Consider the following 114,568-nt stretch of genomic DNA (forward strand, 5'->3'; position numbering starts at 1 on the left):
AAGCAAACACCAAAAAAGTCTACATGGTATATGGTATGTATGTTGATTGGGATATCCGTGATCAACGTTATGTTGGAACAATCGCCCCCCGAGGTGGAGGTTCATTTTCAGGAAGCTGGATCACAACCCAGTTGCACGAACAGCCTAAACAATCACAACAATACACACGGCAAGAACCCATTGGATTGCCGCCAATGGTCCAGGTAATCGGGTTCTCTGAGTTGCAAGACCCTTAGTGTTCTAGGCCTCCCTGGGACTTTGGGACGCAACAGCGCTTTAAAACCCATTCAAAAAAACCTACGCAAGGGGGAGAATCCCGCAACAGGTTAAGAAGAAGACCCGGGCCACGCTAGACCGCCCCCCCTTCCAGAAGGCCACAAGGTCAGTGCGGGGGAGTCACCTAAGCAAGGCCCGAAATATTCCTAGTTAACTGGCCGTGAGTTTAATATCCATCCCACTGATCAATGGGATACCTTACTCAGTCGATGAGAACCGGCTGGTAGGGGTACGTATGTACGTATGTACGCATGTACAGAGAAATTTAAAAAAGAAGGCTTGCTCTGATCAACCTTGACATTAACCTAACCAACACAATCCTGGAAACGGCCACTAAGTCTGATGATGGTGCTGAGCGCTGGAGCCAATAATACCACATATCATGGAATGATCATATAGTATTTTTTTTATGGCGTTACTCAAACTGCTTTCCGCGGGGAGGCAAAATACTCCTATCGTATCACTCACCCTCTCTCCCTGCGTGATATTCGGATTCGATAGCTCTTCGTGGCCGCCTAGGCGGGGTTTTCTTTTCATGAGAGAGCACACAACATGAACTTTCCTCCTGATATCAACTAACTAGCGCCATTGACGTGACTCGGAAGTCCAATTGCCAATTAACGACAATGATCAAAATTTCTACCTACTACCCGTCGCAGATAACTGCGCACGCTTGACGTCCTAACTGCAGCGGGATGATCGGCTTGGGCGCATGGAGGCACCTCCATGATGGCAACTAGCACGCTTGTTTCAACCCCTCCAGTCGCGCCTGTTTCAACCCGTATCAGAATTTGATGCCCAAGGCAATAATGTCACTGCATGAGTTCTCTAGAGTACATGAGTACGCCCCTCGATCCGGACTAGCGAGCTATGTTTAATACGTTACCAAAAGTACATAGGTACATATTTTTATTCCCTCGTTATATAGTCGGCTGATGACCCACACAAGCAACCATTCCCGCGCATTCGCCACACCTTATCTCAACCCCGGAGGAAGGCGGCGAAAGTGCTGATGAGGAAATGGCAGCAGTATTCTATTCCCCCAGGGAACTCCCCCCCCCAGAGCACATGATTGGCTCGAGCGTCGCACTTCGGGTTGGCTTCTATGACAACATGTATTTTCGTACCTATCCCTGGGTGTTGTTTTTGCCACTGATCATACCTGGTCGGGACTTTTTGTCCGCGACGCCTCCTCTTGACTTTGTGAGTCTGGGACTGAGGCTTGTTTTTAACTGTCAGCCTAGTTGCAGCTAGTCTCCAGGGTGCGCGGCGATTGTGTTGACTAATTTTGAGCGCTAGGGTTAGGGTTAGATTTAGCCTTGGTCATAGTCTATCACTCGGGTCAAGTGTTTAGCTCGGTTGCGCAGCGAGAGGTTTGGCACATCTTAACGAAAACAGAGGTTTTCTCTATCCCTTATAATTAGTGAGAGTATGTACAGTACCGTACATACATACATATGTTAACGGATTTCTAGGGCATTCACATTCTGCAGCTAGCCACATGTATGCATCGATACATTTATCTTTGTCAGAGAGGAGTTACTCTCCTCGATCTCACGATGCCATTCTCCGCGTTCTTCTAAGGGTTGTCACTATATGGCAATAGCCGGAGACAATGGCCTCTTGCTTCTTTCCCCTAATTACAAAACATATTTTCCTCGAAGAAGATTTCCAAAGCTGCAAACCCAAGAATATATGACGCCCTGATGACCGATCGCTCCTGACGGTTAGAATACCCCCCGCGAAGATTTGAGAATGTGAATAGAGGGGAGATGTATAAAGGATCTCACCCCCTCGCACAAGTCTCCTCTTCCTCCAAGTATCTCTAACCGCACAATGGCCACCCCAAAACCCGTCCAGCTCCAGGAGTACCCGCCTCCAGCGTACACTGGCCAGGGGTCCTCCACCCCCGGCTACTACAGCGCTATCTCCGACCCTTTCGCCGACCCTGCACCCTCCCACCGCCCGCCCCTCTCTCGCGCGCACTCCTCCTCCCCACTCCCCGCCACTGCCCGATACCCCCCACTTGCCTCTGGATCCTTTTTCTCCCGTACCAGGGACGAAATCTATTTATTCTTCCACAGACCCTTCTTCTGGATTGCCCTAATCTGCAGCTCCCCTTTCCTCTCACTCATAATCATCGACATCGTCACCACCACCGCCTTCCCCTCCTCTGTGCTCTACCGCGAGCTCCTACGCAGTAAATTCGAATACGCAACAGTCATCATCTGCATATTCACCGCTATTAGCAACTTCGCCTTCGCCGTCATGGGCACCAGCGCGTACCGGTGGAGCAAGAAACCCTACGTGGCACCTACCATCCTCTGCACCGTCTTCACCTTTTTCTTCATTTTCGCATGTTGCTGGCGCACGATCTCTACGCGGATGCACAACGCCAACCCCGCGCAGTGGCCCACATGCGCAGCACGGGGCTTCGGCGCCACGATCACGGCAAGCATCGAGGTTGGCCACGGCGCCAGCAACATCACGATAGTGTCTGCGCACAATAAGAACGACGTGCTCGGCCTGCAGCTCACGCCGACGGTGCAGGAGAGTCGCGACTTGAACTACTTCTACGCCAGCGCGGTGCCGTGGTTATCGAGTGAGCGGGTGTGGAGCGCTATCGATGCCACGGGCGGAGGCATGAATGTAGATTTGTCGCTCGAGAAGCACCGATACGGGTTGGTCTATGCGGGTAACACCACGAATGGGCGCTTCGCCGATAATCGCAGCTTCTTTCTAGTGTTTCCCGAGCTGGGGATTAAGTCTTCTTCGACGCGGACGTGGAGCTCCAGCTCCCCTCCTGACCTTAGCCGCGTCGGTAGTGATATTCGCGATGATGAGCGGCCGGTGGTGGAACTGGTTGAAGGGAAGCGAGTGGTGTTGGCGACAGTGCCTAGTGAGGTCGAGAGGGGTCAGAACAAGGATAAAGGTAAGAATACTGAGATGGTGTGGCGGATGTGTGGGATGTGGAGCGTGGAGGAGATGTTGGCGGATAGGGAGGTAATGGAGAAGGTTTTGGCGCCGCTTACAAGGCTGGGGGTTGAGATGGAGTTGTGGGGGGCAAAGAATGCGGACTAGTGAACGGGCGATAGGAATATAAGAAGATGAATTGATTATTTACATACATAAGTATATACTTTATATTCTTCCAGAACTTGTTGATCTACTTACCTCAGCGGAAAACGGGAACTAGATTCAGATTGGGATTAGGGTTGGGTAAAACTCTCCGAATGATTATTTGAAATGTCTCTCCATTTCATTTCCCAACTCCTACCTACATATCAGGATCAAGAGCTCTAGACCTATTCTTACACCCCTTTTTTTGTTTAATATCATTCACCGGGGTGTTTGTCTTTGTGTGTCACCACCCAGTCAGTCGCTATCAATGTATTTATAGTCATAAAAACACAAAAAAATACACACATATAATTCATAAAAGCCCATCAAGAATGCATCATCAAACCTTGACACCGCCCCAACCACAACTTTTACCACACCAGCCCAAATCCCAAAAAGCGGCAAAAGTATCATTGACGGTCTTGGCGACCTTAGCACCACTAAACAGTCAGGCCGGATTGGAATCGTCAGGTTAATTCTAGATCAGGCATGATATAAAAACGCTACGATATTGTAAAACATCTCTTTGTGGCCTCCAAGAAATTCGATATGCTTGCGTATATATACAGGTACGATTTAGGTAATCTGATAATCTGGCCTAACCGCCAAAGAAATACTATATTTCCCCCAATAGATAAATACCGCGAACAGAGACATCGAATCTACATATGTGGACTCTACTGTTACCCCAACTACATGTAGAAACTATGGCTAGTGTTCTTGTTATTCGGACTTTTAGTTAAGGCTGAACTGGACAGTGCTACCGCTGGACTAATATCTATAAAAAAAAAACTCGACCAAGGGTTCACGGGGGGTAGATTAGGGTGAAGAAGTTCCTGTAGATCAATTGAGTGGATAGTCGTTCACTCTTTTTTGACGAATTCTGCCACTTGACGAGCAGGGGTTCCAATTATGGAAAGAAACAGTCAAGTAGTAGCCAAGCTGCGAGATCTCTGGTTCTGTTCGTTTATACTGGCCTAAAGCCCCTGTTCGTCAACTGGCAGTACATATCCGTCAAGCGACGATGAACGACTGCAAGGTTATGTGTTCAGAATTAGAACCAGGGAATTTCCTTGATGAGACTAGAATGCTCTTATATTCCCTCCATACCGGCATGACGCACTATTCCTTCTTCGGAGAATACTTGACCCGCCCCGTCAAATAGTAGCAATCCGATCCAAAACCTGCTTAACAAAAAAAAAAAAAAAAAACCTGGCCCGGTACCTTCAATCCTTTCGGATAGGATGGTAATCAGGTACTAGGTGATATTTCATGATTCTGGCAGGGTTCGAACCTGCGGCCTTCTGCGATTTCTGTAAAGCAGACGCGCTTCCACTACGCTACAGAATCCTGGTTATCATGAAGTTTAGCTCTTTTTTTCACGCACACGCTGGTGGCCGAGTGATGGCCTGTGATCCAGACTTTTTGGTCGGATTCAGGCACCTAGCGACTGCGTACTGATAATTTGCGCTCAATATAAAATCCGTGGTTTCGTTCATTATGCGATTGGTTATAGGGTTATATCTAGTAGACTAAAGCCGTTTTGTATCAAACGTTGGGATGGTTAGCCGGGTTAAAGTTTGACATGAACGTCCTTGGCAAGATTAAGACATGCCAAGAACCTTTGACGCCACATTTGGTTCACTCAAATACAGCGTAGACTGAGTGAAAGGACTGATTACTTGTAACAGAGCCAACAAATGGTGGTTTGCAAGTCAGATACATACAGGCGCTGATGAGATAATTGAAGAATGAGCTACATAGTACTCTTATAAATGATTTTGAACACAATTCCCAATGTTAAATATATAATCATAGATTATCACTCGGCAGTCCGAGGCAGACCGAGCCCTGGGCTTACTCTCATTAAGAACGCCGGCACGGCTCATGTCTCCGAGTCGAATACTACGATTGAAAGAAGGCTCGGGCAATTTGTCAGTAAAAACGTATCCAACTCTTATTATAGTCCGTCTGTGCTTGTATTATCTGTTGCCACTGGAATTGCTAGCTCTCGCCGTTCTGTTTCCCCCTATAACAGATCCCTGTAAATAAAAATCGCCACTCTGTACGACACAGGTAACCAAAGGGGATGTAAGCACCGTAGTTGCCTCGCGGTGAGCTGAAGATCCCATCTGCTTACTTGGCTACTCCCCCGTTTCGGAGATATATATGTAGCTAATTCCCTAGGTTAGGTTTAAGTTTAGATATTAACACAAATTTCATTCTAGGAATAAGTGCATGCTTATAATTATGGGCTGACCTTCTCGGAAATGATCTACATTTCTTGAGTTCTAGAAGATTCTGACTACTAGAGACGTCACGTTAGGGCGACCATCAACTCAGGGGTTGTTTGTTACAAATGGGTTTCATTGACCTAATGACAGATTGTCATGCCCTTTGAGACCGAGTGAGGTGGCAAATATCCACCCGATCATTGACTCAAACCTTTAGATAGCTCTCTGGTCTACTAGTACTAACCGTAGGTCTACATCTTATAATAGATCTTTCACAAATGATTGGATATAAATAATTGGATCTGAAACGCGGCCTTCTGAGGCAACTACTTCTGAAGGCCACCATGCGCAGAGTGATCGAGTGCGGACACGATTAATCTCCCAACAAAAGATAATGTTGTATTGTTCCACCCTGAAAAAGTAGCACTAAGAATACAGGTAAACATATCTCCATACATGCAACTAGCCACTAGCACTGGCACCTGAGTAAGATAGCACTCCAATAAAAAAAAATTGACTTGTTATACGGACTTCACAACTCCCTCGACACGGCCACCTCGACCAGCCTTTATTAGGGGATGGTCTATTGGTGTTTACAGAACTACCATTAAGAGCGCACGTGTTTCATGGGTCTGAAACCTTTGTTTCTCTTTTCCCGAGGAAGGGAGAGCGCATGGTGGGCCGTGCATGTATCGGACCAAGGCTGGGATTATGTGGTGGGTGGCGAAAAACAGCTTGCAGAGCCTCGTCCCCAGGGTTTAATGCTTCCAGCTTATTCGTCCCCACCTCACGGCTCACTCATTCGCTACACACTCCCTGCCGTTGCCCCTCTTCTCCGCTGCGTCTTCCTTCCCGAGTCCCCCTCCGGCGGGGTTCCCCATCTATATCTTATGATCGGAATGGGCTCCTTATGAACTAGTCTTCGGTGCTGGGTAAGGTTGTGAAACCTTTTGTCCGTTTGCATTTGGGATGGGTGCACCTGAATTTGGCACCAGTGGTTGAGCCCGCTGGCACCGGATTGTTGTTGCCCGGAAGCGCTTCTTCCTTTTTCAGTTCTTCCCCATTCCCGTTGGGTTCGGGAGGGGGTGTCATGAAGGCGATGTTGGACGGGAGCATAGGGATATCAGGAGAACTATCATCGCTGCGAAGCTCCGTATGGCTGGAATGTGAGTTATTATGTTGTCCAGTATATTTGTATGGTGATTGACGAGCTGGAAGACGAGCTGGCCCAGGCTCTGATTCAACCACAAGATCAAATCTACCGGTACGAGATGCATAAACGGAAGGGTCCGAAGATCCTTGCAGTTGCAGTTGTTGAACGTTTCGAGCTTCATGTTCGGGCAGATTTGCAGCCGTCATTGGCGTACTATAGCTAGGAAGTGGGTAACCGATCGCGAAACGAGAGCCGTCATTGGCGGCCTGTTCCACCCGGTCCCACGCTTCAACCCCCCACGGTAACAAGTTTCCAATATCAAAAGCCGGAGCCTCAAGATTCAAGAAATCTATGTCTGGGTTCAAAAAGGCGTCGTTTTGTTCTCCTCTGGGATAAGGAGCACTTAATCCGCTTAAGAGTTCATTGATTATATCGGGTTCGGAGAAATTAAAGGGTTGATCGTGTGTCAAAAGGCCTTCCATATTCGAAATGTACGGCTGTAACCAGCCAAGTTCGCCAGTGTGGTATTGATAAATTTGTGTAGCTTCGTGGTAAGGTTTGAAACTCTTGACAGATAGGTTGATACTGGCTGTCGACTTGTTTTGAAACGAAAATAACGTGGAGATGGCTGAGTATTCTTTATGCTATGTGTTATCCTTCAGAGTCGGCGTTTTAAGGGGGTCGACTTGAAGATAGGAAAGTGGCTGGCTGGCCATTTATACTATTTTATCAGTGTATCATTGACGTTATCATTTGTTGGTGTTGTTGCCTTCCCCTACATAGTCGTCTTTGGAGATGTGCGAATTTGCGCACCCACTAGTAACTATACGTACATGTCCTAATCCTCCTGCACCACTTTTTCAAAACGATTATAACTTACCCGTTCTCGGTGGGGTGAATGGGGCGAGTTGAATAATCGAAGTCGAAACATGGTGGACAGGGCATATATTGTAAATTCTACAATGTTGGCCAGTCATAAGATAGAGGTCCATCTACGTTCACTCTCAATTTTTGCCCCCAATATTAGTTTTGTATAAGGCCAATACTCAAATCATCCACTCCAATATAACAAAAAATAATTATAATCACACAAAATATACGTACTTAAATAGCGTCTTTTTTCAATCATATTATATAAGGAGCAAGGTTATTCCATTTTCGTTGTAACAAGGTCTTTACCTCCATTCGAATCTAGAATGCCGTGCTCATAGTTGCTGAAATGCATCCAGTATACAATACTTGGTTGACGCATATGCGATGTTGTCGCTTTGAAACCTTGTGTATTTGATTGGCTTCGAAAGAATGGTAAAGGGCAAAAACATTGGGGTTTAGATAAGATATTATGCACGTGCCCAACTGTCACTCTGCGGCCGGCCTCGGGATGCCTGTCAAGTTAGAGATATGTAGCCTCGGAGGTTCGATCCTAAGTCACCTATTGTTTGTACTTCTACGCTGCCTTTGGTCTGAGGCAGCTGCAAGATCTTCACTTCCCCAGATCTTGACCTGCACTTCAGGTCATATTTTCCCTTGAAAGGCAAGGTTGATTCCCTGTAGGCGTGATGGCCATAGTGATAGATCACTCTAAACAAGTTCTGCGCGCTTCGTTTCTTACCTGGTACTCAATACCAATCACAACGGCGGGGGATGCGGGAGGAGCGCCCGAGAAAGCCACACACTCTCGTGAGATGTTCTACGTATGTAAAAGAAAATAAGCCACATCAGCTAGATGAGCTACAAAGGTAAAAAGACAAAAGGATGGGCAGAGCCACACAAGCAGAATCACATACACAGGCAAAAAGGAAAGAAAAAAAGATGTACTCCAACCCCTACGTCAGTTCATTTCGTTTCTCACCTTAACCAGCTACAGTGGCAATAAAAACGTCACCATGGTACCACACACGAACCGTATCTGCATGATGAGTCATCGAATACCTACGTTACGCAGTCGGCGATTGTTTTGTAGGAGTTATTATGGTATGTAGTTTTCGACACATCACGGCCATACGCCGAGCAATTGGGGGGGTATATAAACTTTGTCCTTTATGAAGGAATTAGCCAATCAGCCTTGAGAACTGGAATACCTACTACCCCAACAATGTTAACATCCGGACCCACAGTGATTTTTCAGACATATTTAGAAGAAAGTACTAATTATGTAGCAAGTACTTTTTTCTCGGGGTGGCCAAACCCAAGTGTTTCTAAATAGTAACATCGGAAAATCTCTTGATCCATTACAAAGAACTTTGCCCCCGTTCAAAAATAACCGGGCAACCCGTAAAACTCGATAGGTGAGCCCCGGGCTCATCTATAGACTCCCCTCTCATCTATCGAATCCCCGCTCTCTGAGTGGTTTCCCCACGTTTCTCCACTGTTTAGGCCCGGGCCCACCTATCGAGTTCTTCCGGTACATGTAGACAAGGCTTATTCCTTTCAAGAAAGTGATATCAAATATTTATCCGAGCATGAGAGAGCAGAGACGCGCGAGGAATGAAGACACTGTTCAGTAATAGTCAGGTGGGGACATTTCAAGTGGGTGATTGGAGGATGGGGCAGACCTACAGAACATGTCCTGCTACAGTTATTCTTCCCCAATGATGATCGTGCATTGAGCCCTGAGTCTAAAAGGTATAAAATTTACATCCGAAGTGCTATATACCTACTAGCTAGGGTGCTTGGTGTGGGCAAAGTTGAAAACAGGGGGTGCACAGCCACTTGTACTAGTAGGTACAGTCCCGAGGTAGATACTTGCGCTTCCTTTCTGACTTCATGTGTTTAGAAAGCTAGAAAAAAACACATGCGTGGCTCAGGTCGTTTGCGTGGAGTGGAGTCATTCTCCATACGTGCATTTCTTGATGCCTCTCACCGAGGTTGATACTTAAGTGCACTTTGATACCACAAGGGTTAGTATGTATACAACTACTAGCAGAGCTTTTTTGAAAGTGTGAATAAATCGAGCATATGTTGGTGGCTACATAATTAAATGCGGAAAGTACTTACCAAAGGTTGTAGTAGTTGAAGCATATTTGAATAATTGTAATCGAGTACCATATGTACCCTATAAGGTAAGGAGACTGTGGCAGAATTACTTATATGTCGGTACTAACCGCTGTCGAAAAATAATGCACCGCCACATTCTACTCACGTCATATTCCTGTCTTCGTAGCAATACTAGCTAGTATTTTAATTTGGGGTGTGGAAAAGTCGGTTTATACAGGCGGCAGTGTAATAATCAGTGGCTTCGCGGAATATTAGATTAAAAGAAGAAATCCTTGTGCGGGGGCTGCGAAGGGTCTCTCACCTATCCTCACGGAATTCACAGCCCAACTAAACCCCAAGTACGAAGGACAGCGAGTCTAGGATTACCAATTAGCCAGATGCATATCGATCGTTTAAGTTGATAAAGTAATCACACCTACCAACTACGTAGTGGCTTTGTACAACAACCTTGTTTGCACTACACCACCGAGATTTCACATCGAAACTGCTGGTAACTGTAGTGGCAGTTGTGGAACCTCGTCGAAACTAATCGTATTAAAGTTCCAATATAAATGTAGAGCCTCATCGAAACCACTGGTACTATCTGCAAAAACAGTCGTAGAGCCTCATCTTCAACATTTCAGCTGTGAGGGACCAATGGGGGACTTCGCCGAAATGATATGAGCAGGGTCGAAAGGTCACCCCATATTTCATGTTGATCCACTTTTCCGCAGATCTATCCAGGACCAGTCAGCCCTAGGACAGACAGGGATATGCTTAATATATGATGATGTAATTTGTGTGAAGTTTGTGCACAGCACATTTCACTGGCGTGAGTAGACATCGATATGGCCCAAGATAACTACAAACATATGTCAGTTTCGGAAAAACTGAGCTGTTATAAGTATGAGAGTACGTACTTTAGCAAAATTTGACGTGACACGTCAAGGCTATTAAACCGACCCTGTATTTTGTGTGAGTTGGACAATATCTTTCAAAATTGATACAATAGCCCCCCCGATTTATCGCGGGCTAGAGATATGTGCCTAAATCGGAAATGGATTTATATTATAAGGCAAGGTTCTTGCTTGGCCCGTATCCCATAGACCGTAACTAAGCGATTCTGCATTTAAATTAACCCAACTGCTGTAACTCTAGATTGGTTCCTTTATACCCCCTGAAACCTGCAGAAGAAGATGATTGCCAGATAATAGTGGCTCTATTGCACTTGAGTTTGCATTTTTGTTGTATTTATTCATTGACTTGTACCATGGTAAATGCATAGAAATGGACATAGAATCTACAGGGTGACAAGATTTACATGGAGATAAATATTTCAGAATATGGCAACGGATCCCAAATTCACCAATTTTCGATGTCTTTTATTTTATACTGGGACCAATAAAATCGAAATAAATCCAAACAAGATAGGGATCAGTTATCAAGCGCTATCTAGTAATAACATATGTATCAGAATTCATATAGATAAAGTGGATAAGTATCTACATTCCCACTTTTTGCAGTTTTCAAGTGTAAACCTATGAGGTTTTCAATTTATTCAGTCAGAACTACAGATCAAGAAGTCATATCTAAATTAGAAAATTATTTGTATATTCCTTGAGGCTTCTAGATATGAGCATACAACTGTCTTCAATTTAACTGCGGCTCTACTTAAGGTAGAACTAATCAAAGCATACCAAATTTGCACGGAATCCCGTGCAAAACCAGTTACGGTCCATGGGATACCCCACGGGGACTTTTCATAGACATGTTTGTAGGAGTGCATGACGGTTTTTACTGGCCACACTATACATATCATGAAGCGAAACTGGGAATATAATTTGTGATACTAATATGCATGTAGGGCGCACAACTCCCTGCCCCGCGCACTTTTCTGCCTTATCAGCTACCGTAATTATCTGTATAATCTAAAAGCTAATTTACGTTATGATCAGAAGGATTTTGATAGCGGGAATCAGAACCATCATTGCATGTACTTATATACCCAATATTGTATTCGTTTCAAGTAGTTATCTGCTCTAGCTCTCATGCTCAAACATGATCCGAAATGTAGTCTTGAATTTCTCTCACAGCACACTACTCGTAGTGATAATATGACGTACTCGAGTAGAAGTATTCCAATACCCGGACACACAAGGAAAATCATTTCCTCAGGTAACGGATCTTTAAATCCATTGAGATATACCGGAGATATCGTCTCACCCTCGAAATATATCTCAGTCTATTATTTCGGTCGGGTATTAACACCGGTTCTTAGTGCTAGAGTAATTGATATTCTATCATATTCCTGAACACTCTTTGCCTTTCTACAGCCCCCACGGACCAGTGACACGATAGACTGATCTTCGGTAACTAGAGGCTTCGCGAACGCGTGTAACTGTAACGTTAGCAACCTGGTTAGGTGCTGGGTTGAGAGCTAGGAAGACTATGCATGCTTACCTTATGGCGAAGGAACAACAAGATCCCAACGTCGCCATCCGTGTGGGTCTGGGGATAGAGAGAAGATGAGATCCTGAGCTGAGCGGGGTATATTGTCCTTGCAAGTGTAGACTTCGAGCTGCCCTGAGTCCTATTCAGCCAGGGCGTGCTTCAAGTTTTTCGGAAATGCCTAAAGACAAGATGTTTGGTCGGGGCCTACACATCTGTCTTGAGCTTCTTCGGGTGAGACATGAAGGAGTTAAGATTAGCCTTGTGGGCCACGTTGCCCATGCATACATAGCTCCACTTAGTGTGATTTGGCAAAAAATATGATTTGAAAACGAGGCTAAGTCACACCTTACGGATCTTACAATAGGCCTGGACTCTCTCCAGATACTGTATCTCAACGTTTGAAGCCCATGCAGGTACGCACATCAGTCTTTACTGATGTCTAACCAGACACCTCAGGGTTAGGGCTCGGCGAATAGAATGTTGGGCCATCGGGCGATAATTCACTTTCTAAGCGGGACCATTTTCAGATCGTCCAGTGACATATGCATGCCGCGCAGAGATCTCCGAGAAGCCTTCGGGTATTTCTATGGTGAGATCTTTCACCAGCAATATAACTGGCCTCGTGTTCCTAGAGGATGCAATGTGATATCACTTTTTGCTAGAAGATGGGAAGGCAACGTTGAAGTCAACAATTGAGCGATAAAGAAAGCCTACGAACAGCGTATTCATAGCAATCAGACATGAAACTAACGAGTTTCAAGTGGAAACCCATTCCAGTCTCAATGTTACTCAAGTAACATTCATATCTGATCACTCGCTCAGTCAGCAACTCACCAGCTTAGGTAAGATGTGCCTTGGCATAAATCGTCATCGCCTCTCAACCTGCTCATTGCCCCTGTTCCTCTCAGCTCAACAGCTCTCCAACCTTCGTTCACTTGACATCACCACTATCACCATCGCTCTCAAACACGTAAACAATTTCAATAAACCGCCATGTCTTCTTCGGCTTCATCAGGCCCGCTTCTCTAGTACGCCATCTCTCGCTCTTCTTTTTTCCTCTTCTCGGCCGTAACGTGCTAATAATATCTCCAGCTCTTGCGTTGCTCACGGCACCACAATCCTTTCCGAGCACTCCCCTCCAGGGACTGCATCCACTAACGCCTCTTCTCTCGCTTCTTTGATTCTTCCAAAAATCACCCACGCTTCCGCCCAGAAGCTCACCTACACTCATGGTGCCCACAACATCCACTACATCTCGACGGCGTCGTCGTCCACTATCCCGCAGGGATTAACCTTCCTAGTGATATCGTCGGCCACATTCGGTCGGAAAGTCCCATTCGGCTTCTTACTTGAAATCCAGCGTCTCTTTACCTCGCGATACCCTGGCTCCACGATCGGCGATGCACCCCCATACGGATGTGCCGAATTCAACTCGGTGCTCAAATCGACAATGAACCAGTTTGCCCAGGGCGGAGAGAACGAGGATGTTGTGCAGAAGGCACAAAGAGAAATCGACAGCGCTAGGGGAATCATGACTGAGAACATTGAGCGGGTATTGGAGAGGGGAGAGAGGATAGATTTGTTGGTCGACAAGACTGCCGGCCTGCAGACGGGAGCTATGGAGTTCAGAGTCAGGAGTAGGGGTTTGAGGAGGCGAATGTGGTGGAAGAACACCAAGTTGATGATACTACTGGTCTTTGTGGTCATCTTCTTGATCTATCTTTTTGTTGGGATGGGATGCGGGTTGCCGAGTATGTATCTTCCCTTCGGTATTCGCTGGCCATGTTGCTAACTCTTTGTCTTCAACTAGCCTGGGGACGTTGCCGCGCTTAATCGGCGCAGCTAAAGCAAAATAAAAAAAGGTCTCGGGAGAAAATATTTGATATTACAATATGGATGATTGTCAGGCTGCGACCTTAAGTCTTGTGTACCAATTATGCGGGCTACCGAACTATCGATCCTTCCTCCCCTTACGAACGATTAGTATGCAAGTTAAATTTCCCTTTTTCCAAAACAAAAAAGAATCATGTCTCCGGGGAAGTCCTTTATTTCGCAGGTGTTTTTCTTTCTTTTTTCATATATCTTTATCCTCTAAGCATTGGATCGGAGAGTGGGGGCTGGGGAGTTGGTAATATTTGTACTGCTTATACCTGGGCTTATTTATGTCATCTCGAGCGACTACATGTACTTTTTTCCCCTTTTAGCCTTGCAGCGCCGCTTCCTTTTGTATCTGCCCCCCATTTTCTTTTCATGCTTTCTTTCTTCTTCATCTCTGTTGTCTTTTTTTTTCTCTTTCTGTACCGTGTTGGTTCTGGTTCTGGTCGGATACTGGTGTCTTGTGTTTTTTTGTTTTTGCCCTTTTTGTATTCTTGGGCTTTCCCCCCTCCCACTTTTTTCCATATATCTTCATCTGTTGAACCTGAGCCGGAGTCGAGTGGAATGGAAATAGGGGGTTGCGTACTATTGCTGTAACAATATACATACTACTACGGGTTCACCTCCCATCTTAGCTATCTACAACATGGCCCAAGTTTTCGTTCGTTGCGCGCCCCCCCCCCCCCCCCTCTCTCCGGCCTTGCGGGATATAGAAACCTGGCACTATATGTTTACACACATCACAAGTACCTATCGCTCATACACAGCTTATAATAAGAGTAATCGCAGAAAAAATTTCCAGTGTGCTTGATCTTCGGGAGGGGGTTGCGGCGGGGGAGGCTGTGTACTTGCAGGTGGGTGCCCCGGTTGGTGGTACTGGTGCTGCGCCGTGTCTTGCCTTGTGGGTAGAAGGGAGGAGGCGGGGGCTGTGCTGTATCTTTGGGTGCGGATTGTATGCGGGTGGGTTATCGATTGATTGCCAGTGACTGGATGATCATGACGTGACTCGGCGATGGTGGGTTGACTGCATGTGCTATCACTCGGTTTTTCATCCTGAGGCTCGAATGCGTCACGTCTTGTCTCATTGTTGTTCCTTTACACGCAATGTTTGCAAGGGAGGCGGATGGGAGTTACTCAGTTGTCGCTATCAAAGTAGAAAGTAAACAGTAGGTGAAGAGGCTCTGGTTCTGGTTCTGTTGTCGCTACTTTGGTCGCAAGAGTCGCCATTATGGAGCTTGTACCGCTCACTCTACGTCCATCCGGACGTCTACAACTGTAATTGGCCACCAAACTCAAGACCACCGAGGTCTCATACCCACTTCTAGGCGGTTCCCTCATGTCCATAGGCCGTCCTCTCCTTGCACCTCCCCTCAAACAAAACTCTCCAGCCAGCGACCGGCCGACCGACCGTCTGTTCGTCCCCGCAACCTGGTACCAGTACATGTACCTACGGACCTCAAAAGAAAAATCTCCCCGCTTCCACATTCAACTCTCCGAATCGACCCCGCAGCAAGCAAGCGAGAAAGAAAAAAAACCTGGGCCCGACAGAAACCCCGCATTTGCTAAAAAGCAAAGAAACAAAAAGAATCCACCTCCCCGGCGCGAAGGAAAGAAAAAAAAGCAAAACCCAACCCCCACGGGCATCACACCTCATCTCATGCCTTATCGATCACAGCTCCTCACTCGGCCACTGGTGGCAAGTGGCAACGCCGAACCTCCTGAGAGAAGAGGGGAGAAAGTGCGAGAGGAATGATCGGATATCGGCATCAATATATTAATCCGATGCAGGTACTAGTACTGTATTGCAAATACAATCTATAGTAATAGTAAATAGAGAGTATTATTCCATCCCATGGGCGCGGTGCGGCGCGTTCCATTCCATGTGCAGAGGTGCAATATAGTGGGAATATATTGCTGAGATATTGCATGAATTGACAGGCCAACGGGTTGGATAGGAGGTGGAAGGTGGTGTCTGTGCAGCCAGCTCCGACTAAGCTACAAAGTACGGTTCCTCCGCAAAATACACAAAACAAGCTCTGTAGAGCGAGCGAGCTAGAAAGAAAGAATTGACCGCCAGAAGGATGTAGATAGTGCTTCCAGAAGAGCTAGAGCTCGATACGTCATGAAGCCCGTTTCCTGTCAAAACTCGTCCGTCCGGAGATGTGCGTGGGGTTGGGCATCTTAATTCCCACCGCCCACACACACACACAGACACACTAACCTCCGACGGACCCTGCAGCTGGGGGCGGGTTTCCGATCCCCTAATATATATTGCCCATCCCCCATAACTCCAAACAATAACAAACCAAAAACACGTTACCAGCCGCGCGATAAGCTGAGGATTTCCCCGAGCTGTTTGTGTGTAATGGAAGGAAGAAGGAAGGAAAAGGCAATATGTAGCAAGCAGTCTTTGTGCTCTAGTCGCTTAGCAACCTCTACATGGAACATCAACTAGCGCGCCTCACCTTAAATCTCGCTTCGGTAATTTATGTAGATAGTCGACGACCCACGAACGAACGAGAACAGTCATTCCCGAGAAGCTTCCATGACATCGCAGAAGCAGAACCAGAAGGGCAGACGAACGGAGCGGACCCGGTTTATCGGGACTTTGCTAGAGTACATGAAGGTAACTGCACGGGTTAGTTATTCTAGATCTAGTATTAGTTGGGGAGAGTAATATTTGCTGCAGGTACTGAGTTATTAGAGCACCCTAGCGGAGGGCAGTTATGTAATATAACCCTTGACAGCTTGAGTCTTCGCCGTCAACCTTCTTTACCAGGCAACCCTTCTCTACCAGTGTCCCTTATGTACTGCAAGTACCTACATGTAGGTAGAGTACTCTAATTTATCCGACGAGCCGCGCGCACGGTACCAAATGCCCTGCATACTTACATACTGGTAGAATTTCCGTAGGCCCTAGGCGGGGTTGCGGTACTTTCTGTCCGTATTGTACAATATTTCTTGAAACCATGAAACCATGATCGTTTCACTTGGCGAGGCGGGGAGGCAAGGGGGGAAAGAGATAGAGAAAGCTTGGTATTTCCTAATATTTTTTACCGAACGAGTGAGGGGAGGGATATGTTTGTCGAGAGATACTTATCATAGTTGTAGGGTTGGTGCATTGGGCATTGGATTGATATGAATTCGAATTGCGTATTACTATCATGAGTCGGAGCTGGCAATTATTACCAGTATGCTAGGAGACCCAGTAACCAATTTCTTTGCACGCGGGAGAGAAATGGGAAATATATTAACGGAGCCCCAAAGTGGGCTACGACGTAGGGTAGCGTACCATAGCTGCAGGGATCCCGCCTGCCTTCCCCATCGGTTTGTACAAACCGTCCCCTTCTTAATTGTGATATTGAACGCGCCGCACTATACAGAAGGTACATACTCCAAGGGTACCATGTGCTAGGCACGATCCCTACTCATCATGATGGTCAGGAGAAGTACCTACATGTAGGTACTGAACAAAGGCAAAGGGACAATTAATTACACTGGACATGTTTGTATAAATCAACCCTCCTCCGCCCTTCCTCCCCGTCTTACTCTTTCTCTATCATCACCATCGGACTAGCTCCTTCACACTCTTTGTCGTTCCCTCCCGCTCTTCTGTAATTTTTGTTTTTTGTGGCTTGACGCCCAATCACGACCTTCTCTACCCCACACTCTAACAAATTCGCTGAGCGTTTCACTCTTTTGAAAACCAACCCAAATCGACAAAAATGAAGTACTCTGCTGTTCTTTCTGCTCTTTGCTCTGCCACTGTTGTGCTCGGTCACGGACTCGTTTCTCAGATTGAGATTGGGGGTACCCTTTATGACAACTACTCGCCCTATGTTGATCCTTACTTGAACCCTGCGGTGGAGCGCATTGGTTGGACTACTGAGAGCAACGGTCCCGTTGAGGTAAGGATTGACCTATATAACCTAGTCATATAACCTTTCTTTATGCTAACATACCTCTCTCATAGGATGTCTCCAGCGCCGGTATTGTTTGCAACACTGGCTCTACCGCTGGTGCCCTTAGCGCCACTACCGCCGCTGGCTCAGCTGTCAAGTTCTTCTGGACCGTCTGGGCCGAATCCCACAGGGGTCCCACCATGACCTACCTCGCAAAGTGCCCGGGCACTGACTGCACCACCGCGGACCCCACCACTCTCGATTGGTTCAAGATCGACGAGGCGGGTCTCAATAGCGACGGCACCTGGGCCTCCGACACCCTCATTGCCAACAACAACACCTGGACCGTCACCATCCCGTCAGACATTGCCTCTGGCCCGTACTTGATGCGCCATGAGCTCTTGGCCCTCCACGCGGCGGAGAACACCAACGGTGCCCAGTTCTACCCCATGTGCGCCAACCTGATCGTCACTGGTTCTGGCAGCGCTGTTCCCTCGGACACCGTCAAGTTCCCGGGTGGATACACTTCCAGCGACCCGGGTATCCTGATCAACATCTACTACCCCGTCCCAACTAGCTACACCATCCCCGGCCCGGCCGTGTATGTTCCTGGCGGAGCTAGCGCCTCCACTTCAGTTGCTGCCACCACCTCTGCTGCTGCCGCTACATCAGTTGCTGCCACCGAGATTGCTGCCACTTCTGAAGTTGCTGCCACCTCAGTTGCTGAAACCACCCCAGTCGCCGCTATCCCCACCACTGTGTTGGCCAGCTCAACCTTCATTGGCACCGGCTTCGTTGGCACCGGCCCCGCCAGCCTCCCTACCTACGTCCCATCCGTCAGACCCCCTTTCTCCAACAGCACCCGCACCATCACCCGCAGCCGTGGTCCCACTTCCAGCGCTCTTCTTGACGCTACCCACACTGTCAGCGTTCTCCCGGTTCAGGAGACTGACCCCGCCGATGTTGCCACTGAGATCGTCTACGTGACTGCACCCGCTACTACTGCCGCTCCCGCGACCACTATCACTGAGACTCAGACCTCAACCATTGAGAAGACCGTCATCTTGACTTTCACTGCGTCCGCCATCGAGACCGTTACTGTCACTGAGCACAGGCCTGAGTGCACTGCGACCGGCAGACACAGGAGGGGAACTTACTTTGTTTAAGCTAGAGGATGCGGTTATGAGTTAGTGTAATTGTACGGGATACAGTTGATGAGTTGAGCTGAGAGATGGGAGTTAGTTTTTCCTTGTATATATTCCAATAACTAGACGTGTATTGGCTGGTTGCGCTTAAAATATATTGCTTATTATTATTAGAAATGATTTTTCTTGTACTTTGTGATTGTCGTATCTTCTAGAGAGTAGCTTTTGATCGCGGCCCGGCCATACGTGATGCTCAAGAGCTGGTCCATAGTTTTTTCCAGTCGCTCTTTATAATCAAGCTGTGTTGTAGTCTCGTACTTATAATACGAGTTACACAGGTAGCCCTTTGTTCTCTCCTCTTGGTATATTAGACTGCCCAGCCTGCCTAGCTAGAAAACTTTCTGTAATCTTAGACTGTGTTTACGGTTGAGCTGGACAATCAATGGATTAAACAAAACAAAAACCAAAACGGTTGAGCTGGAGCTGTCTTGGCATGAGCGTTGACCGAGTGATATATCATGACTGCAAATAGCCAAGCAACATCAATTTTCCGAAGAGGATTATTAGTTGTGGACCCTGCTCCACTGAGTAATACCCGTCACACATACAGGCTGCTCCGCTTCTAGTGTTTTTTTCGGCGCTTGTTGGTGTGTTTCGGGCGGGGGTGCTGCCTGTTGTATGTAACTAGCTAGCGAGGTGCTCTGCAGATTTGGGCTGTTCATGATAGAGTAAGGCTGAAAGGTGCTATAAAAGCGCTAGCCAGATTCTATGAACCCTGAGCACTGAAAAATCTCTGCCATATCTGCCAGGGGCATGACTCGAGGGCGGAGCGCGGGACAATAAATATAAAACTATTGCCCGCATAGGTGGATTGTAGCTAGCCGGAGAGAATTGCAGTGACCTGCTAATATGGCGCTATATGACGCGCAGATAAACAGGAATGGTGTTGATTCTATTCAGCCCGTACTGCTGCTCTGGTGGTGCCGGCGTGAACAGTCAGACCTCGGCGCACAGCACGGGCCTTGGATATATCTGCGGCCAATGTAGCGTGAGTTCGGTGCCAGTAAAGGGAGCCGGCTAGGGCTTAAGTGTCGAGGACTGTGGTTAGCGGGGCTCAAAACGGCGGGTTTGATATTGTGCGGGTGTGTGAGTTTTGGTTGGTTAGTAGGGAGAGGTGACCTGATCTCGTCCCAAGAATACCAAGAAAATATAAAACACTTTGATTACCCGCTCTACCGGCATAGACAATTAACGTCCCCTAGGTGTTTGTCGTACGTAGGCGAGTCGACCGCCTAGTGCATGGAGGTCAAAGACAAACTGTTAATCGTGTTAAAAGATCAGCAGCCATGCTTTCCTGCCTTCGAGTTGGGTGGCCACGGGTTGGCGAGGCCGGGGACGGACTCACCTGCACAAAGCTTAACTGCACACCAACGTGTTAATGTAATTATGGGAGAGTGTGGCTCTACATGTACTCCAGGGAACAACTTATATACATACGTATTATCTGTCCCTTGGATCCTAAAGTATAGATGACGCTGGCTCAATCAGATCTCTCTTGTAGCATCATCCTCGCTGCAACCCGTGAGTGCAGGCAGCTTGGGACTATCGATAGGATACATGCAGTATACTCCTCAGAGAATGTGACTAGCGGTCCACATTACATGTAGCTAATAGGTGGCCACGACAAACAGGAGAATTAATCCGGTATGGAAGACAGTAAAGAACTTAGAAGTCTTGGCTTGCTAGGATCATATATCAGACCCGAGTAAAACATTCGAAGAATGTGGCGCGTGGTGTAGAGGCATGCGCATTTCCTCTCCCGTCGACGCAGGAATTCTGAAACTGTGCTACATCATGCATGAGATAAAACTTTTGCCAAGTACTTGTACATCTAACTTTCCACTATTATTGATCACTGAGCAAGACACAGTGAACTGATGCCATGTAGATACAATTGAAAAGAAAAAAAGGCCAACAAAGTAAAAAAAATCCTCAAGATTAGAGACGTCCGGTTAGTATAAAGAGAAAGAAAAAAAAGAGTTAAGATACATATAGTGTCATCAGCGCAATCACTGCCTCCAACTCCTACCCAAAGCACAAAAGAAAGCAAAGACCAAAAAAAATAAAAAAAAAAGGATATCTTCGTGCTCATCATACACACCTTAATTCCAGTTGGCCGATATAAGCTACTACAACACGCCCATCCCCAGCATCGCAAGAACAACACCCCCAAACAGCATGGTATACTTCACTGCAACAGACGCCGCAGCGCCAATCTCAGGGTTCCCAACAACCTGCACGCCATCAATCGTACACATTGTCTGACACTCCGGCTTGCCGGCCCGCTTGTGCAGATCCCGCGAGCTGAGGTCGTCCGGGCCCGATGTGTTGAACGCCATCTCGACCCACTCAATCTCCATGTATGCCGTGTCGCCCACCGACATATTCCCCGACCAAACGCCTCCATCGGACCACATGTTCTACACCAATGCCTCAGTCAGCCAAAAAACAATCTCTACTTCTTCTAAAACAGCCAGAATCGAAAACCCACCATCACAAAGTAACTCGCAACCGTCGGCACACCATACTCCTTATCGAGATAATGCTCCCCATCCACAAACCAACTACTCTTCCCCTCCGTCCAATCAATCCTATGCGTATGCCAGTCATCCCACTTGACATCGCCATACTTGGCCCGCTTGACCATCTTCCTCTTATCCGGCTCGTCCGTCCCATCGATCTCCGTCCCCGTCGCCATGTCCACCGACGTCGACGCACCGGCAATCTCGTTCCCTTGGTCGTCAACAACCGGCTGGTTCGAGTAGCGGATCTCGTTGTTGTTGTCCCGCGTCAGGATCTCAATGTCGGACTCGTTCTGCCCGTTCTGGTAGATGAAGAGGCCCGCTACGGCGCCCGATGCGCCGGTGACTCGGGCGCGGATCCGGATGGAGGCGTAGAGAAAGTTCCTGTGACTGTTACAAGAAAAAAAACTTATTAGAATTCTGATCAGATTGCCCCACGGGCCGCTGTGAGAGGAGACTGAGTGGACTTACAGTGACTCAACCTCCGCCGTCGACTGGAAGTTCGAAAACCTATGAGTCCTCAACACCAACTTCGACGTCGCATCCGTATCCACATCGGAGCCCGCTACACCCCCAAAGATCAGCAAACAAACAAAAAAGGTGCCAATGATCAAGAGAACAGCACACTAACAAATATAAACATTCGCCAAACTATTCTGCATGCGCATCGGGAAGTCCCCCGTCGGCAGCTTCCCCCAGTCCATGGTCGCCCAGTAGTCCGTCCAATCGTTGCTCTGGATCCACCCGGCCTGCGCATTCCCGATGCCCGGCTCGGTGGTGTAGTTATCCGGCGTGGGGTCCAGCTCCTGCGGCAGCACGGACGGCAGCGGCGGCGCACTGGCGACTGGCGTGAGTGTGCGGAAGTCGTGGAACTCGTGCTGCGTGAAGACGCTGTCGGCGTCGGTCTCGTAGCAGTCGCATGATGGCGTGGAGTCTGCTGCTGTTACTATGGCGGCGGGGAGCAGCGCACTGAGGAGGACGAGGAGTGGGAGCTCTATGAGGGCGAGCATTGTGGGTGTTGGGGGGGGGGGGGGGAGGGAGGAGGGGAGGAGGGGCAATGGGGACTAGGGATTAATTATTACTGGTATGTACTGTATATATACTGACGATGATAAAGAGAAGAAGAGGGAGAAGGGGAGAGAGAAATAGAAATGAACGGTGATATGTATATAATCTCTGAGGGCAGCCCAGTACACAAAGTAATCAGTAGTACAGCCCCTAACCTGCTTGACCCTGCCGTAAAATATAAGTACCACCCCTGCTACATAAAACTTTTTGTAAAAGAATTTATCGTTTACAGCGGGCGAGCCAAGCATTTTATTCTCAACCAGACACCTGTGTTTCTAGCACTTTAAATAGCCCAGTCCTCGCTGCCAATCACCAATCAGGGCCCCCCTTCTTCCCAGCGAAACTCAGTCCAGATCGCCAAGAAGGGGATCGCTATTGTAGCCGAGGAGGTGGATGCTGCTGTCTGTCTACCCAGGGGTGTGGTGTGTTACTGCATGGTTTCCCTAATTTGTTACTCTATTCTCTGCTCGGAGTCTACAATTGCAAGGGCACCACCCTGTAAAGGTACAATGTAGGCATGTATGTAATACTCAAGCGCGGACAGGAAGGCAACTACAAACACCTCATTAATCCCACAACTCTAGCCAACAGCTAGCATCGTATCGTATCATCAACCCCCTGACGGCTGAAAGGAATGCTTTAGGATTCGATTAAGCCACCCGGAAAAGCGGCCTTGTAACGTATGTATGTAGGTAGGCTACATGTAGTTATACGGACGGGGGGTGGGTTCATCCAACCACACATATTGTCAACAATACAAATACATGTACTTTTACATACCTTTTACATCGTTCTCTTTCTTCCCCGTGCGTATGATTACTCGTCCTTGAGCTCTGTCTGTCTGTGCTGTTCGTGTGCTTACCGTCGTTCATGGATGGATGGGGGGGTACAAACCCTCTATTGGGATCCGGGCGGGAGGAGAATCAGTAGTACGTACCTCTCCTCCCCCCATACATACAACAAAGCCATTGCCTTGCCAGAATAGCGGTTTGTATCGACATGTATGTATGTATGTGTACTCAGCCCCCCCCCCCCCGCCTCCTGTATGAACAAAAGGAAAGAGAAAGAAAAGATGAAGTTTCACCTCCCTATGGAACTTTCCCCGGAACCTCCCATCCTGTCACCACCGCAGAGCCTCCCCCCGTGGCCCCTCTCCCCGTGGCCCTGGTGCCAAAAATGCTTATAGTTATTGGAAGAGCTTGTTTGTGCCACGGAGGGATCTTGGCGGCAGGTGTAGGCCTCGTAAGCTCGCCATGCACGATCAGCGGTGCATGCAGGCACCGATTTTAACGTTAATTGTGTGGGGTTTGGTTGGTTGTCTCGAAGTAGAGGTGCTTAAACCGCTCAAATGTGCGGGTGCTTCCTTCTTCATAGAAACCGCACACAACTGCGGCGCCTTGTCTTACCTTGATTACATACATACATACATACATACATACAATTCCTACCAATTTCCTAGAGCAGAGTAGCTACAACGGCACCACCCCCGAGGGCGGGCAGTGTACATACCTTAGACAGTATATACATCTATCATCCCACTCGAATTCAAGCCAGGCGGTGATAGTATCGAATACCCCACCGCGGAGATACACAAAAGAGAAACAACGACAGAACTAGAACAAATACATCACCTACCAGCTGTGCAGTGTAGATCCTGCCTCATGTCTCAACCCCAGATCAAGAAGAGCACAAGCACGGGATGACGTGACGATGTTCGGGAATGTCTTAGACGAGCGTCAAGCATGCGGCGGGGTTTCCTGGTTCTCTTTGTTCAGTACTTGCTAGCGGCAACGGGTAGCTGTGCGTTATTTTTATCGGGGTTGTCTTTATCGGGGTTGTCTTTAAATTTAGGGCGGAGGAGATTCGAGGATCGTGAACACAGTCTATGGATTTTGTGTAAGAACTGAAATGGGATAGGGGGAGTCTCCCCTTTATAATAACCACGATTAGAGAACAACTTGTTCTCAAGACAAATTAAAGTACAGGTAGTTTAGAGCCACATTCAAACAACATAACGAAACCACAAATAACATCACCTACATCATACTGCCTTTTGCGATAGAAGCCAACCCGGCTACATGGCTTTCTAAGTCGCCGAGCCCGTACGGCCGCGATTGGTGTACATGTACATACAAGGACTGCCTGTTAGCGAGCTAGACAAGAGATTCCAAATGTTGTTGACATAATGTAGAAGCAGCCCGTGATGTGAAAATGACCATCAAAACCCGATATACCCAGCACAGCCCATGGGGCGGTCTGGACTGAACCGTCTGTGCAGGCCGGTTCAACGGATACTCTGCATACTCCAAAGACGATGCATAGAAGCTTCGGAGGATACCTCCCTAATAAGAACATACTTAAATATATGCACTCATGGCAAGCCATGGCCTATCGTATGTGCACATATCTGTAAGTACTCTACATTTAGAGATATAGCCCTACATGCGCACTACAGTGTACCCACCGCTCTACCACAACTAGAAAACCGTCCAGTCAGGCAGTACGTACCTACATGTAGTTGTGTTCGTATATACCCCAGAACAGATCGGACCCTCTGACTAGTTTTGCGCTGGGCTGCGGGATGCGAGATTTAATTTGTGCACTGCCATCGATATATCCCTCGAAACCCCGTTTCCTACAAACCCACGCACCTGGTTGGAGAAACAAGATAAAGTAACTTAACGAAGCGCCTATCCAGGTCATACAGCAACGTCAACCCAGAATAGAGATACAGATATATTGACGTGACAGCTAGCTTCTACAGCCAGCCAGTTGTAGTACTAGCGCCCCTGGGCTTGCCGATAATCCCGTGATACCGGGGCCCTGGAAGATCGGCAGTTGCGGCATTCACGGCTTCGAAGCTTGTTCTTCGGATAATTATAAATGGATGTACGTAAATGTAGGCATAAAACTCTGCCGGGTATTTGGTTGGTTGGTTGATGGTTTTAAGGTTGTGGCTCAGCTGGGCGCGGTCAATCATGGTGCATCACTCGTCGTCCATATCTGAGCGCGCCGGCACGGACAGCAGGTCAGGGGTGCCTATTAGGTACCGTTGTCTATTGTACTTTAAATCATATAATACGTGTCTATCTGCATTGTAGCTATATGTAGCTGTAGAGTATATGACGTCCATCCTTCTAATTCTTCTTCTCTCACCACTGGATTACCATCTCAACTATCAGTATTCGGGACGTACCACATCAGATGCCATGCATGGAGGTTAATTGGTGGCTTTGATGTTCTCTCTGATGTCTCTGTTTCTTCCTGTACTTTCAAGGTAAGACTACTAGCCCAGTCTAATTACTAGATCAAGATTTGGCTTGTTGCTAACACCACTCTGAGTATCACTAGTATCTCTCTGCTGTTGCACACCTAACATCGATATATCACCATCGATCATACCACGGAGGTTAACCGGATACTTTGAGACCCCTAGTCCCCCTCCGCTGCCCATACTACCTACATATATCGTTCCGGCCGGCTGGATGTGCAACGTGGCCTAGCTACCAGCAGTCCATCAAATCTGGGGCTCCCCCGTGGCCTGGCCTGTGTACATCTATTCCTCCATCCTCACCAACATGTATGTATTCAATCCATTAACAGCCACCTCATATATGTAATGACTCAAATAATTAACTCATCCAGGCCTTGAGAGATTCTTCTCCTTTCATGGAGGCTGACCGTCGGCTTTGCTACAGATCTCCCAAGATATACAGACGCGATATCTCTCATGCACCGGGGGAATCACGGACACTTTTGTAAGGTGGCCGTGAAAGGCTACGGATCGGGACTCGAGCACCAGGCAACGCCGCTGATGTAAGGCTACGTCTGCTAGCTCAGATATTATGCCATGGACGAGAGTCGAGCTCCGGGATCTCTCGGGCTTTGTACTGCTGAAATCGAACGTCCTGTGCTGCCTATATATTAGTATCAGGTACGAACAGGTTGACTAGGGCAGGAAGGGTTAGGACAAGTGATGACGGTGAAATCTTCGAGATATATAATAGAAAAGAAACTGGCCCTCTCATCAACTTAGCTGAGAGGAATCACGCCTTGAAGCTGGTTACAAGAATGCGCAATTGAGTGGGAAATAAGCATAAAACCTACTTTACGGAGAAAACCGGCAGAAAAGGGGTGTGAACAGGATCGATTTCAAGGGCGGGCCATTCATGGTTAGTATGTTTTATGTTGCTTCTCTCTTCCCGATAGTTAGACAATAACTAAATACTGTACTTCGTTCTGGATCTAGGATGGTAGCAGCGAACAACGATTCTTCGTCTATCTCTAGAAAGAGTCGACATCAATTGCTGTCGACTGAGCCTACTACAGCATACTTAGGGCCCGTTTGGCTGCAAGTCAAAACGGAGTTACAAGAGGATTTGTATGGTAACCACATAACTCCATTTCATTTTCTTCAAAATTCCATTTTGGCAAAAAGTTTTGTGTTCGGGCAGCTAATTTTGTAACTCCGTTAAGGCATTGAAACAGGGTTTTTGAAAAATAGGGGGTACCGATATTTCTGGGATATACGCCCATGGGCTTAAAGCAAAGTGGTGGGAGGATAACTGGTGGTGTATGCATATTCCCGTGACTTAAGCCAATCAGCAAGCACTTTTCTACCAGTACTTTGCTTTAAGCCCATGGGCGTATATCCCAGAAATATCGGTACCTACTTTTCAGCTCCGTTTCGCTCTTGTAGCCATTACAACCAAAAAAAAAACCAACGTTATCAATCATTAAAAATCATGTGTTTGGCAACCCAAATAAATCTAAACTCCATTTTGAAAAAGCTCCGTTTATCCTCTCCTAATGGAGCAGCCACAAAATGGAGTTTCGGCACCTCCATAACAGCCAAACGGGCCCTTAGTTTCTAGGCTCCAGCAGTCAAGGGGAACTAGCCTAGGACCCAAATCAAAATGCACATCACAGGCTCCACCCTACGCGGTATAATAGGATGCAATTGGGCGAATTCTGGGATTAGGCACCTCCAAACGCTGGCATAGCATCAAATTGAGCTACTACCACGAGCGGCCCCCGAAGATCAGGAGGAAGAGGAGTAAAGCAGGAAATCGCGAGCTAGGAGACCTGGGCGACGATATCAGATTCGGAGACCTAGAGAACGAGCTTTATGACGTAACTGATAATTCCGACAACGAAAGAAGCGCCTCCACCGCCCAAAACATCACCCCAATGGCCCCTAATATGGCGGAATCGGAGTTTACTCAGAATGATAGATTCAACGGGGAATAGATTCAATAAAAGGAGTTTCATTCAGAGTATTCATTTATTTAGAGCGGGGGGCGGCGCCATGGCAACCCCGGTCCCAAATACCGAGAGAGATGTCTCTCCCGCCTCTTCCGAGCCTGCTGGTACCGAGGGGGGGGAGGAGGAGGAGGAGGGTGACGAAGAGAAGGGTGACAAAGAGGAGGATGATGAAGATGCGATACAATCGGGTGCTGACGCCCTATTAGGCGTACTAGCCTAATAGTTCTGCATTTATACCCCTTCTGTAGCACCCGTGTTAATAATTAGCTAAATAATACCTCTTTTGCTCGACGTTGTTGGGCACATTTGTCGTCAAGGGATTTGTCACGCATTAGTCAGCACAGAATGTGTAAAAGTGGACAATCCCTTTGTAAAGGTGTCCGCAGCGGTATGACCTTATAACTAGCTTGCTATCTTCCTGTAGATCATACATCATCATCCTGTTCGTTCAATTAAAGTTTTATTCATTCTACGAATTTTCGTCTTGAATCGTCGTTGAGAAGAAAAGAAACAAGAGACTGAACACAACAGCCGGCCAACAACGTTTACCCTCTAGCCAATCAAATCGATTATAAGTGTACCCAATTTGATGGTTGTTATCGCGACAATACTTAATTTCACTGCAAGTACCTATCACTCAAAAATTAAATCCGAATAATACCTTATGATCATCGTTCTTATACCCCAAGTAGGGAATGGAATAGTATTTGGACCCAAAGCCTTTAAAGAGAACATGTAGACATTCTATCAGGGGTAGTTATATTGCGCATTGCATGTGATGAAACGGCACCGCTATTTTTATTTACAGTAAAAGACTACAATGCCACGGACTTTTGTGACATATATCTAGGATACCATGGCAACCATAAATATCAACAAAGACCTAGATTTCATGACCAAAACTGCGAACTAAAAAGAAGAAAAGAAGTTCAGCTTTGGGGTGTTATTTCTATAATTTTCTGCTCTACATTTGGGGCAGTACCCAAAGAGGAAGACATATTGGCTGTTGGTGGTGCATCCCCCAAGAAACCAGTTAAAAATCACAGAATTTTTCTAAATGATCTTCACTAACTTGAATGTAAATCAATAAATCTGAAGCTGATTTTATTTTAAATGTTTTATTGATAGTGAGTTCATAAGATCTTTGATGCATCTATTGATTACTAATAACTTTGGTTAACCCTGAGTAGTGACGTTACACGGTTCACCGTAGAGTCTATGGTGTAGTTTTCATCACTTACTCTATATAGAACACCGTAAGTTCTATGGTCTTATTTTTATTGTTTACATTACACTGTAGACCGTAGTGGCTACGGTCTACAGTTTAATACTTGTACTGTATGGAATACCATAGGCTCTAAGGTGTTATTTTTATCGCCGACAGTGTATAGTAAATTAGTTGGAGTTAGTTGGTTAGGATGAGTTAGGGTTCAAGTTTTGTTGCACACACTGGCTGCCATGCATGGCACCCTAGATATATTTGACAAAAGGCCGTGGCATTGTGGTCTTTTACCGTTTTACTTAATACTAGAATGGGGGGAGCGTTGTTTTTAATTTGATCCCCGGCCCAGCTAGTGGAGATTTTTATACTAGCTTGTGCAGGCGCATGATCTATCACTAAGATTTCACCGTTTTAATTTTAATTGACTCATGGCTATCCGGTTTAGATCTATTCTCATGTTTCCCCCACCATTCGGATCTGTCAGATCGAATTCAGGCTGAGATCTACAAATACTTAGGCCTTGTGTCTCGTGGCGAGAATATTGGGAGTAATCAGCATCTAAACTGGCACATGCGCGCACTGGCTAATAGAATGGTTGAAATATAAGGAAATAGTTTCGCTAGTGGTTCTCTAGCACTACATAACGTAGTACTACATGTACCGTTAATTCTCGAATAATCCACAATCCCCGTATTTGTATGTGGTAAGTCCAAACCAAAGCGAATTATCTTATCAAACTTCACGGATTCGTGCAAATCTACACTTTTTCTCACCCGGAATTAAGATTTAACGAAGTGGGTATAGTGGAATTCTCGAGAATTAGCGGTAGTTAAGCTGCATCACAATGACCGAAAATGATAATAGGAACTTCAGTAAATTTGAATAAAGAATTTTAGAATAGCTAAATATATATACATAACAACTAAAAGGAGAAGAACAAGTAAAAAATGTCGAAACAAGATCAAAAAGAAAGTATGGATTAAGCTAGTTCGTATCATGTATTATAGCTTGATTCAAGTGATTATCTGTGATCAATGTTCCGATGCGACAACTCTAGTCTCCGGTGTATATGTGACGTGAGGCTCTATTGAATGCGGAAGTTTTTTGCTAAAGATAGAAATCAAGTAAAGAATGTGACACCAAGTATAATTGGTTAGATAGTAAAGATTAATGTTGATCCGGAGTCAGTGAGCAATGAGGGGCCCTCTTCGTCTGAATCTGAGTCGTCTGAGTTAATATCTGGCCGTTGACCGCGCGGGCGGCGTACTAGTACTAGTGTCCGAGATCGATTACGGGCGTCCGAGCTCGTCTCTGAATTTGGATGACGTCCAAACTTCCGATCACGGACCTGTTCATGGACTTCTGGCGCATGAGCCTGGTGTACCGGTTCATGTGACGGCTCTGGGCCCTCTTGATGCTCTACTGGCTCATGAGCTTGGTGGATCGGCTGATGTGGTGGCCCTGGGGCCTCTTGATGTTCTACGTAAGGCTCATGTTCCACGAAATGCTCGTCAACATGTGCATGGTGTACAGACTGGCCTGTTGCGCTGAGTACAGAGCTAGAGTCCACCGCTACATGGCGGGCAGAGTGCCTTGTTGCACTGCGCCCAGAGCTAGAGGCTGCTTCTGCACGATGTTCCGGCTCCTCTGGCAACTGAGTATGTACACTCCCGTTTCCCCTTACCGATCCAGCTATTGACTGTTCGGCCCTTACCGACTGCTCAAACTCTTCTATCCACTCCGGTGTTCCTGGCTCAAAGCTTGATTCATAAGGTGCGAATGTATAATCTTTGAGTGTATGAGACATCCTATCAGTGTGGGCCTTCTTTGCCTTCTCTATCCTTTTGATAAGTAGCTTCTGCTTTTCCTTGTTTCCCTCGTTCTCTAACCTTTTGCCTAATCTGGCCACCTTCTCCTGCTTAGTTTCGTTGGTTCTAACGACATACGTAGGCCCTTTTTCCCCATCATTCCCAACGGCCGTGCATAGGAACGCTTTTCTAGCGTTAGGGTCCTTTTCCTTATAGAGGGGGATATGAACATGTGTGATAGGCGGTTTCTTCGCCTTCCCTGGAGGCGGATCCCGTACACTGGGGCTTCCTAGCTTCAAAACCACCCCAACAGCAAGTCTATGAAGTAATGAAGAGTCTTTGGTGTTGGGTAGCTTTAACTTCTGACTATTTCTGCGGGCCGACATGTTGAGCGTGCTGGTATTTTGTGATGTGTACTTAAGTATAGCGGTAAGATTTTGAGCTTGTTGGGTATGTTTGTTGCTTGTCGTTGTTGATGATGTGTGTCACGAATGAAGTCTCTCCTAGGGACATCACGTTCCAATTTATAGGGAAGGAAGAGGACGCTGATGACATAGTATAGTATTGTCGAGTGGGGGTTGAAGTGAGTGATTGAATCGATCTCCTCAAATGATTCTCTGTGGTCAAGAGTTGGCTAATTATGTGGATGCTGGCATGTAGTTGGGCTTATAATTGTTGGTATTGTAGGATATTAGGATTGCAACCGAATAGTCGGCTCTCATGATTCTAGACTTGGAACGAAGTTGTCCACTGAAGATTAATTGTACCAGCCCTAGACCAAGGGTACGCCGAGAAGGGAAAATTTTCAGAAACCAGTTTTATCCTAGCCCTCCGTTTAATCATAAGGCCTAATTAGTCATGAAGAATCAATATCTTGGATAGAAGATATAGATAGGAGATATAGATTGAATAGAAACCCACCCCCACAAGGTAAATGTAATCCATTGCCCCGCTCAAGTTTCTCAAGGTATACTATCACTGAGAAGTATATGAGTGTCAGGGCTTTCCAGGCCGCTCAATGCCTAGCAGGAAGTTATCGCTAAACTGAAATTTATAGAATAGTCCAGGTCCGGGACATAAAATTTATTATGTGCAGTATCTTTAGGTCCTAGAATAAAGATTAATTGCCCCCAATCATAGTTACGCGCACATTCTAAAGTCATTGCAGATTTCATAACCCCATTTGAAAGGTATTTTGATGGCGATAGAAATATACAGCTTATTATTAGTTTTATCGATAACGGCAACTGACAATAGTACCGATTCATGAGATTTCAAGCCCTGAAAGTTGTTGCGGGCTTTCGTTTTCGAGATATCCCGAGACCTAGACTGACCCGGATCAAGCAGTTCCAAGATAAAGGTTTCTTTTCTTAAATCCTCTCAGAACATTTTGCCTCGTCGCAATACAATTTTTGCGATAACAGGATCCTGATATTACCGTCGATGAGTGTTCTGGCACCCGGCGTTCGTTATACAAGTTATCCTGTTAGCAATATATCAATAATAGGGACGATTATGACTAGCACACGATTCAGTTAATTCACGGACAATTCCAGCCATGCATGGTGAGCCTTGTTTTCGAGATTGGGGAGTAAAGAGCATGCTCGTCTATTAAACCGAAAGATTTAGGGACACCGGTGTATGGATAATCCTTAGCTATAGGACCTTTTTTTATTATGGATATTTGTTGTGTGGTGCAGCTTTTCCAATACGATGGTTTTATGCATGATGTCAGTGGGGCCGTAATTGCAATACGAGTAGCTAGAATATCGTATCAGCACGGAATGATTATTTGTGGGTTTTAATATCTTACTTGACTGAAGCACCTATCGCTAATTCAAGCTATGTACTACATGTATTTTCTAGTGAGGACTAAACTGGAGTCCAGAGGGTTTATATAGGGCTGGGAGACCGTGGCTTGGTCAAGCATGATACCCAAAGTTAATATCCCGATATTGAACTATCTAGGCTATTACTTCTTTACTGAGCTTTACTACAACATCTTTCTTCTATACGTACGCACGATCATGAGAGCTAAGTAGCAAAGATTTTCTTATTCGCTCCCGACGATATTCAACCTTAGGAGGCTACGAGCACTAGAGTTCTGAAACAGAATTCAAAACAGAACTCTCTTGAGAGCTGAATAGCTGCATTTTGGCGCACCTTGATTCAAATGTGTTTTCTGCTGGGCGCGCACTAAGAGAAATATTCTAGAAGGACTAGAATATGCAGCCTAGCTTACATGCAGCTGTGCGCGTGCGCATACATATGACACAAGGCTGCGATCTCAAACGTACCCCAGGACCTTCAGCGTTGTTCCCACAATCATGACATCACTGGCGAGAATAAGACTAGGACGCCGGGGTCTGTGTCTGCTTATAATTAGTCCTTGTTTGTTTTCAAAGTTCTGGCGTCCTAGCTAGCAGGAATGATCTAAGCGATTTGTCAACTGGCTAAATCCCTAACCCTGACATTGGGTAAAATTCTAAGTAGGCTAGTAGTAATAATATTTGAATTTAATCTTTTAATTATTTAGTATTGAAATGGCTCTATACTCACCGTATCATACCCTTCGAAGGTCAATTAATCTAGCTGATATTAGCCAATCAGTCTTTCTCACAGAGCAGTTCCCATCTCATGTGCCCCTACCGACTCCCAATCTTTAAACCAACCAACGTCAATGCGGCCTTAATGAATTAATTGTTTAATATAAAGTGCATTGGATACCTTCAAGCGCTGTAAGGAGCTTGGTTGGCTAAGCTTTCTCTTAAACGGTTCTTATTTGGTGATTCCAAATCGAGCCGCTTGATTAACGGCCCAAACCGGTTTTCTATAATTCAATAATCAATAAAAAGGCCTTTAAATTTTGGTACCGAATTGGATTTTCAGTTTTCTTAAATGGTGAACGTAGCTTGGCTTCACTAATAGGCTGCTCTGCCGAGTGATGGGACATGACCAACTATCAAATTAAATAGTAACTAAACTTGAAAATTAAAGGATATATTAATCTATTATATTACAAACTATCCTAGATGCAGAAATTACGGAAATAATCTATAGAATAACCCAAGAAAAGACAAAAGAAAATAAATGCAGTGTGCAAGGTACAGAGCTTTGCCGCAGCTCCTAGTGAAATTTTGAGTCACCACGCGGGTATATATATAATCAATATATCATGAACCCTCTCTTTCTATCGGACTTGTTCTCGTTCCCAGCACCTACCCGTAGGACGCTGTACTCTATGTCAGGGCGGCTAGGTACGTCCCAACCTTGGGCTATACTCCGCCATACTCCCCCACCCCTTTTAAAGTCCCCTCCCCTCCTTTCTTCTTCCACTCCTTTTTTTTTCTGAATCTTCGTTTTCTCTCCCCTCAACGCCCTTCCCTCTCTACCCGAACAGGGATAGAAAAGACCTCCAGCCCGTACCTTTTTTTGATTCCCTGCAAACATAGTGTTTCTTCTTTCCGTTCCTCCCCTCCACAACACAGAATACAATGTTCTTGCACTTTATAGTCTTTTGTTTGTCTTGGTAGGAAGACGAGGAAGCTGATTTTAAGGATGGCGAAGAAGACATCGAAGACAACGAGGATGGTAACGAAGTAGGCTCTTTGTTCGTGGTTTTGATCCTCGCGGTTTTGACCCTCCTCACTTCTGGTTTTGGGGGGGGCTTTCTCGAGCTTCTGTCGGAGCTTAAGCTTTCTGTCTCGGAGCTTTCAGGCCTGTGATGGTTTCCATTTTGAGAACTTGTGCTTCTTGAGGCTGACATTTTATTTTAATTTTAATGTACGTGCTGTGTTTGTAAAAAGCCTGCGTAGTGGTACCTGTGATAGTGGCGGGCTGGTAGATGTGTAGATAAGACAAATACAAACTCCACTAAGAGGCTGAGCTTTATATTTGTTGGTGTTTAGATGTTTGTATTACTGGATGGTTCAAGCAGAGTCTGGGTGTACTAGTTCGTTTGAATGTTGAAACCGGTTCATACTCTTCATGTGTATCGAAGTTGGAATGCTCCGAAGAGACCAGATAGTCTTGACGGCGTACATTATATCCACGACCGCCCATAGTAACTTTTTTATCTTGACGCGTAAGAGGCGATATGTATTTTCGCACACACACCCTCTCACTCAGTATTGCGGCTGGGACTGGGCCTTGAAGCCCTGGCATCATGTTTATGATGTCGTTCTGCGCACCCCATGCACCAGGACGCAGGAACATCATCGGAGGATAATGTGGGTGAAATAATTCCGCAGCAACTAGATGCATATGCGCATGCGGCACGGACAACTGGCTAGCTGGCTAGCTTCGCACAATCGTAGCGCAGAACTGAAACAACATATCAACAGCAAATCGATATGTCGGATCGCCTTCTAAGAACTTCGGTGGAAGCTTAAGGGAATACTAAAATCCAAAAGAGGCAAGCTTCCTGCCCAAAACCTCTACTCGCGACCAGCAACAAGAACCCGAATATGCAGCTGCAAGTCTTTGGTGTATTTTTGACTTCTACTCCAATGGAAATTGCAGATTAGGACGTGCATTTTCGGGTTCTTGTTGCTGGTCGCGAGTACATGTAGTTACAAGTTACAGTCAGGGTATATGTTCGACATGCCTCCTAGACCGATCTTACTAATCAACTCAACTACTCTACCTTAGCGCTGTCTAGCCGTGTCTCAGCCGGGAACAAGGCAAACTACATACATAAACTTTAAGGTAGGATATGATCCGGGGGCCATGATCAAATTAGTAAGGACGCCTAAATTTACTACTAGTAAGTTACAACACCAGCGTCCTTTATCAAGCTGTTGAATTCGTTGGACTTAACCCTCATATCGTACATTTGGGCTATTTTTCAAACCCCCTATTGCCTCTAAATCTGCCAATTTCAATAACCTGCAACTGGGCTTAGTTTATAAAAGTTCGATCCCCGAGATTTGTAACTCGACGCAAACTGAGAGACGAATTGAAAACGTCAATCTCACTAGTAACTTGAAGCTGACCTACTTCACCACACGTATGTACGTATCGCCCAAAAAGCCCACCCCATGGTTTTATATCAAAACCATTGCTGTTATACCGTTATTCACCGCAGTGTGCCTAGTCAACCCTAGTAGTTTATAAAGACAGGAAATAAACGAATATATAAATCGAAACTAAATGGCTACTTTAGTGCCTATGAGATTGCCATGATTTCTCTGAGTTTGGCCTCACTCATCGTGCCCTTAATCCTTGGATTTCAGTGGAAATTCCTCAAGGGACCAAATAACGTAAGCTATTCTGGTTCTATTCTATGGCTATATGCATCTATGAATTATAACGTCTTTAATCTAGGATAATAACGACAACAAGGAGGTGGAACTGGGGTTACGAATGCCGCCTGTCAGTACTATCCACAATATCATATGCAATTGCGACTCTCATAGAAACTACAGCACCGCTATGTTTGACAAAAGTGTACGAACTGGGACTTGGGGCCATCCCAAAGTTTTAAATCATGTGGAGGCGGGTCCGAAATTCGATAGTGACTCTCCCGGAACGGATTTCTCTGAACAATCAGTTTTCGAATATGCCGGAGTTTCACGATCAAGATATGTACAGATATTAGTTAGCAAATTAGTTGAATATGGTCGGTCAGTATGGTCATGGACTGAAGGAGTATATATCCCAGCTACCTTTGACCGTCAGAAACTTTGGTAACTCGACCTATGCTAACATGTACACAGTATCTACATCTACTTGAATTAAGTTAGATTATTCATTAGTCCGTACCAAATCTTACCCCGACACTTCCTGGATGAATTTTTGGGTTTGGCGATGAAATAAATAGAACTGAACATTGCCAAAAGGGCCACAACAGCATAACCTTAGTTTTCTGGTTCTTTTTGGAATTGGCGTGCGTGCGAGATTGTATAACTTTATATCGTATTATATATAGCAGCTAGGCATAGTATACGCAAGGTGGCTAGCTATACGATCACGATTGTAACTGTTATTATAACTATACACTGTCAAGTGCAGTATTACGAATATTCGGGCAGATCGGAATACATACGAGACACAGTACCTGTCCCACCTAGGTCATACAAACATACATGCATGTGTCTAAGTTACTAAAACATCTTATAATTGAAGTAGTACATGCATGTAAACTACCTCCTGTGCTTGAAAAAATCGAGTTATTTTACGATTTGAGAATTTCATACAGATTATTGTACATATAGTACATAGAGAATAGATTTGAGTTTATCAAGACTTGTCGTAGGCCACTAAGGCCCTAGTGCTTGAAACCTTATGAAAGGAAACCTAGCTATATATAGTATTGGCTAATATTTCTATATATATACTGTAGCGGCCACCCAAATTCGTACAGCCACCTCTTCTATCAACAGAAAAGATCTGTATGGTACTGCTCCCTAACAAGCCCCCCAGCACCCGAGTTTGTATAGTCGTCTGGCTGGCAAAGCCCAAAGTTCGTACACTCTGGGATCGAGAACTAACAACTTAGTTAGCTATTATTATTCTTATTCTTCTATTAAAAGAATCAGGACAGGCACTGTCCGGGCAGGTAGCTGAGGATGAATAGAATGAGGTGCAATGTGTGGCAAAAATCAAAGATTCGGTAGGAATTATACCCCGGAAGCTTCGCAGTAGAGTCTGCCCTGAAGTGATATCAAAGAATTAACTTGGTTCACTCCTCCCTTTTCCTGGCATATGTTCGTAACGAACTGTTGGCGTGGGCACCTGACGTACGAACTCCAACTAGGTCCCGCTACATGAGTGGGTACATCTAGTTAAGGGTAATGAGTGACCAACCTTAGGTTTACTAGAAATAGTATATAAATACGCAAACCAAGGCTGCAGTACCTACTACATGCCGGCATATTTTGACCCTGAAAACTGTCCCGACGCTCGCCGAATTGCACCCTCCACTCCTACCACTTCCTGAAGACCTTCTCCCACCAGTTTTTCCTCTCCCCCCCTTCCTCTTGAAAAGACTATGTTCGTGATTTGAGGCCTCAGTGACTAAATCGGGATTCTGAGTATATTTGTTTAGATTTTGATTGAGAGTATATTGATACAAAGCCGTCGCGGTGGCCGAAAGGAGTATCACCGATACTAAAACAAGTACACAAATATATGCAATACGTCGCTTGAACATTCTTCGAAAGGGAAAATCCGTTGTGTGGTACTGTGGGTGTATATATATACTTAAACTACTATTCGCCCCACAATTAAGTTAGAGTGCGAACCAGGCTGCAATTAGAAGTAGAGGAACCATCCTTCAAATACAACGAAAGCTTGCTATAACGGTACGCTCGGGACCGGAATTTGGTACCGTTATAGAGAGATAACCCTTATATAGGTGCTGGTGCTGAAAGCCAGGCAAAAAGGACCGAGAAGTGCTACCGTTATAGAGAGATTACCCTTATAGAAAGTACCGTTATAGCAATTAGCTTTCGCTGTAGCAGGTAATTAAGGGTGTTGATAAACCTGCTATCGTGAGGTCGCGTGTAACCTGGGGGACTAGGCTCCTATCGACTCTGTAGCATGCATCGCACGCATTATATAACATGGTTTAGTCGAACGTTATTAACTATATACATAGCTAAAAGATTACATGTAGCTACATGTATATACCGATAGGTTGGGACGCGCACTATAATTATGCCAAGACTCTCCAGAGCTCTGCGTCCCAAATCATGAGGGGTGTGTACGTACTTGGAACGCATGAAGGCCCGCGGCCGTATGCGTATTGGGACGCCATATATTAGAAATCGGTAATACCTAACGTTTTAGACCGGGTACTGTGTCAGACATAGAAGAGTGTCAATCCCATACAAATTTGTATGGGGATTTCTGTTGCCAAAACTATCTCCACCATCTCTTGAGATATTTACTGCCAGATTTTTAACAAATGAATTCCATTTAAAAGCACACGGATTAGGATGGTTTCCAGATGGATTATCCTCTATTATGGTGTTATGGGGTCTTCTTTCTTTTTGGGGGCTTTGTGTCTGGTTTTGGTGCCGTTGCCATGCGACACACTTCTAGGTCTGACACAGTACTGGGTCGAAAACGTTACATGTACTCAAACAACCACACGAACCTGAATAGGTATAATGGTCTTACAAGAGAAGAAAGCCTTCGTCCAATATTGCAAAGCTAGGCCGGTGCATTATTAGATCTAGTTTATAAATTATAAAAATGCCGGTACTTCTTAATTTTGCCGTAAAAGGTGTGACCTAATTACTAAAATCTCTGTAGTACCTCAATTGTATGTGCAGATGCACATGTACAGCTGGAACCTACATGACGTATAGACGCATATACCTACGAAGATCGCATCGTATGTTGAACAGAGATCTATTATCTAGCACAAGCTAGATCAAATATCGGATCCAATCTATAACTTTACGGACAACTACGTCATTAAGATCTATTTGGAAAACTTTGCTCCTAGTTCTATGATCCTCATCCCTCAAATTCCCGAAAATCTTTCTTCCGCCATGCCAAGCATGATTATATTAAAAGTTTCCTTAGACGTTAACCTCTAGTTCATACATCAACCCGTTAGTGTAGTCTTAATCACTTGTATTAATTACCAAAATTCATTTGGGTATGTATCCATCCATGCTCAACCTCCAATTAACGTCACTAGTACTAGTATACTGGTTGTCTTCGAGCTTCTATAGATCCAATTTACACGTGAACGTGAGCTTAGCTAGAGGCCAGCCAAGGGAAGATATGCCCGTCAAAATTGGGAGTAAAAACATTGTAGATAAGTCTGGCTAGACCTTCCATAAAACTGCAAGTGCTGAAATTATCAATTTGGTGACTCTTTCTAGGATTTCTTGAGCTCCTAGTGCTACTATTTGGGGATTCCGCTTATCCTGCCTGTACTGCAGTCTTTTATTCTAGGATTATATCATTACAGTACTAGTGTACCTTCTATTTCTATGTATACGTATATATAGTAATATTATAACCTTATCATTGGTCGGTTTTTCAGACTAAATAGTACAGGGTTTTAATCCGTAACCTGCAAGTCCATAGAAGCGTCCAAAGGAGAAAAAGAAATACCCCGGCGACTGATAATCGGACGCAGATAGCTGATGTCGCGGTATGGAATCGTTAAGGCGGCGAAAATACACATCTTGCCAGCGTAAAAAGAATGAAAAGCAGTAAATAAAGAAAGATACAAATTGCGCAATCTTGCGGCCCCGCGCCGGGCCGTGTTAAGCAACGCCATACTCAGACTATAGTAATACAGACCCGGGCTCAATGTCGGGACGGCACTATTCTGACGGCTAATGGGTAGGTGATGACACCCGAAAAACTTTTCTGTTTGACTGGTATCAAAACCGATGAAGATATTGGATATATGTATCTCTTTTGAATTTACGGTGATCTTCACGCCACTATTGCTGATTGTTGTGCTATTGTCGGCGGGTACATCTACTGGTAGGACATCAGGTTTACCACCGTTCTCCATATCCTTTGATCGCGTCGACGTCTGCCAGCATTGATATTAGCTCAGTTATAATGAATGACTTGTTGTTTACCGAATTACATACGTCAAGATTCTCCTTCCTCCATATATACCAGCCCTTCCATAAACCAAGGATAGCTACCAGCGCACTGATTGACCCAAAGACTATATATGCGGCATTGCTTGACCCGCTGGCTTGGCCATCGCGAGGGAGTAAAGTTTTGGGCATTGTGATACTTCTAAGGGGAGAATGATATTATGGCTTGATAGGTACGAGTTGATCAAAGATGTTTTTCGGGTGTTCTCTAGCTCCGGTTCCGACTTTATGAGGCTCGTAGGATGTATAGGCTCGAGGGTGCGGTACGTGGCGAGTTATCTGTCCTTATATACATATGTAGTACCGGCACCGTTTTGATATGATATTCCAATCGACATCAATTGCAAGCTAGCCATATAATCAGGAGTTTTAAAAAAGCACTATGCATGGATTCATATGGGTTTATCACGCACATACAGGGCGCACTTTGAAACCCTGTACCTACAGGCGCGCCATTCAACTAGGCGTATTTATCTGCCAAGGTAGCATTAATATGTAAACAGCCTGGCCTTGATGGGCAGTGGTTGAGGTCCAGTCCTGAACATGTGAGGCGTGCCCACATATCTGAAATTTGGGATATATCAAGTAATGAATGATTGGATAGATAATCAGAGGAAAGAAAAGACTGAAATATAAGGAGGGCCATGCGACGATCGAGTGATATTTTGTGATCATGCATTAACGATACCGATACCACCAATACCCTAGCTACATGTACTACCTGATAGCCGATCGTCCATGTTAGGTTTAACTATACTTTATTCCTAACTACATGTATATGTAGATCTATAAAGAGTTTAGTAGTAGATAAGGTACACCAAGTTTATTAGGCGGCATCAGGGGACTAGAGATGCCGTGGATCCGTGCGTACCATGATGCAATCAGGAACTTTTGCGGTGAAAGCTCATAGCCCAATCTTTGGGGAGTAAATTTCACAATTGGAATATATTCCGAATCATAGTGAAGCATGACGGTAAATACCGCGGGAAAACTGAGATCTGGAGAGCTAGCTAATTCTCAACGTCTTGTCTAAGTGCTCGGCGCACTATACTATCTTAGTTGACGTTGGAGAGCTAGAGGTGTGAATAGTTACATAGTAACGGGTTGGGCCGCTCATGTTGTGAAGATACTATTACTGGAGCTTTCATGTAAATCTAGTTATTTTTCTTTTTCGGTAGTGCGAGCTTGAGTCCAATTCGGGGCTGTGTTTGTCGGGGTAGCAGCAGATTAAGCCGGGTTCAGTCGGAAATAATGGTAGAGGCGTTCTTTATAAATACGGGCGACCCAGCGTCTTGTGAGCCTCATGTTCTGAGTCCATATCCGCCTGCGGCCCTCTACATGTGCCAAGCCGTTATAGGGAGGGTACAGAAGCAGTATCCTCTCTTTACTTCAAAATGTGACAGGTCCCGAGTAGACACTCAACAACTACATATGAAACTTTACATCTCTTCATATTAATAATGGAGGAACAAAGAGGTTCCCGTTGACATGGTTACTTCAAGTACCTTTCGTCTTGTTCAGTTAAGAATCGGCTTGATGGTTCAAAGACTGCAGATTTATGTATAAAAAGATGAAATTGATGCTATCTATTCTAAAAACATTTTGTTCTAGCTTTTAATCCGATTATGTTACGAGTAACTCGACAGAAAGCACACAAAAGACTGTTCGCTGCAAATACACTACTCACCACTAGATGCTTACCTCCTCGTCATATGCAACCCCACAAGCTCCTCCAATCCCACCAGCCATCTCTCTGCAAAAACCTCTTCCGAGAACCGTTGCGCACTCTCCCTCGCTCTACTCCTCATCGCCAGCACCTCTCCCGCCGGGAGCTCAAGCGCCTTCCTGTATCCCTCCGCGAACTGCTCCGGCGTTTCCGCGTGCCATCCCGTGCTTCCCTCTCCGACCACGATATCCAATTTTGGCCCGCCGCTGTCATGCACAACGCTGATAAGCCCTGCAGCCTGGTACTCGACGACCCCAATACCAAAGTGCTCGTTCCACATGGCGTTAACACCAACCCATGCGCGCGCGAGCCAATCGAGAATCTCAGGCCAGGATGCGTCACACACAAAAACGACACGCTCCTTGACGCCCTTCTCGTGAGCAAGGAGGCGCAGGTCGTAGACGCGGGTTTTGTCTTCACTGTGGCGAACAGATCCGATCAGGACTAGCTTTGTTTCTTTGTCGTCTGGGCAGAGAGCGCAGTAGCGTACAAAGGAGTTAATGATCAGATCATGCTTCTTCTCTGGGCGGAACTGCGCAATACAAAGGATAACCCTTTCACGGGACATCCCAGGACCATTTTTTGAGAGCGGGATTGCGTCGGCGACCGCGGACACGGCACAGGGAGGGAATACAACGGTTATAGAGGATGCGCGGGATGGCCAGAGGTACCGGAGGTGTGTGGCAGTCCATGTGGAGTTGCACAGAATTGTATCAATACTGGTGCCACATTGGGAGTAGAGGGCGGCGAAGAGCTTCCAGTAGGCGCGTTTAGCGCTGATTCGGAGTGAGGTGGTGCTGCCTGAGGGGAGGGAGCCGAGCATATCGGTAGAAATTGTGGGGTAGTGGACGTATGCGCTAGTAGGGATACCGAACAGTAGTTTTGCGAATGGAAGCGTGAAGCCATATCCCATGGTGTCAATGAAGATGTCAGGTACCAGTAGCGTGAATGCGTCCCACGCAAGCACGAGGGATCCCAGGGACTGCCCGAGCAGAGTGAAGTGAGGCCATGTAGAGGCTGCGATCCAATGACGAGTTGTAAGATAGAGGAAGAGAACGCGGGTTGGCTCGAGGTGTATGTCAAAACGGTTCTATGAGGGGGTAAGGTTAAGGAGCTATAATAAGTTGAGAGAAGGGGGGGAGTTCGAACCTCGACTCGGGAGAGAATGGTAGCTTTATCAGCATCGTGATCGCCAGTGTAAACTACGCACATGGCATTCGGATACTTCTTCTGAGTAGCTCTAATGGCCGCCCACAGAACTCGTTCACCTCCTCCTCCAGCATTGCTATCACCATCAACCACCTCGATCAGCTAACGCTCCAGCCCACCATCACCCCCCTTCACATGTCAAGACCACATACCAAAAGGGATGAAAAAACCCAACTATAATGCCTTGATCCGTAGACCCCTCAGATAAGGTCGACAATACTATCCCCCTCTTGACCGCCGTGCGCGATCGCAGGGTCTTGCCTAGGGCACGAAACACGAGTTTGCCCAGGACGAAGTAGAACAACGCGGCTATGGAGGCCAGCCCTACCGTCGCGGTGAAAAGTAGCGAAAAGAGTGACATCGTGGCGGTTAGGGGGCGCTATTTCTTCTTGTCCCCTCGCCTCTCGTTCGTTTGTATGGTTCTTCACGGTCGTGTGATTGTTGTCTATGGCTTTGTCGAGCTTGCTGTGAGGATGATGATGATGCCACGGATCGTCGGGCGCAACGGCACCCGACCTCAGCTCGATGACATCCCATGCAACGGAATTGACCATCCGGCAGAGCAAGGGGCTTTTCTTCGCAGCATTAAAAGTCATTGGCCATTTATTGGTGTTGTGGAATTGTTCTTTTACGAACCCTAACCCTTGATTTGGAGCTATGTATGTAGCTGGTTTCCTTCACCGCCTCTCACTCAGCAGTAACACATCACTGCTTACCGCTGTTGTTTCTGTAGATCTGTTTCCCGGTAGTAGAAGACTATGGTTTAACGTTGCAGTTATTTAGAAACCAGATTTTGTCGAACTGATGAGGCCTAAACTTCTGATATTGCAGCACTTATCATTGGCTCTGCGTCCGTGCCAAGAAAAATACAGGCCGTACGCTGCGCAGGTTACACTCCCATGCACTCGTTACACGGGAGATCCTGTCGTCATATTGGACATGGCCACTGTCCAGAGGCTTGCAACGCGTAACTGGGGCTCATTGCCAAAGAAGCAGGTATCCTCAGGTGACGACATGAGAGCGTCATGTTGATGGGAACCCGTTCTCAGCATTTTCCAACCTCGGGAAGCTGAATTGCTTACCCGGAATCTGAAGGGCCAACACTATTTGAACACGCTTTTGTAGCTAGATGTTTAGATCTTGCCAGATTGCTTCGTGCTGCGCATTTCTTGATAGACGATACTACTGATCCTTCCCTTCATACTTTGTCTTCATAGATATACCAAGCTAAGTGTGTTTCCTTCCAGTAACATCCACTTAATTCTGCGCGCATCATAACCCGTGTTATTTGCTTCTTGTTTGCTTCCTTTTCCTTCAGTTCCCGTTGAAATTGTTCGTGCGGCGCCGAGGAAGACTTTGACTGGATCGCCTTCATTCGGGATCTTGTGATCCGTCTGGCCATGGTCTTTCCTGTGGCCGAATACTTGACATGTGAGGAATTTGTCGGGACAGGGCAGTATGCGGGTGTCGTACGTCTTTTATGGAATTCACCTTACTACTCATCAGTTTGCCTTCGTCCTATCAGCTTGACCCTTGTTCACCGTATTATTCTTTGATTTAGCCCAGTGCGAATAAGCAAAAGCTAACGATGGAACTCGAAAGATAGAATAGTAACCCTCCTACCTTGTGGCCCCATCAACTGAGTGTGCCAAAATCAAGTTTAAAGAATTGGGGGGATAAAATTGGTATATAATGTCTCCCCATGGTCAATCGTATATTTCAATTTGAGTACTTTCAATTGCATACTAAATACTATTTCATCGCAGACTGAATACAAAAAACGAAACCTACTACAATTATAATCATTCAACCATGGCGCCACATGCAATCGAGTGCCCGCATGGCTTCCACGCCCTTTGCGGAAGTGAGCGAAAACGTTCAATCAGCATCGCAGACGAAGCAGTGAATTGGGCCGGTATTGCATTAACCGTAAGTAACAATAACTCGGTATACTCGGAAATCTTTCTAATATCATAACAAAATTAGACACTATACGTCGGCGCAGCAGCAAAAATGATCGACGAAAACACTGTTCAAGTCGGAATCTCTATCCACGATGGCGTATATTCCGTTGACTTCTGCATACACACTCTCCATATCTCCCCTGGCGAGAGCGTCGCCGATGCCCTCAAAGCAGATGCCGTTGAGACCATTAACAAATACTCAAAAGAACACCACGCAAAATTTGTCGGATGTGGTCTTGCAGAATCTCTCATAAGCCTGTGCCGGGATATGCCTTCGTTTCTGTGGAGCGAGCTTGACATCGTCGTAATGCGGTTCAAGGTAAAAACAGAGTTCCCAAAGTTCGAATGCTCAGACGGAATACAAGGCAATTCGACGGAAACAATCCCTATCGACGTCGACGAGCAGGCGGATTCCGCAGTAAGGAAATGCATCATGAATTTCGGCCCTGGACAGAATCCCGCTTTGTCTATCGGGTTTAGAAATAGAGTTGAGCCAGATACTGGGGGGAGAGTCGAGCTTGTGACAAAGCTGGAAAGCTACCAGAAAACAGTCCATGAAGGGACCTGGAACAGCTTTTCGAAGTACGCCAATGAACTTAAGAAGAACAAGGCTAAGGTCGCTTTCTTTTCGGCGACACCACAGGGCGGAGGGGTAGCGCTCATGAGGCATGCTCTAATTAGATTTTATCGGCTTTGGGGTGTTAATGTGCAATGGTTTGTGCAAAAATCCTCATGATTCTACTTGAACCTTTCTAATATTGGTCATCTAGGTATATTCCCAAGCCAAATCCAAAGGTGTTTAGGATCACGAAAACAAATCACAACATCCTTCAAGGTGTCGCTGATCCCTTCGAAAGACTAACCAAAGAGAGACAAGAAATGATGGACGAGTGGATCTCGTATAATGCCAACCGTTATTGGCTTGGTGAGGGCGGTCCATTAGCAAAGGGTGGTGCAGATGTTGTCATCATTGACGACCCACAAATGCCTGGCCTCATCCCGCTTATCAAAGAACATAGACCGGAAGTTAAAGTCATCTACCGAAGCCATATCGAGCTCAGAAGCGATCTTATCGGAGTCGAAGGAAGCCCTCAGGCTGAGGTGTGGAAATTCCTTTGGGATAGAATCAAACTTGCGGATGTATTTATCAGTCATCCCGTGGATAAGTTTGTGCCAGCTCAGGTTCCGATGTCCATGGTCGGTATGATGCCGGCTTGTACAGATTGGTAGGTTCAGTTTCTCCTATCCTACTTAATTGAACATGTTAACGAGTGATATTAGGCTGGACGGCTTGAACAAGGACCTCAGAGACTGGGATTTAAGATATTACCATCACAGCCTGAGGAACTCATGCTCAGATATTGGAATGTGAGTGATCCATTAGACATAACCGTGTCACTTTACAGACTCTAATGATAATCTTGTTTTTCTAGGAACATGCTACACTATCCAGCCCGTGAATACATCACCCAGGTTGCCCGTTTCGATCCCAGCAAGGGAATTCCAGACGTTATTGAGTCATATAGAAAACTCCGCGAAATGCTGGAAGAAAAGGTCCCTAGAATGGTCACTCCTCAACTACTGATGTATGAAATCCCCGCGTTTCCTAGCTTCTTGAAGGAATGAAACGCTGAGAGTTTTATCCTAGCTGCGGGCATGGGGCCATTGATGATCCAGACGGATCCATCATTTACGACCAGACAATGAAGCAACTCGATGAGCCTCGCTACGACGAAATTAGGGGGGATGTCGTGGTTATGAGAATTGGGCCAAGTGATCAAAGTATAACCCTCCAGACCTTTATATATCAGTCTCCATGGAACTAACACATCGCGCGTATAGTCCTCAATGCCATCCTTTCCTGCGCCAAACTCGTCGTACAGCTTTCTACCCGCGAGGGCTTCGAAGTCAAGGTCTCTGAAGCGATCCACAAAGGCAAGCCCATAGTTGCAACTCGCGCTGGCGGAATCCCACTTCAGGTCCAGCATGGCAAAAACGGGTATCTCGTCGAAGTTGGCGACACTACCGCTGTTGCAATATATCTATATAATCTCTACACTGATAGAGGATTATATCAACGGCTAAGCGAGTTTGCAAAAGTATCTGTGAGCGACGAGGTAAGCACGGTTGGTAATGCTACTTGCTGGCTATATCTAGCAGCGAAATTAGTGAAGGGAGAGGAGATGAAACCGAATGCGAGGTGGATCACAGATATGTATCGTGAGGATGCGGAACAGCCGTATGGTAAGGGCGAACCTAGGCTTCCGAGATTAGATATTCATCTCAAAGGAGATAGTTTTGAGAATGTTGAGACAGTAGATTGATTTCCGCTTTCTCTTTATTTCTTTTTTAGATGTCTGTTTGTCTTTATTTCTTTCTTAGATGTCTGTTTGTCATAGTTACGAATTTCTTTATTTCGGCTTCTTTTCTTATTAAGATTCGAGTTTCGTCCTCAGAGAATTTAACGACGCATCCCATACGAGTAGAATGATTACAGACTGTTCAGTGCCTGTATCATATCATATATATCAAACATGTATGAGTGTAGAAAGCGTTTTTGCTTTTTACCATGGATAAGAGATTCTATAACTACTGTACCAAAAAAGCGGGTGGATCCAGTACTATCTTCGGCGAAATACCGTATTGTTACGGTATTGTTACAGTATTAATACGGTATGATAGTTAGGATTCCGATTTAATTCGGAAGTTTTGCACGATATGGAGTGGTAAATATGTCAAAAATGATTTTACCAACGGTTGATAGGTTATTTACCACCGGTGGTATAAGTACTGAATTTCAGCCCTTGTGCCAGTATAAACACTGAATTTCAATCTTTATGCTGCGCTATACTTCATTAGTAGATGTTCAATCATTAATGCCAACACTTATAAAAGTTTCCCACCAATGGTGAAATTCCCCACTGGTGGACAATAGGACTCATAAATTGGCATTATATAGCCCCTTTTGGCCAAAAGGTCTGTGCTTTTATCCATTATCCCTTGGACGGATGAAAGTTGTCAAATTCGCGACCACATTCTTTCAGCTATCACTAGCCTAATGTGGCAATCGTTGGAAATTCTTTATTGGTTCTGTTGTTGTTGCCATCCGTAAAACGCAAGACAATTCCCTTTTACAAAGTGGTGCACGGTCCAGGTCGCGAATTTGACAACTTTCATCCGTCCAAGGGATAAGGTATAAATGATGGCATTATTTTCATCACCGGTGGTAAAACGATTTACTACCGTTGGTAAAATTACTTTTGATAGAGTCGGCGTAGGTAAGGCGTACGGAGCGGTGAATTAGTTGAAACAGAGGTATGCAAGCAGGAGATTCACGATAAGAACATTAGAGAGATAAAGCGCTCGCGGTGTAGACTGGACATGTCTAGTACATTACGTTGCTTAAGCATAAGCGCCTTCCCGTAATGGTGGTTGTGGCATTCTCAATAGTAGGCAGCTAATTAGCGGCCACAAGTCGGTCGCGCGCACGTATATACGTATGTCCTTAAAGATGGCATTGTGTCCTCATGCTCAGCCCTATTTATACGTAGATCTACCTGCATTCTTTTTTCTTTCCCGTCACTTACCGAGTTATCCTTTTGAACATCGTCATAGCTTTTCTCACGATAGCTGCTCCTGTGATATCACTTCCAGCAACAGGCTTAAGGGTTATCAGTACCAGTAATCTGTACGTGTTCACTGGTCATAGGTACGTGTAATGACTCGAGCCCGCAGGAAATTATTTGGTACTGACATCCCTTTCTGTTGTTTTTTCAGAGGGAAGAGCTGTCTACCCTCCTCCCCTGACAGCTACACCTCACCCACAGGCAGCTTACTATCCGAATACTCCATTAACCCCAGCTCCTATCTACCCTCGATCTCAAGAGCGAGGTAGATCTATTAATAGCACCAACTCCAACCGTAGTATATACGTATACCCTGCCTGCCGATAGTGAATATATTCAACCCCCCTACTATTCTATCATTAACTGGTTCGGTTTTATGTACTGAAATACTACATATTGTGGTTCACTGACTTTTAACTAGTACTGCCGGTTGCTTCAACTAGTTCTTATCCGCACAATTTCTCACTCGACTGCTAAATGCTACTAATTCTTGGCGCCAAGATAAAAGAGCAGCCTCTACTATTACCTCAAAATGGATATTATCTACGCAGATCGGCTCTCTCTCAATTTGATTCGGTCGCCAGTTTGACTCTGCAGTAGACTACAGCACGTTTTTCAGTGGTATCTAGCTTTGTTAGGTCAAGGTGGCATGATCCTGCGTTAATGCGGTGCAGTACTGGAATGGGTAAGTTCTATTACGCGCGCCTGCATCTACCAATAAAGTACATCTGCAGTATGGCATAGCATAGCAGAGTAGTGCTGTAGAGTAGCTCAGTGTACCGGAGTTACTCTCTATCCGCCGGAGCTTATCCGGCCTCGGCACGATCATTACCTCTACCGAGTTTCCCCACAGTCCCCGCAGAGCAGCATAGGATTAACGCTCTTTGGACAAGGTTCGGTGTCCGGATCAAGGATATGATTCGCTAATATATAAGTAGCACAGCATCCATATCAGTGCTAAATAAACTGAATATACAGGGAAACAGCTACTAAAGATGTCACTACGCGCACTCACATGCCCGTTAGCACTCGCAATATCATTATGCATATCGAGCACAGCTGCCCTTTCTTCATCTTCCCGCTGGTATAATCTCGCCCTGCACCCAAGCCCCAACAAGCGTTTTCTCGTGGACAATACCGGCGCGCCCTTCTTTTGGCTCGCCGACACCGCCTGGGAACTTTTCCATGCCCTTAACTCCAGTGAAGTATATAACCCTTTTCATAAAAATTCTTCCTATATGACTATAATAACCTGAAACAGGTCGACACCTATCTTTCCGACCGCGCATCAAAGGGCTACACCGTTATCCAGGCCGTCGCAATCGCGGAGAATGACGGATTAGTGGTCCCGAACCGCAATGGAGATCTGCCACTGGTAGATGCGGACCCGACGAAACCCGTGGAGGCGTATTTTGACTATATAGATGAGGTTATTGATAAGGCATGGACACTGGGGATGAGAATTGCGTTGGTGCCAACCTGGGGGAGGTATGTCAGCGAGGGTGAGTACAATATAGGGGTCTAATAGGAATTGGTTCATGGGCAATAGAGTATGTGTACTGATCGGATATATAACTTTGGCGGGAGATTGAAGGATATCATGGGCCGCCGGTGATATTTGACGAGGATAATGCTAGAGTGTTTGGTGAATATATCGGGAAGCGTTATGCAGGACTGCCAAAGATATTGGGAGGAGACTCGAATCGGTATTTACCTAATTCTCTAACCCCGCACATACAAACTTCGAGTCATATATCCTAATATTGCAAACCAGCTTCTGGGGCCCCTGGCTTGAGCTGTCCTCCCACGCAAAACCAAGCCTCGATCAGGACATTTCCATGGTGGCACTGACCGACACAGGCGCCGTCTGGTCCGCGCTTGCCAACGGCATCCGCGCACACGAGGGGCCCACCGCCTTCCTAACCTACCACAGCACCGTCACCTGGCTTGCTGGAACGCCCTCCGCCCTCGCATCCTCCTTCTTTGGCCACGAGCCCTGGCTCACCATGGACGCCGTGCAGTCCGGCCACAACATCGGCCACGACACCTACGTCGTAACCACACCTCCCGCAGGCAGCTGGGTGGCCATGAAGAACTACGAGCCGGTGGAAATCATGTACTCCCGTGTTCCCACACGGCCAGTCATTGATCTGGAGAACCACTACGAGGACTGGCCGGGGATTGACGGGCAACGGTGGAACGCCAGCCTGGTTAGGAACGGCGCTTGGCATGCGGTGTTTGCGGGGGCAGCGGGACATGTGTGAGTGATTCTATTAATTCTACCTTCTTCTACATGCAGGGTTCCATGCATTTGGAAAAATGTATGGTACTGCACTGATGCAGAACCTAATATACGATACGTTACTCTATACTACTTGATTGCAATATGTGAGTAGAGTAACGCTGATTATCAATGATATATCGCCAGTTATGGATGCCATCCCATGTGGCAGTTCTACGACCCAGCACGCAATGCAAGCTATCGGGGTGCAAAGCCGACCAGAGACTGGCGGACCGCATTAAGTTTCGATGGCGCCAGACAGATGGGTCATGTACGAAGGTTCATTGAGGACCGCAGCACGTATTTAACCCGGGTTCCAGATCAGTCAATCGTTACTTCGTACGACTGGGACAGCGTCGATCGTGTCAGCGGTACAAGAGACTCTGGTGGGAAATGGCTGGCCGTCTACAGTCCCAGAGGTGTTCTGTTCATGGCGGACACGACAAAGTTGGTGGCTTCTGGGCAGTTGGCGGCGAGTTGGTATGATCCAAGGAATGGCACGTATACTGCCATTCCGGGCATAGTAGAATGGAGCATGAATATCACGTTTCGGCCACCGAGCACTGGGACTACTGATAGCGACTGGGTGTTACTTGTTGAGGCATGATATTTTGCTATGCTAAGAGATACTCTAAGATTAAACAGATAAAATAAAAAATAAAATAAAAAACTAAACCTGTAGCGCTCGAGATCAATCAATAACCAAGAAGAAAAGAAAAACCTGCTTCCAAATCTCTAAAGCATGAAAAAAAAAATGGCAACCAAAACCAAAACCAGCTCTCTCCAATCAATGAATTAAACAAAAAAAAGAAAAAAAGAAAAAAAACCAGCTCTCTCAAAATGCATCTATCAGCCCATGTAATTCTAGCTACGTCTGCGACGTCTTCCACCGCCACACCAAGCTCCTTCTCCCCTTCTTCTCCCCCAAACACCGCGGTCTATGGGTCTTAAACTTGGTAATAACCCAATCCGGCACACACCTAAACCAGATTGTATACTTCTTAAACCTCCTCGTCGCCTTCAGGCCCGCCATCGCATCCCCATAGTCCTCCGTCCACATATGGCTCTGCGTGCACCACTCAGCCACCACATACAAGAACCCCGCACCCATCGCCAGCGACGACAATATCGTCCCCGTGGTCCAATACACAGCAATGATGTGCGCCTTATAGTACGCTGAGGTGCCGAAATTGATATACCCACCGCCGCCCTAATCCCCACGAGCTCGACCAGCACGCGCACGTCTGGTACAGCCCAAACGTCTGCGCGCTAAGGATATAGATGAGCCACGCGGTATTCACCATCTCCATCACCGTAAACGCCCACCCGATGCGCTCACGGAGTTTTGACGGCCGCGGAAAGATCCACCAGACGGCCGACTCGGCGAGGAAGTGGGCGAGCGTGATGACAAAGAATATGAGGTAGCCGCCGCTGCGGCAGCCGAGGCCGACGGTGGGTGTGAAGTATGAGATGATGAAGGAGCCGAAGATGGAGCAGCCGACGAGCGCAGTGGCGCCCATGATTTGCCAGAGCTCGCGGAAGTCGAACCAGATGTTGCTGTGGCGGGTTGCGGGGGGCGCGCGGATGAGGAGCGTGCGTGCGTTGTGGTGGGCGGTCCAGTTGCGGCCGTGAGCGGCGGCGAAGGCGTCTTCGGTGCCCGTGAGGATGGCGTGGGCGATGCCGTAGTGCCAGCGTGAGCGTGCCTGGCCGCAGAAGGAGGTGAAGTAGTGGTAGTTGTCTGAGTGGGAGTAGGCGGGAAGCTGGATGCTTTTGTAGCGGGGGTTAGTGGTGTTGGCTTGGAGGCCTTGGCGGACGTGGGAGAGGAAGCGGTTGAGTTTGCGGCGGACATCGTCGGCGGAGCCCGGGCTGCGGTCGGTGATGCTGCTGAGGGTCAGAACTGGTAGCCATCCGAGTAGTAGCCCGATAGCTAGATTATGGGCGGTGGCATTGACTCCGAGGTTGCCGAAGGCTGGTTGACATACCATAGTCAGTAGAGCTCGTGGGGATATATTGTAAATAGACAGTAGATATGAAAACAGTAATGATAGATATAACCAGAAATTAACCTCACATACCTGCATGTATCGAAATCGCCAACGACAACAAAAACCACAACGTCGAAATAAAAATCGGCACCACCCCCCTTTTCCTCCCACTCCTCAGCGACGCCGCCAGCTTCTCCCTGCGATGCACCATCCCCTTACTCGGATTCGCCAGCACCAAATCATTATCAAACAGCGCCACGCGCAGAAACCGCTCCGTCGAGCTCGAGCCCGCATGTTCCAGCTCAGTGCTCAGCGCATACTGGTTCATCACGCTGAGGATATAGAACGAGTCGCGCAACTGACTAAACTCCGATCCCGGCCCCGGGAAGGCATTGTAGTCGACGGCCATATCGACCGTAATGGCACACTTGCCCGTGATCTTGATGTTCCAGAAAATGTACGACAGCGAGGCTATGGGCGCCCCGATCCACCGGCACGTTGCCAGGAACGTCTTTGCAATCTGGTTGCTCTCGAAGGGCGCCTGTAGCAGGAGGCCAATGATCGGGAGGACCCACGTCGTGATGGTGTTAGCCGCCGTCGCCCATGGGTATTTGTCCGCGCCTGTTCCGCAGAGGGTGCGGCATCCTTGCTCGCTGATGAGGTATGGCCTGCCGGGGCCGAGGGGGAGGTTGGGGGTGAGGCCGGTGTAGCTGTAGAGTTCTAGGTTTGTAGCGTTTGTTTCGAAGGCGATCTTGCAGGCGGTGAAGTTCACCATCTTGGGCGGGTAAGTGTCATTAGATACCAGCCCCTAGTATTGTTGAAGCCTGTTTTTATGAGTTGTAGCCTCCGGTCTTTTATTGGATTGAGGCTAGAATTGGTGGGGCTTGTTGTATGTATATATGGAAGATATATATGATGAGTCAAGGCAGACTGGGGAATTTCAGCGAGCGAAACCCTGATTATATATATAAAAGCGCCAGTTGATGATCGATCTTCAAAACACAGCTACTGTCCCTCTCTCCATCAAGCTAGACACGTAACTATAGTAGCTAAAGGACGCATCGCCAAATGATTCGAAAGGATCTTTCTGTCTGTCTGTGAAGCACGGGATACCCCGACAATGTATTATTCAGACACAGCCCCGTTCGAGTTATCAGCATCATATCATATCATGCAGCGCGACATGAAAGCAGCGATTGATTGGTCGAGATGATATTCCTGTTTAGATTCGATAACGTCTGTTATGGACAAATAACTTGTTCAAACAGTGTAACCTGAGATAGAACTAGGGTGTCGAAGGGTTGCATATCAGACATAACCCGTCAAGACACCAAAGCATCTGTTTCCATTGCATCCCATACTCCAATATACCCCGCATTCCAATAGGGCGGACGGCTGCTGCACTTAACATGACGAACCTAAACATCTTGGGTAGAGTAATACCTACATCGGTCAGTATATCTAGCACCATTCTAGAATCCGTAGATAGCAGATCTTACCCCTGAACGTGATGTGGGTCAGCAATATAATAATATGTATAATGCAAGGGCCCGAAACCCGCAGCCTTGCTCCATTCCTATTCTACCTATGTACATATGGCCATTTTTTTGTCAGCCTTGCTAGAGTATATATATTGCATGCATACATACGAGAGAAGAGAGAAAGCACCTCGGTATATGTTTCGATTCTCCCGGCACTTTAAGGACAGAATCAATTATCCGAATCTGTGCTTCAGTAGAGTAGCACGGTAGCGCGCGGGGCGCAGCTACATGTAGTTTGGTTTACTTGAGAGAATGCGATACCAATTGATAAGAGGTCCAAGGGGTGTTCCTGGCTTTATCTCAACTAGAAATCACATGTGGTTAGATCGCATTTGCACCATTCCCAATTGGGGATAACATGGCCCGTCACTCGCCCTTCTAGCCCTTCTAGAACCGCCAATACCCATACTTGAATCTCTGTGTATTTGGAGCGCGCTTGGCATTTCCTCCCGATTGATTACGAAACAGCTGGTGCTGAAAAACTCGGTGTCCGACGTTGTCTCTTCCAAATTCTCTCGGGTATTCTCATCAGATCGCTGTTTATGGTCGCAACCCCGAAAGATGACTTCGTATTGTAGAGTATATGTAAAGTATAATATCCGTCACCAAAGAAAGAATCCAGAGTGTCCCTCCATTTACAACCACCGACCTATCAACCTATCACCGCGCAACAGCATCATATCAGCAGCATCCATCAGCATCGGCTAAACTTTCCACTAATTGATAGAGCAGGATTTCAAAAATAGACTAGCTACCTACATACAGCGATCTAGAGTAGGTACCTACTGTAGGTATCGATGAGCCCTCGGAATTGGCACGTTGTGAGTGTGTGATACGGGACATAGCTATGTAGCGCTTTCTTTTTTCTTTTCATTTTCGTCGATTTGGCTCATCAATCGCTCTGATCATGCATGTACCGTCCCATTCGATGGCCGAAGCGGGCGCCGTTGGTGATTCCTAACGGCGGGGGCGTGTGCTGTGCTGTAGGTAGGGGAGTGTGGCCTACAAGCACTTAATTGCAATTGAGCCGCACACCAATATCAACGCATGGCCCGTGAGGAGCCGGGAATACATACCTATGTGTCAAAAGCACACCCAGAGGTGAGGTATGTAGCATAAACAGGGTCGTGGGGGGATCAAGGTCAAGGCAGACAGAGGCATCTGATATGATGTATTGGTGTGTGTGTGTGTAGTGAGCGGTTAGATGTATCCAGTACTGCATGACGATGGATGCACTGAGCTGAGCTAGCTTACTACTTTACTCTCCATAGCATCTTTGCTACTATAGCTGGTATGAAGGAGTTGAAGGGAAGACGGATGTCTGTCTGTGTGCACCCTTGCAATTGTACCCAAGCCAGGGCGAGCAAGTACTACGTCGGTGAAGAAACCCCAAGAGTGAGGAGGGAGGGAGTCAACTCGTGGGTGTATGAAAGTCGCACTGTGCTGGCTGTAATTTAAAAGATTTGATTGGTTGTGGTTTCTCTCACCGCGATTAAGATATACCTGCCATTCTGGCATATCTAGATCTGTTCTACCTAATTGCGCCATCTGAGTGTTCTAGATCTCATTGCGTGTAGCTGCAAAGACACGGCTGCTAACTATCGACAAGTAACCATCATCCGTAATTAGCTGGTTGTAATCTGCTCTTACGGTGCAAGTATATGTAGGCTGTATGATTGTATGGAAGCTGTCTTTGATCAATTGACGGTGCTAGCCAGAGTACATGTATGTCTACATCCCCCCTCCATTGATTTTAGCAACGGTCCCCCGGTCATCATCTATTCCCAGTACTAGAAGGCTTTACCACATTACATCTAGCTACCTATCTACCATTCGCTATACATGATGATAACAAGTATATGCACTCTTCAATCAGCTCAACGTCGGCGTTACGATATCAGATGCCAAAGCTACCGGTCTAGATCATATCTCCCATCACTCACCACAATTACATAAAGACATAAAGTGTACTTTCTCGTGCTCACAAAATCTAGGGCCACAATTTCAAATCTACCGCCCATGCCTCCTCCTCAGGGCCTACAACGTACACCAATCCGCTACAATATATGATGCTGCATCACAGACACTCTAACCGCAATAGGAACCCCTGTTCGAAGAATTTCTGGTCGCCTTGCAATCCAATGCTGCAAGATCCGGGAGAGATCTTTACAGGCCCCTTGAGAGCATGGTTTTCACCAGCAAGGAGCAGCTATAGTCCAAGTCGGGTACCATGGCCCAAGTGCATTTGTGATTAGTATTCTAGTACTGCCCTGGAATATATATGTACAGTTCGATTTATGATCTCGCTATGCCATGTGGCAGGGTCTGCAGGCTGGCCGTTTATTTACTCGCAAAATTAAAGAAGGCCACGGGGGGCTGCAGGACAGACCGACATCTGGGGGGGATTTACACAGGCACCTTAATGTTAACTAGCGGTCAGTATCTAACGTTGCGGGTGCCGTTGAGGTTACATTTTGCTCGCTTATATGAGTTTTCAATTGGGTGCAGAGAGGGAGGAAAAAGCTGTTGTGCATGCGTTCTGCCCTTCTCTTCCAGGATTGATATGGCCCAGGATCGATGGGAGCTGAGGAGGGACAAGGCTGCACTAAATACACTCACTCACTGAAGTCTAGCACTCACAGGAAATCACCCGGCAAATGCACACACCAGCAATCACGCAACCACACACACACACAGCAACCGCAACCACACCCCCGCCATGTCGCACGCACGCCCACCATGCCCCTCCACCGCGCGCTCATCTTCCCCCGCCTCGCCCGCCCCCGCAATACCCATGGCCACCGCGCCTTCCACGCCACCCCCTCCCGGCGCTTCCTCGAGCCCACCCTAACCGCCACACACACCCTCCTCACCACCCTCCACACCACCACCGCCCTCCCCTGGTGCACGCTCATCCCCCTCACCGCCATCCTCCTGCGCGCGCTCATCACCACCCCCACCACCATCTACTCCCGCCAGCGCGCCTTCAAGACGCTCGCCCTGCAGCCCCTCGTCTCCGCCTGGCAGCACCCTCTCGCGCGCGCCGCAAAAGCCACCACAACAACCCCGCAGCAGTGGGAAGCCGCGACGCGCAAAGCGCTGCGCGGCAAGCGCGCCGAGATCCTAAAGCGCCATGGGTGCCAGCGGTGGAAGGCGTTTGCGGCGCCGCTGATGCAGCTGCCCGTGTGGGTTGCGGCGTCGGTCACGCTGCGGGGAATGACGGGGAGGGACGGGCTGCCGGAGTGGTGGCGCGGGAAGAATGCCTCCCCCGACACTCTTGATTCCACCCCCGACGCCCTCAATTCCACCCCCGACACCCTCATCCCCGACACTACCAGCGCCCTGGACACCGTCACCGCAGCAGAGCGACTAATCCCCATCGAGCCGTCCTTCGCCACTGAAGGCGCGCTCTGGTTCCCAGACCTGCTGGACGCAGACCCGCTGTTCATCCTGCCGATGGCGTTCTCGTTCCTGATGTTTGCCAACATCGAGATGCAGAGCGCGCTGCACCCGCCAACCACGCGCACGCAGCGGGTGTTCACGAATACGCTCAGGGTGATCCCACTGGTGGCGCTGCCGTTGATATTAGATATGCCCGCGGTATGGCTCTATTTTTGCCTCTGTTTCTGGGGATAGGTGGCTAATAGGATATATGTGTATAGGCATTAACGCTCTACTGGGCCACGTCGGCCGCATACTCGCTTGTGCAAAACGTGGTACTCTCGGTGGCGATGCCGCGCCCGGAGGAGGTCAAGGCGTGTAAGCCTGTGAATCCGTATGCGGTGGGGGACGCTGTTGAGACTACAGCGGCGGCGTCAGTGGAGGTGGGGAAGGCGGTGTAGATATGTATATAGGGAATAAGAAGAATAGAAGGAGGAGAATAGAGGGTGATTGTTGTTGGGTATTTTGCTTTGGTTTTATGGATATGTATGGGCTCGCAATTGCTAGACATCCCCAGGGACCCTCCATGACCCATGGGCTTTAGATATCGCTTTCTAGTGAAGAATTGCGGACACTGATCGTTGATACACTTGGGTTTCTGTATACAAACACCTACAAACTTTCACCACCAGACACCAGTCTTGACTCGGTAAATGAATTATCATCATCATCATCATCATCATGAGCACTGACTCGACCAACCGACCGACCGAGTCAGATACTATGAAGCGTCTCTACCCATTCCACTACCAATTGCCTATAGGTACTTTCTGTGTGTTCTAATGTTTACATGTACTCTATGCGTGTGTGGACTACTACACGCATTTGCCGTGATTGCCGTTGGGATGACCCATGCGAAGTATATGTATGTATGTACCTACATAATCTGCCTTGTCCAGGGTATGTACTATGTAGGCACATGGCCATGGATGTGCTCGAGCACCAAATATCACTCACAGCCACTCACTCGCCCCCCCCCCCCCCCCCACGGGCCATTTACTTGGCGTATGGGTCCCCTCCAGAACACTTCGGTTTCCAAGTAGCTGTTTAGTTATTATATCTATCCACTATGCTACCCCATCAGGTGCGCGATTTGAAAAGAGCTAGCCAATACAGTGGAGGCTATATAAGTAGCCATTAAGCCTCATATTGCATCCTCATATATTGCATACTCTATAGTACGTGCTGTGTGGAAAGGCTCGAGATCTAAATATTATATACATGTGTTCATTTCAGACATCAAGGCATTGGGCCACAAGAAATTGATCTACTCTAGATATACATGTTTAAGCACTGATCGCTTCAGATTAATTCACAAGCCATCACTCGACCTGTACTTAACAACTACATGTATCGCACCATGTGAATTAAACGCCCACAACACACGTATCCTACCAACCACCACAAAACAAAACCGACCGCCAATCACCGCTCCGGCCAATCTCCTCCCTCCTCCTCCTCCTGACCCGGCATCAAGATCCCCAACTCCTCCTGCTCAACATCAATGCCCCTCTCCCTCAGCGCCTCCAAAACCTCCCTATCCGACGGCTGCTCCCCCGCCGCATGATCCAAATGCGGAAACAAGCTCCTCAGCAGCTCCCTAAACAACCCCGCCGCCCCCGCCGCACTGCGCCCTTCAACCGCGCCCGGCGCCGTATCCGGTATCTCCACCGAGTAACTCCTAACCTCGCCCGCCGGCGGCAGCGGATCATACCCGGGGCTCTCCCGCCTCGTAAACGCGCGCGGCAGCAGCGCCGTAACACCAGGCACATCCGCGACGAGGACATGCCGCGCAACATCCAGCGACACGCCCTCGATGACCTCCCGCCCGTCCGTCTTCTGCGGCTTCAGGAGCGACTTTTTCGGGAGGTTGTAGATTGTGCTTGCGACGTCCACCAGCAGGCGTGTTGCCTCCGGCTCCTTCCAGAGGTCGCGCGAGCGGGAGGCGTACAGCTCCGCCAGCAGCGGCTGCAGCTTGTCGCCCTCGGGCGGCAGCGCCCCCCAGAGGGCGGGTGGGAGGTCGGTCTCGATGTTCAGCTCCGCGTAGAGGCGGGTCACAACCCATGGGAACTTCGTCATTGCTTTCGCCAGGTACTCCCTTGCCGCGGTGTCCTGGTCGAGCTGCTTGTATGCCAGCGCGGTGGAGTAGGCCATGTTGGGGAGGTTAGCATACAGCTCTCTGAGCGCGGGGTGTCCAACGAGCGCAAGGAGATGCTCGGGCTGTCGGGCCTTCAGGGAGATGAAGTCGATGCACAGTCTCATCTGGTATGGGTCTCCCTCCGGGTCCAAAGCGAGGAGTAAGCGTGCGAATTCTTCGGCGGTGCGCCAGGTCCCGCGCATCTGGAGGTTCCGCAGATAGCGCCATGAGCAGAGCCAGAACTCGCGGTTTTCGGGGTAGAGAAACGAGAGACGGGCGTTTCCTTCGGATATCTTGGACTGGAATGTGGAGTGGAGAGAACGTCCGAATGTGAAGAGGGCACGCTCAAGAAGGTCGCCAGAGATTGTGTGGTCTCGCTGCTGGGCAAAAATTTCGGAGGCTTGGAGTAGAGTAGAGACATGGTAAGGATTATGTTGCATTAATTGTATCAGACGGTTCGGGTCTTGTTGGGCCTGATGTTAGAATAATTTCCAAAGTATTTTTTTTTATAAGGGAAGAACATACCCATTGATGCAACACACATCATAAACTGTTTTTGTACGTCCTGATACGCTCTAGAATGTACAAACCTGAATTCTGTAACATTGTCGCTATCTGTCGATACCGTCTCCATCCCCAAACCTCCACTGCTAGCAACGGGCCACTCCTCCTTAGCCTGAACGAAGGTATTCTTCCTCCCTGTCAGCCCTCTCGCAGAAACCGCAGCTCTCTTACGTCCACCTGTGCCATGTTCTTCAGCTCCATCCAATGCCACCCTGCCAAAAAGCCGCCGCATCTCGTTTGCAGCATCAAAATTCCTTGGATCCACCCGTAGTATCTCTGACAACCGCTTACCCTCGTCGACACGAGCATCCGGCGTCTCCACCGAGTTTTTGTGCTGAAGATTCAATATCCTGAGCGCCGCGTCGATCTCATCCTCGCCTGCTATCTGCACTAGTGCCGGTGCAGATTTGGACTTACCCTTCTTCTTCTTCTTCTTCTTCTTCTTTGATGATGATGCACCCGCCCCCCGCTCCTCCTCCTCCTCCTCCTCCTCAGGCTTCGGTATTATCGCTACTTCCTCCTCGTCGTCTTCGTTCTCCGGCTCGTCCTCTCCGCCAAGGAGGGCAAACAGGCTTGGTTTCTGTGGCGGGGGTGCGTCATATTCGTCCTGTTCTTCGTCGTCGTCTTGGGTTGTGTCCTCGGGCTTCTGGGAGAGTGCTGCGAGCTCGCGTTGGCGGAGAGCCTTGCGGAGAGCTCGGCCGGACATGGTAGGTTGCGATGGGGGGTCTGGTGTCTTGGTGTTGTAATTCGATGCGAGGTGTTGGGTGTGGACGGCTATGCTTTGTGGCTAGCTACTCTACAGGCTACCTACTCTACAGGCTAGACAACGTATTGTGGGGTGAATTAAAAGCCGGGTAACACACTATTGTACCAGCTAGCTAGTAGCGATATAATTGGGCCATAAGCTCTCACCCTTCGCATGCACCTGCGCACGCCTGCTGCAGGCAGTCACGAATAGGAGCTGGAATCTTAGAACCAGATATCATAGGATGTAGTATCACAAAGCAAAGAAAAAGCGGGGTTCCCACTACAACCATATCACTGCAAAAAAAAACACTACCGGACCGTGAGCTGAGATCGACCTAACTACAGCTATATATACCGGCTACACACATATATATATTAAAACTTTATTGACTATCCGATTTACCTAGCCCTATATAATACCTTCAGTACTCATACGCCTATTCTTCGGAACTATCCTAGTCTTGGATAACCATGTCGTCTTCCGGTGGAAAGGACCCGACTAAAAAACAGGGTATGGTCTTTCATAGCCTGGGCTGTCTAAGTGTTGAATTTAGGCGTAGCTTATATAGAGGTCAATTAGATACGTCAGGAATATCCAGATTTCTCAGAAAACCAAAAGCATTGTGGAATAGGATTAGGTCCAGGTCACCCGACCCCAAGAGGTCATCGCAAACTACGTTACAAAATGACTCCCCAGCTGTAGCAGGGCCTTCAAACGCGCGTATTACTACACCTGCGGAAAGTACTGAAACCTTCGATGATACGTATGCACAAACACCCACAGCCAGCAGCCCTCCCAGTATTGTGTTACCCATGAAGGACCCCGGCACACTCAGATCACCCCTTTCGGGTACTGGTCCAACAATCACCAAAGACGCTTCCACTCCACCTCCCGTATCTACAGCCCCTTCTAAGCCCCCGTAAGAGGCCCATAGTATTTCCCAAATACTAAGGCCGTACAAGAAACTTACAGGGAATATAGTAATAAGCCCTCGCCATGGGAAAGGGCAATCCAAAGACTGCCCGCCCAAAGTCAAAAAGAATTCGACTTTCATAATTCGGATGGTCTTCTCAAGGTCCTTGATGATGTTCTGAAAGCAACCGAGACAGCAAGAGAGACCTGTCGGGAAAAGATGTGGAAAGTTAAGTGGAAAGGGAAGTATATCGTCCTCCGGGATATCGCGGACAAGACAATTGAATGGGTCAATAAGTTCAAGACATTGGGAAATATCATTGCTCAAGGCGATCCAGTTCATGCTGCGATACCCTGGGTACCAGTTAGATATCTCATAGAGGTTTGTTCAATGATTTATACATGCACTGGCCACACTCTTTTAAAACTCTCGAGCTCAAATTTTGAACTCTTGGCAGCCGATATTAATAAAGAATCAAGATCTTCATGATTCTAATCAGATACATGTGTTATCAATCTGCCAATGACTTGAAATTTGAATTCGAGGTTTGAAAATGAGTGTGACCAATGATGCGTTCTGTTCCTCCACTACCACTACCCTCATGGTCAGACGATGGAACTAATAGCATAATAGTTTATTATCAAGGACCACCAAAAGATGGGCGAGATGTTAGTGGGGATCGAAGTAATCACCAACCTTATGGGAAGATGTGCCATATACGAGGAGTTATATCTCGGGACTGGCTTCGATACTGCCCAACGGGTAGAAGAAGCCTTGGTTGTGCTATATGCCGATATGTTGACTTATATGATCAACGCTAAACATTACTATGCCGAAAATACTATCGGTAAGATTTTTTTTGAGCCTCTTATAAAGAAATATTTAAACCCTGGCCTATATCTAAGTTACGTAATAGTCCGCATTGCATGGGGTGTTTTAGATACCGATGGACCAGCAGAAGCTTTGGCAGCGCTTCAAGCAAAAGAGTCTAAAGTCTTTGAGGAGTCACATCTCGCAGAAGCCAAAAGTAAGCTTCTTGACCTAGAAATAAGTTACTGATTGAGAATTCCATAGGAATAGGGCGCTAACAAGAGAGCATTGCTACACAGATCAGAACGCTGCAAACATGATAGCTGAAGGTTCTATATTATACTCAGGATCGAGATCGGTCTGTGGAAATCAATACCCTTACTTACTATTTTTTTAGAAAGGTACAAACAACTTCAGATGCTACTGAACGAATTCAAAATGCCTATTGTAAGATCGAAAGAAACCTAGAAACTCTCGTCGATGGGCTAGAAGGTGAATCTCGCTTTTCCAGTGATAAGCTACGGAATGTTCAACTAATTCTCCAACTCCCATACGTTATTTCCCACCAGATTCCAAACGAGAAAAGATACTCGACTGGATATCGAAAACTCCATATACAAAATATCATCGAACTGCAAAAAAAAATCGGAAGGAAGGAACTTGTGAGTGGCTTCTCGAGGGCGATAGATTCGACCAATGGCAGTCTTCAAGTGCCTCGGGTTTTCTATGGCTACGTGGTGATCGTAAGATATATCCTATGGAAATTCCTTCGATATCTGATATCTAACCCAATTCTATCGCTAGCTGGCGCAGGAAAAACAACACTCACGTAAATTCTCCGAATATAACTCCCAACTATCTATGATTCATGCTAAGATACAACTGTAGCTCAATGGTGGTAGACGCCATAGATCAAAAACAAAGTGCATCGAAGATGGATGAAGCTGTTGCCTATTTCTACTGCAAACGAGGCGAGGGTTTGTTAAATGACCCAACAGAAATCATGCGATCCATATTAAGACAATTGTCTTTCAAAGGCCCCAAAAACTCTTTACAGAAACCTGTGGTTGCAGAATATGAGAAGAGCACAGCTGGAAAAATCCTTGATGACGGACTAGGAATTGAAAAATGCGTCAGTTTGATCGTCACTCTCATCGATTCGAATCTACATACCACTATCATCATTGATGCTTTAGATGAGTGTGATATCGAGAGCCGACACGAATTATTCGACGGATTAAAAGAGATACTTGATAACACCTCTAGCTTGGTCAAAATATTCATTTCTAGTAGAAACAGCGATGACATCAAACTTCAGTTTGAAAGTGCTCCGAATATATATATAGAGGAGACGGATAACGCCATGGATATCAAACGTTACATCAATGAAGAGTTGGGTGGGTGCATTGCAGGTCGGAGGCTATTGCGAGGTAAAGTTGATGGCTCTTTAAAGGAGCTTATAATCTCCAAACTGCTTGAGAAAGCTCACGGAATGTAATCCACCCGAGAAAAACCATTTATATACCAGGTTTATATTTACTAAGCCCTGTTTATATAGGTTCCTATGGGTAGAGCTGCAGATTAAAGAACTTTGTGCTCTGAGCCTCGAGAAAGACGTGAGGGAAATGTTGAACAACTTTCCAAGCTCCCTCGAAGAAACATATAAAGATATCTATGAGCGTATACAGCGCAAGAAGGGGGACGCTCCCAAGATCGCCAAAACCGCACTCATGTGGGTTCTGTGCTCCTGTCGGCCACTCTCGCCAGAAGAATTAACAGCCATGATTTCCCTACAATCAAACATTCCCACGATTGAAATCGATGTTTTGTTGGACATGTGCCACAACTTCTTGAAATTGGATCAACAACTTAATGTCGTGCGGTTCTTTCACCTATCTGTCGAGGAATTTTTCGAAATGGAAACTTTCTTCACTGTATTTGAGGCCAATGCCATGGTTGCGGAGGTATCTCTTTCCATATTAAGCGATTTGGATAAATCTATCCAACACACAAAGGAATATCCAACATTTTACTGGATGGTTCATTTTCAACGATGCTCCAAGGGAAGTCCCGAGAATAATATTTGGGGTTTGCTGCGTGTCTTCTTCGGGTCGCTTCAGAAACCCAGTGCGGTGTATGTCTCCTGGATGGAGAGCTTTGATAATCTCACGAGTACCCTAGATTACCACTATGGTATTGAAATTCCGTCAATACATGGGAGGCAACATAGGAATAGTGCAAGGATTAGCAGGGCTTTGCCCCTCCCATCCTGCGCTGCCTCGATGTTTGGATTCGGAGAAATGATAAAGGATTGCTGGGATGATAAAGATATAGATCCTAAATTTCAAAATCCAGCTGGTGAATCACTCCTCTATTTGGCATCACAATATGGGCACGAAGCTGTTACATATATCCTACTGGAAAGAGGGGCAGATGTAAACGCTCAGGGTGGTAGATATGGCAATGCGCTATATGCAGCGGCCTTCGGGGGGCATGAGAAGATCCTGCAGATGCTGCTGGACGGAGGGGCAGATGTAAACGCTCAGGGTGGTGGATATGGCAATGCACTACAGGCAGCGGCCTCCGGGGGGCATGAGAAGATCCTGCAGATGCTGCTGGACGGAGGGGCAGATGTAAACGCTCAGGGTGGTCTCTATGGCAATGCACTACAGGCAGCGGCCTCCGAGGGGCATGAGAAGATCGTGCAGATGCTGCTGGACGGAAGGGCAGATGTAAACGCTCAGGGTGGTTACTATGGCAATGCACTACAGGCAGCGGCCTACGGGGGGCATGAGAAGATCCTGCAGATGCTGCTGGACGGAGGGGCAGATGTAAACGCTCAGGGTGGTCACTATGGCAATGCACTACAGGCAGCGGCCTACGGGGGGCATGAGAAGATCGTGCAGATGCTGCTGGACGGAGGGGCAGATGTAAACGCTCAGGGTGGTAGATATGGCAATACACTACAGGCAGCGGCCTCCGGGGGGCATGAGAAGATCCTGCAGATGCTGCTGGACGGAGGGGCAGATGTAAACGCTCAGGGTGGTGGATATGGCAATGTACTACAGGCAGCGGCCTACGGGGGGCATGAGAAGATCGTTCAGATACTGCTGGACAGAGGGGCGATATCGAATAAACGTGGTAAGATCACCCTCTTTCCCTATCCGTATAAGTAATAGATAGGTTCTTACCCAATCTTCAGAAACACCGCAAACCTCAGACGAAGAAAGCTCTTCAGAGTGATCACGCCATGTAAGTTCCCCCTTACAGAATCCACTGTAGCTCTCTCAGCCCTAATCAAGAGCTAATCGAGTATAAGTAGAGTTCACCCGGACGCTATCTGAAATGGTGGGGGTTCGTCGTCTGTTGAAGTATTTGATTTCATTTATTTTTATTTATTTTTCGTTTCTAAGATTAAAGATTATACGGGATTTATGAGAGCCAGAGAAACATGGTATTTTATTTACTTTTTTATAACTACTGTATTTCAAAAAAACACATCAAGACTGATCTCAACGCTTCAAAGCCTCTAACAAACATCGCACCGAGTGAGAAGCCATGAAGCAATGACAAGTGCACTCCAACTATATTTACCACTTCATGGAGGGTGTAGTTAGTATGAAGTTCAATTCAGTATCAATTCTCGTATAAGAATCCAGCCCAACAAGCTCACTACATTCCGAGCCCCACACGACCTTATCAAAGTATCGAGTGATAAACCATGACTTGTTGCCCAGGCAACAACAACCATCAAAGAAAGCATCTGCAACCACTACAGCGCGATCAGTATCAACCTCTATACACCAAACCATTCAACAAATGGCACTGGCCCCTCCCGAGCCCTTCCTCTATTCCGTAGCAAGAAATAATATACTCTATAATCACCCGCATATAACCACGACCCACACATTTCTAGAAGCATGTCTCTCAGACTCTCACAGCACAAAACTACATGCACAGAAGGAAAAATAAGATAACTCTTATTCGATCGATCCCAAACCCGCCAGCATCAATCAACCCACAGCCCCCTCAAGAATAATAGAAAGAAGAAAAAAGGCACCAAGCGCAGCTAATATAACCATGTATATATAACCGATTGTGGAAGGGAAGAAAAGAAGAAAAAAAGGGGGGTATGAGAACAGAATCCAAGGCGCAACTTATCGCTCACAATACCCCCCATGCACCAAGCCACCAAACATTCCCACTAGGGGGAAAAAAGGTTTGGGAAAGATAAAGGTCCACAGCTAAACTAAAAAAAGATAAAACGTGCCATTCGATCATGAAATTCAACACAGCTCGATTCCATAAACATGAAAGTAAAGCCGAAAAAGAAAAAGAAGAGAAAAAAGAGAGAAAGCAAAACCCATCCGCCGAACGCAGCCAAGAACGAAACCAAAAAAGAAAAGAAGAAAGAAAAAAAAGAGAAAAAAACAGTTAAAGCAAGCCAGGCCAGTAAAAAAAAAAAAAAAGGAAGAAGAAACCGCGCAAGAAAAGGGAATAAAGAGTTAGATAAACAGTTAAACAGTTACGATGCTTCCTGCGAAGGAGAAAAGAAAGAGAAAAGGAAAGGAACGGGGAAAAAAGATACTTGTGAGAATTCACTCCTTCTACCCAAATAATTTGGCCCTTTTAAGACCAGCACTGCCGTTACTACCACTGCTACTACCGACTTCCATCCATGGCAACCACTCAATACAGCCCCTTAGTTCTTCCCCTCATATCCCTTAGTTCTTCCCCTCCATATCCCTTCTACCTTTCTCCCGGGTATCTTCACGCTTCCCATAAACACCATGCCAGATACCCACACTACTACTACCATCCCGCATGCTCGCCCCATCCCCTCCTCTTCCTTCGCCATCATCCGCATCTCCATTTACGCTCATGCTCCTCCTTCTATTTGTTGCATCGTCATCTTCATCCTCCTCCTCCTCTTCCTCCTCACCCCTAACCCACGCACTATTTCTCCTGCTGCTCCTTCCCAAATTGACACTCTCCCTGTTTCCAATGATTGTCATTCCCGCGTGGGGGCTGCTACATAACGGGCTTGCTCCTGAGATTTCGCCCATGATGCTTCCGCTCCCGCCAGCATAATCCCTCATGCTCCCTGCATAACTCATACTCGCTGCATCTCCTCCCCTTGCAGTGGTGAACGACGTGGATCCGTAAATGCTTCCCCTGTCTCCAGCTATACTCCTCCCAGTGTCGAAGTTTCCCGATAACACCGATAGTGGGAGCGACTCACGCGACCCACCCCAGAGCGAGGATGGCGCAAGGGCACGCACCGATGCATCAGTGTCCAGAGAGTGGCGGCGCCGTCTTTTGGATGAGGAGGCCAAAGTAAGGATTGAAGCATTATCGGTCAGGAGACCACCAGCTGTGGCAGTGGAGTAGTTGAGAGGGTGAAGTGAGCCGTTGTTCATGGCCATCATTGGTCCTGGGCTTGTTGGCGGATTGCCGTTAGGGGACGAGGGAAACTGGTGCTGAAACAGCATTGGTGGAGCATTTGGATTATGGTGGTGGGATGGGTGTGGGTTGTAATGCGGGTACGGATCGAGCATGGAGCCTGGCGCGGTAGATTGGATTGTCGTGAGTGTTGTAGTGAGGGAGCGGACCGACGGCGTCGGGGAGGAAAATGCAGAGGTAGTTGCTGTCGTCGCAGTTATCGCGGATGGCGCGGGGCGGCCGCGGGACTTCTCCGATGGGGTTTGCGTGAGCGAGTGATCTCCGGATGTGTCAGAAGAGACCGAAGCCGTGCTAGACAAAGAGTGAGTAGACCCGTGATGGTTTGGGCCGAAAGAGATATGAGAGGGGGCCACTGCGGAGGCAGATGTAGAGGGGGGTCCGCTCGCAGACTTTCCGCCTTTGTAAGGATAGTTTGCAGAGAATGCCGATTGGCCAGAACAGGCAGTTGAGAGACCATTTGCGGTCCGTGATTGGGAGGAAGAGGAGGCACTGTTGGTGTGGTTCTTGAGAGAAGCGAGGCGCTTCATGAGGGAGCCGAATGGCTTGCGACCCTTGCGGCGTTCGGCATTCCCTATTAACAAGAGACAGGCATTATTAGCTACTATCGCTAGTGGGGTCTATTATAGCGAGTGAACCCTACCAGCTGCGACATTAGTCTCCGTAGCAGGAGCCGGCTGTCGAGAAACGTCAGTAGTCATGATGATGATCCTTCTTGGAGATATCGACGTATATCGATATAGGCAACGACACCGTCGAGGGAGAGACGCGGGTGGAGAGTACGGTACCAGCCAGCAATCGGTGGTGTGATAGTGTGTTTGCGACGAGCGGAGGAGCTACAACTTCCCGTAGACGGGACGGGCAGGGGCCAACGTCAACGGAAGGGCCAGTAAGGGGCGATGCAAGAGAGACTGATAGCGATAACAGCGGAGTAGTAGAATTTGTGGATGTCACACTGGCAGAGTGAGCAGCGAGGCGCGGCAAGGGAGTGCTGGAGATGGATGACAGCAGTAGTGAAAGTGTCGATGATGTGTACTAGTGTATGTATGCTGTATGTATGTGTGGTGGAGTGTGGTGTGGTGTGTGTGGTGTGTGGTGTGTGTGTGCAGTCCAGTCGTTTGAGGCGTGGCTGAGCGAGGGAGCATGAGTCTCAGTGTCGGCTGAATAATCAGCGATATCCGAGACAATCTCTTCTTGGCAATATTTCCATCACAGTCGCTCACTCGCAGTACTGGTATCGCGTGAAACTGGGAAATGGGTCATTGACATACACAATTTGGTTTTGACTAGGCCAAAGTCTGACAATACTACGTTACGGGTAACAATGATAGATGAAAAGGCTTTGTCATCGTTTATAGTTGTCCCTACTAGAATCTAATTACCCTTTCTTGTAGAGGCCGGTTTTATAGTACTGATTTACTTATCTCCAAAACGTATCCCTCGCCATGCACGACGGTCTATACACAACCACCGTGTACATAATCTTACTCTACATATAACCCACAGCCATGATGTCTCACTACATAAAGATAATCTCGTACTGGTGAGGTACGTACCGCATCCACCATTACATGGCCTGCCCACACGTGGACACCAGTCAATTACAAACTAAGACTTAAATAATTAACTACTTGTATATAGATAGTACATGTAGAGTAATACTCTACCTCCACTATACTACTCATAGCTGCCGTTTAAACAACACAAGACAATCAACACTCATACACAATGGTAACAAAAAGCACACAGGAGGAAACCGCGCCACTCTAGTTATTCCCCCTCCCACCTCCCCCGCCCCAAACCCTTGAACGCCCAGATATAAACAAATTCAACCAAACTTTGGCCAACATAACTCATTCATGACTATACTGAATTATCAGCGCATGAGAATGGCTTGCCACTCTGATCGTCGTGGATTGCCTTCCCGGAAGCGTAAAGGCCGCAGACCATCTAAACAACTTTCAGTGATGCCCTGTTAAGATCCACAGAAAAAACCACTTACGATAGTACCACCCATAAACATTATCGCCACATTGACAATAGTCAAAAATGTTTTTTTCTTGTTCAAAAATAGCTTTCCCCTATTCATATGGATCCAAAACCATCCACTTACACCATCTATCACCACTTCAGTAACCTAAGACATCGTATATAAAGGGTAATAGTCTACTCACAAGTAAACCAACTCACAAACAATGCACTCTATATACCCCATCAGTAATCTTTACGGTTCAAAGCGTAAGAGGGAGCTCACAATCAATCCTAGCAAGTTATTGAAAATTGGCACCGCGCTCGCAATAATCCACGCAACTACCCAAAGAACCGTGATAATCCCAAGCCAGACAAAAGTTGCATACCAGCTACGGCTTCCAAGATGATCGGATCCTCGAAATATCCGGACGTAAATGTATTTCTACCGTACCGCCATATCAGCACCTACAACCACAGGTCGGGGGATGAGAGGATACAAACAGCAGCAACATGTCCATTAATGACCCCAGCAATCACAATAGTGGGTATCGCAATGCCATAGGCAATCTTCTCTAGTAGCTTTGTGCTAGAGCTAAGGGCAGGGCTAGTCACATCTTCGCCAGTGTAACGGTAAATCACAACCGCAGCGGTAAGGTAAAGAATGGTATCGCTAATTTGTAGAGCGCATAATGCCTAAAGAATAGTTAGCAGAACGCAATAGGTGAAAAGGACCATGAAACCCAATACCTTTGGGTAATCGCGTGGGTCTTTCATCTCCGAGATAAAACTAAAGAATGCCAAATGTCCCGCTGTTCCCATAATCAGTTAACACTTGGTCACTCTAAACAAGCTCGACACTCTATCAGGGACGATGGTACCATATGCAAAGATGATATTGCTAACGGCTCCAAATGCCAAATAAAACGGAGTTCCATCTTCAGGTACCACAAGTAGTGTTGGCCGGTTACCTGACACCCCAACACCAATCATGGTGATAAACACGGCGCCAAGGATGCTTGCAAAGCTTCCAATCGAAAGGTAAGATACACTTTTCATAGTGCGTGGAAAAGTACATATGAGAGATATCAGGAAGCCGCAGATAGTAAATACTATAGTGCAGGCTCCGTGTCCGGTTACGACATTTAGCATGATAGAAAATGTGAGGATGTGAGAGCCCATTACAAAAACTACAAAAAACATTAGTTCGTGGTCAGAAGACGGACCTTTTTCATTAGGGGGTATATAAACCAAGAAACAAAACCTGGGCGGTTGCAAAAAGCTCGCGACCAAAACCACCCATGATGATTTCACCGGCTTCAGCAAAAGTATGAACTTGTGGCTTCAAAGACAACGACTACATTAGTTTCCTTTCTCAGAATTTGAAACACTATGGGTTACAAACATATCGCAATTTGAATTGGCCAAGAACGTAGCCAGTGTATGTCGCAATGATACCAAGCCCGATAATCAATATACACCCTCTGATAGAACACAGGGAATCTATGTCAACAAAATCGCAATTAAGTGACGAAGATATCCTCCCAGAAATACCTACGGTACGAGTCCAACTGCCTTCAAAACAGAAGGCAGACTGAGAATTCCCAAAGATATGGTTTCCGCGATCATTATCATGGCTGTCTGCCTGTTTGATGATTCCGCCCACATTAATAAACAAAAAGAAAAGAAAAGAAAAGAAAAACCACACAGCTCACAAACAATGGCATGGAATTCACAGAAAGACTTACCACCAGGTCATGGTCTTGAACTTTATGTCATTCCCCCCTTCGTTTCCAAAAGGATCACGATCTTCCGGTGTCATCCTGGCGCTGCCGGCCTGCCTTTGCCCGAGCTCAAGATAATCGTCGCCGGCGCCGACTTCAATCTTATCACTATCAACCATTGCAATTGGCGATAGATCTGTCGGTGTGTCTGATCTCGAAGGTGGCCCTTTATCTTCGTTCTGGTTATGTAGCTGTAATTCTGGATTATTTGTTGTTGTTGCTAAAATCATTTTTTTAATGGGGAAAGATTTTGTACTTGAACTTCATGTGATTCGACTGTGGGGTAGAAATAAGACTAGCCATTAGAAGGGCGGTACTATACTTGCAACGTATATATTAAATCTGGACGTTGACGTAGGTTTGGTAGCAATTTCCGCGCGGCAGAACCAGTTGCGAATTTGGTGTTCTTCTGTTCTTCTCTGGCTACGGTACTAGTGTGAACTCTTGACAAGCTAGCTAACTGCGTATGACATACATGTATTTTCCTACTAAACTCTAGCCTAATAATTACGTACTACGTGTATGCATGAACATGTACATCAGTTACTTAGGTATACATCTTAAGTACATGATTTCAGAGAGACGCAACAATTGAAGTCGATAAACCTTTTTATTCCTACATTATATACATATCTCTCTATTTGATTGTTACGAGCAACATAATCATAATCGTGAACAATAGAAAAACCAGATAAAATGGGACTAATATTTCAAGCCCCAACTTCAATATAACCCCATGGCCAATACACTGGCGCAGTCGTGGTGACCACAATAGACCAACTGTATTTGTCAAACCTTATCAGTTATATAAGTACGTATACTTTTCCCCCTCATATTTTGACGAGCATTTAAGTACTGCGGGGGTAGAGATATCTCCTATCTGCAGGTACATAGCTATAGTGCTTCTTTTTGTCATATTTTCTCGAAACTCGGAATACGATATGCGCGTGTCATTCTGCTATTATCCATGTATCCCGTGGATTTGTTCGTCTGAATTGACTGACCCCTCATTCAAAGGACACATCTCCAGATATATAATGATATTGTATTACATCATCACTGCCATATCACGGTACTACGATTGATCATTCCTACTCGCCAAACCACAAAAAACTAGTGAACCTCATATTATAGTCTTAGCTACATGTAATTAGTACGTCCGCACCCCTCTTCTCTCTTTTTTTCTCTCTTTTTTTTTCTACCTAGCACTACATGTATGTAGCTGTTGCATCCAACTTCACCAATTACAAACGCCCTAGCAGACGCTAGCGAGCTTCATCCATCCAAGCAAGGGATAGCGTTAAACCTATTGTTCTTGGACGCAAATCGATCATTGACCTCAACTAGTATACGATACCAAATCGAAAACACACAAGTATCTATATACTGCACTCATTATTTGCTAATCTTACAGTCCTGGGAGGATTAGTGAATGGTTCTTATAGCCTATAGCTACAGGGCAATTTACGAGAAGTCAGGGATTCCCATATAAGACATCCTATATATGCTATATGCGGTGCAGTCGCTATATATAAATATGAACATATATCCCTGGCATAATCCAGACCAGTAGTCCAAGTCCTTCTTAATACCTATAACTTATGATAATAATTCACATCGCCATTTCAAATACCTGCTTTGGGGGCGCTGTCGAGTGACGATTCCCCTACAGAAGTCACTACTGGCACAATATCCCTCAATAGGGCAGCAAGTTTTGCAGAGGGTTAGCCAACTATTTAATGACAAGCGACTGAGACAAAGCAATACACAATTGCTAAAACGGCAAAAAAAAATATAAAAAATATAAAGAAAAGCCATAACCACTCCCACAAAAAGAAACCCACCCCCAATCACACCTACAATTTCGCCTCCTCCTTCCTCACCTCCGCCTCCATCCACTTACTCGCAGCCCTCCTACTCCTCGCACACTCCACCTCACTCTCCGTCAACCCCTCGCCTCCACCGCCGGATTATACCCCCTCCCGCCCACCCTCTCCACCTCCCTCGTCTCCTCCACCCCCATCCTCCTACTCGCCCCACCATCCGCCCTCTTATACACCGTCACCACGACCGCTCCTCCCAGCCCCAGATTATGCTGCAACGCCGCCTCCACGCCCTCGACATTGCGCTCCCCCGCCTGGCCCCTCAGATGCCACACGAGCTCCGCGCACTGCGCCAGCCCCGTCGCGCCGAGCGGGTGTCCCTTCGAGATCAGGCCGCCCGATGGATTGATGACCACGCGGCCGCCGTAGGTGATATCGCCGCTGCGCACCATTTCGTGGGCCTTGCCGGGCGGGCAGAGGCCGAGGCCGTCGATGGTGATGAGCTCGTTGGTGGAGAAGCAGTCGTGCAGCTCGACGAGCTTGATGGAGGAGGCGGAGACGCCGGCTTCGGCGAGCGCGGTGATGCCGGCGCGCTTGGTCATGTCGTAGCCGATGAGGTCGATGGCGGACTTTGAGTAGAGGGAGGGGGCATCGCTGTTTGTGTGTGCGATCTGTTAGTGGTGCTGTTCGGACGCTACGTAGTAAGAATATGGTGGATGGGGGTGGGTTAAGCGTACGTATTCATTGACTGCCCCGCGATTAGGATCGCTCTCGCCTTCAGTTCCGGATGCGCCTCGAGCCACTTATGCGACACCAACACCGCCGCCGCCGCGCCATCCGACGTCGGGCAGCACTGCAGCTTCGTCAGCGGCGCAAAGATCTCCGGCGACTTCATGATCTGCTCATGGGTATAGACATCCTGGAATTGCGAATATGGGTTCCTCGCTGAATGCGCATGGTTGACCCTCGCGATCTCCGCAAGTCCTCACTGTCGCGCCGTATTTCTCCATGTACTCGCGGCCGGCGTTGCCAAACAGCTGCGCGGCACCGGGCTTCTTGGGCTCTATGCCGCGCGTGGCATTCATCATGATGTACGACTTGTCCATCGGCGACACGCGGTCGTTGAAGAAGCTCTGCAGCGGGCCGGGGAACATCTTCTCGAAGCCGACGACGAGGGCGACATTGGCGGCACCGTAGGCGAGGAATTGCCGGGCCATGTGCAGTCCGTGGAGCCGGTGGAGCAATTGTTGTTAACGTTATAGACGGGTATTTGTGTCATTCCTATCATTGGTATAGCGATATTAGACACCGCCGGCCTACTATGAAGCTGGGGCTTCTTCTGGGAATGCAAGGCACAAACCGAATTGGTAAAATACGCGCTGGCCGCATGTTGAGTCGCCATAGGCATAGCAGGCAATGCCCTGGTCAACGTCGTCGTAGTTGATGCCGGCATCTACCATGGCCTTGATGCCAGCCTCGAATCCGAGCTCTGGGTAGTCGACTTTTCCACGGGGCTTGATGAACTTTGTCATGCCCACACCAAGGACATAGACGGGAGCTGGACCTGAAGCCATTGTGACAGGTAAAGGGTATGTATTTACTGGTGATTGTGAGAACGCTAGCTGGTACCCTCTGATAAGGCTGATATCCAACAGCAGAGGGATATATATAGAGAGAGAGATCGATATCGATAGGTAAAATATGAGAGAGTTGGAGATTGAGAGAGTAATGAAGGGAGAGAGATGCTCAGTGTCTTGTGAAATAGCTACCTGTAGACAGTGGCGATTATAAGAGGACAGACAGCGAATAGCTATGCACATGTATTTATGCAGCAGCTGGCCATGGCTCGGTTGGCCGCATCCGAATCTGCGGGGGTGTGTGTGGAGTGGTGGAGTGGTGATGATCGATCAAAAAGACTGGGGAACGGGAAGGCTCGCTTACGGTTAGCTGAGGGTGGGGAAAGTGCGCAGGTCGAGAGAGAACGTGTGTGATCGATGGCTGCTGAGCCGAGGCTCGACGAGAGATCGCCATAAGTATGTAGCTACTTACATACAAATGTCAGGCAGCTGCATGTGTCTGTGTGTGCTCTTCTCTTCTTCACAGGCCATCACTCTGTCTTGGTTGGATGAATTAGTAGATTAGTATACATAGAGTACATACATCCTATGTAAGTAAGTACCTGTGGAGTAACACATCGATCCTACAGTCGCTCACCTACTGACGGCGGATCCTGTCTGATGGTTCTGTTTGCAGTAATTTGCCCTTGGCGTCCAAAACCTAACTCTTTTATTGGCCTCAAATCCCTGACCGCCATTAGACAGGATCCGCCTTCACCCGTGAGTGACTGTACATAAATCTCTACATGACCCCACAGATCAAACGCAGGCAAGCAGGTGGCCCCCATCCTTACACCTACATGCAGGGGTCGTTCGTTCGAGGATGGATCCGGACATATTTAGGCAGCTGGGATCATCGATGGGTGGGATCGAGGGAGCTAGGGAGGGCTAGAGTAAAAAAAAAAAAAAAGTATGTAGAAGAGTACGACGTAGAAGTCCATCATCTATAGAGAGCTATCCCATCCCATCCCCATCACCATCTCGCACAGTCTCCGCACCGCTGGTGGTCGCAGTTCTCGCAGTCAACCGTCGACATCTCTTCCTCGTTGCTACAGTTGCAGCATTTCCATATCGTAGCTGTAGTGCGCACGTACGGTCCTTCCCCGTCAACAACCACGAATAAACCCCATCGATCGAGCAAAAGGGGAGTTAGTCAATTACCAATAATCGGCAGCAGCGCCGGATACGCATCCTCGAGCGCGTGCTTGTGTTTATTTTCGAGACACATTCTTTCTTGTTGTCGACGACGTCAGCGTGCGAGATCCTCGCGGATACGGTTACTGGGGGACAAGAAGAAAGCATCAAGTCGTGGTTTTATAAACCATACACTCTGCTACTGACTAAGGGATATCCCCCCCCCCCCCCCCCCCCCCGCCAGTGTGTGGGTGACTAGATTTATGCAAGGCCCATCCACTTTGAAACAGGACCTTTCGCCTGTTCGGCCAGCATATGAGTCCAGCTGCAGCAGCCTGGCTAGAATCACGTGCTGCACTCGACTGTTCCTTTGTCTCTGGTGTCGATTGGATGGGCGCTACAGGCCAAGCTTTGAGGCTTGAGTGGGGGAGGCTCCAGGATCCAGGGCCTCATGAGGTGTTGTGAAACAGCTGCTGCGGTCTTATTGGCTGTAGGGCCTTACCTTTCACGTACAGCCTCCGATAAGATTATTGCATTGGAGAATCGCCTGTTCTCAGTGTGACCGCTGGTCCTTCTTTTCCACAATAATACTACCGGAAGCTGTATGTACTGTCATTTGCGTAGCTGAAATTTCTTGACAGTGTAGTTCAACCAAGTACTCCATGTAGAAAAAATGGCTATCTACATGTAGTAAGTAATGGATCTCTGCCTACATGAGCTGAGATCTTGATCGCGAACATTAATCAAAATATAAATCTTATTCAGGGCGTCGCGGTTTTATAAAAGACTGAAGAGAAGTACATGATTGATAATATAATTATTAACCAGAACGGAAGGAACAAGCTCATTTTATCGTGAACAAAGACGTTGTAATTAGACACGCCTTATCAAGACAACCCTTGACACAGTACTAATATTAATGACAGATAGCAAAGACTCTAAAGCAGCATTATCCGAACACGCTAGGCATCATACTTAGGGTCAGAACTGGGCGTTTAAATACTTAGCCTACAACTTTAAGAGATAGCTACCGGATCTCCATGCTGCGGTAGGTGATCACCGATACCTCTAGTCTGCCAGATCACTTATATGTCGAGTCCTATAATGACTAAACGCCGTCTAGGGACGTTGTCTATGCAGGAGCGATCGAGCGGGCATCTTGTTCCAGCAGACCTGGCCCAATGGAATCATCTCCAGGGCCCTGGCGGGTGCTTTAGCCCATCTATCATCTACCAATCAACTCGAACGGTCTGATCGATCCTTGATAGCTATCTATAAAACAGAGCTAATTATCATCCCGGCTCGGCGTTAATGAACCGCTCAGCTGTCTCTCCTCCCCAGTCGACGTACTGCCCGGAACCATGGCTCTTCAAACCCAATATGCTACACGGAATATAGTCCCATCACGCTCTACCTCTTGAGACAGCATGGACACATTCCCCGCCAGTTCGGTACACTATCCCTTGGACGGATGAAACTTGCACGCACTTAGTAAGGCAATTGTCTTTCTTTTTGCAGGTGATAATAATAATTGAGCCAATCAAAAATCAGCTATAGTTACCACATAAGGCTAGTGATAGCTGAAAGAGGGAAGTCGCGAATTTGCAGGTTTCATCCGTCCAAGGGATAACCCCATTTTCAGCCATCTGGAGCGGTAGTTGGTTTTTGCACTTGTTATACTTGATGCTAATTGCCCTGGTCATTTGGCTGTTGACAGCTACGGTCTAGATCTCGAGGCAACTTCACGCAGTGAGCGTTAGAGTGCCCCTCGTGGAAGTAGAGTTAGCCCGACAGTCCACTTTCACTTTCACCTACTTCTCAAGCCACTTTGAGACCGCGCCGCTCGTCAACCACACCCTCAGCCAGACTGGACGAGACATCATCTATTCAGTCGACAGGGAGTAGTTAACAAATTGGGCAGAACATAGATGGACAAGCCCACTCATCAACAGATAACCCGACTAGACACTAGTATCGTTGTCGCGGAATAATATAGCTGCTCGAGCAATCGTCTCCTCACATCTCCCCAGTCTCTAAGGACCACTGTTGGTGAATTCTGTTCCGGGCATTTTTGAACAGAACCAGCAGTGCGCTTTTTACAGCTCTCTGGTGCCGTTGAGATTTGGAAACTTACAGTGGCCTAGGTGGCCTATGTCATGGAATTAATGCTGGAGTTGAACCCTTGTTACCGGGGCCTATGACCAACTATGGCAGCGAAGCTGTGGATCTATGGATATATGAAACCTACCGTCCATTGGCAGTGGCAGTGCTAGAGAAGCCCAGCGGGTCTGTAAGCACAATCTGCCGGCAAGAAAAAACAGATCCATCACACTCCTAAACTCTTACACAAAGACACTGAGATAAAGCCAGTATTAACATTGGCAGGAAAGAATTGTTTGGCCCATAATTATGGATAATTATTGATATTAGGGAGATCATACTTATGATGCCCGTTCCGCTCTTCTGGACACTTCTGGAATTATGACGGACATATCTATGAATATCTCTTGGTATAAGGTTGTCCTTCCGTTACTTGGGTGAGGAAGTTCAGAAGCACCTGAATAAACACCCTACCAGTTCGGCCTTGTCTACACTTGCGCAATTTCTCCAGGAGTAATGCATGTATATCATGGTTCGAGGCATCTCAGCCTTGTGATAACGTTAATCATATACGGGAGATAAACAAAATCCGTCAGATCCTAAACCCAGATCTCAAACTAAGAGAATAAGTAAAAGGGATCGATATAAAGTGAAAAGATTCACACTTTTTTCTAGCCTGGGATTGAGAGCACCAGCGCAGAAGGATGTCCGCTGAATGGGCCGTGTCCTCAGATGGGCCAGAGCATAGCCTAGAACCGTTGTGGTCGTAGCGTTAAACATGAATTATCACTCGGTTTCGGCGTTTGGCATCCTACTTAGTATGAGGATCCAGGATCAATGTACAAGGCTGTTGACCGATTGATTTCTACGAGATCGACCGAGGGGAATTTTATTTACTTTTGATGGGGTGCTTTCCAATCTACGAACGCGACCGCTAGTTATAAAACTGGATCAATGAATGCATTGCCAGCCAGCTATGGCCACAAAATTCAAGACATTGAATATATAATCCATTTACAAAAAATATCTGAGGAAATTAAGGCATAAGGGTACGTGTATGCATCTACCAATTCTTTTAATGGTGCCTTTCTAATTAACACGCTTACAGAAAGCTTCGTTGATGCCTATTTACAGTTACTCGTAATTCGCGAGTACTTAATAGCTAGCTCATCCCGAAAATAATGCAGTTAACGATTATGGACTCTACTACCAGCCTATTGTTGCTGTCCTCAGCTAGCTAAAATCGATGAGTTGATCATGTCCGATCCTCGACTGGCTACTGATAAGCAATAAGTCAAGACTTAATATAAGACTGCAGCTAATTGGCGTGTTTTGGTATACACTGTAGGTGGTAGAAACGGCCATGACGGACATAATATTAGGTACATGTATGTTGAAGATAGAAAGTATGGCATGGGGGAAAGAATAATTTGGTAGAATGAAGGAAGTGAATTCCCATGTTGAGCGTAGGAAAGCAAGCCAGTAAACCTTAATTCATCTCTATTACGTACACGTTACCCGTTGAGGGATCTATAGGTTACGTGTAACTTAATACTAGTTCCTATCATTAACGAGCCACTCTCTTATGTTAGGAGGGATTAAAAATGAGAATATTATAATTTTAATTCTATGGGAATGTGATCAATGCAAGCAGCAATAAAAGTAAGGTTAGGAGATATTTTTACAATAGACATTCTTCTTAAATGAAATATTCGGGATTTTTTTCCTTACCCAATTGCTTTTAAGGGGGTTGATTCATCTATTTGTATTAATCACGAGTGAAGCTTGTTGTTCATTCAAAAAATAGAATTCTGTGGAAAGATGTCGAACGAACACTTGCCGATACCTTAGCTGTTACATGTACTTACACTTGTCATGTACATCTTACACTTAATCTTTTTTCTTTTAACCATTCAACTTATACCCAACACTTATTCTCACATCCTTCTTCTCCCCCTTTCCAACATCAATTTTCATCAAGTACTTCATCCACCATATCTCCCTCTGGCTCCAGTGTGAACTCACATCAATTTTAATAGTACAGAACTTGCATCAATAGTTAAATCATATCTCACTACACTACCGAAGCAGCAGAGACTGTCTTTGCTGGGTTACAATTCCCAACCCCATCCTCACCTTGGTGTCATCTAATAAACAATAAGTAAAATGATTTCGATTGATTGGATTTAACGGTATGAAGCCCCTTCACAAAGCACTATGTGTGGGTATCCTCTCGGTACCATCATAGTTTCTTTTGTGGGTAAACCATTTCAGGCACTGATATCTATAGGAAAGATAGGCGACTCCAACCTTTGGCTTGCTGGCTGCTGTCACCCCTTCTATAGTTTTTGTAAACTCACAATAACTTTCTACATTCGAGCAGCTGTTGCGATAGATTGCAATATGGGCCCTTCGAGGACAGGTATGGACAAATTATCTTTCTTCATCTTCTTTTCCTTTCATAGAAACTTATTACTTCACCAAATCACCATTTTGACTCTTATTGAAATAGAAGCCTGGGAAAAGCCACGCCCTATGACAAACAACAGTTGCAATAACAGTCACTACATCGGGCTGATTTCTGGCACGATGGATACAGGGCCAAAGATTTTAAGTAGTAGGACGTGAAAATACATGAAGTTAAGTGCGCCAATGATCCAAAACCGTTGAGGCTCTTGCATGATTTAAGTGCCGCTACTTTCACTGATTCATCTACTCCGATCCTGTAGATTCACCCACAGGCCTAACTACCACAAGCCAATCTACTCCCCAAATATATCAGATAATCTCTGCGCCGTTAATGCGGCCTTCGATTCGTTGGATAATCTGTCTTAAATATTCCATGCAGGTTTCTGAGTCGAGTGATATATCATGCACAAAACCACACAAGTACCAACGCCATCTTCCTCCTCCATGTCTTACCCGTGCCGGCGCCTGGCATCTACTAATTTTCTGAAACGGCTGGAGCGCTTGAAAGCTCAGATACTCTTGGCAAACGGGCCAGAAAAGTATGCACTCAATTACTTGTCATTTCTTGGCAAACGAGAGAGACGTATGAGTTAGACCAGAAATGGTTTAGCATGCGTGTGCCAATGATCCTGGGAGTGGATTACTGGGACCTTTGGAAATTTTGGTGCACCAAGAACATCACGGCGTTGCCGTGACGTCAATCGTGAGTATATACGGAAATAATGCCAGCGATCGTTGAACTGAGTTATATATCGCCAGTTAATTGGCAGAAACACTAGGAAAAAGCAATTGAAAGATATGTAGGTCGAAAAAGTCCAAAAATATCTGTGATAAGGGGCTAACTACTGAGCCTGTAGGTCGACATATACTTTGTGCGTTATCCCTTGCCTCTGGTGGTGGGTACGAGGGGCCTATGGATGGCCATATGTTGTAGGAATCTCACATCGATGAGCATTTCTTCCTCGGGCGAGCGGGGTGAGGAGAAGGTTTTATTATGATTATCTTAGAAATCGACCGGAGTTGAGTACCCGGTCAATGATTGAGGGACTACACTCTACGAGGCAGGCAGACAAGACAAGGTCTTAAAGAATATGCGGAAAGATTTAAAATGGACATCCTAACCGAAGAACAAATCATTAACCCGTCCAAATAGTAATTTATGTTGTCTCGAAACGTCGATAAAAACGGCAATCATCTCCCAGGATTATGACGGTGGTGTTGGGGGGTGTTTCCTTTCAACTCGGCATATCCTATCCGCCCGCTCGCAGGATCAACAATGAGCTGCGCTAGGTACAGCATCAAGGATCGCCCCGGGGGGGGGGGGGGGGGGGGGGTTGGATTGATGGCTGTTCTGTCATAAAGCAGCATTGTCTGGTTCGCTAAGGATTTCCTCTTTCTCTGTATCCGGTAATTGTTTCCTTTACTTTAATTTTCGGCCGGCGAGTTTATGTGTTGAGTTGACAGGTTATTACTCGTACGGTAACGGAGTGCCGATATTCAAACTGTAAAGTTAATCCTGGAGGCATCGGGAAGGCCACCCCAAACATGGTATGATTGTCATTACCACGCCATCCCGGCGGGTGGCTGCTTTTGATCGCCGCACCGTCACTCCACTTCGCAGAGATGGCATAGTACCAGTACTCCTGTACCCTGCCTCGAACTGGAACAACCTAACTAGGATAGGTGTCTCGGTACAAAAAAATTATCAGCACAGCAAGTTTTATTTGGTTCTGATATGTACCTCCCAAGACAACACAATTCCAGCTCCCACGTAACTGGAGTAGGAGTACATGAGTTGTGATGACATGTCAAATCCCGGGATCAGTCCAAATCCCATTTAACCAACCAACCTAATGAAGCATATTTCAAACCCTAGAGAAAAGAATGGAATTAATAGAGCCAATCTAAAGATAGGTAAATTAAAGCACACAATTTTATACTCCCGAGAGAAATTCCGCAAAGCCAAGAGATTCGAGAAGAAAGCCCAGAAATTCGAAGGTGAGAAATCTAGCCAAGTAAAACGATCAAAGCAAAAATTCAAAGCTAATCATCCCAATCATTCCTCATAACAGACAGAGACATGCAGTAAAGAATGGACTATGATTTTTTTGGAAAGAGCTGAAGGTACCTTTGTTCCTCCTTCCCCACACTTTTTCAATAACCCCATCTCTTCCTTCGACCTTCATGAAAAAGAAAACTCCACGTGAGTATATACCCCTAAATGAAAGAAAATATGACACAAGAAGGGAAAAATTAATAGTTACAGCGAATGATCATTCAAAATACAAATCCTCACAAAACCCCATACGCACCCTGCTACACCAAAGCTTCTCCTATACCCATAAGCCAGATGAAAGGTAAAAACAAACGTAATAAAAAAGAACACCCGAGACAGATGGGAAACGAAGAATTATGCACTAAGAAAGTCCAAGTAGATCCAGTCCTTGTCATGAAGAGATAAAAAATGAAAAATGCATCAACCTTCGTCATGAGAAAAAGAAATAAGACAAAATGCCACCAAACATACCCCAGTTATAACACAAGAAAAGTCCCTCCCACCTTCCCCCCAAAGCAGAAAAATAATAAATAAAAAGAAAACCCTTATAGTACCAAGATGCAAAGAATCCCAAATGCAAAGCAAAAAAAAAAAAAAAAAAAAAAAATCGAGCCCGTGAATAAGGCAAATATCGGTATATGTTAAAATCAAAGAAATGTATGTTGTCGTATCACTCGGTCACTGTCTTCTCTTTGGTCCTTCCTCGCTGACCGCTTCTCGAGCTCTTCTCTTTCACAGTGCCACTACTGCTTCGGCTTCTCCTCCTGGTAGGTGGAGGAGTTTCGGCGGGACGGTCAATGGGCTTCCGCGAAAGCTCAGCCACAGTGACACTTTCGCTACGCGGCTTGGTGGTCTTACGCGGCGGCAGCACAAAGCCCCCGTCACTCTCCTCGCCCTCGTCACCGCCATCATCCTCTTCATGAGCAGCTTCGTCTACTTCCTCATCAATGTCGAAATTTGGGTAGTTATTAAAGTTTTCGCGATAAGGGGTTCCTGGGCGCTCTCTGCGCAGGTATTCATATATGCCGTTTTCTTCCTCCATCAGACCGGCAATTGAATTTTTACGGGAGTATCGACTATAGTAATCACTGCTGATCGAGCTGGATTCAGAAAGAACACTGGGCACTGAGGGGAAACTTGTCGAGTTTGTCAAACTGGAACCTGCAGTTGTTGCGAATTGTTCCTCACTCGAGGATGACACAAGATGATCTGGATTTCCATGGTGCGGTAGCACCGATGGGGCCACATTATCATCAAAAAAGCCGCTCCGGACTTTACCATCGATTGCAATGGGTGGTGTTGGCGAATCCGTGGTTGAGAAATAGTAATTTTCCTTTGTCCATCCAGGTGCAACGTTAGAGCTCGGTTGCGAGTACCTTTCCCGTTCTTCAACGCGAAGCATCCGCTTCTGCTGGTCTCGACGCCAGATACTCTCCATAGAAACATTATCGTCAGGGCTAGGAGGACAAGGCTGATCTTCATCTACTGCTAAAGAACTGAGTTTACGTCTGACTTCCTCTGCTCGGCTCATTCTGCTTCCTCCCGGTGAAAAACGAGGCGATGAGTCTAGTGGAATTGTGGCTTCGATTTGCTCGCAAGTATATGAGTGCCGTCTATATTGGGGAATCTGCACTTGCAACGAATGATGTGCATATGCATAGAAGGAATGATCGCCACGCAAATGTCCAGCAAGTGCATCTCTAGCCCTCAACGGGCTCCCTTCCCTGCTAATAGGATCTTTCATTCTATCTCCATTCTCAGAAGATAATCCACCACTTCTCATTCTGCCCACAATCCTTTTCACATCCCTAAAGAGTCCCCACTTCCGTGCTGTGGTGATGCAACAGCTGGTGCACTCTCACCCTTGATATCACTAAACCGAGAAGTTGAACTTGTACTTGGTGAACGATGACCAGATCCCGACTCACTATGCGCATGACGTCTAGGCGTAGCGAGAAGGTTGATGGATGGTCTTCGCCGTAGCTTGCGTCCCTCATACCCGGGGCTAGTTTTCGCATTAGGGCTTGGTGTATCTTTAGAGTTGTTGTCATGACTAACCGGCGGCTGAACGGTATCAGTAGATGCAGTGCTTCCAAAAGTTGTCATCGATGGACGACGCTCCTCATTCCATGTCGGAGCGCCACCCATCCATTGCAGTTCCTTTTCGTCGTCATCCTTCCACGGATAATAACCTTGCAGGTGTTGCTGAGCATCTTCCGGGTCCCATTTACGCTCAGCCCTTTTTTCCTTGGAATCCTTGAAAGAGGTGGTTGAGGTCGTATCGGCTGTGCTGCTAGCCCTTTTACGGAGCCCCCTGTACCATGCCCCAGCTCTTTTCATGGCACTGCGAGCACGGTGAAGAACACCGGCACTGGACACGGCCTTTTCGACATCCTCAACACTGACCTCAATTCTGTTTCCATCAGAGATCCTCTCCGGATCGGTGTCATCCACCCATGCACAAGGGTCAGTGATTCCATGAAGAACCCAGGGATGTCGCTTAACCTCTTTCAAGGTAATTCGCTTTGCTGGGTCTTTGATGAGAAGACGTTTCAATAGATCCTTCAGATCCTCATCAACGAGCTCGGTCTCCATCTCGAGAAGCTCTTCAGCGGACGGTGGTGAGGATTGAGCTCCAGAGCGTTTTAATTTCTCGGGTCGAATGCGGCGATTAGGGATCATTAATTCCTCCTTGGCGATAACTTTTAACAACTGAAACTCATTGTCCGCCATAAATGGACAGCGGGCAAACAGTAGGCAGTACAAAGTGACGCCTAGAGCCCACACATCAATCGCGCTCGTGATTTGAGGGCGTGGCCCCGTTGGATCTGTAAGTAATCAAAGTTAGACTCCTTAAGAAAGGTAAAGACACTATCTGTAAAATAAGAGTCGAAAAATAACAAGACCATCCATGTAGCTATGAGATATTGAAATTAAGAGATAGCTGCCTGAAAGGAAAGAAAAGAAAAGAAAACTTGGAAACCAAGAAGAAAAAGGCTATACACACCAATATGGCACAACTCCGGAGCGAAGAATGCCGGGGTCCCAGCAGTTTTGGCAAGCTCGATATCGTTCTGTTCCAGACCTGTGGGCTCTTCATCCGCGCCGGTACTTTCGCCATCGTCATCATCCCTAATTGGTCTTCCAAGGAAGCTTACACCAAAGTCGGAAATCTTGACACGATGATCTTTAGTCCATAGAAGGTTGGCCGGTTTGATATCACGATGAATGATACCATGGTAATGTAGATACTCAAGGCCAAGTACAGTGTCGCGAAATGTACTACGAGATTGCTCGATGGTCAACGCGGGAATGTAACGCTGGTCATCTGCACAATCCCTGTCGGAGTCACTATCGGAGGAGTAGCCGGTCACAGAAGGGGGTAGTTGCTCGGTTTCCGAATCCAAAGGAGGTAAATCGGCCGAAGAGGTAGGTGGGAGTTTCGGTAGCATCGGGGGAGGGGAATGCTGTTCGGACTCCTCAGAATCCTCCGAAGGAGAAGCAAACTCCAACGACCAGAATTGCCCTGTCTTCCTTCTCCTACGCTTCTTTTTCTTGGAAATATCAATCGCTGCCATTTCACCTCTTTGGGCCAATTCCCTTGACTTCCTAGTGTCTGCGAATTCTCTACGCAACCGCCGGCGCTCCCTACTCAGAACATCCGGATCTCCTTCCTTTCTCCAAATTATCTCGCCCAGCTGAACATACTCCAAGATAAGGTAAACCTTCTTGCTTTGCGGGTCGTCGATAACTTCAAGGAGCCGAACAACATTCTCATGGCGACATTTCTTCAAGATGGCGATTTCCCTCCGGACTTTCTTCTCTGACTCTCCATCGCCACGCCGGCCAAGCCGAGGACGCCCCTGCATCCGTTCAACGATCTTGATCGCTACCAGCTCACCAGTCTCGATGTCTGTCCCAAGCTTAACCTTGCCGTGAACTCCACGACCAATCTCATCTATTATCGTGTAGTGATTAATAATTTTGCGTCCGGAGATCGGGTCGAAGTCAAGTCCCAGCACATGTGTTTCCTTGACAGCTGGTGCATACTCTGTCGCCTGCTGTCGGTATTGTGACTGGATAGGGTGTAGATGAGGGCCATTTTCATATTTCCGTGGGTTCTCCGGAGGAGGCGGTGTGTATAAACTCGGTGATGAGACAGGTGTCGGGGGGGTAGGATTCCGGCTGTGACCTGTGATGTGATTATGTAGTGACCAGATAGAAGCTGTAGAAGTATGCCTAGATGTTGCAGCGGATGTGTTATTTGAGTAGTTGTGGTTTTCCATTGTGCCATACAAGGGCGAGTTGGCTTCACCGTGACATGCCCGGGAAGCGGTTTGTGGATGATGTGTGATATTAGAAGATGATATTTGTGTTGAGTTGTTATGGCTTTGTTGTTGATGGTGATTCTGCTGCTGCTGTGGAGGCAGAGGAGGATGGTTGTTATTATGATGGGGGGTGTTAAGGTGGGAACTCATCGTGATGCCCTTTTTGTCAATGGCATCCTGGGGATGAACAGGCTACAAGAAGGGTCCTGGGGTTTCCTTTTCTTTTCTTTTTCTCTATTCTATTCCTGGGGGGCAATGGAATTCGGAGGGTGTACGGGGAGAGATCAGACGAATAGAGGTTGGGGGAAGCGAAAGAGGGGTTAGCTGGTTAGCCGTGGAGGCGGACTAGACGGGAGAGAGAGCTTTGGTGCGACCGGTGGAACAGTGGACGCAGGTGGATGTAGAGAAGTAGGTATGTAGAGTGGTGGTGATTGTAGTAGTAAGGTTTGGTTGGGGGTGGGAGGGAATATGTGTGAGTGAGGAATATGTGGTGTGTGAGAGTACGAGTATGTATGTGAGTGAGTAGTGTGTGTGTGAGTACTGTGTGTGTGTGTCTGTACAGGAAGAGCAGGAGGATGAGGAGTTCGGTAATCAGGGAAAAGAGTAGGGTAGGTAAGGTAAGGTATGTTAAAGTATGTGGGCAGACAAAGGAACGGAGTTTAAGCTGTAGGTGAGTGGGCAAATAAGCGGAGGGGAGTGGCGGGTGAGACACTCTCACGATGATTGTGGAAGCGAGTTTTTGGTCAGTCGGGCGTGAAAATGTGGAAGTGGAAGCGGAAAGCCGCCGTGCTAGTGGATGGGGTGGGCCCCTTCTCCTTCTTCCCCCGAACAAGATACAGGGAGTGGAGACGTATGTGTGCAAAGGGTAGAGGTTCTTCTTTTCTGGAGTATCTGCGGGCCAGGGTAGAAGATGAACAGGCAAGTTATGAGAGTAGACGGAGAAAAAGAGAGCCGTAGGGTGAGTACATACAGTTGAAGAAAGGCACAAACAATAACAACGGTAAACTACTCAAAGCTAACTATTGGTACTATTACAATTAAGATAGCGGCGATACCCTTAATAAGTTTATAAGTTAAGCCCTCAGCGGTGTGAGTGGGAGTGGCAACAAGAAAAGAGAGAAAAACTACGTAAGGCCTGTCTTCTTAATTCACTCTGGAAGGAAGGATCGAAGAAGGTCAAGGTAGCCGTGAAACAAGAAAGGAAAAAAAAAAGATTAGTTCAAAGGAAATATTATTATGTGCCCCGCGGGCGGCAGAGAGATATTTCACAAAAGACTGCTTTGCTTGCAGTAAGTACTTCTCCGCAGATAGCCCCTCCCAAAAATTATCGTGAGATTATGCTTTGAGGTGTTGAGCGTCTTTTCCCTTCCCCAACCGTTTTCAGCATTCGTCAGCGATGTCTCTCCTTCCTCTCAATTGTTGCGTGCGTGCTGCGTGTGTGTGTGGCATCATATCTACTGGGTGTGTGTGTCTCTATCTCTCTATCTCTCTCATCTCTTCTCCACCTCTCAATCCAACTCTCTCACTCCTTCACTCTCTCTCTTCCTTGCTGCGCGCAAAAGAGGTTCGAAACGCTGGGGGCGAAATCCCGATCAAATCGTTTGGGGCACACCACACACGCAAGCCAAGATATCTGCACATTAACAACCCCCTCCCCTGCCCACTACTGTATGCGCGAAATAACTCGTCGGAACCGCTCTAATCCTCCTTTGGCAATTGATGCCCGCCCATCATTGGTCCAACAGGCAAGTAAAAAAGCTCCCTCGCAGATCCCCTTCGTGAGCGATGGAGTTGCCAACCTACATACATACATACATGGCCGGTCTACAACCTCTACTTACTCTACCTACCACCGATGGGCAAAGGTCTGGGTAGATACATGTAAAGTAGGCAGAGTACCTGTACCTGTAGACATGATGTTGACATGTTATTACTCTACCTCCTTCTCCTAGCTATGATGGAGGCGGTAGACCCGAGTGCCGCTCATTCCACTAGGTTTTATAATTTACGGTGCTCAACGCTCCGTTTCCTCGGAATGGAAGCTTTGCTGTAGAGCTGTCTGCCGGCGTAGTTGCCGCACAGCAACAAAAACCGCTCGGTGACCGACCCGCTATAAGCGACGCCTCGGCGATTGAGGCTCGGTTTTGGCGGCTGGCATATCACTCAAGCTTGAAAGATCTACTCTAGAGTTGTAACGTTACTCTACCTACATGTACTTGTGCTTCTTCTACTTCTGCTTATGCTTCTGCTTCTTGGATAAGCAGAGCAAAAGCAAGAACAGAACAGCGGGGCGGCGGCGGGCGTTTCTAGAGGTATGTAGCTGTCTCGGTTCGGAGGCATCATCCAGAAATCCCCCCCGCCGCGAAACTCATGCCGAGAGAATTCAAGGTCTTGCTCGCCAGTTATGCGCAATTGTCTGGTTTCCCCCCTACACTTCTACTGCAGAGTAGCAGTACTCTACGGAGTACTCTACTCTCAACCAATCCCAATCCTTGCCTTGCCCTGTTTCTCATATAATAATTCCTTTTTCCTTCACTCGCTCTGCAGGGATCGGACCACTTATTGCAAGTTGCAGTGCAGCAGCAGAGTAGAAACGGACATTCTTTTTCTTATTTACTCTCTCCCTCTGCGAGTCTACTCTACTCCGCCATACTTGCTCTACGGTGGTCTACCTGTCCGAGCGCGTGTGTGTGAGTGCGAGTGGGTGTGGGCGAGGATGTGTTTTTCGCTTAGTTCCTTTCCCCCCCTCCAAAACCAAACCAAAAGAAAAGAAACCCGCCGCCTTCTTTTTTTTTTATGAACCTTTCTTTCCTTCTTTTTCACGATAACCGTTGGCGGTGAATGATCAAGGCAACAGGCAATTACGAATATCCCAGCATGGCCTCTCTCGTGCCTCCTCCCAATATCCATCCCTTCCACTTCCCTTTTCCCTTTTTCCCCAACCCCGGCGCGGCCACCCCCGAGTTGATCATGAATCAATTGAACTGTCTTTGTCTTTGTTCGGCAGTTCCACCACCAGCGCCAGCCAGCTCAATTGCTGTCCTTTCTTCGTCACGTACAGTAACGTACGGTCACGGCCGGCCGAACCACCCACCACAATACCGTGCGCTGAAACCATTTTAAAAAGTATAACGAACCATGAACATGGCATGGGGGGGACGTGGTAGGTCACGTAGCTATTTCTTCGTCGACATGTTGCCTAGAAGTACTCTATAATACGAACGCAGTAGGTAGGTACATGTAGAGTACTTCTACTCTAGACTCTAGATCACTGATCTAGAGTACGTAGAAACCCCCATGCCATGCCCTCTCTCTGGAGCAGCTCATGCGTGGCAATTCGCAGCGGGGGGGGGAAGAAGAAGGGAGGGGATATGCGAGTACAGTTTCGCGGCCCCATATTTGGTTCCATATTTGGTGGCCCATATGAGGGGGTGTGCTAGGAAAAAGCAAATCTCACGATGTTTTTTTTTTTGGTGTGTTGTTGTTGTTCGTTCGGGGATAAGGAGGGAGGGAAAAAAAAGTGATGCACACAAATTAATGTGTTGAACAATATTCACCGAGGGTGAAGTCGGGATTTGAGCATGCTCGCACAGCTAGGGGCTACGCCTACGCCCCCCCTAATTCTTTGAAATCAATCTATGCCACTCACCGCTTTTGGTTTCATACCGACAGCTGGCTGGCTGGTCTGGCTGGTTAGGCTAGAGGGAGTGAGTGGGTGAAGGAGGTATCGTGAGTTTTTGTCTAGGCGTGGGTTTTTGTGAGTGTTGTGGTTTTGTGGGTGGGCGGTGTGTTCCCCACGCACACCACACATTAACGCAATTGACCTACGGCCGGCGCCTTCTCTGTCATTGACACTCACGAAATCCCTCGACCTCCTCATCCTCCTTCTTCGTCTGTCAGTAAAAGCCTGTTTAACTATCTGACTAGCTAGCCAACCAGCCATATCGACAGTCAGATAGCGATGAAATAATGATTCCACGATCCTTACTTTGGGTGTTATTTATGGTGCCCTCTCTGTCTACTCATGATCACTCACTCACCCTCACAATTACCATCATATCTACCACATTGCAATTCGAATTCTAGATTCCACCACGCCCACCGCCGCGGACTCCTACTCTCCTACTGGCCGGTTACAATTGGGCTGTTGCAACGTGGTACACGATACCTACCATCGCCGGACCAGGCCATCATAATATATACATCAAAACCATAAATATCACAATAATCGTGAACCCTCCCTGGGCTGCGGTGAGTGGGAGAGCATGTATCAAACGCCTCCTCTTTCTCTTTCAAACTCGGCTCTTATTTCCAGCTTGGCAGCACCATATTTTAGGTTGCTTTTGATTCGCGAATCTCCGGATTCTCCGTTCACGATACCTAGTGTAGATTATGTACTCCACTACTCTATATCTACACTACCGAAAATCTGCCGTAACGTACGTACAGCGAGACTTTGCAATTTGTAGGTAGGAGTGTGAGGTGAGAGATGATGTCCTTAGGTAAAGCACCCCAAAGTATCTGGAGAAAGGGCAGAGTAGAAACAAGGCCGCCGGCGCCGGGCCGGGAGGAAGCATAGCATGGCATGGCATAGACAGGGCATTGTAATATGCATCTGTTTTACGTTGCGTTTCTGGAGTACGGCTCCAGGAAATGCAAAAAAGAACAAATGCAAAACATCTACCGGCACCAAAATATTGACATGACAATACCTTGAATTTCCATATTTGCGCTGCGCGCTGACTGCAGCTGGAAAAGAAATGCAGAAAGTGGAGTACATACACGTACTCTAGTGAGTGGTGGAAAATAAAAAAATGAACTTTATTTTCTTTCACCTCGATCTCTTTTGAGTATGTACGGGCCTTGAGCGTCTATCATCGGATATGATTGTAGGCTGATGAGATGCCCTCAGTCTGGGGAAAGCACCTACTTTTACAGTTCGGTAGAGCACCCTACCTTTACCCAACCCAGGGTCGTCGCACAAGAGTAGAGCATGTCATATCCCCAAGCAGCTAGACTACTCTGCTCGTAGCACCAAGCAAGCAGCACGAGCAGCCCTTGCATTGCATCCATCTCCACAATTGTCGAGGGTCAGTTTGGTTAGCCTTCTTCCATGGTCTCTCCTCCCATGGCCACCCAAAAGTAAAAAAAAAAAAAAAGAAATGTGAAAAAGAAAAGAAAAATGTATTTTCGGTAACTCCACCACCGAAGTGTGGAGAAACCAGAAACCTGAGAGAGAGAGGAAGGAGGTAGGGAGGGAGGGGGGGATCTAGATTTCGGGGCGGGATATAGATTTTGCGGAAAAGATGGTTCTTTTTTTTGTTTACTTTTTTAGAGGTCACCGCCGGTACGTTCCGAGAGGTACTGGCCATGGTGATACAGTATACTGATGATCAATGGTACGGAAACGCTCGAGGTCCGGAAGTGGAAGGGAGGTCTACATACAGAGGGAGGAAATGGAGGCTCGGGTTCCGTTGGGTCTGGCTGGATGTCTGGAGCGAACCTGAGATTCCGGAAGCCTTGGCAACGTTATTAACAAAGACCTCAAGCCTCAAGTCACAACGAACGAGTGAGGCACACGAACGCTTAGTCCAAAGTCCGAATCCGTTCCGTTTGCGCAACTTTCTCCTCTCCCGCCATCCGTCCATCCTAAAAGTTTTTCCGCGTCCTCAAAAAAAAAAAAAAAAAAAATGTCGTGTGGGCCCGCTCCCCCTCGTCCGTTTCAACTGAACATGATGGTCGTTGGTGGATGATGGTGGATGTGTGGAGTAGAATGTTTGATCTCCGATGATGTTTTTTAGCCCACGCTCTCGCGTCATTTTTTCTGGAAACTCCCGGGAGGGAGGGACCTTTCTTTTTTTGTGCGTGCGATCGACCTTTCCCGCCGCGCACCGGGATGGATGGATGGATGAGGGATGGATGATGATGGGATGGGATCGACGGGGCGGCCGGGGGGAGGAGAAGGGAGGGGAGGGAGGGGGTTGTGTTTCTAAGGACACACTGGCACAACGACAGCGATAAAAGCCCGCAACACAATGCAACGCAGTACAGAGTTAATCCGCTCTTTAATTCTTCAGATCGGTGCCAGGGGGTTAGAGGAGGGAAAATGGTAAGAAAAAGGGGGGGGGGGGGGTTGCACCGCCGCACTGCACTGCATTTGAGTAAACAATTGCGGGAGAAACAAACGGAAAGAAACACAAACAACCGTTAACTGACATGACAGTCAGTCCTACATAGTGACAGCATTCAGACTGAGGGCAAAATAATGGAACCGATAGCGATACCGATACGCGACCCCGGCCACTTCTAAACTTTTCCTTTTTTTCTTTATGTTTTTGCTTGCGGTTTTAAAACACAGCCAGCTGCCGCTGCTGGATCACGATTCACGATTCACGACCCGCGAAAGTCAAGATAAAGATAGCGAGAGTGTGAGTGTGAGGAGAGTGGGGAGGAGAGTGGGAGGATAATCGGGCCAGATCTACATAGATATATATAAAAATTTAAATCGCGAAAAACCACAAATCTCAAGATACGATTCCCGCTCCCGGTCCGCGTGTACTCTAGGTCGCCGCACGTAGAGTACCGTAGCTAGCTCGAGTAGCATACCTAGCCCTCCTACCTAGTTCTTGGACCCTTCTTCACCCCGTATCACTCACTCTCACCCTCTATCACTCACCCTCAGTCACCCTGCCCCGAGATCCTCCGTAAGGCTCCGGGAACGCCCTACCCACATACAACCAGAACCCTGATCTCCCCCCCCCCCCACCCCCCCTTAGCTCTCTCTAGCCTCCACTTTGCATCTGTCAACGGGGGCGATAGAGATATGTCGGTACAAGCAAATTATCCAATATGACGGCGAGGCAGGGCAGGTGCGGGCGGATCATCACCATCCAACCGCGGTATCGGATACACTTACAGCAGTTTTTTTCCAACCAAGGTAGAAAGATATCAAAACACACACACCCCAATTAACCCCTAATGCTATGCTATGCCATGCCATGCGATGTGATGCTATGCCGGTGGATTGGGGGTGTGCAGGCGGTAATTAAAAAAGATATGGTATGGTAGCGGAGTAACTATTAATCCTTATAAATTCTGCTCTATATATGTATTAATGACACCTTACCCTAGCCATGAAGCTGCAGGAGGGACTCCGGGGAGGGCGTTTGGACACGACTCGAGCGATATGTTTGCTGTTATGCCCTCGCTCGCCATGCCCTGCATTCCGTTCCCGCGTACGCTCGCGCGAGTGATAGGTAGAGTAGATATTCACTCGGCCATGGATATAGAGTATAAAGTATAGATACATGCTGGGGTCGCTGATATAGATTCTCGTATATAGGGTAGAGCCGGGGGTGTAGGTAAGAAGGCTGCGACTAGCATAAGGCGTGCGATAAAACACGGTTTGCATAATCCTTCTCTCTCTCTCGCTTTCCATACGTCCAGGCCATAGCCATATATCTGCTGCAGAGTAGGTAGGGTAGGGTAAGGTAATATCAAGTAGGGACGTATTATTGTAGGTATGCATATATGCCACCCTACTGACTGACTGACTGACTGTGTAGGTACTTCTGCTACTCATTGCAACTCCGGTTCCAACCAACCAACCAACCGTGGCCAGCAAGGATCGCTGGTGGGCCAGGGTGCGCGAATCAGGTACACATCCACACCGCACGGAACGTTCCGTCTTTTCTTTTCTTTTCTTTGTACCTGTGTAGAGCTGTAGTTACTGTAGGAGGAACTCTAACAGCACATAGATACATTACATGATATGATGAGAATATGTAACTCTACGTACTCTGCGTGTGATGATAGGTATTGTATATCCGCAGCTTGCTCATCATGTAGGTAGAGTTACAGAAAACGCCGCGCGTGGGCAATTGGTAGGCCAGGGAGGATGGTCAGTCCTGGAATCAATCTCGGCAGGGGAAGAGGGAAGGGGGACGCTGGAGGTATGTAGGTAGGTACTTTATCTTGATAGATAGAGAGATACCGATAGATAGATTATGTAGATATTACACTACTCTAGAAGTAACTACTCTATAGTAGAAGTACCCTACATACCTCTACCTATAGATAGTACCTGGAGCTAGTACAAATAGCTGGCTGATCTGATGATCTGATGGCCATGGACCTGGCGCAGACAGCAGTTCTGCAGCGCAGGCCATATTCTTATCTTCTACTAGCCTAGTGGGTCCGGCGCCGGGTCCGTGTCCGGTCCAAAGTCTTCAATTTAGTTCTTGATTCTGTACCGGTGGTCAGTGGAAGAGTAAGAAGCTGCTGGTACGTATGACTGTATGTACCTACTGTTCCTCTAACTATTGGAATAAGGTGTATGTAGTCGTTGTTTTTGCGCTAGGTATCTCTTGAACCTCCCAAGTAGAGCAGATCTAGATGTATCTGTAGCTGTAGCTGTAGGTGTTAAGCAAGTTTTTCCGTCGCAGCTGCCGTCGCCGTTCGACATTGACTAAGGCTTTCAATAGCCATCTCGACATTTTTTTTCTTTCTGAAACGTGGTTTCTCCCTTTCGCCATGAGGCCAGAACCCCCGAATAGGCAGGTGTGCACAATCCATCTCTAAAACGCTCAAGTGAGTTGAGGTGGGTGAGTGAGCCCTCATGTACCCATACGTACCAGCCCAGTCCAGCTTGCAATTCTGTCCTACTGCCTCGGACATAGAGCACGGCGGGGATCGGATTAATATCGGCAGCTTCGGTCCTGTAGTCTACTACTACTTTACTCCCCTGCCCACCCCCCGGTTCCCCTCTATCCCTATCCTGTCCTATCAGACAATCTTCCGTTTATCAGGAATTCAGGACGGGACTGAAACATCTGGCTTTTTTGTCTCAACTGACAGCTGTGAGGTGGTACTGACAGGCTGCTTATCTTGAATTATTCTTTTTTTTTTGTGGTTGTTTTGGAAGGGGCAGAGAGAGCGAGAGGGAGAAAAAGCTGTGCACCATCGACCATCGATCCATCGAAACTTTGAGGGAACCATCGAAGATGATGATGCTGATGATGATGGGTGGTGACTCTACCTATCCACATCCTCCACCCCCCGTCCCCTTTTTGAAATCTGTACCGTAACCCCTGCACCACAACCACCACAACCCCAGGCACTCTATCAAAAAATAGGTCTTGCGTTTTTTTTCTTCTTTGGATTGTCAGTTTCTTTTCTTGTTTATGTGAAAAAAATACTCTGTGCCATTTTTTTTTGGCACGGACCTAGTTCAACGTAATGATCACCATTTCCCGGGGGTGGAAGTGAGTAGAGAGGGCTTAATGATAATCGCGCATCGCTCACGTTTTGTGTTTCAGGTGTCGCGAACATAAAGTATCAGCAGCGCACATAGATATTTACCATACCGAAAAAAAGAGCCGGAAGATGGAGTACATACGGTTGCACGAAACCAAACAAACAGAAACATAATCCAACTCCACAAAAATGAAAATAGTAAACATGTAGTGAATGAATTTTTCTTTTCTTTTGTGATGTGCGGTGTGCGGTGCCGGCCTTGCGGAACCAAGGGTCCTTCCCACCACCACCCATCCCCATACTCTCTACTCTACCAGCTAAGCTGTGGATGGTAGGCGGCGACCAGCTGGATAAATGTATCATATCATATCATATCATATCCCGCAACGCAGTGCAATATAATTTGAGTTGGGAGGACGTATGTAGGTTGACATTAAGCTGCATGGACGTACGTCTCCCCACATTATTTCATGACGGACGGAGACACAGGAGCAGAGAGCTAGAGACGAAAGAAAAAAAACCTGGTCTGGAATCAGACATGGATACTTATTGAGTGAGATGCCGCAAGAGCCTGAAAGGAAAAATAATATAATAGCTAGGCCAAGCAGAAAGAGAAGTGGAGGAACGGAAGAAAAAGGAAAGGGAAGAAAAAGAAAGGAAAATTACTGAGCTACTAATCATAAAAGACAAGTAGTACACATACTGCTGAACTACCACCGCCTGGCCTTGCGTTGAATACATGTTAGTAGGCAAGGCAATAGGTGGGCAATGCTAAGACTGCTGATACCATCTAATAATGACAAAATTAATGAAGTTAGTTTCGCTCCATGGTATGTACAACAATTACCCGAGTGCAAAAAGGCGTGTTTTGGTTGGTGACACTGAGCTGCAATTTGTCGGGTTTATTTGTGGAGTCTGTCGACATGATTCCCGCGCGGAGCTTGGAGTTTTCCATGATTTCCAGTTCTAGCTTTCATATCTTTCTTTGCAGCTCATAGTAGCTGTGCAAGTATGTAGTGATCAGATCTATTCCAGCGAATAATCGATCTTAAGCTTGCCTGCTAAGGTGCTTTGGACTCTGCTCATGTGAGTGTGGCCCGGAAGGTATGCGGTGTTGAGCAATAACCTCCTCGTCGGTGTTTAATCTAATTTGTCCCGCATCAGCTGGGAGTCTGAGAATTGTTGAGAGGTTGAAATAAGAAGTGGCGAGGCGCTTAATCTGTTTAATTTGGTTCTGCCCTCAAATTAGGAAAGAAAAGCGAGAGAAAAACTTTTCGTTAGTGTAGCGAGGGGCAAAAGAAATCGAGAATTCCCGCCACACTTTGTTTAGACGTCTTATTGGAACTTTACTTTCCAGTTAATGTAGTATAGAGAGAAGGTCACCACTAGGTAAGTACCCAAATATGATAATGTGATCGTTATCCATAACGTGTCATATGAGGACTGAAGCCAGGTCTGGGTCCGGATGATAATTTAGGAATCCCAGTCTCTCGGGCTGTGGAACTCCTAATGTGGTAACTATCTACAGTGTAGGGCGTGGTAAGTAAAAATCCCAATCATGTAATATCACTCACAGTCATTATCAACAAAGGCGAAAGTATTTTTTTTGTTTAATTCATATAGGCGAAAGTAATAATATAAGAGACTTATCCAAAAAGTACCTTTAGTGAGACATAAGTCAAATAATGTTCTTTGCCTATGGATTAGTGCGATATGGGCTCGTGCTTTTCTGGATTTCAGGACGAGATCACGGACGCTTCTGGGACTCCGATCTCACAGAAAAATCAAAAGCCGTGAGTGAGAGGGGTTTTGAAAGTATCGATTGTTTGCTGGCTGGTACCCTCAAGAAAGACAGCCATTCTAGTTCGATCTGTCAACCCGCGTACAAAAGTACTCCCAAAGAGTATAATCATGACTCAATTTAACACCATAATCCAAATCACATAGAATCTTACTATGAGGGCTGCTACCTATCCAGCTCATTTCCCCTTGGAATCTCTTATAGTACTCAGTTCTACAAACTCGACCACCTCAATCCCTTCGGGTAGCTGATCTTTCACAAAACCGCTTTGTTGGAACAAGTAGCTCACCGCCACTGGATCCTCAGAATCGTAGATATAGACCCTGAGAACCTTCCCCGCTGGAACAGATGGTCCGGTCCCGGGGCTTAGTTGGCCGTTGGCAGTGGTTGGTTCGAGCTCGATCCCGGCCCAGAAAATATCATGGACTTTGAGGAAATCGGCAAACTTGTCGATGCATTTGCGGAGGGAGAGGCGGGGGGCGGTGGAGGCGATTTCGTAGGTCGTTTGTTTAGGAGAGGTGGGTTGGATTGGTGAGGACGACATTGTAGTTAGGGTCGGCGTTAGACTGATAAGGGTGGGCGGTCAAGAATTAAGCTAATGGGACGTTGGTGGTGGGGATGTTAAGGGTCATGTGTTGATCGAGTGATGATTGGTGAAGGCTAATTTGGATGCATGGAATATCACTCGGTATCATAACCTCTACATGCATATATGCAGCATGACCTACGCTGCCCGCAACCATCAATAAAGAAGGCCGCCAAATATTCTATTCTGGTCATTGGAGTGTTAAAATTAGACAATTATAATGCTCTCGTCTCTTTACTACTAGTGAGTGCGTAGTAGTAGAAGTTAAAATGGATTACATGATTCCTTCTCGATTAATTAACTTTATACGGGGTAGGCATGCTCTACAATAACACATGGTTATGATCGAGCTATTGAATATATTAATGGATTAAACAAAAATATTGAATATTATATACTTGATTGATATCGAAGGGTTAGGGGTTCTCTATCTTGGCGCACCGCCAAGCTCGAGTATCACTTCCAGCGCAGCATCTACCATAGGCGAGTAGTCTAGTAGTTGGACTACTCGTCAGGTTAGACACCAAGTGTTTGTCCAGGATGCAAGGTCCTGGGTTCAAACCAGGGGGGTAGGAGCGCACATTATTCCATAAGTCGCTGCAGTACCTTTTGTAGAACCTTTTGTTCTTTTAGTAAAAGAAACTGATTGGGGGGCGGTCGTGGTTTTTGATATCTCTAGAGGAAGAGGTGAGTGGTGAGGATGGGAATCGGCCCTTATTACTGATTTTGCCCGATGTCTTTGTACTCTCTCGGGTCGAGTAGACCTTCTTTTTTGGATCATAACGAACTATATCATTTTGCATTATGTGTTACTACTAAGCACGTATACTGAAATCTGTGTCATTTTAGACCTTTTTCATTATATATTTATCATAATATTAGTATATATGTCTCTACTTTTGCTGCTGCCCGCCGCAAGCTACCCGCCCCGCACAGCCACGCTCCGCTACTGACTTTATATAACTCCACGTTCCAACCGCCGTATTCAAGCAATCTTTTAAAGACCCGTGTGTTTTAATTTACTGTTTTCGTCAATTACAATTAAACAGGCGGCCATTTCCTAGATTAGGGGTATGCTCAACTCTCTAGCGAAGTATATAGCTCCCCCACCGCTATATTTATCATCTCAGAGCAACCTATAGCTATCATGATAGTTACCGGGTCCAGAGCGTAATACGCTTTTCAGATAGTAGTCATTTAAGACAGTTCTACTTATTAGGCTTCGCGTTGCGGTGCGATCTCGTGCTATGAGGATATGAAACATGAAAAGGTGTTATAAGTTAACATTCATAAATATCATTAGAATTATAGAGCATTTGTCCTGATAATAGATGCACAGTTTTCCCAAAATAATCACTGTCAGGAACCGGATAGGTATTATATACAGACCAAATATCCTTATAGAAAACATTATGAGGGAAACGGAAGTATAGGAGAGAACATCAGCCTTTAAACTTTGGCGTTCAGGGTCGTTTAGTACTTACTGGTTGACTACATTTAGACTTGTGGTAGTTGCTGCTTCATGTAACTGTTGAGCCCAATTCGGCATATGAGTATCTCCCTGATCCTTCGAGCTTGACATCCCATCCACGGTCTAGAAATCACCTTTAGTATCTCAAGATAACAATCTACTATCTTTGTAGAAGGAGAAAATATCTATATATGCGTTGCCGCTGGTAGTAACGCAGGATACATGTTTCCATCACCGGATATCACTCGATGGGAAATATTAACGATAAAATGTGTTATATAAATAGGAAAACGCCTAAGACTATTTCCATACATCAAAAAAAAAATATCTAGAATACCAATTGCAAACTGTCGACTATACTTGGTAGCCCACATATCGCAGCCAGCTACACCAATAGATATGTATACCCAACCATCTAGCTAAATCATCGACCCATCCCTCTTCCTCGCATTCCACAAGTCAATCTCCAAATGCCTAACTCGCTCCTTCAACGCCGCGTTCTCGCCTCCCAGCTCCCTCTCCCTCATGCACACCCACTCCTCCTCCTCCCTAATCTCCATCGACCTCTTTCTTAGTAGCCCCTGCGTCTCCTCATGCACCTCCTTCTTCTTCCTGAGGAGTTCAGTATGCGTCTCTTCCAGCAGCTTGACACAACTCTCCGCAGCCCGCCGTCTCCGCTTCTCTGCCTCAAGCGAGTCGATAAGCTGCACGACAAACATGGCCTCCGCCTCCTCTGCAGGGAGGCGCGCAATGGCCGTGATTTCGCGGAAGCTAAGGTTCGTGCTCCACCGCGCGAGTAAGGGCTCAAGCGCAGCCTTGATACGTTCATTGCTAGTAAGGTTGTTGATATCAATGATGCCCCTGGGGTTTTTAAGAGGAGCGTTGTTATTCTTAGTATCCTTGCAGCGGGGCTCCTTGTTATTAGCCTTCGTATGGGGGACCACTCGGATAGTCTGTGGCGGAATCGGAGGCATAGGGTTCTGGAGATGCGGCGGCGGGGGGACTCTTATAGTCAGTTGCGGGCGCATCCTAGGGTTTTGGCTGCTGCTGGAGGGCATATCTCGAGCTGACTGTATAGACATTGCTGGAGGCTTTGGTTTTGATTTTCTGAATGCGCAGAAGACGGACATATAAGCTCAGGGCCAAAAGCCTGTTATACTATGGATGGATGTTATGTTCAATGTCAATACCATCATCCGGTTCTGAAATCTCGTCCAGATTGCGTTAGAGCTATCGACACGATCTTATATTCGATGGGTGGATGTGCCCCCCTTCTGTATGTTCGGCATTTTCATAGAAAAGTTAAAGCTGTTCAAGTATTGTATCTACGACGTTGCAGCGGTCTATGGCGGCGACGGATTATTAGCTGTCCCATAGTATTATTCTCGTAAAATTAGTAGTTGCCGAAGCTTGACGTTGGTATCGCACGAATTTTCCAAGATGAAAAATTGTACGGCCGTTACTGTTCATGCCAACTTTACTGCATTCTCTAATGACAAATCTGTCCTTTGAATGAGTTGACAACACATGTAACTAACTTTCACTGCTGTGTTACGGTTAGTAATTAAAATAGAAATGTGATAGATGTAGGGTAAGATAGGATTAGTTGAGGTGGAAAAATCCTTCTTCACAAGAGCACGAGCACTGCTATTTGAAGAAACCATGTTTCTAACTCAACTCTGTGTAGTAGCAGCGACCTACCCATGTGAAAGCATCCTTACCCAACTTATACCTGCGCCTACATCTCAAACCCAATATATCCTACCTCTAAAAACCGGTAGCGCTATGGCACGTACGTACCAAACCACCATTAATCATTCCGCCCGTGAATACCCCGTCTGGGAATGTCCCATCTGGACTGAGAGTGTTATATCTTGAGGTGTTCAATCTAGGAATGTTCCATTTAGGAGCATTCTAGCCATGAACGACCTATAAGCTCACCAGCCCAACGTCGAACATCGAACAGCGAACGTCTCCCACACATCACCTACGTAAAATCCCAAACCCAGTATCCACGAGCAAAAGGCGCGGCGAGAAGGGAGCGCAGCCCCAAACGGACCACCTCCTCAACACCAGTTTGATAGGTCCAGATGTCAGTCCTATCTTTGAAGCTCCCACGGTGCTAGCACCTTGTAGCAATGCAGATAAGGACTACGGGCAGCTATCATGAAGTAGTAGAGCTAGCAACCAAAGACCTCGCCCTCAAGTCCTGGTATGATGGCCAGCTGGAGCGGACGTGGTAGAGTCGAGATGGACCGGCCGTCGAGAACCCACGACTCTTTCGTCTCATCTCATCGTGCGAGGAGTTCCAAGGACACCATCTCCAGCCAGCTAATATCACTCAAACCCCAAATCTTGATTCTCCTATCTTTCAAACCCCAAATCCTGATTCTCCTATCTTTTCAAACCCCCACCCCCACAGCCCACAGCTCCGCGGCGTCCAGTTTCCAGTTTCCAGTTTCCAGTTTCCAGTTTCCAAGCTCTATCTTCCCAGTTTCAAAACCCCACCCACCTCGTATCAGCACCCCACACTACATACCCCTGTCAGTGATTAGCGCACGTGACCATCTTGGCGCCCCACTACTCCCACCGCCTCCACCACCACCACCTTCTCCGCCACCCCCAAGCAAAGACCAAGACTAACCAGCCAACCAACCTCCGGGTTATCCCCGGAGGGGGCGCACTAATTAGTAGCTCACTAATCATCAATGTCACTTTGCACCCAGAGGAACAATAATTGTTTGTAATGTTTAATCAATCCATTTCATTGTTTTCTGAATACCGAATTCATCAACCAGTCCAAGGACCTTAAACAAATCCACAACACCAAAGCCAATCCCCCGTTCCCCCAAAAGCCAGCCTAGCCCGCTCGACATGACAAAAGAAACAAGATTTCGTAGATGTAGTGTAAGCCCGCTCAATCCAAAAGTCGGGTAAAAAAAAAAAGAATAATAAAAAGAAAAAATAAGTTGCACTGTACATTTCCCAGCTCCAGAATCCCATAACCAATAAACAGTGACCCTAATAAGTTAAAAAAGAAAGAAAAGATAGAAAAGACATAAACTCCATTAATTTTTGATTTTTTTTACTCGTGCCAAACTAAAGCATTTACCACCAGTCACCCTGGGCCTTCATGGCAGTGACAACCTTGACGTATCCGGCAATGTTGGCACCAGCAACGAGCGAAGGAAGCTCGCCCTCGGCAATGTCGTAGTACTCCTTAGCAGTGTTAAGGCAGTTCCAGAAGCACCTCTCCATGATTCCAGCAAGCTCCTTATCAACCTGCTCAGAGGTCCATGAGACACGCTGGGAGTTCTGGGCCATCTCGAGACCAGAGACAGCGACACCACCGCAGTTGGCGGCCTTGGCGGGTCCGTACCAGATACCCTCAGCCTTGCGGGTGCGGCGGTCCTCCTCGTAGACATTGATGGCCTCCTGGGTGGAACCCATGTTGGATCCCTCAGCAATGAACTTGCATCCGGCGGCGATCAAGTCCTTGGCCTCCTGCTCGGAAACCTCATTCTGGGTCGCAGAGGGGAGGGCAATGTCGACATGCTCAACGTTGGACCAGGGGCGGGCACCGGGGAGGTACTTGAAGCGGGACTTGAATGAGTCCTGGGCAGAGTAGAGCTCGGTAAGGTACTTGCGGTCAAGCTTGAGCTGGGCAATCTGCTCAATGTCGCTCTCGTTGAAGCCCTCACCAGAGGTGGCAATCAAGGCACCCTTGGAGTCGGAGAGAGTGATGACCCTTCCGCCAAGCTCAAGGACCTTGAGGGCAGCGTACTGGGCAACGTTTCCAGATCCAGAGATGGCGACACGCTTTCCGGCGAAGGTCTCCTTTCCGCCAGAGGCGTATGATAACATGTGGGAGACGTAGTAGACGAGACCGTAACCAGTGGCCTCAGGGCGGATGAGGGATCCACCCCAGGTGATTCCCTTACCAGTGATGACACCCTCCCACTGGTTCTTGTAGGCCTTGTAGGCACCGAACATGTAACCGACCTCACGACCACCGACACCAATGTCACCAGCAGGGACGTCAGTGAACTGACCAATGTGGCGGGAGAGTTCGCGCATGAAAGAGTAGCAGAAGCGGCGGATCTCGTTGTCAGACTTGCCCTTGGGGTCGAAGTCAGATCCTCCCTTGCCACCACCCATGTTGACTATCAGAAAGAAGCATGTCAGTAAAGATGGTCTCAAAAAGTCATAAGAGTCGAATTAATTGGACTACTCACGTCCAGTCAAGGCATTCTTGAAGGTCTGCTCGAATCCGAGGAACTTGAGGATGGAAAGGTTGACAGTGGGGTGGAAACGGAGACCGCCCTTGTATGGTCCGAGAGCGGAGTTGAACTGAACACGGTATCCACGGTTGACCTGGAGTTGGCCATTGTCGTCCTCCCAGGTAACACGGAACTGAATAACACGCTCGGGGACGGAGACGACGGGGAGAGCGGCCTTGAGCTCGGGGGAGACAGTGAAGAGCTTGGAGCTGGAGAGGGAAGACTCAAGCTCTGAAGGGGGTGAAAGTCAGTACAAAAGTTGATGTGAGAAAAAAAGACCCTCTCAGGGTCAATGATCGATATGAACATACCGTGGTAAGCCTGCTGGAACTCGGGTTCGTAAGCAATGTTGGACATGTTGACTGATGTGTGGTATGAAGAAGATTTCAAGAGATTCTAGTAATTGTGGTTGATGTGGAGGAGGGTGGGGGGGTTCTTCGACTTTTGTTGGAAGGGGTATCTAAGACTGGCTTATCCAAACAACTGTGGTGCGAGGAAATTTTCAACTCCAGATGGCGGGACGAGAGGTCCCTCTTTAAAGCCTTCTCGATGTCAAGGTTTCGCAATCTGCAATCACTACAACTCTACCTTATCCCTATCGCCCCCGAAGGACAAGCCATCCCATCCGCTAGCTAGCCACATCCACGCTAACCGTGGGGAGGAGACGAGCAGTAGCAGAGAGAAAAAAAGGAACGCGGAAAAGATTTTCTCTGGCGTAATTCACTACAGTCAGTTAAATTCCGAACCCCGCATCAAGGTTGATCGTGGTACTACCCTCTTTCAGTCCTTATCGATTGCTTAGCCTACTGAAATACATCATCAAGAAGTCGAAGATACGGTGCTGTGGTGGGGCTTTTTCCGCCCAGAGTGGTCTAGCGCCAGGCTGCAACGGGACCTTGTCGGTAGATTGTACCCTCCCGAAGACCTGGATCGCGGCCAGATTTGTATGCGGGTAAAGCAAAAAGAAAGAGATCCGTAAAACGAAATAGTAAAAAAAGTTTCACCTTGCATGGGTTCCCCCCTCCCTCTACATCTCTATCAGGGCAGAGGCGTCCAAAAATCAGATATCGAACATGTCGCACCACCCACCGCTGCCAACCACACACACGACAGGACGTGGGATGGGGTGTCGTCTCGTTCCCACGCCCCCGTACGGAGGAATTCGGCGTCAAGGTACATTACAGAAACGTAAAATAAACCCCAAACGGGGAAAGCACGCCATCCCGAAACCCCTCTGAAAATCTTTCTCGCTACGGAGATTTGCGCGCGAACCAAAAAGTTTGGTGTTTTGATTCCGTAGGCGGCGAGCGAAGATAAGCTGACCACTCACAGAGCTCTGATAAGGGAGAGTTCGAGAGAAAGGGAAAAAGTTACACTGATGTAACGCTTACGACTAAAAAAGAGAACCATCACCACTTTAGTTTTTCCCCAGGTCGCTGGGATGATGGGGAGTCGGGAGAACAGACAGGCAGCAAAAAAGCAATTCCCCGCAGCAGTAGCGACGCCTCTCTACCGGTGGACGGCCACACCTGGACACAACAAAGCTTTGTCTGTCAGACTGCTCTTCATGTAAGGTAGCGATTTACCCCTCCATCCCCTCCAAACCCCACATGCAACCTCTGCTGCAAGATGGAGATGGGATGTTTACGATGGTGATCGGATTCCTCCCAATTGCCGGGGAAGGACAGCCAGCCAGAGCAGCACAGGCATGGCATGCTCTACATACCAAGCATACCTAGCATACCTAACCACCACAGACAGAGACGCAGGGAATTCACCCAGACACACGTGCTTCATAGCCTTTCTACCTGTCCGTAAACTGTAAAGCGTTAGTCAGGGCCTCTCCTCGATCGAAACCCTAACCTTCTTCCCTGCCCTCCGAGGAGAAAGTTAGACTCCGAGATTTCGCGAAAAGGGAACCTCCATCACAGCCTTTTTTTTTTTTGCCTCCCCGCGTATCTCCCGGAAGCTGGATGGCTGCTAAAGAGACCACCTGTAAAAACTCAAACTTCAGGAGAGCTCCCTCCCTGGACTTGCAAGCGCAGTTGAGGATGAGTATCAAAAAATCTATTTTCATATCTGCTCCAGATAAGACAAAAAAGACCGTGTCATCTTCTCCACGATCCACCACGCAATTGCCCAGGAACGTATTGCGGGGAACCGGGGAAGCAAGCACCCACCTTGCTCCCTCCGTTTACATACATCCTCCACTCTACTTTGGCGACGACGTCGTTGTTGGGGCTGGTTGCAGTCCGGTCTGTGTTTCTCCGAACAGCCATGCCGGCGTGGACCCTGAACTGTTACTCCAACTTTAGTTAGAGTTCATCCTTCTCACTTTCCCTCTTTCTTCGCTCGCCACCCTCCTCTTCCCCTTACCTTAGGCTTCACTGCCACCAAAACTCAAACTAAACTAACCACTGCCACTTTTTCCAACCTTCTCGAAAACCCTCCTCCCCTATCTCGCCCACGGGTGCACTCGGGAGCTAGGGAAACTCCCATCGTGTCTTCTCTTTTCCCTAGGGCCCTCCTAGGCTTTAGCCTCCTCTGCCTTCATCTCGCTCACTCGCCGCTCCGTACCTGCGAAATTCCCCGTTCGGGAATGCACACCCCTCAGGGTACCTGGGCAGGCAGTTATGTAAAGCAAGATCGTAAAAAGAGTTTGCAGATGTCAGGGCAAGGGTAAGGAAGGACCTTAGGGGAAATGATTTCATATTTTCCAACCACCACCACCATGTCTACATAAGCATGTAGGTTCCCAACCACCACCACTACCACCGGATATTCCGCGCTTCACCGCTGCGTCCCTGGGGATGTCTTGCGGATATTCTCACAAGCGACGGTGAAGGAACATGAAATGGATAGGGATGGCTGGTAGGTATGCGGTCGGGTCGTTGTAGACTTCCCATTCGCTCTCACGCCCGCGAAGCAGAAAGGAGAGGGGCAGTAGGGGCGGAAGAAGATCATGTCTCGGGGTTTCAGGGCCGACTCTAACTCTCTGCCTCTGAGATTCTGAAATTATGGAGATGCGCGATGATATCATATTGCAATATCACTCGCCGGCCGGAGAATAAGCGGCCACTCCAGTCGCGCGCTTGCGTGCGAATGAGCGTGAGACATCTGCTACTCTGACATAAGCAGAGAGCAGCACTTTGATCTTTTGATCGGATGTTTGGGATTTGAAATCTCGTAGCATAAAGTAACGTAACGCAGGCTGAATATTCTCCCTCCGGCTCGATGATCTTTAGTTTTGGAGTATGTAATTCAGCCGGTGAATAGTATATGCACAGTAGAGTACCCCCATCGCATCGAATTGTGAGGAAATAGTCTGTGGATGGTTGTTTCGGGTACCTGGGCGAGTAGTACTACGATTAGTCTAGATCTAGAGGCTGGTTGGTCGAGAGGGTGATAAGCCCTAACCCTACATAGAAGGCTCTCATTAATTGGCTTTGATAGAGCTCACAAAACATCCTCCCTACAAAGAAACAAAAGAAAAAAAACAGAAAAAAAAACTCTTTATACACAGATCGAACCTAGACACTTTGTGAGGAATTCACTCATCGAGATCAGAATTCAAATTCTCGTTCTGCATACATAACAGAATATCAAGATCGTCGCCAGCGAGAAAAGAAAGGGAGGGGACAGAGAACAAAAAACCGAGTGCGATCCCATGTAGCACTCACCACGCCAAGTCGGGATGCCGGGTGTAACCTATCTAACCCAGCCCGGCCGGAGCTCAACTGGCAGGAAGACAAAGAATCCCATTCTCCTACCGGCAGCAAGCCGCAGTAACGAAGCTTCACCAAGCTTTCCTACCTGCACAAGGGCCGTGCGTTCGTTCACCACAAACAGCACTTCGCTATCACCGCACCGAACCAAAACGAAACACCCAAACCCCAATCACTAACTCATTCTTTCACCCGTATACTCCCTATATCTTCTCCCTCATACCTATACGTATTCTCCCTAAGCCCTATCTCAGCCCATGGCCATACACAAAACCCGAAACACCCAGGGCCCCAGACCAGGGCCTACGCGGTCTCCGGCTGCGTCGGCACCCCACCCAACGGGTAGAGTATTACGCGTCCCGGACAGCACCTCTAGGGCTCTAGGGGGCAGAAAGGGAACATACAAAAGGACGTGCTGTACCGTAGCCAAGAGAAGAGGATTTGTTTTCTGAGGTGGATATTCGATCATTACCTACGAGCTGCGATCTGAACGGATGACAACGACAAAGAGACAGCTCATTCTAATCATGGGCGCTCACTCACTCACTCACTCACAACCGATTAGAGTAGCAGAACTAACTGGCACTGGCGAATGGCAGTTAGGGTGAGGAGAATATTTTATTCAACGTCAAGACAAACATCCACTCACCCTACCATGTACTCTACCTACTCTACATCCTGCCTACAGCATACAGCATGTCAGAGATCGTGTATTCACAACCCAACCAACCGACAGCTGCAGAGAAAGAAAAATCTTCCGCTCGAGACAGAGAGCTACAGCAGCTACCCCACATTCAACAGCCGATCAGAAAAACACAAATACAACTGGATGCGATTGGAATACCATTACTACTAACCCCCCGCAAGATCTTGAAAGAATAAGATAGATTTTTTTTGTTAACAGACAGTACAGCAGATTACCCCTCGATTGATGGGAGGTGATGGAATGAATTGGATCGCACGATCGTTTGTTCCTCTACATTAACCAACCACACGCACGACGACGACACACAACGCACAACGCACGCTACAACGAAGCACTCATATCACAATGGGCCGACGGGACACAGAAGGATACAATGCAATGATTTTTCACATCCAACCAGATTATTTATAAAAAAAAAAGTAACAAGAAGAAGAAACTTTATCTACCCACACAAAACACGGGGAAGGAAGACTGTAAAAAAAAGCAAAAAAAGAAGCGCTCCAGGAACAAAAGAAACCCCCCTCCTCCTTCAATCCCAACCAGCCAACCAAACAAGACTTATACAGAAATGAAAAAAAAAAAAATTCACAATCGCGCCGCTCCAATCAAAGCTCAGTCATTTACAAGAACGCAGCGAACCCAACCATGACAGCAGCCACTGACCAGCCAACGACACCGCGGCTGACAGATGAGGCGCTGTTGGAAAGGCCGGTCTCAGAAGAGCTAGAGCCGGAGGAGGTAGAGGTGACACCACCGGTTCCGACACCACCACCAGTGTTGGTTCCGTGGCCGCCCTCAGGAATCTCAGACTGGGTGACGGAGCTGGTGGCCTCAATGGTCTTATCGGTGATGGCCTTGCCGTCAGAGTCGTTGATGTCGAGCTTGACTTCGAGGGTCAGATCGTCGAGAGAGAGGAACTTGCCCTTGACGAAGGTCTTCTTGTCGACACCATCATCAATGTACTCCTGGCCAAGGGTGAAAGGAAGGGTAAGGTTTCCGTTGATGTTCTTGAACGAGGACTCGGCCGCGCAGTCAACGGGGCGGTCAACAATGTTCACGTTGCTGGGGACGGAGACGTCCTTGGGGACCTTGTCGAAGGCTGTGACAAGAGTGTCGTATTCACCCATGATGTTGGCAGTATCACCGTCAATCTCAACGATACCATACTTATTGGGCTCCTCAGAGAACTCGTAAACGAGACCACCAGAGAAGACACCAGTCATGTCCTCGGAGTAGAGGGAGCCAACTTCCTGCCAGACACGGGGACGGACCTCGTTGCAACCATACTCGGTGAAGAACACGGGAAGAGAGTAGTCGGCGTAGTCCTCGACGAGCTTGTCGTATCCGGAGCCCTCAAAGGTGTTGTCACCGCACCACTGGTAAGAGTTGACACCGAAGAAATCAATGTAACCAGTGTCACCGCACTCAAGGTAGTGGGCGAGCGAGGTACGGAACTTCAAGTCATCAGCGTTGGAGTATCCAACGGGGATGATACGGTGGACGTGGTTGGTGATGTACGCCTTCATGTCACGGACGACGGCCTTGACATAGTTTGGTGAGGCCTCAGCAGAGCCGGAGTCGAAGATGACCTCGTTACCGGCCAAGAAGGCGAGCATGTTGTCGTATCCAGAGAAGACCTCAATGACACCGAAAATGTGCTCAAGGTACATGGGGGTGTAGGTGGTCCATGGCTCCTGGTTGTTCAAGTGCTGGTGCTCCAAGGGGGAGTTGACATCGAGCACCAAGTAGATTCCGGCCGCGGCCAAGAGGGTCATACATGCATCGTGGTCGGCGGTGGGGTCGACCGAGTAAACACGGATTGTGTTGATTCCGAGCTTCTGGAAAAGGAAGATGTCACGAGTACAGGTCTCGACGTCAGAGAGAGGGTCTCCCCCCTTCTCAACAGCAGCGGAACCACCAGGCTGGTAATCTACTCCCTTAAGCTGCAATCATCGAAAAAATAACTATTAGCAATCTAGAAATAGCAAATAGTAGTAAATAATACCAATAATTGTATTGATGAAAACTGTAGAACTTACAAAGAAAGGCTTTCCAGTCTTGGAGTTAACAAAGTGTCTATCCTGGATCTCAATGACATCGATAGCAGCAGCCAGTCCGCTAAGGACGGTCATAGCACCGAGGGCAGCTGTAGAGAAACGCATACTGAGTGATGATGATTGTTTGAATAAGGAGCTTTTGCAAAAAATATAAATGCTCTGGGTTGGTTTGCCGAAGGGCTGTGGGGGGGGTGTCTGTTAAACGAGGTTTGGTATCAAGCGGATGGACGAGGACGTATGTCGCTCAATTAAGTTTCGAAAATTAAAGAAGAAAAGAAAGGTAAAAAGACCTAGGGATAGCGAGTGTCGTGAATGGGGAAGAGAGAAGAAGAAAGAAGAGAGAAGAGTAGAAATACAAGAAACCGTCGATGGGGGGTGGTGGGTGGGATGGGATGGGGGTTGGCACACTTCGAAAAGGGGAGAGTGCCCAGAGTTTATTATTTGCCCAGATTCCGCCCAGAGATTCTTTTTTATTTTGACCTGTTTCGCGATATGTATGCCAAACGAGGGATGGGCGGAGGTGATCGGTTCACCCGTTCGCTCTTGCCCCAAAATTGCACTTTCCCGCGCGCACCAGCAGCATGTTTGCTGTAAGGGGAGTATGGACTGTGGTTGGCTGCCCAGCCAGCATCCACACTCACGCAGGCGCTGCATGTGCAATATCAAAGCGTTCAGGTACCGAAATCGACAGGCTCCTTCTTCTTCTTCCCCAGCACCTGCAAACCAAGCGGTACTGCACCTCTAATTCTAATTCTAATAAACTTACCTCTGTTCCTGATTATTTCTAAATCTCATACGCCATCAATTCTACGAGGAAATAAACTCCATCTAGAAAACACCAGTAGATCTACATGTACGTAGCTTGCTCATTTCCAAGCGAGAAGGGACTCTGCTCTGCTCTGCTTTACATACCACCCCTGGGGAATGATAGTTTAAAGCGGCTAATTAACGAACGAGAACGGCCTGCTTGCTCTCCCCAGCTTCCTTATGGGCCATAATTATTTCCGCCTTGGCGTCGTGTATGCGAAACGAAGGCCAAGAAACCACATATGCACTGAGATGTCGTCGGGACTACGTCTCTAACCAAGAGCTAGCATCATGCACTTCACCTCCATCTCCACACGTGCAGCCATCAAAATGCCACACCCGCCGCTCAAATCTCCAAAGCTGCTTGTACCTATCATTTCCACCTCGAGTTTCCAACATTCAATAAACTACCTCTCCAGGTACCAGCAATTAGCTGAGGAACAAGGTACCTCTCTCCAATAGCTCGCTTCGGCTCCTCCCGAATAACCCCCTCAACGTTCACGGCGCTAGCCATTTACTCTAACTGCTCTGCACCGCCCCCCCCCCCCCAGGCAAGCTGAGGCCAGTGCGATGGGTAAGCATAATCCGACATCTGATCGCCACAAACACCCCCGACCCCATAACCATACTCGGAACCCTAACCCATCAATCCCGGACGGAGTCCGATCCGGGACGGGGGTGGGGGGGGAGGAGAGGAGGGGGGAAAGTGTGGGCCAAGAGAAAGCGACACGCGTTTCGTCTCGGCGAGAGAGTGACGGAGCTGTTGGTTTAGTTGGGGGAGAGGAAGTCTTGGTCTTTATGTTATTGCCGCCCATCATCATCTGCATCGCTTTTTTTCCTTGAAGTTGGAACCTTGGGTTGAGTCGAGGGAAGCGTGAGAGAGGTTTCAGGGGAAAGCAGAGAGATGAACATGAAACAAGCGCTAACCTTGCTAAACTAGTGCAGGCAGATCGTTCATCCTGCCAAGAGGTGGAGGGATGGAGGGGGGAAGGTTATGTAAAATTGATCTCGAAATGGCTTGTGCAGGCGCCGATATGAAATTGGAATTATCGAAAATAGATCATAGACAGAGACTGACAGACTGACAGGCTGACTGGCGTAGATAGGTAGGGCACATCATCTTTTTCGTTCCGACCTCCTGCCTACCTACCTCACAAACACGTCGGCCGGTCGCGATCAAGATCAAGATCAAAACGTGGATAACGATGGCGGTTCTGGAATGATTTTTTTTTATCACGCCTCCATCCCATAATTCTCCGAAGAGGGGCGGCGGTCACGACACCTTCCCCTTCCTGCAGCCAGCCCAGCGCTGAACCCTGAACCACTTCCAAGAAAAATGGCTGTCTGTATCCCACACAGCCACGAAACAGGGCCCGCTACATGCGCAAATTTACCGCTTCGCATCTCATACACGCATCGATATCGCATAAGGAGCTAGAGGATTCTGGTTAAGAAAGTAGGAACGCCAATCGATACGGTTTGGAGATTTCCCTTCACCCCCCCCACGCACGAGCCGCCGCCGATGCAGTCGATGTCTTG

General features: G+C 47.2%; 28 protein-coding genes across 28 annotated transcripts; 11 read left to right on the plus strand and 17 right to left on the minus strand.

Moving 5' to 3' along the window:
- Positions 1 to 2,112: 2,112 nt before the first annotated feature.
- On the plus strand, positions 2,113 to 3,357 carry LAJ45_05346 (uncharacterized protein; the record flags this gene model as incomplete). Its single annotated transcript, XM_046114917.1, has 1 exon — positions 2,113 to 3,357. One exon carries the CDS (start codon positions 2,113 to 2,115, stop codon positions 3,355 to 3,357), a length of 1,245 nt encoding a protein of 414 aa, XP_045971954.1.
- A 3,363-nt stretch (positions 3,358 to 6,720) lies between these two features.
- On the plus strand, positions 6,721 to 7,006 carry LAJ45_05347 (uncharacterized protein; the record flags this gene model as incomplete). The annotated part of the gene is made up of 2 exons (XM_046114918.1): positions 6,721 to 6,796; positions 6,849 to 7,006. 2 exons carry the CDS (start codon positions 6,721 to 6,723, stop codon positions 7,004 to 7,006), a joined length of 234 nt encoding a protein of 77 aa, XP_045971955.1.
- A 4,998-nt stretch (positions 7,007 to 12,004) lies between these two features.
- LAJ45_05348 (uncharacterized protein) lies at positions 12,005 to 12,633 on the minus strand (the record flags this gene model as incomplete). Its single annotated transcript, XM_046114919.1, has 3 exons — positions 12,005 to 12,157; positions 12,220 to 12,342; positions 12,556 to 12,633. 3 exons carry the CDS (start codon positions 12,631 to 12,633, stop codon positions 12,005 to 12,007), a joined length of 354 nt encoding a protein of 117 aa, XP_045971956.1.
- A 570-nt stretch (positions 12,634 to 13,203) lies between these two features.
- LAJ45_05349 (uncharacterized protein) lies at positions 13,204 to 14,043 on the plus strand (the record flags this gene model as incomplete). The annotated part of the gene is made up of 3 exons (XM_046114920.1): positions 13,204 to 13,238; positions 13,303 to 13,961; positions 14,021 to 14,043. 3 exons carry the CDS (start codon positions 13,204 to 13,206, stop codon positions 14,041 to 14,043), a joined length of 717 nt encoding a protein of 238 aa, XP_045971957.1.
- A 3,767-nt stretch (positions 14,044 to 17,810) lies between these two features.
- LAJ45_05350 (uncharacterized protein) lies at positions 17,811 to 19,153 on the plus strand (the record flags this gene model as incomplete). Its single annotated transcript, XM_046114921.1, has 2 exons — positions 17,811 to 17,993; positions 18,059 to 19,153. The coding sequence occupies 2 exons, from the start codon at positions 17,811 to 17,813 to the stop codon at positions 19,151 to 19,153; spliced, it is 1,278 nt and encodes a 425-aa protein (XP_045971958.1).
- A 2,168-nt stretch (positions 19,154 to 21,321) lies between these two features.
- LAJ45_05351 (uncharacterized protein) lies at positions 21,322 to 22,724 on the minus strand (the record flags this gene model as incomplete). Its single annotated transcript, XM_046114922.1, has 4 exons — positions 21,322 to 21,612; positions 21,684 to 22,104; positions 22,186 to 22,279; positions 22,346 to 22,724. The coding sequence occupies 4 exons, from the start codon at positions 22,722 to 22,724 to the stop codon at positions 21,322 to 21,324; spliced, it is 1,185 nt and encodes a 394-aa protein (XP_045971959.1).
- Positions 22,725 to 30,422: 7,698 nt separating this feature from the next.
- LAJ45_05352 (uncharacterized protein) lies at positions 30,423 to 31,463 on the minus strand (the record flags this gene model as incomplete). The annotated part of the gene is made up of 1 exon (XM_046114923.1): positions 30,423 to 31,463. The coding sequence occupies one exon, from the start codon at positions 31,461 to 31,463 to the stop codon at positions 30,423 to 30,425; it is 1,041 nt and encodes a 346-aa protein (XP_045971960.1).
- Positions 31,464 to 36,257: 4,794 nt separating this feature from the next.
- LAJ45_05353 (uncharacterized protein) lies at positions 36,258 to 36,821 on the plus strand (the record flags this gene model as incomplete). The annotated part of the gene is made up of 3 exons (XM_046114924.1): positions 36,258 to 36,338; positions 36,403 to 36,726; positions 36,795 to 36,821. The coding sequence occupies 3 exons, from the start codon at positions 36,258 to 36,260 to the stop codon at positions 36,819 to 36,821; spliced, it is 432 nt and encodes a 143-aa protein (XP_045971961.1).
- A 3,529-nt stretch (positions 36,822 to 40,350) lies between these two features.
- On the minus strand, positions 40,351 to 40,790 carry LAJ45_05354 (uncharacterized protein; the record flags this gene model as incomplete). The annotated part of the gene is made up of 3 exons (XM_046114925.1): positions 40,351 to 40,413; positions 40,475 to 40,585; positions 40,647 to 40,790. 3 exons carry the CDS (start codon positions 40,788 to 40,790, stop codon positions 40,351 to 40,353), a joined length of 318 nt encoding a protein of 105 aa, XP_045971962.1.
- A 1,565-nt stretch (positions 40,791 to 42,355) lies between these two features.
- On the minus strand, positions 42,356 to 43,954 carry LAJ45_05355 (uncharacterized protein; the record flags this gene model as incomplete). Its single annotated transcript, XM_046114926.1, has 3 exons — positions 42,356 to 43,474; positions 43,534 to 43,669; positions 43,746 to 43,954. 3 exons carry the CDS (start codon positions 43,952 to 43,954, stop codon positions 42,356 to 42,358), a joined length of 1,464 nt encoding a protein of 487 aa, XP_045971963.1.
- A 1,451-nt stretch (positions 43,955 to 45,405) lies between these two features.
- Positions 45,406 to 47,881, plus strand: LAJ45_05356 (uncharacterized protein; the record flags this gene model as incomplete). The annotated part of the gene is made up of 7 exons (XM_046114927.1): positions 45,406 to 45,522; positions 45,580 to 46,271; positions 46,328 to 46,783; positions 46,839 to 46,925; positions 46,991 to 47,143; positions 47,206 to 47,339; positions 47,400 to 47,881. 7 exons carry the CDS (start codon positions 45,406 to 45,408, stop codon positions 47,879 to 47,881), a joined length of 2,121 nt encoding a protein of 706 aa, XP_045971964.1.
- A 2,297-nt stretch (positions 47,882 to 50,178) lies between these two features.
- Positions 50,179 to 52,071, plus strand: LAJ45_05357 (uncharacterized protein; the record flags this gene model as incomplete). Its single annotated transcript, XM_046114928.1, has 5 exons — positions 50,179 to 50,388; positions 50,445 to 50,685; positions 50,778 to 50,889; positions 50,958 to 51,443; positions 51,612 to 52,071. The coding sequence occupies 5 exons, from the start codon at positions 50,179 to 50,181 to the stop codon at positions 52,069 to 52,071; spliced, it is 1,509 nt and encodes a 502-aa protein (XP_045971965.1).
- A 261-nt stretch (positions 52,072 to 52,332) lies between these two features.
- LAJ45_05358 (uncharacterized protein) lies at positions 52,333 to 54,224 on the minus strand (the record flags this gene model as incomplete). The annotated part of the gene is made up of 3 exons (XM_046114929.1): positions 52,333 to 52,674; positions 52,766 to 53,433; positions 53,540 to 54,224. The coding sequence occupies 3 exons, from the start codon at positions 54,222 to 54,224 to the stop codon at positions 52,333 to 52,335; spliced, it is 1,695 nt and encodes a 564-aa protein (XP_045971966.1).
- A 3,505-nt stretch (positions 54,225 to 57,729) lies between these two features.
- LAJ45_05359 (uncharacterized protein) lies at positions 57,730 to 58,832 on the plus strand (the record flags this gene model as incomplete). The annotated part of the gene is made up of 2 exons (XM_046114930.1): positions 57,730 to 58,590; positions 58,653 to 58,832. The coding sequence occupies 2 exons, from the start codon at positions 57,730 to 57,732 to the stop codon at positions 58,830 to 58,832; spliced, it is 1,041 nt and encodes a 346-aa protein (XP_045971967.1).
- A 1,024-nt stretch (positions 58,833 to 59,856) lies between these two features.
- Positions 59,857 to 61,838, minus strand: LAJ45_05360 (uncharacterized protein; the record flags this gene model as incomplete). Its single annotated transcript, XM_046114931.1, has 2 exons — positions 59,857 to 61,031; positions 61,094 to 61,838. The coding sequence occupies 2 exons, from the start codon at positions 61,836 to 61,838 to the stop codon at positions 59,857 to 59,859; spliced, it is 1,920 nt and encodes a 639-aa protein (XP_045971968.1).
- Positions 61,839 to 62,350: 512 nt separating this feature from the next.
- Positions 62,351 to 66,947, plus strand: LAJ45_05361 (uncharacterized protein; the record flags this gene model as incomplete). Its single annotated transcript, XM_046114932.1, has 15 exons — positions 62,351 to 62,390; positions 62,460 to 62,799; positions 62,862 to 63,174; positions 63,427 to 63,640; positions 63,710 to 63,820; positions 63,903 to 63,932; positions 64,001 to 64,004; positions 64,064 to 64,095; positions 64,173 to 64,346; positions 64,408 to 64,432; positions 64,492 to 65,097; positions 65,162 to 66,648; positions 66,722 to 66,744; positions 66,806 to 66,855; positions 66,926 to 66,947. The coding sequence occupies 15 exons, from the start codon at positions 62,351 to 62,353 to the stop codon at positions 66,945 to 66,947; spliced, it is 3,471 nt and encodes a 1,156-aa protein (XP_045971969.1).
- A 1,380-nt stretch (positions 66,948 to 68,327) lies between these two features.
- LAJ45_05362 (uncharacterized protein) lies at positions 68,328 to 69,764 on the minus strand (the record flags this gene model as incomplete). Its single annotated transcript, XM_046114933.1, has 2 exons — positions 68,328 to 69,637; positions 69,707 to 69,764. 2 exons carry the CDS (start codon positions 69,762 to 69,764, stop codon positions 68,328 to 68,330), a joined length of 1,368 nt encoding a protein of 455 aa, XP_045971970.1.
- Positions 69,765 to 71,499: 1,735 nt separating this feature from the next.
- On the minus strand, positions 71,500 to 72,090 carry LAJ45_05363 (uncharacterized protein; the record flags this gene model as incomplete). Its single annotated transcript, XM_046114934.1, has 3 exons — positions 71,500 to 71,727; positions 71,782 to 71,843; positions 71,913 to 72,090. 3 exons carry the CDS (start codon positions 72,088 to 72,090, stop codon positions 71,500 to 71,502), a joined length of 468 nt encoding a protein of 155 aa, XP_045971971.1.
- Positions 72,091 to 72,775: 685 nt separating this feature from the next.
- LAJ45_05364 (uncharacterized protein) lies at positions 72,776 to 73,045 on the minus strand (the record flags this gene model as incomplete). Its single annotated transcript, XM_046114935.1, has 1 exon — positions 72,776 to 73,045. The coding sequence occupies one exon, from the start codon at positions 73,043 to 73,045 to the stop codon at positions 72,776 to 72,778; it is 270 nt and encodes an 89-aa protein (XP_045971972.1).
- Positions 73,046 to 74,760: 1,715 nt separating this feature from the next.
- On the minus strand, positions 74,761 to 76,212 carry LAJ45_05365 (uncharacterized protein; the record flags this gene model as incomplete). The annotated part of the gene is made up of 5 exons (XM_046114936.1): positions 74,761 to 75,292; positions 75,376 to 75,557; positions 75,628 to 75,771; positions 75,831 to 75,919; positions 75,999 to 76,212. 5 exons carry the CDS (start codon positions 76,210 to 76,212, stop codon positions 74,761 to 74,763), a joined length of 1,161 nt encoding a protein of 386 aa, XP_045971973.1.
- Positions 76,213 to 81,891: 5,679 nt separating this feature from the next.
- LAJ45_05366 (uncharacterized protein) lies at positions 81,892 to 82,908 on the plus strand (the record flags this gene model as incomplete). Its single annotated transcript, XM_046114937.1, has 5 exons — positions 81,892 to 81,910; positions 82,001 to 82,105; positions 82,632 to 82,660; positions 82,717 to 82,757; positions 82,815 to 82,908. The coding sequence occupies 5 exons, from the start codon at positions 81,892 to 81,894 to the stop codon at positions 82,906 to 82,908; spliced, it is 288 nt and encodes a 95-aa protein (XP_045971974.1).
- Positions 82,909 to 83,810: 902 nt separating this feature from the next.
- On the plus strand, positions 83,811 to 84,418 carry LAJ45_05367 (uncharacterized protein; the record flags this gene model as incomplete). The annotated part of the gene is made up of 5 exons (XM_046114938.1): positions 83,811 to 83,955; positions 84,030 to 84,042; positions 84,151 to 84,160; positions 84,224 to 84,326; positions 84,390 to 84,418. The coding sequence occupies 5 exons, from the start codon at positions 83,811 to 83,813 to the stop codon at positions 84,416 to 84,418; spliced, it is 300 nt and encodes a 99-aa protein (XP_045971975.1).
- A 265-nt stretch (positions 84,419 to 84,683) lies between these two features.
- On the minus strand, positions 84,684 to 88,299 carry LAJ45_05368 (uncharacterized protein; the record flags this gene model as incomplete). The annotated part of the gene is made up of 4 exons (XM_046114939.1): positions 84,684 to 85,835; positions 86,013 to 86,018; positions 86,072 to 86,841; positions 87,021 to 88,299. 4 exons carry the CDS (start codon positions 88,297 to 88,299, stop codon positions 84,684 to 84,686), a joined length of 3,207 nt encoding a protein of 1,068 aa, XP_045971976.1.
- A 5,373-nt stretch (positions 88,300 to 93,672) lies between these two features.
- On the minus strand, positions 93,673 to 93,989 carry LAJ45_05369 (uncharacterized protein; the record flags this gene model as incomplete). Its single annotated transcript, XM_046114940.1, has 2 exons — positions 93,673 to 93,860; positions 93,926 to 93,989. The coding sequence occupies 2 exons, from the start codon at positions 93,987 to 93,989 to the stop codon at positions 93,673 to 93,675; spliced, it is 252 nt and encodes an 83-aa protein (XP_045971977.1).
- Positions 93,990 to 99,575: 5,586 nt separating this feature from the next.
- Positions 99,576 to 99,941, minus strand: LAJ45_05370 (uncharacterized protein; the record flags this gene model as incomplete). Its single annotated transcript, XM_046114941.1, has 1 exon — positions 99,576 to 99,941. One exon carries the CDS (start codon positions 99,939 to 99,941, stop codon positions 99,576 to 99,578), a length of 366 nt encoding a protein of 121 aa, XP_045971978.1.
- Positions 99,942 to 101,873: 1,932 nt separating this feature from the next.
- Positions 101,874 to 102,536, minus strand: LAJ45_05371 (uncharacterized protein; the record flags this gene model as incomplete). The annotated part of the gene is made up of 1 exon (XM_046114942.1): positions 101,874 to 102,536. The coding sequence occupies one exon, from the start codon at positions 102,534 to 102,536 to the stop codon at positions 101,874 to 101,876; it is 663 nt and encodes a 220-aa protein (XP_045971979.1).
- A 2,026-nt stretch (positions 102,537 to 104,562) lies between these two features.
- Positions 104,563 to 106,091, minus strand: LAJ45_05372 (uncharacterized protein; the record flags this gene model as incomplete). Its single annotated transcript, XM_046114943.1, has 3 exons — positions 104,563 to 105,617; positions 105,690 to 105,965; positions 106,046 to 106,091. The coding sequence occupies 3 exons, from the start codon at positions 106,089 to 106,091 to the stop codon at positions 104,563 to 104,565; spliced, it is 1,377 nt and encodes a 458-aa protein (XP_045971980.1).
- Positions 106,092 to 110,785: 4,694 nt separating this feature from the next.
- On the minus strand, positions 110,786 to 112,327 carry LAJ45_05373 (uncharacterized protein; the record flags this gene model as incomplete). Its single annotated transcript, XM_046114944.1, has 2 exons — positions 110,786 to 112,108; positions 112,205 to 112,327. 2 exons carry the CDS (start codon positions 112,325 to 112,327, stop codon positions 110,786 to 110,788), a joined length of 1,446 nt encoding a protein of 481 aa, XP_045971981.1.
- Between the last annotated feature and the right edge of the window lie 2,241 nt (positions 112,328 to 114,568).

Source organism: Morchella importuna, assembly GCF_003444635.1.
Source record: "Morchella importuna strain M04M26 chromosome Unknown Morimp01GS014, whole genome shotgun sequence".
Taxonomy (NCBI): Eukaryota; Fungi; Ascomycota; class Pezizomycetes; order Pezizales; family Morchellaceae; genus Morchella; species Morchella importuna.